Raw genomic sequence first — 109,587 nt, 5'->3', positions numbered from 1 at the left:
ACCCTGGCATGGGGCTTGGAGAGAAGGTCATTGGCATCCACACCCAGCCCAGCAGAATCTATATTTATACACTCAGTGAAACTGTTGATGATTTCACAATTGATACATGAGTTTTTTAGGGCTGCTGTACCAAAACACCACAAACTAAGGGCTTAAAACAATGTAAATGTATTGTCTCACAGTTCTGGAGGCCGGAAGTCCAAAGTCAAGGTGCCAGCAAGGCCAGGCTCTGCACCCCCCACCACAGTCTCTGGAAGAGCATCTTTCCTCGCCCTCTCCAGCATCTGGTGGCCCTAGGTGTCCTTGGCCTGTGGCAGCATCCCTTCAATCTCAGCCCCTGTCGTCACGTGGCTTGCCTCTGATCCTCCTTCTGTGTCTGTGTGCCCGAGTCCCTTCTTCTGAAGACACCAGTGATATGGGATCAGGCCCAGTCCACTCTAGAATAACTAGTTACCTCTGTAACAACCCTACTTCCAAGTGAGATCCCATTCTGAGCAGGACAATACTTCGACTGTACGGGGACATTCCAACCCTAAGAGTCAAGAACAGTTAACAACCACTGCACAGAAACTGTCCTGAGAGCTCCTGGCTGAGCCCACCTCCGCCCTCATGTGTGGCTTACGTCCACGGGCTTAGGGCTGGCTTGCCGCACTTCCCTCTTCTGGGAGCACTGCACACATCTCCGTACCTCAGGGTTCAGGCCGGACCGATCCCCAGCTTCAGAGAGAAGAGGATTTTCTGTCACTCCAGTGTACCTCGGGGACTGGCTAGGATAGCCTCATGCTGGGATACTGAGGGCAGGCTTCTAAGGCCCCACTGAGAAAACCACGTCCCACCCACGAGAGCAGGCCCTGTCCCTTTGGCTCCAACAAGGCAACCACACAATGACACGACCTTGGCACATTTCCCCAGCCTGTACCCTTTGATTTGAACAACACCCTCGGTGACACGGAACAGGGCGGTCTCATTCAGCTTCTGCCAAAATTAGGAGCAGCCTCGTTCTTTTCAGGTCTTCCTTCGTCGTTTGCTGTAAAAACGAACTGCCTTCGTGTCTGCTTTCATCGAGGGTCGCTCTCTCACATGTAAAAAGGTAAAATAATTTCACAAACATCCTTTTCCTAAAAAGCAGAGCTGTGGTTTTTATTCTTCTCTTCCTTAGTGTAACTCAATGAAACTGCAAGTCAGATGTCACTGGACTTCTTAACGCTCCCAGAAAGTTGCCCCGGGCTGGTGTGGCTCAGTGGATTGAGTGCTGGACTTCGAACCAGCTCGATTCCCAGTCAGGGCACATGCCTGGGTTATGGGCAGGAAGTATCACTCGCACATCGATGTTTCTCCCCCTCTTTCTCCCTTCCCCTATCCCTAAACATAAAAAGCTCACAGAAAGTTAGTTAACAGTGATCGTATAATAGTGCACAGCTCACAGATAACTGCCATTAACTGTTTTCCTGACCAGTGGTGCTTCACTGGCTGATTGACAGGTAAAGCATGAGCTTCTCACTCAAGAGATGATGGTGCCCTGGCAGGGTCGCTCAGTTGATTGGTGCACTGTCCCCGAACACCTTTACACCAAAAGGTTGCCAATTCAATCCCAGTGCGGGTATGTACAGAAGACAATCGATTCATATTTCTCATATCAATGATTCTCTTTCCCCTCCCCCGCCTCGTCCTTCCTCTCACTATCTAAGATCAATAAACATGTCATCAGGTGAGGATTCAGGGAAAAGAGAGAGATGATGGTAATTACTGANACAGCTCACAGATAACTGCCATTAACTGTTTTCCTGACCAGTGGTGCTTCACTGGCTGATTGACAGGTAAAGCATGAGCTTCTCACTCAAGAGATGATGGTGCCCTGGCAGGGTCGCTCAGTTGATTGGTGCACTGTCCCCGAACACCTTTACACCAAAAGGTTGCCAGTTCAATCCCAGTGCGGGTATGTACAGAAGACAATCGATTCATATTTCTCATATCAATGATTCTCTTTCCCCTCCCCCGCCTCGTCCGTCCTCTCACTATCTAAGATCAATAAACATGTCGTCAGGTGAGGATTCAGGGAAAAGAGAGAGATGATGGTAATTACTGAACCCATCACATCCGCTTTCTGGAATCGACAAGAAAAGATTCTGCCTTAACGGCCGTGTTCTAACTCAACAAGGTACCTTGATGGGACACTCTCCTCTAATACTTCATACTCAGGAATCCGACCCCATCACTCAGCTTCCAGGGTTCTTTCTCTGTATTCGCCGGGAAAATTCGGCCAAGGGCCGGGAGGGCTGGTTGACCGCTCGGCCAGTCAACACTGTCCAACAGCCAGAGGACAACTAAGACACTCTGCTTTTTCAGCAACCAAGAGCAGAATGCCTCCCATGATGGAAGTCTCCCTGGCTGGAAATCTCCCAGTTCGCGTCCTCACTTCTCGGACCCTCCTTTCCCATAACCAAGGCCCCCCAGGCCTGCGTCCTTTCCTGTCTTTGATATTGGTGCCACCCTAACAGCTCTTCACCGGCACCAGTAAAAGGGGGTTGTCGGTGCGTCTTCTGTGGGAAACAGCGATTTCTGGAAAGATCAGCCTAGCAGACTAAAATTCCGGGTTCTGGAATGGTCTCGGGTAAACAACGGCTAGTGTTTAAGTTTCTGTGCAGAGTTAGCCATGCCTAGTGTTGAAAATTAACGGTGTGTTAGCTGTAAGGTGTGCAGGAGTCCACATGTCCCAGAGTTGGGGGCAGAACTGATGAGGCGCACAATTTTGGAATGAAATGCAAACCATTTTGAACTAACATATACTCCATGCTTCCCGTGGTTCTTCACCGCCGATGGCGTTTAATCACCAGCTATACCCTCAAACCCAGACTTACTAACGCCATTACAGCAAAGGGGCTAAAAATGGAAAACCCAGGAAACCTAAAGGCCAGCGGGTAACCACGCGCCTAGCCTCTGGAGCCTTTTAAGGGCTCGGGGGAAGCCAGTCCACCCACTTCTCCGCACTTAGCCAATGAACGCGCCTTCCGCAGCTCGCCCCGCCCCTCGCCCTGCTCTCACCAATCACTGAGAAGTTAGCCTCTCCCAGCCCTACCCCCAGGATCCCCAACGCCCCCAGCACCCCCAGCCCCGCGACATTCCAAGCTTTCAAACCTCGCTGGCGCACTACCCGGCGGTTGCGGCCGGATTTTATTTTTAATTTTGGGACCAGCAGCCTACCCTTAGGCCCCGCCTCATCACCGCCCCCAATGGAAGACGGATTGGATTTTGCGTCATCGCGCGGGCGGGCGGGAGTTGTCCAATCAGCGCTCTGGGAGAACTGGCGTAATTAAAAAGCGGCGGAAGGCGGTGGGTGGGTCATGACACAGCGAGTTTTAGTCGTGACTTTTTCCGGAAGCTTCTCGGCGTCCCCTGTTTTCCCCTTTAAAAGTAAAACGTCTTCTGACGCACTCCCGTGCGTTTCGGGGGCGGGAGCGGCAGCCGCGGCGGGGAAGGCGGCGCTGACGCGAGCCGTGGGAGGGAGGGAGGGGCCGGCGGCAGCGGGCGGTCACGTGGGTGTGTTTGGGGGTGGGGCCGCGCGGCGGTTCCGGGCGGTTGGGCGCGCGAGCGAGGAGCGGAGGCAGCCGCGCCCGCCCGCCCCGCCCCTGGATGCCGCTCTGCCCCGGCGCGGCCGCCGATCGTAGCATAGGAGGCGCCGCCGCCGCCGCGGTTGATGTGGTTGGCCTGGGGCTGAGGAGGCCGCCAAGATGCCGCAGTCCAAGTCCCGGAAGATCGCGATCCTGGGCTACCGGTCTGTGGGTGAGTGACGGACGCCGCGCGGCCTCCTAGCGCCCGGGCCCAGTCTAGCCTGGGCGCGGGACTCGGCGGGCCGGGCCAAGTTTGGGGCCGGCGCGGCCATGTGGCGGCCGCGCGTTTCGTAACCAGCCACCCGCCGCCGCCACCTCCATTTTGAGCGGAGGCGGCGGCGAGGCCGGGCCCGCGGGGCGTCCGGGGCGCGGGAGGACGAGTTCGGGAAGGCCGCGGACGCGCGGGGAGTTGGGTTCAGGCCGGGCCCGGGGAGGCGCCGGCGGGGTCTGCTGTCTCGCCGGAACGGCCGCAGGGCACCCGGGGGCGGGGGGATCGCACCTGTCTCCCCGCCGCTGCGCGGCTCGCTGTCTTCCTCGCTGCTAGGCAGCCTTTCCGCCCCGAATTAAATCAAGTCCGTGGGATTTTAACAAAGGAAACAGCACCAGGCTTTCTTTTTTTTTTTCCCCTGTCTGTGAACTTCAGCATTTTAAAGGAAATCGGGGACCTATAGTTTGGCTACTGAGGGCACGTTTCCTCCGAAGAAATCTAAAAAGAGCCCCCGAGATGCTGCCAGCGACCAAAGTAGGAAGGCAGGGAAAAATAAATGTCTGATGTCTCGGCGTCCTATTTTTCTCCGGGAAAAAATAAGGTCAGGTACTTGTAAGCAGGCTGTTACAAGTAACTCAAAAGTTTGTTTTGTATCGGGGTTTTTTCCCCCCAAGATGTTGACATATTTGAAACTTAGCGTCAGTCGCTTCTTTGCCGACCCGAAGTGATATTTGGTGGGGTGCAGGGTGGACACGGTGCCCCCCCCCAAAAAGTGAGAAAACAGAACCGTTGAACTTAAAGCCATTCTTCAAGGGTGAGGCGTTATTGTCTTTGACAACCAGGAGCCTTTCGTCCTGTGTCGTTTGAAAGAAGTAAATGTCTGAGGAAAATGTGCGCTTGACCTCAGTGGGAGGAAGGAGGTGAAAGCCAGGTTGGGGTTCTGGTGGCCAGAGAAGGTAGCAGTAGCTGCCGTGGGAAGGCTCGTGGCCGCCTGCAGCTCCCTGGAAGACTCCCCGGCTCCACTTTCAGTTCCGCTTCCTCCCCCACGCCACCCCCCGTTTTCCACCGCCGGTGCCAGGGTCTGCTCTTTGACCAAGATCGGCTCTAGCCTGCTTACTCGTCGTCCTTTATCTTCTCTCTCCGTCAAAGTGCTGGGTGGTAGGGGCGGGCGGGGGGGGGGGCGGCTTTAAGGCGCTTGTGCAGAGATAGGAGGTTCCTAGAATCCTGGGAGCAACTCGTGGGGCGCAAGGCCAAAGCACTGGTACCCGCGGGGAAGGAGACGTGACCTCCCAACAACTGCCGCGGAAAGTGCCCCTGCGCCTAGCGAGGCTTTTGAAGTCACTGGCGGTCCGCCCCCAAATGCCCATGTGGAGCCGGGCAGCCACCCTCGATTAGCAGCCTGAGTCGCCCAGCGCTTGCTTGTGGGCGGCGCGGGGGCCTCCTGTGCATCCTGAAGTGGGGCTGGGGCCTGTCGGGGCCGCTCCTGCGTGCCCCCCAGTGGGGAGAGTGTCTGAGTGACCAGACTACACGCGACCTGTTCTGGGACTATCTGATTTCCTCTGAAACGGGTGTCCCCAGCCGCCTGACTGACTCACCCCTTGAAATGCTGGAGATGGTGATTCTGGTCTCCAATAAGCAAGCCCAGTGTTTTACCACTGTTGTGCTGAAGTTCTGTGTGTGGAATTGAAGTCTGCCTGTTTTATCTTCCTGGTAATCGTCCCCCTGCTAAAGACCCAGATGTGACAGGTCACCCCTCAGCCTTCTCTTCACACTTAGTAGGAACTGCTGTTGGTTAAGCCACTGTCATAAATAGCCTCCATTGGGACACAGTGGGTTTCTAGTCCCTGTTTTCTGTGCCCTCGATAGGTCGTTCATTACTCTACCCTACTTCATTTTCTCTGCTTTATTTTCAAGTGTAATGATGGTGAAGTGAAGGTAGTTTGGAGAGGTTAAATTATTCCCGGTCTTTGCATCTAATTTTAAAGCCAGGACACTTTGTAGTTTGTGGGGTCTTTTGCCTTGCCAGCCTCAGGAAAGGGAGTAATTCCCTGGTCCCGTGTGCTAGCCACTCTTGGTGGAGGAGGGCTCGGCTTGGGACTTCCGGGAGTTCCCTGCCGCGGTGCTTGCAGATGGTGCTGCTGTGCTAGAGGAGTTGGAGTCCGGGGGTTTCTAGCTCGTGCTGTTTGCGGGTGTTAAGCTGTTGTGTCATGCTGACGGGTAGAGTGGTGGGCAAAGGCACAACTAGAAACCATAGCTTTCTTAGAATGCTCTCTTGGTTAACTAGCTCATGCATGACGGTAAGTACTTGTCACACCATGGACTTTATTTTAAAATCTTGCCTCCAGATAAAACTACTAAATGTTAGGATTGTTTTACTACCTGGCTTTCAAATTTTGTATTTTTATAAAAACACGGAGGAGACTGCCGGTAAGGAAAAGACAATTCTCAGGTTTGTGTACAACTCCTTTTGTTTCCCTGAAGTACTTTTCCTGTTGTTTACAACATTAAGCTTTTAAGGACACGTCACCTATAACGCAGGCAGGCTTTCAGGGAGTGCTTTGTATTCATTGTTTCAGTGGTGGCCGCGTGTCCCGGCTCCTTCACACCCATTGTTTCTGATAGGGGCGAGTGGTCCCCTGGTAGGAGGTGACTCAGCCTGACGGAGCTAAAGCCATGGTGTCGGGTAACTATCTTCAGTCCGATCGGCACACCTCCGCTGGGTGTTCTCCAGAGGCTTGGACACTCTAGTCTCCCCTGAGCGCACAGCCGGAGGTTGTTTGCAAGCCTCTGGGTTGAGGGAGACAGAGGGGATCACAGGAATTCAGTCACGAAAGAAAATGGAGCAACTCTGGTTTGGTAGAAGGCAATACAGCCAAAGTAACTCCAGTTATGCTATCACTTTATTAAATGTTTCAGGTGGTAAGGAAGATGCAGCCTTTGATTGGGCTACTTCTTAAGGGAACGAACCACTCAACTTGTTCCAGGTAGAAACCATCCAGTTGTGATCTGATGTACTACTTTTAAATTACCCTTTTCTGACACAGTTCCCTGAATAAAAGGCAAAACATTGCTTGCCATTTATAAAATCTCTTAGAATGTGAAATTGTATGTTCAAGTGCTTAACTACGTCCTGTAGTAGTCACCTTATGGTGGAGCTTGAAATAACTTCTCTCTTTTGTATCAGTCATTGTCCCGCATAAGAGAGCAACCGCGTGTGGTCGTGGTTATGGCTCTTCAGTGCTGAACGTTACTTGACTGTCCCCTAGGATCTGCTCGTCCGTATTTACCCTCACCGCCCCGAAAAGGAGCTGTGCCCGTGAGCAATCACTCCCTGGGCTCCTGGGCCTTCAGCCTCCTGGCGTCCAAGCGTCCGCTTTCGGTTTCTATGAATTTGTCTGTTCTGGGCATTTTGTGTAAATGGAATCACACACTCACAGTCTTTTGTGACTGGCATCTTTCATTTGATTTGAAAATCTTCAAGGTTCATTCAAGCCGTAGCACTTATCAGTAATTCATTCTTTCTTGTTGCCAAATAATGCTCTGTTATTTGAATATAACACAGTTTATTTCTGTATCCACCAACTGAAGGACATGTGGGTAGTTTCTGTATTTGGCTATTATGCATGATGCTGTTACCAACATTCCTGTACAAATTTCTGTGCAGAAACTGCTGGGACATGTGGTAACTATGTTTAACATCTTGAGGAACTGTCCAATTGTTTTCCAAAGCACCTGCACCATTTTACACTCCATCCACCATCAAAATTGCTTTCAGTTTCTCCACATCCCCACCAACACTTGTTATTGTCTGTCTTTTTTTTTTTTTTAGATTTTATTTATTTATTTTTAGAGAGCAGGGAAGAGAAGGAGAAAAAGAAAGAGAGAGAAACATCAGTGTGTGGCTGCCTCTCAAGTGCCCCAAACTGGGAACCTGTCCCACAGCCCAGACATGTGCCCTGACTGGGTATTGAACCAGTGACCCTTTGGTTCACAGGCCTGGACCCAATCCACTGAGCCATCCCAGCCAGGGCTGTTGTCTGTCTTTTTTATTCTAGTAGCCATCCTCAGGGCACAAAGTGGTATTGTATACATGATATGCAAATAATTTCCATTCTGTGGGTGGTTTTTCACTTTCTTGGTGGAAACTTTTTCCTTCCCTTTAAGCAAGACATTAAATTATTTATTTATTTACTTACTTACTTAGTTATTTTTGAGAGAGAGACATTGATTTGTTGTTTCGGTTATCTATGCATTCATTGACTGCTTCTTACACGTGCCCTGACCAGAGATCAAACCTGTAAACTTGGAATGTATTCCAGTGATGCTCTAACCAACTGAATTACCCCGCCAGGGTCAAGAAAGTCTTGATCTTCCATTGTAATAGAGTCTAAATTTTTTATATTTTATTTTGTCACTTGTGTCTTTGGTGCCATGGCTAATCATGGCTTTATTCAAGGCCTTGTAGATTGCCTACTGCATTTTCTTCTAAATGTTTTATACTTTTAGCTTTTACATCTGGGTTTATGATATATTGAGAGGTAATTTTTGTGTATGCTGGGAGACGGGCACAGCGTTACACTTTCGCATGTGGATGTCAAGTTGTCCCGACCCCGTCTGTTAAAAGACTGCTGTTCCCCTCGTTAAGTTGTCTTGATGTCATTGGCAGAAACTGAGTGACCAGAAGTGTGAGGGCTCATTTCTGGACTCTCCTCCTACGATCCATATGTGATCCATATGTCTGTCCGTATGCAGGTATCACACTGTCCAGTATTACTGTCCTGCTCGCTGTGGTTTGTAGCAAGTGTCAAAATAGGAAAGTGTGAGTCCTCTAACTTTATTGTCTTGCAAGACTGTTTAGGCTCCTCTGAGTCCCTAGCATTTCCATATGAATTAAAATTCCTAAAAGATGAGCTTATCAATGTCTGCAAAAAAGCAGCTGGGATTTTGATAGGGTGTCTTACAGTTTTGCAAGTATCTTCAAATGTCTGATTTGAAAAACAACTAAACTCTCGTATCTGCTTCTGAATCCATTTCATTGCAATGTGATACTTTAATAAAGTGTATGAAGGAAATCCAGCCTTGCTCAGGTACATAGTTGGAAAGCGGGGGATATTTTAATAGCTTTTGCAGACGGCTGTTGATATTCTCTGATACTGACCCAGACTCCCTGGGTGGTCATTTCTCAGAGGCGAGTTGAAGTGTGGAATCTGACATCATGTAGACAGGTTTTCTGCTCTGCTGCGTTAAACTATGTTGGATTGTTTTGCACTTTGAACGGATCGTCTGCCCATCCGTGGTGGTTTTGTCACATCATACGTTGATCATTTGGAAAATACTGGTCCACTGTTAGGTAGATCCTTCCACATTTTGCCACATTTAATATATATTTTTAAAGTCTTATTTTTTAATGCCACTACCAGTCTCAGAAGAATCTAGATTTCGGGAAGCTTTTCCACTCACCGTGAGGGATGCGAGTTTTCCAGACCTAATTTCTTCTTGAGGGTTCGAATTCATCGGCAGAGTGCTAGCAGTTTGACTTAGGGTAACAGCCTCATTTCTTTCGTTTTCAAGAAAATGTCTGCCAGGGCCCCATATCTGAAAAAATGGTCGCCTGTTGGTCAGCCTTGAAAGTAACAATGGCGGTAAGTGGTAGAGGGTATTTCTGACTGCTGCCCAACAAGCTCCTCCCGGAGATGGGCATTCGGTGCACGGCCAACGCTCCCTGCATCCCGTGTCCCATGTTGTCAGGCAGAATACTAAAAAGACGTGTTAACAGTCAGGGTTTAATGAAAATCAATAATTTTACTGCCTCCTCAAGGACACTGTTAAGTGAAAATGGCTTTTTTTTTTTTGATGTGAGTACCAGTGCGGCGACTTTCACTACAGCTTGTCCCCACTGCCCACTGTCATAGTTGGCGCCAGGGGCACCAAGCAAGCTGTGGCACCCACCGTTGCTTTTGCACCACTCATGCAAATACGAACATAGTGGAAAAGGCAGATAATATCCTGGCATTTTTATGAAAGTGGCTTTGCCCTCCTAAGCCCCCTGAAAAGGTCTCGAGGACCCCCAGGTCTGGCAGGCTGCTCTCTCAAGACCGTGGAACTGCGGTGTGCAGGTGCTTGCTCGCTGGTGGGGAGAGTTGGCTCCAAAGAAGCTGCATCCCAGCCGCTCTTCGGGCTGCTTCCCAGCTGCTGTGGTCTTGGAGGGGCCTTTCTGGGGGTGAGAGGCCCTGCAGCATTGAGAGAGACGAGGCTGGGGAGGCAGGAAGAACTTGGCACGCGTGGGGACGGAAGGAAGCGGGGGTGGCTGGAGCATAATGAGGTGGGAGTAGAAAGTGGAGTCGGGCAGGTAGTCGGGAGCTGGGTTCTGCAGAGCCTGGCAGGAGAGGGAATCCCCGCTTCCGAGCAGTCGGCGCAGTGAGTTCCTAAAGCCTGGGCGAGTCAGGGTGTCTCAGGACCAGCTGCGGTTTGGGGTGTGTTGTTTTTGACCTGGTAAGGGCGAGGCTCCCCGAAAATAGTAAAAACCGCCTTGGGTAGCAGCATACGCAGGACCTATAGACTCATACCGGCATGGTTCAAATTCAAATACCAGGATGTAGGGGAAAACCAGCCTGATCACAAAGTGAGAAGCCGCCCTCTCCACCTGTGAGTGTGGTCAAAATGAACACAACTTCATGGTTTAGGGCCGAACGAGGAGTCAGCAGTTTGAATACGTTTTCATTAGTGGGTTGTACTTAGTTATTTGAATGAATCAGGACTGAACTGGACATGACTGTGCAAATTATAGCATATGGAATCGTCAGTGGTCACACGGAGAGAACCTTTATTCTTGTTTCTGGTTTATCCTGAAATAGCAAATTAAGTCTTCACAGCGGCCGAAGAGCTCGCTGCCGTAAACTGAATGCACACTGCAGGCACCTTGAACATGAATTGTACGATCGATTTAGGAGTACAACTTAGTATCTCAAAGCACAAAGGTCCTGGAAGAGTACTGTAGTATTTTAGTGTCCTGAAACGCATGTCGGGCTTCTGATAACCAAGAGCTCCGTGGACCCGGAGGACGTAAGGTTCGAAGTCTGAGTTGGGAGTGGTGTGGCGTGAAGCGCTGCCGGCCTTGCGCTGGGCTCCGTGCACAAGTGGCAGTCGGGCCCTTTGAGGACACTGATGAAGTTACCTCCTGCCTGTCCTTGGCTGCTGGTGTGGCGGGGGGTATCATCGAGCTTCCCCTCTCCTGTCTCGCTGTGCTTGCTTGCAGAAAGATTGGGGGCAGGGGATGTGAAACAAGTTGGTATTTTAACAAGATCTGTGGTTCTTCTCTTTGCAAAATTAAAAGTTGAATGTTGCTCTTGGCTGGTGTAGCTCAGTGGGCTGAATGCCGTCCTGGGAACCAGAAAGGCACTGGTTCCATCCTCAGTCAGGGCACGCGCCTGGGTTGCCATTCGGGTCCCCAGTAGGGGACATTGAGAGGCAACTGACTGATGTGTCCCTCACGTGTCAGATGTTTCTCTCCCTCTCTTGCTTCCTCCCTTCCCCTCTCTAAAAATACATAAAATATTTTTTTTAAGTTTAATGTTAACTCTGATGTGTGAACATGGAAACAAAGATGCTTTCACAGTTGACACAGTTTTATGAAATGACAATGTTTTTCTAAAGCTTGTGTGTTTTAGATATGAATATGTCTGGCTGATGGTTGGCTTATTTTCAAATTTCCGTCACATTTGGAATTTGTTTTAAAGAGAATATTTTGAAATACAGGTTCTCTTTTTTTCTTGTTCATGACTTGAATGAGTTACTAAGTTAAAAACATAAATGGTGAAAGTCAACGGTGGCTTGACATTAAGGTGGAAGAGGGTTCACGGTGACCTTGGCGCCCTGGATGACACACCAAGGTAAAATATGACACTCCATGGCGTGAGTGGAAGTGGGAAAACACTTGGACTTCCCAGTCTGTCTGCTAGGAAGTGACTGGATGCGGTGTGGAGTTTCCGGCCTGGTTTGCGTGGCCACGGATACACCAGGGGCTGCGATCAGCGTGCTGCGCACCCAGAGCACTGCCGAGCTTGCTCCGGAGGGCAGGAGGGCTGCAGAAATGCAGGCCATACACTGAAAGCCCTGTGTGTACGTTTCAGAGGGGGAACCCCCACCCGTGTGGACAGCCTGAGAGTCCTGGATTGAGTTTCTGAGCGTTGTGGTTGGCCCTGTTCTCACTGTGAACTTGGGTTGGTACCTGGCAGAGCGCTCTCTCCGGCCTGGTGGCCCATGTTGAGCATTGCCAGCTTAGGGTGGCGGTTCTTACCGTGGGGTTCGTGAGCTTTCCCGGAGACACGTGCATGTTTCTGGGGGAAGACTCCAGGGCTTTTACCATCTGTCTGTCCGGAGGATTCCAGTCCCCCAAACGACTGAACTGCTCAAATGACTGGTTGAGGAGGACAGTGTGTGGAGTGAGTGTCATGAGTTAGTTACTTGTGTCCCGGGCGCTGCGCGTTTCGTCCCAGCCGTGAGAGCAGTCTTGGTCCCTGGCCCTGGGGAGCGTCCACCTGGAACAGAGCCACTGTAAACAGTTACTGGTGCTGGTGGGCATGGTGGCTGGTGTGGGCACCCTTGAGCCCTGTGAGGTACGGGCTGTTCTTCTGCCTGTCCTGCAGGTAAGGAAACTGAGCCACAGGAAGGTGGAGTCGTTTGGCCTAGGTTGGTGATGCGTGGCTGAGCCAGGATCTGAGTTGAAGCAGTTGTCCAGGGCCAGCACTCTGTAACGCACGGTCTACTTTGGAAACAGTTGGGGTGAACGCTTTGAGAGAAAGAGTCCAAGGGAGAGCTACCAGGGCTGTGCGTGGGCGGGAGACTTGGTGCTAGCAAGCTGTCCTTAAAACCGGACTTGGCAGGCAGAGGGTGGGGGGCATGGGGCCAGAAGGGCAGAACCTTCCAGGAGAAAGGAACCGCACGTGTAGACGTCCGAGGAGTGAGATGGGGCTTGGCACTTGGGAGGAGCAGAGAGAGGCTGTTTGTTTGGGCTGATGAATGAGGAGAGGAGTAGGGTGTGAGTGCGAGGAGGTCACGGGGCGGGCCTGGGTGCCGGCTGCCTACCGAGAGCAGCCCGGGACGCCCTGTGGAGAGGGTTAGCCTTTTCCCTAGAAGCAGTGGAAAGTCACTGAAGGGCTTTAAGCAGCGAATAAGGCGGCCATTTGTACCCGGATGGGCAAGCTTGTTCTGTAAAATGCAGATAGTGAATAGGTGTGTCAGGCTCTGTGGGCTGCCTGGCCGCTGTCGCACTCACTCACTTCGGTGGTTCCAGACGACACACAAACCAATGGACATGGCTGTGTGCCACTAAAACTCTATTTATGGACATTGACGTTAATGTCATTGAATTTTCACACGGCATGAAATGTTACTGATTCTTTTCAACCATGTAAAGATGTAAAAACCATTCTTGTTCTTAGCTCATAGGCTGTGCACTTTTGGCCCTGGTCTGTACTTTGCTGATCCTGTTTTAAGTCTCAAGAGAATCCCTCCCACTGCTGTGTGCGGGGGCGGCAGATGAGGGCCGTCGGGGGTGGAAGTGGAAGTTAGCTGCATATTGAAGTTCACCATTGAGGGGCCATGGGTTGGGGTGGTGCTGTGAGATGAAGCGGAGATGGATCTGAGCCGAAGAGGAAGATAAGGTAGACTTTGTAAGGTGGGAGATGCTGGGGATAACCTTCGGGTGGTTGAGATGAGTGCCTGAGTGGGCAGTGGCGCCAGTGGCTAAAATGAGAGATGGTAGAAAAGGACCGGGATTTGGAGTGGCCCACCTGCCAGGTCCATGCACTTGCCTTGTCATCCCCATGGTCCTACAGACAGGTGGCTGCTCCTGCAGCTGGCCTTTGGGGGTGTGTGGCCCCAGGTTCCCATGTTACCCGAGTGTCCACTCAACACACCGTGGTATTGCAGGGTAGTTTCCCTGTTGCCTTGGAAACCAAGGAGGTCGTAAGACCTGCTTGGCCCCACACACTGCCCCTCTCCACCAGGAAGGCTGCTGAGGATCCCAGCTGGATGCAGGAGGTTTCCCCTTTCCTACCTGGGGAGAGCGGCGTGGGGCTCCGCGTCTAGGCCTTTTCGTTCTGCAGCTGCTACCAACACATGGGAATGCGTGTACGGAAGTACACTGTTTCCTTCTCTGACCATGGTTCTGGATGATCATTATCCTAAACAGCTGGACAGAGTGTGCGTGCCTTCCCTTTCTCAGATCTCGGTGGAAGTCTTGCTCGCCGTCGTCGTACCAGTCAGGTGTTCTGATTCACATCCGCGGCATTGTAGAGCAGTGTCATCCAGTAGGGGTGCAGTGCAAGCCACGTGGGACATTGAAAGTCTTCTGGTGGCCATGTTAAACAGGTCAAAAGAAGCAGGTGAGATTTACCAATATAACTTAGTCCGAAGTGTTACCATTTCAGTAGGCAGCGGGTATTGGTATTTCTACATTTTTGATGTCCAGTTTTCAGATTTCAGGTATGTTTCACACTGTGACCCACCTCAGCTAGGATGAACCCCCTTTCAAGTGCTCACTGTCCACAGGGCTGGTAGCTGCCTACCAGTGGGAGCACAGACGAAGCAAGGGGTACATGGGTGTCCATGAGTGGGCTCGGTGCGGATTTGGGGGAACTCCCGGAGAGGTCTTTATGTAAATAACCATTCATGCTGACTGATGATTGTGCTTTATCACTTTATTCTAATTTCTTGTTATTACAAGTTTTGATCAGTCTCAAACATCATGCTTTTTACTATGTTAAAGAATGTATTAAACTTTTAGGATTTATCTCCTCTTTCCCACCCTAACCCCCAGCCTTCTCCCCAGTTTTGGCCACAAATCTAGCAGAATCCATTCCTTATTGTTGCCAAGTGTTGACTTCCCTGCAGTGTACCGGGCTGTCCCTTGCCTTCGAACTCGGCTTTCCGTGGCCCTGCAGGCAGCGGCGCCTTGCCTACCCGGCTGCAGGGAGGAGAGTGCGTGGCTGTTCCTGGCAGCACTGTTCCCTTTGGCTCAGTCACCCTGCCAGTTCGCGTTGCTTCATCTCCATAACTCGGACCGTCACGTTGAGAGCTCGTATTTCTCACGTGCTCAGAGGGATGTATGTGGAAGCACAGTGTTGGCGACAGCAGGCACGCAGCAGGCATTTGAATGAGTGATCGCTTTATGGACCCCTTTTACTCCTTGTCTTTGTCATAATCATTGCACCTTGGGTGTTTTTTTCTCTCTCTCTCTCCCCTAAGCATCTATTTTTAAAAAACTGGGAAAAGGGTGTGAGAAAGAATAAGATGATGTCAGTTCTGCTTCACGCATAGCATAGATAGGCACAGTGAGAAAATTCATGCAAAAATGTTTTGGAAACTCTTAAAACAGTCTCACTTGTAGGCTGCGGTGAACAATTAAACTTTGGATTACCTGCCTCAAGTGCCCTCATCTGACCGAGTGTGGTAGAGATAGGGATGGGGCTGAGTGTTAGACCCCTGGGCGGCAGTGTTCAAGCACGCACAGGACCCCTAATGCACCCCTCTTAAATTAAATTAGAATGCAGGGTGCCCTGACTGGTGTGGGTACCCTTCCCTGGGCTGAAAGGCCTCCAGTTGGATTCCCAGTCAGGGCACAGGCCTGGGTTGCAGGCCAGGTCCCTGGCTGGGGGTATATGAGAAGCAACCAGAGTGATGCTTCTCTCCCTCTCTTTCTTCCCCCCTTCCCCTCTCTCTAAAAATAAATAAAATCTTAAAAATGAAGAAAAAATGCCTCCTGAAAACAAAAGCTGCTGTGGGGTGAGTGCCTTTTTCCCAAAGGCTGCCTCAGTGGCTCTGCCTTGTGGTGGGTGTGTGCATGTCGCCCGCCCCTCACGGAGCAGCCGCCACCTGAGCTGCTGTGGACAGAACTGCACGTTTTTATCGAAGTGGATGCCGTGCTTGGCCAGCATGTCACCAGCGGTGCTATCGTGTATGGAGGCATTGGTAAGCCTGCGTGCGGCTTGTTGATGCCCTGGCTCTGTTATTGGTGGTGATATATTCAGGGCACAGTGCACTGGGAGCCCAGCTGCTGGTCGTAAACCTGGGCCGTGCGTTGATGTCCACTCTGTCCATGGCTCCCAGAGAAGCGCCCGCCTGCCCCCGGTCCTGCGGCACTCCTGGACAGCAGCGTGCTGCTGCGGGGCTCCCGGGCCTGTGCCAGGCTGCACGCCGTACAAGTCGGCAGCTTCTGCTTTTCTGCCGTCCTGTGGGCCCAGGTGAATCCAGCCCTGGCCACTGCCAGCTCAGCTGCTGAGGGCTGACTGCCTGGCCAGCAGAGGGCCCGGCCGAGCACAGCCTTGCCTGCAGAATCGTGAGCAGGTGAAGTCTGGGGCGGTTTGTCACACAGCAGTGGAGGACGAAAACTGTTTTCTGCTTTGGGGGGAGTATATTGATTGGTTTTCATGTTGTTTTTAGTATTTAGCTGAAGTAGTTACTGTGTGTCATTTCATAGATTTTAGGTTAATGTTAGAATTATTAGAATGCATTTTTCTCCTAAGCATCTTGTATTTGTCTTAAAGAATATCACTAATAACATTTATTGAGGACTTACTACAACCAGGTAGTCTATGTGTATTTTCATTTAACCCTCACAGCCGCCTGTGAGGTGGATGCTGTTATGATCTCCATTTTCCAAAGGGCGAGTAGACTCGGTCCAGCTGCCTCAGCCACGTAGCTAATCATTGCCATCCTATTCTGCTTAATGAAAAATAATAGCTGTCTTGTCTCCCTTTTTTATACTACTTTACTGAGGTGTGATTTACGTGTAATAAAGCCTGACTCTCCGCATGAACTCCTTTCTCCCGGGGAAGCGGAAGGGGCCAGGGTCCTCCCAGGTGGGGGTCAGGCGCGTTGCACTGACGCCTTTTCCGGAACCACCCGTGGAGCAGGATTTCGGTCAGCGTCTCTGGACTCAGTGTGAACTGTGTGGGTCATAATTAGGACAAAGCCTTACCGGCATTGGCGTGCAGCACTAGGCTTTAATAACCACCTGCTGACAGAGTGCCAGGCGCCGGGCCTCGTGCTGGCAGTCCCGTGTGGTCATCACAAGCGGGGTGGGGTTCAAGGCCCAGGGGCGTCGCCTTCTTCAGATGCGCAGCTGGGGCGCAGATCCCGGACCTCCCTCCGCTTGTGGTTTCTGTGGTGATTGCATTTCTTCGGGTTTGCGTCTTTGTTTTTTTCTGTCGTAGTGTTTCTGAAGCAAAGGCATGCTCTGCTTTGGGTTTACCTTGGGTGCTCTCAGTGCCCTGCCCCCCAGGCCGCCGCGAACAGAGGACACGTCCCAGAATACGTGGAGTCTTCAAAATGGGGAACGATCGCTTTTGTGTGGCGAATACTCTCTGCCTTGTGCGGATTACCACACATTATTCCATTACGTCCTTGAAATGTGTGCTAGTCTGTATTTCATGTCAAATGGTCGGAACTTATTTCAGAAATACTACCTAGAGTTTTTGAACATTGTTGTAGAATGTTTGTGTAAAAGTTTTTTCAGCTCACTTGATTCTGTTTGTCTTTTTCCATGTATGTTGTAGACGTGATGCCTTCAGTAACCTCTTTGGAAACACTCAGCCTATTTTGTTAAACTATTTGGCAGGCCTTTATAAAATTGACTTCACCTGTGCCAATTATTTCAATGGAGGTTTTTTTTCTTTTTCTTTTTCTCTCTTCTCTTAAATCAGTTCTTCGTGCAGTTGGGAACCTGGAGTTGCAGGCTCGCGTCTGTTCTGACACCCTTTGTTGTCCTGTCTCTTTCTCCACGTGTCTGCTGGGTTTCTCCTCAGCCTTCAGCCAGCCACAGTCCAGGGCCCCTGGTAGGGAATCGGGAACTGTGTCCGGTCCCAATTGCCACCCTCTCCCAGACACATGCAGAAGGCCATGGTCCCGGTGGTCAGCTTCCATAGAGTTTCTGCCACACCACCCCGTGACAGTCACTTGGGCATCACAGAGCCCTTGGTTCCAGATGGTTCTCTGCCTGGGTCCTACCAGTTCAGAGTGGAGTCGAGTGGTACATGAGGTCCTGTGAAGCTGAGAGGGCTGCCGTCTCTGTAAAACACAAACTTACCAAATAGAATAAGGTTTTCATAATAATTCTATGAGTTTCATTGTAATAATACAATTAATGTTATAATTGGGATGATTTGGTTGAAAATTACTTTAATTCACACTTTCTTAAACAGTAAGGGAAGGTATTTGCACATAAATGGAGAGTAGGGGTTGACCAAGTGGTCAGTCAGTTCAAGAACAGAGGTCCTTCCATCTGTTTAGTCAGCTACCCTTGACCTTGGCTTTAAGTGGTGGCCACACCCTGTTCTGCTTAAGTCAGAGTTACTGGAGTGAGACCCAGGCAGTAGTTTCGGAATTTTCTAGGTGATGCCGGTGTGCAGCTAAGTTTGAAAACCAGCTCTCTCAAGTGCAGGCGTGGTTTGGAGGTTGGTGTCACCAGGGACCTTGGTAGAAACGGGAAACCCCACACCCTCTGTTTACCCAGCACCGTTTGACCCTGAAGTCTCCTTCGACCTACGTCTGTGCAATTCTTGGTGGTCTGAGTGCTATAGGTCATGGGTCAGGAGCATCTCCGTGGACGCGTCTCACTTGGGTTAGCAGGCTGGAACTTTTGAGTGACTGAGGTTTTGCTGTAGAGTGCACTCATGTTCATGGTCAAGCACGTGCACCCACCAGCTGCAGTGCCCAACGAGACTTTGCTGTAGCTCAGCAAAGGGGGCTTGAAAGACACTTGAATGTTGCAGGGGCACTGTTAACAAAGCCCATGGCGTGGGGTGAACCAGTGGGGAGACTGAGAAGAGTCTGTTCATGACTTGGGGGAGGCGGGTTCAGAGGGAACCGGGAGGGGTGGTGTCTCCAGGACAGGGGGCCAGAGCAGCTTTCATGGGAAGAAGGCGTGCCACCCTCTTCCTGTGACGTGTGGGAGCCGACAGGAATGTGGGGGTTGGTCACAGCAGGTGACCTCTGAGGTTAGGCACCTCTTCTTAGTCATGGCTTTATCCTGGTCCTGGTCCATGTGAGGTGTTCTTTCTGTGCTTAAAGTCTGAGCTTCCGGAAGGAACTAGAGAATGGGGGGACACCATGGAGGCGGGAAGAAATCGGGGTGACCATTAAATTTGAACTTTGCCTGAGGGTAGTGGTTGATAAACTTAAGGGAGCAGTGGAGTGCGGGAAGCGGGGGGCAGAGGGGGGAATAACACTCCCGTCCTGTAAGTTTGGTTGGGACTCAAGATTTTGTAGTAAGTCACCCTGTGACGCTATGGGGACACTTGACCTCTTCAGGGAGGGGCAGCCACAGAGAGGACTCCTAAAGATAGAGGATGTGGTGGGGGTCCCCGAGATCCATTCCCAGCCCACCTGGTTGTGGGACTTCCCGAAGACAGGCTCACCAAAGCAGGTGATTAGATTAAGAAAAGCAGGTGATTAGATTAAGATCGCTGAGTTATTGGGGGAAAGCAGGTAATTAGATTAAGATCGCTGAGTTATTGGGGGGGCGGGGGCCCAGAGAAAGGAAATGGGGGTTCTTTTTTTAATATTTTATTATTTTTCTTTATCTTTCGAGGGGAAGGAAGAGGGGAAGGGAAGGAGAGAGGGAGAGAAATATCAATGTATGGTTGCCTCTCGTGCGTCCCCTGCCAGGAACCAGGAACAGGCTTGCAACCGAGGCATGTGCCCTGACTGGGAATCGAACCGCGATCATGTGGTTCGCAAGCCCGCTCTCAATCCACTGAGCTACACCAGCCAGGGCAGGAAATGGGAGTTCTTACAAAAGACTATGAACAGCAATTTATCTTGGGGTGTAAACTGATAGGGAAGGAAGTGGTGGAGATTGGAGGCCCCAGGTGTAATCATTTAGTGCTGTATTTGTAACCTTTTTCACTGTAGCCTGTAGTGAGAAATACATTTTACTCAGCCACTCAGTCACTAACGTGTGTGTAACTGATAAGTTTCATGCTTCCACTCCACTCTGGTGTTCCTGCTCTAAAGACAGCACTGGTCGTGGCACAGCGTGTGGATTTCATGGCCTGGCGGGACAAGGTTGCTTCCAGGGATGGTCTGGTTGAGCCACTGGGAGTCAGAAAGTGAGGGCGCTGGCCGCTCACTCACTGATTGGTGTGCGGCAGGAGCAGGTACTGGAGGTGGGGTCCCCTGGGTGGTAACCAGGCCCTGGTGCGCTCCTGTGGTGTGGGGACAGTGGTTGGTGGCCAGACCTGCGAGCTTTGAGGCCAAACTGTTAGCTTGTGTACGGGGACATCAGAGTTGTGTGAGGCGATGTGAAGAATTTGAGGTGGAAACGAAAGCAGTGCTCAGAACTGTGTCCCAGCTGCATGGCCGCGGTCTGGACAGACCAGTCACTACCCTGAAACCTGCTTCTCCCCACTGTGTCCCCAGATCAGGGGGCGTATTAGCCGTTCCAGAGTGGGTGGGTTTAGAGGGGAGGTGGGGTCATGTTTTTTTTTTTAGGAGAAGCAACAAGAAAACCAGTTCAAAGTTCATCTGGAATATATTGAAGCGTGTTATGTGAACAGTACCTGTTTGCCGCAATCTTGAAGTATGAGATTGAGTCAACAGCCTCGAAAGTCCGTCATCTGTAGTGACGGGGGCGGGGAGTCTGCTGGGCTTGTCGCCTTCGTGAGACCATAGGTAGCTGCTCTTCTGGCCTGCTGCAAGTTCAGGTGCAGCTTTTATGCAGTAGACCTTGTGGTTTTTTTCAGGTGAGGGCTGGTTTTAGTGTGGAGGAAGAGTATTGGGAAGTCAGCCTGGGTTGCTGGGTCACAGTCTTTTCAGACCTTTCCTAATAGCGTGTCTTGTTGTCACACGAGTGATTTGTCTCCGGACGCCGACGTGCCCACACCTGCGCATGTGCTGCGTTTCAGTCCGTTGTGATCGCTCTGCTGACGTCACACTGCATCCCTCTGGGGCCGGGCTGGGGTCCGAGGTTCTCCCCCGGCAGACAGGCTTGCGGGCCTCTGCCAGCGTGGTTGAAGTGGCCGAAAACCCTTCAGGAAAGAGTCATGTCCAGGATGTGACTTCAACAAGGACAAAGAAAGGCCCGAGTGAGTGAACGCGAGAGGTGGTTAGGAGTGGGGTTAGAGAAAGTGATCAGGGAAAGAACGTAATTTGTAATTTGCTGACGGGTTGACAGGGCCTCCCGCAGCTGCCAGCAGGCTGCACTGGCCACAGGAGCTGAATCCTGCTCTAGAGGGTGAGGGTGGCCCTCGCAGCCAGAAGTTGCTAGACCCGCAGCTGCGGACACCAGGAACAGCGGGTTCATTTGCTAAGATTCATTATCGTTTAGTGCTGACCTGCAAAGATTCTAACACCCGTTGCCTAATAATTCTACTTCTGATAGAAACAGCAGAAAACCACCATTGTGTCAGCAAACGTAGCTTTCCTATCCCTTTTAAATTTGAGCAGTTAATGAGCTCCCCGAAGGGGAGAGTCCAGTGGAGGGGAGGCCTGAGGCAGGCAGGCCGGGCTTCCCTCAGTCCCACCCCTGCTGGTAGCGAGCTCTTTCCCCCGGGACCCTGTGACTAGCGGCCTGGCTTGCTCCCTCGGGCCGGGCCCTGGATCCCAGTGTCCCAGCGTCCCAGTCACTCCTGAGGGTGAGAGCTGCCTGTCAGCCCCGTTGGGGTTGGGTTGGACTGCATCATCTGCTTTTGCCAGAGGATTGCTTGTGTTTTCAAGTTCAGTGTGAGCTAGCCCGTCACGTAATGTCTGCCCCCGTGACAGAGGAGGAACCCTGCTCTGGGTGGGCACCAGCAACTGGGTTTTTAAGTGGGGTCTGCTGGTTAGCTGTAACTCCATTCATCTCATGCTGTCTTGGTCAGGACCTTTCTTTTCTTTTGGCTTGTGGCTTCCTAAATTCCATGCCCTCCCTCCAGAGGCTCTGCTCCCCTCCCCCTTCCCCCCTGCTGGCATGGCTGAGGAGACTTACCCCAGTGCCTGTTCACATTCCTACCTGCTTCCCTCCACTTTGGGGGAGTTTCGTGCTCAGCCCCTTTCTTTACATGTTTAATCCAGGTCTGCTCCCACAAATGTTACTAAGGTCTTTTAAATGCCTTTTGGTTTTACTTTTGCTCATTTCTCTATAGGGGGAAAATTCTTTTCTTCCTTTTCCTTTCCATGTGTAAGCCCCCCCCCCAAAAAAAAACCTCTTACCCTAAGGGAATCAAAAGCCCCGCGGAGCGCCTGGGCATCTTCAGAAACCCTAGAGAAGGTCCTTTTCTCTTTTTCTAATTAAGTGTCTTTTGCTTTAAGCAATAGCATTTGATGTAAATAAGAATTTTCTTATTCTTTAAAATGTTTCAGTTTTGCTGGCAGAAAACAGGGTTTTTTATTGCTATTTTCATTACATAAAACAGTTTTCTGTCCTTTGAGCTAAATGCCTCTTTCTGAGCGAGGTTATGTAACAGGGTTTCTTTTGAACACAGTTGTTCGAAATGTATGGGTTCCTAGACACTGCGGTAGCCAGTACTGCGGCAGACCCCCGCCTGGGTACGGTCTGTGCCACACAGTTGCTTCCTAATGTCTGTCGACCTGTTTCTTGGTCACATTTATAAAGTTGAGATCTTCTGTAGCCTCTGAGTGTATGCAAGTGCCCTTTCGGGGTCTGAGCTTGAATTTCATTCATTTTTTTCAGAACCCAAGTGTCTGCAGGGTCTCCAAAGACTGACTAATGAATGAAGGTCAAGTCCAGCTAAATTCAAGCGCTAAAAGAGTACAACAGGGTGGTATGATAGAGTGACGTCAGGGAGGGGTGCCACCTTCCTCGGGGTAGGTTGAGCGATGGCTTGTCCAAAGAGGGGACATTTGAGCACAGACCAGAGTGATGACAAAAGTGAGTGTACTCTCACAGATGAGGGGGGAGGAATGGCTAGAACAAAGGCGCTGATGCTGGTGGAAGCTGTCTGGGGCTGAGGCTGTGGCTGGAGCCAGGGAAGGGGCCGTGGGGGCCTAGCAGACGAGGTTAGGGGGCTAGTGGGGGGGCCTGTCCCCGTGTGTGGGCCATGGTTCGGCTTTGGGAATGCAGTCGAATCACAGGGAGGGTTTTGAGCAGGTATGGAGTAACCTGTCATTTTCAAAACCTCTCTCCTGTAGGCCCCCTTGTAGAAAGCAGTTTGAGTGGTCAGTAATTCTGATGACACTGGGAACTGTGTGTGTCGCTGCCTGCAAGGAGCAGTGAGCCTGCCAACCCCGGTGACTGTCGAGCTGCCTCCCAGCAGCTCCCGCCTTTCAGCCAGCTCGTTACTGGGGCTTACCGTGTCTAATGGGCACTCGTTGCCCAGAGTTTTTAGGGAAGATAGGATGAGCATTATTCATGGGTGGTGCCTAAAATACCTTGTATCTGTTCTTGTGTTTTGTAATTATTTGTTACATAGAGTTTCTTGTACCATAATATGTTCAAAAATAAATGCTTAAGTTCCTTCATAGCACAAAAAAGTATCTTAATATAAATAATTAATTAATTAATTAAAAACAAAAGATTTTTTTCCCTGAAAGTTTGGGTCCAAAGCGTGGGTGTACAATATACACAGCCAAAAATACGGTGATTGGTAACTTTCTAAGTGTAAGGGGGATGGCCTTTGGTGTGAAAACCTGTGCCCCCTATGAACTGCCCCTCTCTGCGGTTTCGGGGAGGCTCTGCAGACTGGAAGCCTGGGAATGTGGGACCCAAGGTAGCAGCGTTCCCTCCTGTGCTCTGCCTGCAGGTCCCTGGGATGGAGGTGGGTGGGGCAGCACGCCTGTGATTTAACCGAGCTGCTCCCTCCCGAGGGTGGGCGGGAGCTGGGGGGGGGGGGGACTGCGGGAGCCGCTTCCTGCTTGCCGGTGACAAAACAGTCTGTTTCCTGCCTGCCCTGAAGCCCTCTGGCAGGAGTTCACAGGGCCCCTGGTGGGGGGAGGGCGGGCTCAGTGCATGGTGACTCTGTGAGTGAGTCCCACTGTGTGTCACCTGCCTGCTGAGTGAGGGGCAGCCCTTTGTGAGAACGCCCAAAGAAGCGAGTCATGTCTTATTTCCATGTTACAGCTAATGGCCAGGTTTCAAGGGCCCCAGGGAAGTTCGCTCGGCACAGACCTTATGCACAGAACGCGCGCTGTGCTGGTTGGTCAGTGATGTTTGTGAACCTCACAGAAGCATTTAATTCACAATGGTTTGACAGGAATTTTGAAATTGCCTAGATGGCAGTTAGAGGCATGTTTTCGGATCCCAGTACCTTGAGTCTCTTCATCTGTTACAGTGTGGTTTTCGCAAAATAGCAGAACTAAAATTTCCGCCTGGGCGACGCCAGTGTGATCTAACTGCTGCTCTCTTTTCTAGGGAAATCCTCGTTGACGATCCAGTTTGTGGAAGGCCAGTTCGTGGACTCCTACGACCCGACCATCGAGAACAGTGAGTACTGTTTGCAAGGGCGGTGAGCTGGGGCGCTGTGCGGAGACTGAGATGGCAGGGGTGCTCGGTTAGAGATGTGGGTCACTGACGGGGGTCCCTGAGAAGCTCCCCAAAACTGCCCACTGTACAGTGAAGGATTTTCCGATTCCTCGTCCAGATCCCGCTATCTAGAAATTGTTGCTCACCTCCACAGGAATCCAGAGCCCAGTGTCGGAATCCCCGTTCCGCACTGCGCTTCCGGGACACAGAAGGTCAGCCTTTGTCTTCTTCCTTTTCTTCCTCTCACCGTGTCTGCACCGTGTTCGCACCGTGTTCTGCAGCAGCACCAAAGACCAGAACCATCCACAACCTTTACCTGGTCTGTTTCCACTTCCATGGTTTCAGAATCTCCTTGAAGGACGATTCTGGGGACCTGTGATAAGTCTCGGTCCCGGGGGTCCCGGGGCAGAATCTGAGGCACTTGTTCAGGGAGGCCGCTTGTTAGAGCCCGATTCAGGGTCCCTGAGAACCCAGCTCGCCTGGCGTCAGTCCTCTCCGATCGGTAACCCCAGCTCACCCGGGGTTTGTCACCAGGGACCAGCGGGTCTCGGCATGGGTTCATCAGTCCAGCGTGCCATGTGAGACGTGGAGCCTGCCTGGGGGCCAGGCTCGCGGGTGGGGCGGCCGGGCTGGATTTACAGCTCCGCCTGCCCACGGCTCCAAGAGAGACTTGGAAAGAGTCTCATTGCTGAGGGGCGGGCAGCTTTCGACTCCAGGCCGAGTTGGCCCACACGCTAAGTGTGGTTCTGACATTTTTAATATTCGAAAAGAGTCAAAAGAAGAATGTTTGTGACATGTGAAAGTGACGTGGAACTTGAATGTCAGCATCCATAAATAAAGTTTTCGTGGAACCCAGCCGTGCTCATTCACATGCATCTGTCTGTCTGTGGCCACTTTTTCCTCTGCATGGTGAGGTTGAAGGTCAGTCGTGGCCCACAGAGCCTGAAATACTCCATCTCTGACCCTTTCCAGGAAAAGTTTGCTGACCTCTGGTTCCAGGCACCCAGCTGTCTTGTACGCTGGTAAGGGGGAGGAAAGCTGTCAGTTGCCAAACTAACTGGGAAGATCGTGTTGGAGAGTAACCTCTGCCCTCCCGGGAAGGAGGGGTCCGGTTGCATCCTGTCGGTGCGCGTAGCTGTCTCAGAGTAGTAAGCCTCATCCGTGGGAGGGGCAGGTTCATCCGAGAGCTGGGTGCACGGGCTCGGCTGTCTCTCCACTGGAATAAGAACACATTTAAAGTTGAGTTGGCAGGGAAGTCATGGTGTTACGCGTGAAATGCGCTTTCCTTTTATGTCAGTCATGGGTCAGACAAAGTCCAACTTCGCACCTGGACACTGTCCTGGAGACAGTGCAGTGGCCTCCTTCAAAGGCTGTTGACTTCATCTTCGGTCCTATTGTTACTGCGTCTCTACCTGATCATGTTTATGACACTTAGTCTCCGAGTGAGTCCATTGCAAGTGCGGGGTCATCAGGCACGTGCAGAAATGAGTATCAGTGTGCACGAACCCCTTGAAAGCTCCTGACGTGTTCAGACGTCAGACTGCTTCCCAAGCTTCTGACGGCATCACGGGCAGGCGTCCTTCCCCCACCCTCCCTGGCTGTTCAGTCGGAAAACGTCGTTCGGTGACAGTAGGGAATTAGAAAGGAATGGAATGGCCGTTGTAAACTTGTTGCTAGCAACATAAATGAATAGATGGTTTTCTGGTTCTAGAAAACACGGCACTCTGTAAATCTGGACATGATCCAATAATTATTTTACACTTAACTCTAACACAGAGCAGGGTGTTGATAGCAGACAGGCAGTGGTGACACATTTCTGTGAAGTGTCACTGCAAAAGCAAAAATCCTGGGACTGTGTCATCATCTTTTAACGCATGTACGTTTGTGGTAGGGGACCAGGAGCACCGCCTGTGCAGACGTGCTTGCCGTGTGCGGCGGGCGTGCTTGCCCGTGTGTGGCGGGCGTGCTCTGATAACCTGGCAGCGAGACCGGCACAGCGTGGCACGGCACTTCACGGTCTACAGAGTCGTGGCGGCGGCCCGGGGCTGCCCGGGAGACTGGGAGGTCAGAGTCTGAAGCGTCACGTGGTGGGCAGGCTGCCCAGTGGGACGTAAGCGAAGGGTTCACCGTGCACACTGTTGCTGCAGGCCTTAGTGTGCGAATGCCCAGCCTCCGGAGTCTTCAGTCCCTTGCTCTTAAGAATTTACTAGTAAGTAGCTATTAGTCTGCTTAGAGAAGCTCCAGGATTATAAACTGGAAATTGGATTAATTTCTCCAGTGACTGAAAAGGGAGGGAGAGAGAGTTCAGGGAAAGTGCTGTCGGGGAAAGCCGCCCTCCCACGCCTCCTCAGGCTCCCGGAAGGGTTTGCTCCCAGGCTGTGGGGTGACCGGCGGATCTCTGAGGACGCTTCCCTTCTCCTGCAGTGACGCCAGGAGGCACTTTTCCCAGGACAGATGGAAGAGCTTCGGTTTCATCTCACTGCGTTGTGTAGGAGGATTTACATCCTTTTCGTGCACAAGGATATGCTAAACGTTCGTTAATATTTTTTTCCACCTTAGTACAGTTGCATCTCCTGGCTTTTACTCCTACCTCCCCGGCCAGTACCTCCCAGTCTCCGAGGCTGACTCTGCCTCTTCACCCACCCCCCACCCCCCCGCCGACGAGGTCACTGTGTTGTGGGCTCCACCGCTGACCCGGGGCCGCTTTTCTGTTCACAGCATAACCAGAGGGATCCTTGTACAACAGAGTGTGAATGGGGTCGGGTCCCTCTGCTGCTCACCGCCCTTGATTTCCCAGTGCGTTGAGAATGAGAATCTGAGCTTCTGACCATGTCATCTAAGGCCTCCGGTTCCCGCCCCCCCTACCCCCTCACCGGCCCACCGTGCTCGGCCACAGTGGTACGACTACTGCTTTTCCTCGCTGAGCTTTTCATGTGCTCCTCCCCCTCTGCCTGGGTGCCCCTCCCAGAGGAGGCACCTGGCAGCAGGTCTGAGGCTCCAGCTTCTTCCACTGCGTGTCCCTTCCGTGACCACGCGGTGGGCTACCACCACTACCTAGTGGTAGTCGTGACAGACACTCGAGAAGTAGTTGTTCAGTGAATGAACGGTGTTCGGTACATCATCTTCTCATTATAATGTTACTCGATGACCACAGTTACTTGGTTCTGTAGGTGGCTGTTCATTGCTCTCAGCATTTCGTATATAATTTCCATCCAGTCTGGAGTGCACGCGTGGGCCTGTGGGGGGCGTGGGAGCAGCTTTCCTCTCACGCGCCTCCTGGCTGCCATGGCCGGTGGTGATTGAAAGCAGTCGGTGCCCTGGGCATCGCGAGCTCAGAGAGGTCCCAGAGTGGAAGAAACAGGGCAGGATTTTTTCCTTAGAATTCTTTCTTTAAGTGATCCTTTCAGGAAGAGCACGAGATTGCTGTCCTGGAGCAGCTGCCTGAGCAGTGCGGTCACACTGTCCCGCCTAGCCTGGGCCCCGCTGGCCCCGGGCACGCGTGGCGCTGGGGGGGTTCTCCCAGGTTGCTGCTTTCCTCCTCGCCGCCCTCCTGCCATTCACGGTTCCTCGCGTGCTGTTATCTGTCTGGTTTTCTTTCCCTTTTGGCTGAGGGACAGACGTGCGTGGGCTAGACTCTGCCGGCCGGCTCTGATCAAGTCCAGCGGGCGGCCAGGAGACGGGGACTCCTTGTGAGCAGAGGAGGCTGGGACGGGGCGCAGAAGCCTGTTCCGTTCGGTTGTCCGGGTTCCAGATGGTTCTTTGTACTAGTCAGTCACTATTAATAGTTCTTTCCTCTTTTGTCTGTATTTGCTTGAAGTCTGTCTCCTTAAAATTCTGAATTGACTTTTCCAGAAGTTATTTGAGTCAGATTTGCTCCCCGCACCCACTCCTTGGTAGGAAAAAGAAATTGTGACAAATTGCTTGGATGCTAAGCAAGTGGGAATAATGGCTTCCCACGGAACATCTGCTCCATTGCTGTTTTATCTGTCAGTGAGGCCGGGGCGCTTTATAAGTACTGGACGTTCATAACATTTCATTAAATATTAGCTCTTTATGCTCTGACGTCAGACTTCCTCTAAATTGATAGAGAGGTTTGCGCTTTTGGTTTTTTTCTAGACACTGAACTTCATATGTCTTACTTTTTCACAAGAAAAAGGATTATCCACAGATAGAACACTCAGATTACTTTTATAGAATGATTATTGGCTGATTTCTTTTAAAAAATTCAAGGTTTAGCCCTGGCTGGTGTAGCTCAGTGGATTGAGCTCGGGCCTGCGAACCACATGATCGTGGTTCGATTCCCAGTCAGGGCACATGCCTGGGTTGCAGGCCAGTTCCCAGTGGGGGACTCATGAGAGGCAACCATACATTGATATTTCACTCCTTCTCTCCTTTCCTTTCTCTCTAAAAGATAAATAAATAAAATCTTTTTTAAAAAATTCAAGGTTTAGCCAATCTTAATTTTAGTCAGCAGTGTATTTTGTTAAATAATGGAGGTTGGGGAGAATGTATGAACTGAGATTTGTCTTTTGTCTGACGGAGATTTTTAGGGACTCTTCTTGATTGGTTGTCATTGTTCAGGATTGAAGTGACCTAAAGTTAATGGTTTTTAGCTAACTGATACTTTAATTCTTTTCTCCTCTATAGCTTTCACAAAATTGATCACAGTAAATGGACAAGAATATCATCTTCAACTTGTAGACACAGCTGGGCAGGTAAGTCTTACACGTGCATCTAGCGGACCCTCGCAGGCTCCTTGCAGGCTCGTGACATCTGTCATTGAAGAGCGATGGCCATCTACTCAGTCCTTTCAAAGTCACTAATGGCCGTTTTTCAAATAATTAACTCGGTTCTCTACTTCAGAATTGTTTTAAATGCACTTCCAGTGTTGTGGAAGGCCTGTGGTTACTACAGGAGAGGGGTTCTGGTCCCCGAGCGCCCATCAGAGACTCGGGTGAGTGCCTCTTCCCCTGCGGTGTGTGTGCCCCGCCCTCAGAGCAGAGTGCATCCCTCCTGGGGTGCACACGCGAGGGACAGTGTGTGATCGCCAGGGGAAGGGCTGTCCGTGTGATTGGCTGGACAGTTGGTAATTGCCAGAGGCTGAATAACCCAGAAAAGACACTCACAGGTTGATATGGAGTCTGGCTTGCCGGAGGAACTGCCTGGAAGCAAAGGGTAGAGGAAATGAAGCGAACGTGAAGGGAACAGAGAAGCCCCTTTCTGCCAGCCTCCGGCCCCCTCACCGAGGCCCCCTGTCCAGCCCTCACGGAGGCGGTTCTGGTAGGCCCCAGGAGTCAACTCCCTGGAGGGGCCGTGGGGGGGAGTTGCCATGTGGTTTCCATCCCCCCACCCCTCTTACAACCCACAGGAGTGACCCGCGGAGGTGCGTGTGGGGCCTCCCTCGGCCTCTGCTGTGCAGGTTGCCTGTCCACGGCCAGGTGGGGGTTCGAGGGCTGCTGCCACAGGGAGCGCAGCTTGTCTTGTGCATCAGCGTAGATGAGTCTTGGGCAGATGAGTCTTGGGCGGGGCTGGTACGCTGTTCTCAGGTTTCGCTCTGTTATGGGAGGGGGGAACACAGGTGTGATTACAGTAGGGCAGCAGGCAGAACCAAGAGCCCTAGGCAAAGAAATAGGGCCTCGCCACTTAGAGTGGACGGGCATTATCGAGATTCCAGTGTGCCTTTGTGTCTTGCTTTTGAATTTGCATTGAGCTCCCGGGAAGTGGGGGTGTGGCTGGCAGTTGCTGCGCCCGCCCTGTAATGACCCTGTCGGAATGCGTTTCAGAATCACCCCGGAGGCCAGCACTCCACAGTGGTCTGCAGCGTGGGCTCCGTGGTTGCAGTGCTTGGGTGTCCTTGCTTTTCTCCCTGACCAGTGACCACAAAACAGGCAGGGAACTTTGCATCTGTGACGTGGTGACAACTGTAGTGTGTGCCTTCTCGGGCTTGGTAGACAGACGAGCTGCAAGAGGGCTGGACAGATCCTCGTGTGTGGATCTTCGACACTCCTGAGGCCAGCGCAGTGGCCTCGCAGTGCGGCTCCATCCATGTCAACACGTGGGTGCAGACATTAACAGGCGTGTCACACTTGGAGGAGAGCTCTCTTTGTAGCCCCTTCCCTGGCGAGAATGTAACTTTCCATCCGTTATCGCGATCTCGGTGGGAGGGAGGCTCCGCTGGGCTCTGAAGCAGGAATGTGCGCCCGGCCGTCCCACTCCTGTGACTGTGTCACAGGCTCACAAAGTGGCCCACGGGCCCAGGGAGCTCAGGGAGTGAGTGCCCAGTGAGGACAGCCGAGTGCAGCCCTGACCAGCTCTGTTCGTCTTGCTCTTTTGGGTCCTGTTACTGCCAGATAAGAGTATTTGGAGAACTTTCACACGAAGTAGATCCAAATTTAGCTGCTTGGAATAAATTGTGCTCGGTGCAGCTACCCGTTCTGAAAGGCCATAGTCGCCGTTAGGAGACAGGGGAAGAAAAGGCCCTGCTGGTGCGTACCACTCACTCCTGTGGGACCTGGAGGGGCTGGTGCTAAAATTACTGCTCGAAGGGCTGCTCAGAAATTGGATGTGGCCCAGGCTGGTGTGCCTCAGAGGGCTGGGCGCCGGACTGCGAACCAAAGGGTTGCTGGTTCGATTCCCAGCCGGGGCACGTGTCTAGGTTGCAGGCCAGGTGCCCAGTTGGGAGTGTGTGAGAGGCAACCACACACTGATGTTTCTCTCCCTCTCTTTCTCCCTCCTTTCTCCTCTCTTATTTATTTAAAAGGAAATAAATAAACTATTTTTAAGTAACCTGGTCAGTTTTTTCGCTAGCTTGCACATCTTAGGGGGAAAACAACAGAGAATGTGTTGCTTGCTGTGTATAAACGTGGGACAGCAAGTACTACTTCCGTGGTTGTTGGTGTTACAGCTGGCCCCGGGGCCCACCCAGGGAGAGGGATGAGCAGAGTGAAATACGCAAGTTGGTTGTTTTGGTTTGTATGAAATACTTTGTTTGGGTCTAATTTCAGTAGATTCCATGGCAGGTGAGTCAGTAACAGTCAATTTTGTGTCAAATTCACCTTCAAGAAAAGACTATTAACTTATTACTATTAAGTTTCTCTTAATAGTAATAAGTGTACTTGTTACAGAAATAAAACAGCATGAAAAGGCAAACAGGAAAACGTAAGTTTTCTTTTCCGCTCTACTCCCTTAGCTCTTCCCCCAGCAGCAGCCCCGGGACCAGCTTCCGGCATCTGCTTCCAAGCTTCTTCCTGCGTGAACATGCAGGTGTGGTTGTCAGGGTGGGTTGCTGGGTTGCTTGGTCGGTTTTACCGGGCAATGTAGCTCTCCGTCTCCCTCTCGGAGCCAATTCCGTGGCGGCACATGAAGCCCCTTTTTCTCTCCCTATGGCTACACAACACCGCACTGGTTGGGTTTTATTGTCATGTCACTGTTGGTCTACAGGTAGGTTGTCCCCAGTCCTGCTCCCACCGATAGCACGGCCATCACCTGCGTCACTTTAGATAGGTGGTGTGCGGCGAGACCGTGCCTGGGTGTGGGGCTGTGAGGCCATGGGCGCACGGTTTGCGTTCTCCCCAGCAGTGAACCGCCAACATGACGCGTTGCTGGGTTTTGTGATGTCTCTCGGTCTGCTAGGGGAAAAATCAGCATGTGTCGTTGTATTCGTGTTTTCTTTACTGTGAAGGGGTTGAGTCCCGGCTCCCCGTGTTGGAGGACACGGCTTGCCTTTTCTGTGAGCTCACCTGCCTGTTCACGCACTCTCCGCTCTTACTGATGGGCAGTTGGCCTTTACTTCCTGGTTTGACATACCCCGTAATATGTGAAGAAAACTAGCGTTTTGTATGGGGATCTGAGGTGGCAGGTTTTGTTTTCAGTTTAAACTCTCCCACCTACTGCACCGCTTCAGTTTTCATCTTTAAGCCTGATTCCTCCGGAATCCATTTGTGCTGCTGTGGGAGTTAGAGACCAGCCCAGCCATTCACCCGCAGGTGGCTCTGCGGGACTGTTTCCCACGTGCTGCTTTGTATCCGTAGTGATGTGAAGTGCCACGTTGTCACGTACGTAGTGATGTGAAGTGCCACGTTGTCACGTACGTAGTGATGTGAAGTGCCACGTTGTCACGTACGTAGTGATGTGAAGTGCCACGTTGTCACGTACATAGTGATGTGAAGTGCCACGTTGTCACGTACGTAGTGATGTGAAGTGCCACGTTGTCATGTACGTAGTGATGTGAAGTGCCACGTTGTCACGTACCTGGTTCCCACCTCTGCGTGCCTCTTCGTGGATCTTTCCCTCCGCTCCGTTGTGAGCCAGCACCGCAGGTCTTGATTCCTGTAGCTTTACGGCTCCCACCTGCCTCCCAGGTTTATTTTCTTTGTCGGAAAGTCTGCTTTTCCTGCAGGATCACGTTACATTTGGATGTTAACTTAGGGTTCGTTGATGGGTACCCTCGCGGCTCTGCCTGTCCTTGCTGAGGACTGCCACGGTGTTCCCCACGTTTAATTCTTTTATCTCGTAGGAGTATTTTGAGATTGTCTTCAAATGAATCATGTATTTTTGTGTCCTTTTTGGTTGTCGCTACAGCTGAAGGTTTTTTTCCTCTCCTGGACCTCTAGTTAGTTGCTGCTCGCACCGCGCTCGCTCCTTGGATATGATTACTCTCTTCCTTATTTCCATGTCTTCCTTCAGGGGAGGGGGGGTGTGATGTGAACTTTGGATACACTGTAGCTGAGCTGGTGACTAAAATCGTTTGGAATTTTGTTTTTGATTTGGGTAGAAAGATCTGTCATTCCATTAACAGTTTGTTTTTAAAAACACTAAAATGAATTCAACTTAACAGTGGTGCTGATAAGGAAGACAAAGGTTTTATTTTGCACAGGTGGGTGAGCTGCGCGTGCAGACCTGCTGTTTGTCTGATGGTGATTGCCATTTACCCTGTCCCAGAGGCGACAGGAAAAGCACGCTTTTCCTGTTGTCTTTAAGAGACACACTGCCACAGGGCAGCAATTCAGGGTCATCGTGAACTCGAGGCACACCCATGCCGCGGCATGTGGAGTTCACAGGCGCAGCTCCTGCATGTGAGCGTGACTTGCTGAGGTTTCTCATAGCAGCGCTGGGTCTGTGAGGTGCACACGGCCAGACTGCGGCGGGAACGCGGCGTCTGTGCCGGACAGCAGTGCCGGAGGCGGGGCCGGGCACGCCGCTGTGTTTGTGCTGCGCACCTTCACGTTTCCTTCCTGGGGCGCACCGTGAATAGCTCCGTCATGCTCAGAAGTCGCGGCACGCATGCGGAGTGAGTGTGGTGTGGAGCTTCTCTCCTCCTCCTCTCCCTTTGGCGCTGGTGGTCACCAGCCAACAACCCGTAGCCCGGGGCCGGGCCGCTGTGACTCGCACGCAGAGAACAGGCCACGCGTGGCATGGCCGCTTTGCGTAGAAACCACAGGGACCAGTGGCGTAAATCACTGGCGCTCGTGTGTTTTCTGTGGGGTCCAGGAGGTGCTGGACTTTCCATCCACGAAAGGAACCACGGACCCTCCGTCTCTTCCTTCATTCTGCCGACCGCCTTTCCCAGGACTAGGGGGTCGTCGGCCTTTCTGGAAGTCTTGGGCTCGCCCAGACCCATTGTTGAGCAGGGGCTTACACCACCCCCAAACTGTTCTTATACGGGTCTTGCGTGTGTGGCCACGTTTCTGAGATGGTGCTATACCCGCTTCTTGTTGACTTTGAGTCCTTTGGCCAGGACACTTGCGGGAAACGGGGTGACGGTTGCGTGTTGTGCCAAGTGCTGTGGTTTCTCTCCCACAGGACGAATACTCCATCTTCCCGCAGACGTACTCCATAGACATCAACGGTTACATCCTCGTGTACTCCGTCACGTCGATCAAAAGGTAAGGCCGGCCCCTCCTCCTGGAGAGCGCTTGCTGTGCAGCGGCAGCGCGGCGTTCGTAAAGGACTTGCTGGAACTGGAGGCGGTGACAGTTAGGCTTCGCTGCTGAGCCGAGTGTGTCGTGGGGCAAGCAGGCAGAGGGAAGGGGTCGCCCTGACCGAGGCCGGCACTGATGGACTACAGTAGTCCGTGTTCTTGCCTCCCGCTGCCGGACAGGCCGGGCTCGGCCGCGGTCTGCGCTTGCGCGCTGATGGAACAGGAAGTGCACAGACCCACGGCCTTTCTCTGTGTTTCCGCCACGTTGATGCAAAACTGGGCTGACCGCTAGGTCCCTCTGACTGAGGAAGGTTCAGAGACTAACCTGTCTGCATAGCGTGTCAGCCCGGTGCTAGACTCTCCCTGAACTGCCAGGGCGGCCGCCGGGCACATGTACCTGCGAGCTGTGGGCAGGAAAAAGTAGAGGGATGCTTTGTGCTCAGTCTATTCTGCATTAAAATAGTGACTCTGTGACATTGTCTGTTTTTCTTACTGACACTTTACATAATAAACATTCAAAAACATGACCATTAAGTTGGATGTCTGATCTCATACGTTTTCTTTTCTAGTTTTGAAGTGATTAAAGTTATCCACGGCAAATTGTTGGATATGGTGGGGAAGGTGCAGTAAGTAGTAACATTTTCTCTTTCTCCTTGTGTGTGCTCGTTCTCATTGTCCCTTCTACACAGTCAGATCTGCCACTGACTGGTTCCCTGTGGCTTTGTCCTTTATGTTTACAGGATTCCCATTATGTTGGTTGGGAATAAGAAAGACCTACACATGGAAAGGTATGTGGCTTCTGATTTATGAAGTTAAGTCTAATCGATCCCCTCCCTGAAGATCCAATTTTCATTCTCATCCTGGGGCAGGAGCCCGTCTAGTTCTGCACCTCCATGTGCAGAGGCGGGGCGACGTGTGTACGCGAGGGCACACACTCTCGTCTGCCCACACTGTGGGGAATTATCTTTGGTTTCTTCTGCCTTTTGTGGGAAGCAGCCTCTGGAAAGACAATGGCAGCATTCATTTGTTCGACAAACCCTTTTTTGAGTGCTGGGTCAGGGTTAGAGCGATGGGGCCCGCCCCTGGAGTCTAATTCTAGAGAGCCGGTGCCGCTGTCTGCGCCCCGTGGGCCCGTCCAGGCCAGCCCTGGCCCTCAGTGCGCACCTCGCTCTTGGACAGTGGGGGCTTGGGAGGTGCAGTTGTGTGGTGTGTGCAGGGAGGGCAGCTGGAGCAAGGGCACTCCCTTAAGACAGTGTCTGTCCCGTCCTTAATCGGGCGTGTGACAGACACTCCAGGTTCCTCTGGAGTGTGGTGAGGGGTCCGTGCAGGCCCTCCTGGTGGGCCTCTCCCAGGGCACCCCCACCAGCGGGAACTGCAGCCTCAAACCACTGCCCCATCTCCGTGCCCGTGGGCTGTGAGCACCGAAGGGGGTTGTACCGTGTGAAAAAAGATAAAACAAAGCGCTCCTCTGTGTCAGAGCCAGGCTGATGATACAGAGCAAAGCACAGGTCTGCTCCGTGAGGAAAAGCGTCATAAAAATGGTGCCTGTTCATAAATCCAAATAGATGTTTTGTATAGTAGAGAACAAACCTCTTTAATTAGAATGTGCTTTTTTGTTTAGGGTAATCAGTTACGAAGAAGGGAAGGCGTTAGCAGAATCTTGGAATGCAGCTTTTTTGGAATCGTCTGCTAAAGAAAATCAAGTAGGTATTTTTCAGACTCATCTGGCACCGCATCCCACCAGCCGCAGGCCCGAGGCCCTTGGTGTGTCCGCACTGTCTTCGCCGCTCCTGTTTCATCTTGACCCTCCGTTTCCTGCAGCGGCTGTGGGGCGCCCTAGAACAGGGGTGTCCAACCTTTGGGCATCTTAGGGTGCCCACAGGGGAGAAGGGCTGTCTTGGGTCCCACGTTAAATACACAAACACTAACGAACACTGATGAGCAAAAAAAAGGTCCGTGCATAATTTCTGTGAGATCCCCCTCCACAGGTGATCAAAGGGTTCTCACGTAATGGCTCTGATTATGCTTACAGAGCAAAACATTGGTTATTTGTGTTTTCTGTATGCATTATATATATATACACCGTGGTAAAACTGAAGCCACGCATGTGTACAAATAGCAAAAGTATACGTACGTTTATGTGATGTTGTGACACGTGACGACAAAAAGACCCTCATGACGTTGTAAGTGAATTTGCGGTTCTGTGTTGGGCCGAGCATTGGACACCCCTGCCTCGGGCGGTCCTGTTTCTGCCCTCCTTCAGTTAGTCTTCCTCTTACGAAGGGGCCCGGCACATCTGTGGGATGGTGAGACTGCAGTAGTGAAGGAAATGCTGCCCCTGTGACCATGTGCTCCCGTTTACCGTGAATGCTTTATACCAAAGGCTGGTGTGGGAGTGCGTCCACACACAACTGGGGTGGAAGAGGGACCGTGGGCAGAGCCCAGTATCAGGAGGCTCAAGCCAGCCCCGGGGTGGGGTTCTGGGGACAGTTGTGGACCGAAGAGTCTGCGTGGGCCTGCTTGGCATCTGGTCCCAGAGCCCCTGGTGTGACCCGAGTTTGGCTAGCTGGGGAAGTTGGCTCGGCGCAGTGACGGTGCTGGGCTTGTGGACGTGCACCCGGCTCTGGGGAAGGCAGACCGATTGTGCAGGGGCCGGTCCCACAGAGTCGGCGACTGGTGCTCTCAGGTGGGGCGAGAGGCGGGCGGAGAAAAAGAACAGCCATATCTTCTCTCTTTTTTCCTTTTTTAAATATATTTTATTGATGATGCCATTATAGTTGTCCCATTCCCTCCTTCACTCCCCTCCACCCCCCTCCACCCTGCACACCCCTCCCCCACCATTCCCCCCTTTCATTCATGTCCATGTGTCACAAGTTCTTTAGATCCTGTATTCCCCATAGTATTCCTGCCCTCCCCCTGTCTGTTTTCTACCTACCATCTATGCTACTTATTCTCTGTACCTTCTCCCCCCTTCTCCTCCTCCCACTCCCCTGTTGCTAACCCTCCATGTGATCTCCATTTCTATGGTTCCACTCCTGATCTAGCTGTCCTCTTGGTTTGCTTTTGTTTTAGGTGTGGTTGTTAACAACTGTGAGTTTGCTGTCCTTTAACTGTTCATATTTTTATCTTTTTCTCTTTTTTAAATATTTTATTTATTTATCTTTAGAGGGGGAGGGAGGAGAGAAATATCAATGTATGGTTTCCTCTCTCGAGTCCCCCGCTGGGAACTGGCCTGCAACCCAGGCATGTGCCCTGACTGGGAATCGAACCGTGATCGTGTGGCTCACAGGTCCGCGCTCAATCCACTGAGCTACACCAGCCAGGGCTATCTTCTTTTTCTTAAATAAGTCCCTTTAACATTTCATATAATAAGGGCCCGGTGGTGATGACAGCCCCCGGCCGTGTCACGCGGTGCTCCGTCCCTGTTCTGGCACCCCTGCGGGCCGGGGCAGTTCCTCCGAGGCAGGTGGGGAGAGGCCAAGAAGGCCCAGTCCCCACGCAGAGCCGTGAGCAGTCCTCCTCCAGCACACGCGGCGAAGCCCACTGCCTGCGTCTACTCAGTTGGGGGGGTGGCTTTGCCAGGCTTGCGCACGTGACCAGAGGCCAGTTCCTGCAAACTGCTGGGGTCTTTTATTGATGGATTTCCAAGAGTAGCCTGTTGTGATTTGTGTTACTTGCCAAAAAGTAGACGTTTTAGAATGGGCTCTCCTCGGAGGAATTAAGTGTCACTGATAAGAACTTGATCCACAGAACCGTCATCCCATCTGTGAGAAGGCTGCGTCACGGCCACTCAGGGAGGGTGGGTGCTCGTGGTTTGGGTTCGCTTGATGCAGAGGCCTCCTGCTGTGGCCCCACGATTCAGTGGGCGAGGGTAAACCCTGATGGGGCCAGGTCCCGCGGACAGGTGGGGGAATTCTGACATTCCTCGGAAAGCCAGACCAGCCACACCGTGTTCCTGTTGAGAGTTCGGTGTGTCGTTCTGAATGTTTCTCCATGTGTGACTTTCAGGATGGAGTAAGTGACGCGCCTGCGGAGCCGTGGGACCAGGGGGTTGGGAATGTACAGAGAGGGAAGGCTTACGACCCCGGGGCCTCAATCAGAAAGGGGCTGGGCCTGAGGCCAGCCCCGGCTTCCTGCTAGCCAGAGAGAAGGGACCAGAGTAGCTGAGCTACTGGTTCAAGGGCACGGTCAGTGTGCGTGGGGCCTTTTCTTGAATGGCGATTCTGGCTTGCTGGTGACGTGTGAAACAGGCTCATCCGCTGAGGGCGGGGGTGGGGGAGGCTGTGGAGGTTTGAGGGGAAGGGAAAGGCAGGAGACTTCCACTGGGGGGACTGCATGAGGGACAGAGCCGACTGCTGGCTGGGTCAGGGTCCTGGAGGGCAGGGAGGCCTTTCGGGGCATGCGTGGGATTTGGCACTGGGAGGCAGCCATGGGCCGAGAAGGGAGCTAGCCTTCATGACCATGACAGTGGCCCCGGCACCTCCACTGGCGTGAGAGCAAACAGGCCAGTCCCTGCCGTGCGGGGCATTGTCAATCTGGGGCTGTTGGGGTGGGAAGGGAGGGGCGGGGCACGGGGCCTTGGGGAGGTGGTTGGCGGTGAGGAGGTCTAGGACTGCCCCTCGAGGCTTCCAGAAGCGGGGTTCCTGTTACCTCCATGAGCACATTTAAAGGACAGGGACTGGCGATTCTGCCCTTACTCAGTCTGGTTCAGCCGGGAAAGGACTTCCTGTCCTGAAAGACAGAGCTCCGCCTGTGAATGGCAGGCAGGGCTGCCGAAAGCACGAGGGGCTGGGCCCTAGGAGGGACCGGAGGCGGTGCCACAGCTGTGTCGGAAGGGGGGGAAGTGGCGGGGGGGAGCGACTCAGTCTACGTGTGGCTCGGAAGACCCAGGGCTGGAAAGTAGCATGTAGCTCCTCTCTGTGTGAGGGGTCATCTCCAGGAGTTTCACGGGGGTGGCAGAACAGTCTGGGGGAGGGTTGGTGAGGGTAAGGAGAGCCTGCCTGCCCTTCGGCCCCACTGTGCCGGCTCATCTGGGGAAGGAGGAAGGAGTGTCGGGAGGAAATGAGAGTCTTCAGGAGGGGGTCCCTGCTGATACAGGACCTGAAAATCCAGAGGCACCACGGAAGGGGTGGGAGGGCTGGCATGGCAGTAGGAGGTGGCAGATGGGGACCAGAACCGCGTGTGCTCCCTGTGGTGACCGATGGAGGCGGATCAGAAGCTGGGAGGAGGTTAACTCTGCTCTCAGGTCCGGTGGTGGCCCAGCCAGCATGAGTGGGGACGGAGGAAGGCCACCCTGGAGGTGGCCTGCGGGTGGGTGGCCGGCTTCTCCAGGCCCGCCTGCCCGGGCAAGGGCATTGCTCAGGCTCCCGCCTGTAAAGCAGCACAGCACGGTTTGCTCTGTCTTTCAGACCGCTGTGGACGTTTTTAGGAGGATAATTCTGGAGGCAGAAAAAATTGATGGGGCCGCTTCGCAAGGAAAGTCTTCCTGCTCGATGATGTGACTCCGCAGCGGTCCGAGGACACTGGGACCCGCCTGTGCGGAGACGCGGGCTGCCCGATCAGCGGAGACAAAGTCGGCTTCGCTGTCCTTCTGGTAACCTGAGAGATTTCATCCGGGTCAGAGCTTTCCCCGCCCACCCCTCAGATTATGTTGGACTCTGACTCTGTCCACATGAATTCACTTCCAGTTTCAAATTTTAAGCAATCATATTTTCAATTTATATATTGCATTTCTTAATATTATGACCAAGAATTTTATTGGCATTAATTTTTAAGTGTAGTTTGTTGTTTAAAATAATGTAATCATCAAAAGATACATATTGTTACACTACTGTTAACTAGGCTTCCATATATCAGTGTTTATTTCATTGTTAAATGTATACTTGTAAATAAAATAGCTGCAGACCTTAGTGCCTCGCACTACTCTGTGTGGCTTTTCTGGAAGGAACCCTCGTCCTGTGAGGGCTCTCCCTTGGCCCCCGGGAAGGCCCAGCTCGGATCCAGGGGCAGGTGGGGGACGCGGCTGTGACCAGACGCAGAAGCGAGCGGGGTCCTCGGCTCGCCAGGCTGCAGGGACTGGCAGTGGGGGTGCGGGGCCAGGATTGGGGTGGCCAGGCGGCCTTGCGGCTCTGTAGGGTAGGGCCGACACAGCCCCCCCCAGGCTTTCATGCCCCCCACTCCTCTCAGCTTGTCTGCTCAGCTGCTTGAAGGGCAGGTGACGCCTCAGACACTCACTGTTTCTCCTTGTGCTTAGCTTGGTTCCACGGCCCTGGACCGACAGACATCCCTGTCCTCGGCCCACACGGCCAGAGTTCTGAGCAGGGCCTCGGACTTCCTCGGGCCTCAGCCCCACGCCTCCCACTCTGTGGGTGCAGCGCAGAGGCGGGGGTTGACTCGGGGGGGCTGCACCTGCACTGCAGGTCGGTTCCCACTTTTTAAATGATGCCCCATCCGTTTTCTCAGGGCCATGTCTAACATGAGGAAATGTTCCTATTAATAAAATGCAATTTTGCTGTATGACTACTTTTTCCATGAAAAATTGTTTTCTAGAACACACCACCTTTTGGATCTTTTGTTTGTCTCTTCATTCCAGGATAAAACTAGATCCCTAGAAAACCTCCACAAACACTCCGTTTTAAAATAAAAGCGAATGGGACGGTGTAGTATCATCACTTCTTAACAGGGATTGCTCTCGGGCCTGACACTGTCCGGCTCCCTGTACAGGGCCGCAGGCAGGCAGGCCGGCCCGGTCACCCTAGTGGGCTGCTTCGCTGGGAAAGTTGCCCTGTGGAGTGCAAACTTCCAGCAGCAGATTCATAGTGGAGGTGAGTTCACTGTCCCAATGTGTTCCTTTCAGGGCCGGACCTCCCGTCAGTGGTGTGGTATTCCTTTACATCAGTGGTCCCCAGCCTGTTTGACCCCAGGGACCCGTTTTAAGGAAGACAGCTTTTCTCCCGGGGGTGCGGGGCCATGGGAAGTGGGGGCTGGAGGCGGAGCTCAGGGTGTCCTGTGAGGCTGGCCGGCCACTCCCCCTGCTCTGCCCAGGGGTTGGGGACTCGGCAGCTTACCCATCCACTCACATGTTTTCTGAGTGCTGTAAGCACCAGAAATCTGCACCCCTGTAGACCATGCCTCTGACTCTGAACGTTGGAGATTCCACCAGGTGCACCCAGTCCTGCTCTCCAGGGCCGTGGCCCCGTCCACCAGGCCACTGATGACTCCGATGGATTCAGCATGTCACAGCTTCCCAGCATGGCGTGGCAGGGTGGCTCGGGACTTCCAGTGGCCGGGCGTTCGTTACCCCTGTGCTGTGCTAGTGTTTTCACACACCCTGCGAAGGAGACGCCGCCCCTGCCTGCACGGGAGGAGGCAGCTGCGGCTGCCGCCGCCGCCGCCGAGCTCATGGTGGGTTGTGGTCGGCAAGGGAAGCTCTCTGCTGTGCTGACATGCCATCTGCAACTGCCAGGTCTGCCGCCCGGTCGTTGTTCCTGAAGTCTGTGTTTCGTCATTTCTGAGGATTCTCTTACAGTTTAACATTTTTGAAGATGAAATGAGTCCCAAATCAGTGACACAGCATTGTGTCATAAAAGGTGTTTTTCTGGATGGTAGATGAGTGCAATCTTCAGGTTTATTAAAGTACATTAAGTACAAATATAAAGCTAGGGATATATTCAGAACTACTTTGCAGCTCATAATAAATGCAAATTATGCAAATTTAAATTAACGTGATGAGATTTTGCTAAAACTGAGTTACCCGTCTATTCTCAACTCTCGAGTCTGCCCCATCCCCTCACTGCGTCACTGAGGGCTCTCGCCTGAATTCATCATCACTAAATCCAGTAGGTGTCTTCTGGTTTCTTTTTTTTTTTTTAAAGATTTTATTTATTTGCTATTTAGAGAGAAGGGGAAGGAGGAAGAAAGGGAGAGACACACCAATGTGTGAGAGAGTCATCGATTGCTCGTCTCTCGCACACCCCTCAGTGGGGATTCAGCCTGCAAACCTGGCATGTGCCCTGACGGGGCATCGAACCAGCGACCATTCGGTCCGCAGGCTGGGACTCAGCCCACTGAGCCACAGCAGCCAAGGGCCGCTCCTGGCCCTTCCTCAGAAGCATTGCAGACAGGTGACTGCTTTCTGGGGAAGTCTGTTTCCATGACAACAGTCTCCTTGTCTCCCCGCTCACCCAGGCTGCCTTAGTTTCCCCTACACGGACCCCTTTCCTCACCACACCCTACCTTGATTTTATCCGGTCACGCAGCTTCGCTGCCTTGTTACCTGACCACCAAAATTTGTGTCTCCCACCCCAGCCTTACCTTGTGTTATGTCTTGTAGGCATCTCAAGTTTATGGTGAAATTGAATCCTTGATTATCCTCAAAAACATGGGCCTCCCCTAGACCCTGTTTCAGGAACACATTCTCCACCACCATCCTCTTCCTCTTCCTTCATCTGTCCAATCCTGCCAATCCAATAAAATCCAAAGGCCTTGCCTTCCAGAGCCGGGCCTGGGTTCGGTCCCCCTTTTCCCTCCCCACCGCAAACCGGTCCGCCGTGGCGGCACACCTTCCGATGCACCGAGGCCACAGCCCAAGTGACTTGTTTAAAACCCGACTGATGTTCCTTCCTCACTGTAAAGTCCTTTAATCACAGCGAAATCCAAACTTCCTGTCGGCTCGGGGCATCTGTCAGAGGCCTGGGTTCTGTCACACAGGGCAGCACGTGCACCTGGTGTGTCGTGCGTCACTGGACGAGGTCTGACCATGCCAGCGACGGCGACTGCCGGTCTGTCTCAGACGCTTTGGCTTCATCAGCTCCCCCCAGCACGGGAAATAGAGATTCCCAGAATACCATGTTACTGTTCTTGTAGGAAATGTTCCTTCCCAGGGACTGGGGCCCCATCTGAGAAGGGAGCAGGCTGCAGCCTTGCCCCCTGGGCCGGGGCCCGTGGGGACAGCCCGCGGCATTTCCAGGAGAGGTACGTGCTTGCAGAAGCTCCGCTGCCACCAGGGTCCTGCCGCCACGGTTACCCTTGCAGAGGCTGTCGCCAGGCTGTGCCAACAGGAGACCAGGCCGCCTTCCAAGGCGCTGCTCAGAAAATCCCAGCACCACTCTCTCTCACACCTTCACCTCCCCCAAGAAGAGAGAGTTTCTACAGTAAGACAAAAAGAAAAGTTTACATTGAGCAAAACTACTGTTTCGCGCTCTGGAATGACCAGGGACCATCGGCTCTGGAGACAGAACAGAAAGAAGCTGAGCGTGAACGTAGCCTCTCGGGGTTCAGAGCGGGGGACCCGCGGCCAGAGGTCTACCAGCTCAGTCTGCTGTTTGCACAAACCACGTTTTATCACGACTCATGAGCCTGACACTCCGACACCCACAGGGAACCCCGAATGAGTGGAGCCGTGGAGTGAGACTCAGAACATAGCATCTGTGGTCCCATCTCTGCAGCTCACCCGTATCTCTGGGCAACTCCCTCTGACCTTGGTCTTGGTTCCTGTGTCCCAGACGTCCCTTTGCCAGGGCGGTTGTAATGGCCCCAAGTATGAAAGCCTTAGCTGTTCCCAAAGCCCTAAAAATGCAAAGTCAGGGTCCTGAGGAAACAGAGCCGAGCCAGGTCTCCAGTCTGACGTCTCCCCTGCTTTCTGGAAGCTGGCCTGACCCTCCACAGCCGTGCGTCGCCCGCCACTTTCGGGTATCCACTGGGCCCCTGTGTTATTCCTGGGCGACACATCCAAGAGGCAAGACGGAGACTCAAGCATCACCTCTCCAGACCTGGCTGGTGTGGCTCCGTGGGTTGGGCGTCATCCCTCAAACTGAAAGGTCACCGGTTCAATCCCAGGTCGGGCCCCAAGTCTGGGCTGCAGACCAGGTCCCTGGTTAGGGGCACGTGAGAGGCAACTGATTGGTGTTCCTCTGGTACAACGATGTTTCTCTCTCTCTCTTCCTCCCTTCCCTGCTCTCTAAAAATAAAACATTTTTTTTTAATGGAAAAGAATGACCTCCCCCGCCCTGGGCAGGTGGCTCGGTAGGCTGGAGCATCATCCCAGACACCAGACACCAGCAGGTTGCAGGATCCACCCCTGGTCAGGACACACACCGGGGTTGCAGGTCCGAGCCCCGTCAGTGTGTGGGGGAGGCAACCCATCAGTGTTGCTCTCTCACATCCATGTTTCTCTCTCCCGCTCGCTAAAATCCATACACACACCCTTGGGTGAGACTTTTGAAAAGAAAAAATTCCCTCTCGAAGTAATCTGATTCTAGTCTGGCCCAACCTGCCGAGAACAAGATGACCTGCGTGGTACTAAAAATTGCAGGTGTGCGCAGGTCACACATCAGATTCACGGAAGGTCACGGTCGGACCTGCTGAGCTCCGTCCTGCACTGGCTCGCCAAACGCCGTCGCAGAATCGGGGACTGTGCCCCCGTCGGGGACAGACAGACAGGCTCCAAGCAGGGTGGTCAGTCCTTCATCTGAAGGCTTCCTCCGACTCCAGGGGTCCCTCCAGTTTCACACTCTGTTACCGCCTAGGAAGGGGCCTTGGCTTCTGCTTCTAAGGTGTGGCGTTTCTCAAGAAACAGCAGAGGATTCTGGGAGCGTTATAGTCTGGACAATCAAGACCTTTCACCCAGTTTTCCCCGGTGCCCAGAAAGGCCGGGGAGCCACGCCCCTTGATTTATTACTGCCCAAAACAACACAGCCGGCAGGCTTGCCTACTCCACGGGGAACCGCCTGGCCAGCCAGCACTTCTCAGGGGATCACTTATCATAGTGCTCCCCCTCCTGCCCCACCATTATCAGATTGGCCAAGGACCCACGTAAATCAGCACGGTCATCTCTGTTACATGTGGCTTGGCTGTGGGGTTGATGTGTCCTGACCTTTACCCTAAAAGGCTTACTCAAATGTCCGGCCTGGCACGGGCAGCTGGGTCAGCCGGGGCGGCAGGAAAGGCCCCCCCCCGGCCCTGGCACGGGGGGCTGCCACCCCACGACAGACATCGTTCCCAGTGCCACCCCTTCTGTGCCGGTGGCTGGAGCCCCGTGTGAACTCGAAAAACTGGGGAAACAGTGCTAAGTCAGCCTCTGACTCCCTGTGGTTCAGGGACCACATTTGAAAACCGGGGACTAGAGCAAGGGTCCCTGAGAACAAGGGGTGCATGGCAGGGGGCCCTTGACGACAGACCTGTAGGAGGGTGATCACTGCCCCGCTTGCCTGGGACTGACAGGCCCTTCCAGGTAGAATTGGGTCCCCCAAACATGGATGTGGAAGTCTTAACTCCCCACCCCACGGTCTTTGCACATGTAGGTCAAGTTCAGATGAGGTTGGACCGGAGTCGGACAAGCCCTAACCCAGAGACCTGCGACCTAACAAGAAGAGGAAATCAGGACCCAGAGGGACAACTGCACGTTGGAAGCCACGTGGCGACGAAGGCAGAGATTGGAGTGAATTGCTGCATGCCGAGGAACACCAGGGGCTGACAACCGCCCCAGAAGCGAGGACAGGCCTGGGACAGACCCTCCCTCTGTGCCTGCAGAAGGAACCAAGCCTGCCAGCCCCTGGACCTCCGACGGCGGCCTTCCCGCCATGAGAGAGTGACCGTCTGCTGTTCTGACCCCTCACTGCGGTCCTTTGTCAGGGCCGTGGCAGGGAACTAATACAAGGATGTCCTGCGGTATGGGGCTGTCACCCTTCAAACCAGCACCGCCCCTGGCAAACCGGAATGAGCTGGCTGTCTTGTGCGTAAGGAAACCAAGCGACTTTCCACTCTGAACGCTCGATCGAGCGTGCACGGGAGGAGACGGATGCCGCAGAGGTTGGGACCAGCGCTCTCAGTTGGGGCTGCGCTGTCAGAACCCCCCCCAGGCCACACGGCTGGTAACGAGAGATTGATTTCACACTGTCTGGAGGCCGTGAAGTCCCAGATCCAGGTGCCGGCAGGTGTGGCATCTGGAGCGGTCCCACTTCGGGGTTCGTGGACAGGGTCCTTGCGTGGTGGACAGAGCGACAGAGCTCTCTGGGGGTCCCTCGTATGGGGGTAAGTACTGATCCCACTCATCAGGGCTCCGCCCCAGTGGTCTAAGCACCTCCCGAAGGTCCCGCCTCCTCCTCCTCCTAACACAGGGTGGGGCAAAGTAGGGTTGCGGTGGTGGACGTGAAAACGGGGTTTGTTCGTGTGTTATTATTACTGATCAATAATTGTGTAAGCTTCCAGATGGACGACTGTAAACCTACGTTTGCCCCACCCTCTGTATTGGAGACTGGAATTTCTACACAGGGACTTGGGGTGGGGGGCACACCCATCCAGTGTGTGGCCACTGCCGAGGGTGACCTGGGAAATCTGTGTGAGACCAAGACTAAAATGCACTCTGTAAGAGTTGACCCCTACCCCGGGCAGGTGGTTTGCATGCACGCTTGTGTGAGCGTGGGAGCCGACCCTCCCCGCCCAGGGGACTTGGTGCAGACTCGGGCCCAGTCTGTCCGGGCTACGCAGAGCCCCAGGACGTGCATTTCAGACAAGTGCGTGGTGATGCCAATGCTGCTGGAGAGTGCAGGGTCGGGGGGCGCTCTGCTGTGACTCCACGGCCCCCTTGGAAAGACTCGGCCCCTGGAGTGAGTGCGAAAGGATGTTGGGCCGATAGCTGGGGGTGGGCGGCGGGGGACGGGGGACGGGAGTCCATCCTCACCCCTGCCCCGCCCCCTCCTCACCCCTGCCCCGCCCCCTCCTCACCCCTGCCCCGCCCCTGAGCCAGCAGACCCATCTCTGGACTCCCCTTTGCTCTCCACCTGCAAGATGAAACAGCACTTATTTGAACTCAAAGGACTGTTCCCAATGACCCGCGATTCTCCAGCTGGGTTCCGGAGCTCCAACGCAAAACTTTCAATTTCCCGATTTTTACCCACCCCTCAATTTTTTTCAACTTTAGAATTGTTTTTCCCAGCTATTTTTGTGAAGCCGGGGGCGGGGGGGTAGGGCCTGCAGCCCCGCCTCCGCCGCCCTGTGATGTGACCCCAAGCTGGACAGCGGTTGCCGCGGGAGGGGGTGGGGCAGGGGGGACGAGACCCGCCGGTTGCTCTGTCGCCCCCTGGAGTCTGAGAAAGGCACAGATGTCTGTGCTAATTGTCTCTTTCCCACCCTGTCCGGCTTGTAAGAGCATGTGTGGGTCCCCAAGGTACTTACGGGAAAGCACAGGTCACGCCTCACGGTGGGCTGCCCCCGGGGCCATGCTGGCTGCTGGCTGTGGCACAGAGGGCCTCGCAGGGCTCAGGGCAAAGGGGTATGTGAACGTGGGCGGGGGCGGGGGGCTCCTAGGAAAGGGAGGGGACCCTGACACAGTTGGGTGCCGCTCTGGCCAGTGCTCTGGCAACCCTCTCAAAGAAGGCGGGAAGGGACAGAGGTGGCCTACGCTGGACCCCAGCAACAAGGCTCGAGGTCCGACCTGGGGAAGCCCAGCTGTTTGCACAGGTCCCGGCTCTGAGTGGGGCTGCTGGGCTGCGTCACTGTCTCAGGCTCCCTGGTCCTGCTGCCACCGTCGCCTGGGTCTCACCCTCCACCCTTGGTGAGAGAGATGTCCGGCCCGGCGGCCACCCTGCGCTGGCTGTGGCATCGGGGGTGGCAGCCTCAGAGGAGAGTGCTGAGCCCCACGCTAGTCGGGTGCTCTGGAAGCGCCTGACCCAAGAAACCAAACCAGCAGAAACGGGGCCGAGCCACAGCGCGGGAGGAGGTCCTTCCGAGGCGCACGCGCCGCAGGAGACAGATGATGGGACTTCCACGCACGTATCCACCACTAAGTAAAGACTCCAAAAACACGGGCAAAGAATAGGAAGAAGCTGCTGACAGCGGCACAAGCCCACACGGACAGTGTGTGAGTGGACAGATGCTGACCAGCTGGACGCAGATCCGCCGTGGGTGCCCCTGGAGACCCCCTGCCTCATCCTGCGGGGGGGTGGAGGTGAGCGCAGGCTTCGCCCAGAAGTTTCACTGAGACCCCAAAGGGGGCGGGACTAGCCCAGTGCAGGGGGCGGGGGCAGTGGAGTACGGCATTCGGAAATTTGAGAGTTTCCGTGAGAGCGACACAGGGCAGGCCTCCGTGGGCAGGGCGCAGGGACACTTGATGTCCCGCGGCACGCAGTGCGGACCTGTCCCACGATCCCAGCCACGGACACGGAGGATATTCTTCGCCTGGTTTTAACACACGCTGAGTTTTTAATACATCCTGGTATGGGAAGGGTCTGTGCTTTCAGCTCAGTGTTGCTGTGAACCTAAAATGGGTCTAGAAAATAGTGTACTTTAAATGTTTTTTTAAAATATTTATTTGTTGATTCCAGAGAGAGAGAAACATCAGTTGGTGACCTCTCCCGCACACACCCCACCTGGGGACTAAACGCACAATCTAGGCACGTGCCCTTACTGGGAATCGAACCCGCAACATTTTGGTACCCAGGATGGTGCTCCGACCAACTGAGCCATATGGGCCAGGCAAGTCTATATTTAAAAATAATAATAAGAAGAAGAAGTTTCATTTATCTTGTTTGAAAATAAGGGGCCTGGCTGATGACGTAGCTCAGTGGATTGAGCATGGGCTGGGAACCAAAGGGTCATGGGTTCAATTCCCAGTCAGGGCACATGCCTGGGTTGTGGGCCAGGTCCCCAGTAGGGGGCACAGGAGAGGCGACCACACATTGATGTTTCTCTCCCTCTCTTTCACCTTCCCTTCCCTTCTCTCTAAAAATATATAAAAATAAAATAGCCCTGGCTGGTGTAGCTCAGTGGATTGAGCACGGGCCTGCGAACCAGACGATCGCAGTTCGATTCCCAGTCAGGGCACATGCTTGGGTTGCAGGCCAGTTTCCAGCAGGGGTCAGTTCCCTGCAGGGGATGCACCAGAAGTAACCATACATTGATGTTTCCTTCCTCTCTCCTTCCCTTCCCCTCTAAAGATAAATAAATAAAAATATTTAAAAAAAAGAATAAAATATTATGTAACAAAGAAAATACAGGAAGAGGCTCCCCCCAACCTTTTCCTTCCAGAATTTCTTTCTCTGCCCTTTTCACATACCCATACCCTCTGTGTCCCACGGGTTCTGAGTTGCCAGGTAAGAACTTTCCCACTAAGTGCCTTCTGCTCTTCCTCAACTAACAACCTGCAAGTCGCCCACTCTCACTTCTGGAATCTGTGACCCCGACTCCCCTCTCCCCCTTTTCTCTAATTTGTCTGAAAAGGCCCTCTGTCCCCAAAGTTGCCTCACTGTCTTCGGCATCTGCGTGCCTCTGTGAATTCCTGGTGCTAAAATGGTGCCTTTCTCCGGTTACTCTGTCTCTGTGAATTAGCTCATTAGCCCAGCCAGAAGGACTTAGAAGTGGGGAGGAGAAGTATTACTATGTCTTTCAGCCCCCACATTCCTGTGCCCCCAAAATTGCATGGCCTCGTTTTCCCCGGCCCTGAAGTGTCTCATCTGTGAAGTGGTGATAAAAATATCTTTTCCTCACAGCACCTTCGACTGCTGCCCACAGTCCCGCTTCCGCCCCATCCACCAGGCCCTGGCTCTGTGCAGCCCCTGGGGGTCCTCCCTGGGAACACGAGCTCTCCTTTGACCCCAGAGCTGGCTGGGGCCCCAGCGAACCGCCAGGGTCATTGTTCTGCGTGTACACATCTCGTCTCCCCAGCGGTTTGGGGGCAGCTCCTCCTGTGGCCCGTGTTGGTCATTCGCTCCCCAAACTGTCTCCGAGCCTCTGTTCAGTGCCAGGAACCTCCACGCCTGAGAAAGTCTCACACTGGAGTGGGCCTGCGTGTTCCTGTAAAGGGGTCCTTGTCAGGGACAGGTGCCACTGATGGGTCAAAGGTGAACACTGATGCCTGGAGGGAGGGGGAGAGGGACAGGCATGGCCTTTGGCAGGACCAGACGTGGGAGTGGAGGATCGCCTGACAGGAGATGTGGGGGTCAGTAAGAGGGGCCGGGGGATGGGATGGGGGTGCAGAAAGTTCACGGTGGGACTGGGAGCTGAGCTGAGAACAGCAGAAGCAGGCAAGGTGGTCAAGGGCTGCCTTCTTTGCCCTCAGGGTAACTAGGGGAGAAAGCGGGTGCAGAGGGGCAGACCCCTGGGGGGTTGGGGGTGGGGGAGGAGGGGGGATCAGTGACCCCCCAGGGCAGAGGGGATGGAACAGGCCCTGAGTGTGTGGTCCTGGCTCTGAGGGGCAGCCACAGACATAGGGGGGTGTCAGAGGGAAAGAATGACACACACACAGAAGGGCCTTGGGGGGCGGCTGGGGCTCAGGTACAGTGACCTCCGTCAACCCAGGGTGCTGTGAGTTGGATCCCAGGCTGGGCGGCCCCTCGAGGGCTTACACAGATGACAGGTCTAATGCGCAGGCCAAGCAAATCCTTTGTCTTTGTCGGGGGTGCTGACCCAGCAGGGCGCCGCCTGCTATATCTGGGGGCTGGCATGCAGGGACGGCGGGCAGGCCACCATGGCGCAGTGCTCAGGGAAGGTGAGTGCAACCAAATTTCCTAACCAAACTGGCGGCCTGGCTGAGGGAGGTGGGAAGGTGCCCTCCCCACACCCTCCTGCACTGGCTCTGGGGCCCCACGTCTACCCCCTTCAAGTCAGGGAGGTCGTCAAGCCTCAGAGGGGCCTTGGCTGGGGTGGGGGGCCTTCACCTGTCCTGAAGCCCCAGGGCCCCCCTTCTGACTGAGGCTGCTGCTCTGCGTGGCTGCTCCTTCCTCAGGGGCACCTGGGGCTGGTTCTCTGCAAAACGTTAAGACTTGAGTGACCTTTGAGTGGGTGACCAGTTAGTTTTCCTTGGCCATCTGGAGGGGAACCTTGACCAGCCCTGTCACATGCAGGAAGGTGGCAAATCTGGATCTCTGCCCCTTCTCTGGCTCTGATACCGCCCTCAGTGACCCAGGGACGGCTCTCAGGGCCACTACTGTACCCGTCTGCGTGGGCCGGGTTATACTTCGTGGCCCACACACCCTCCCGGGGCCCCTGAGGGAGAGCCGGGAGATGCTCTCGAAGCTTACACACTCGCATCCCCTCGGCCAAGTCATGCGGCCTCGCCTCACTGCAGGGGGTCCAGAAGGGCAGTGCCTCTGTGGGAGCAGGGACACGTGTCTATAGCAGTTATGAGGCCCCCAGAAATGTCACTGGTACTTTGCCAGGGCCCTTCTAGGAGCATAATTTTTTTAAAGATTTCATTTTTAAAAAATATTATTTATTTTTAGAGAGAGGGAAAGGGAGAGAGAAAGAGAAACATCAATGTGTAGTTGCCTCTTGCATGCCCCCTACTGGGGACCTGGACTGCAACCCAGAACTGTGTCCTGACTGGGAATCAAACTGGCGACCCTTTGGACCATAGGCCAGCACTCAGTCCACTGAGCCATGCCGGCCAGGGTGAGCACCACTGTTAAAACCCTAAGAGTTATTGAATGGCTAGAATTTTAGGCTCCCGGGCAGGAGGTGAGTTTTGAGGTTGGCACGGTTCATGTTTAGTTCGGGGGCAAGGGGAACCCATCCCTGCCTCATCGCCATAGGACGCTGTGTCTCAACTGGGTTGCTGAACCTCCAGCTGGGACACACACCTGTCACCCGAAGGAGAGGCCTAGTAAGCAAAGGGACAGTTACACGCTTTTGAGCCATGAATCCTCAGCCCAGCCGTGACTCAGCCGTGGGATTCAAGCCCCCCTCCACCCCCATCCCCCCGGAACAGGGGCTGGCCCCTGCCTATGTATGAGGGTAGGTGACGAGGAGGGGAAGCGCCGTCTTTTGAAAACATTTCCTTGAATGTTATGTTATTATAATAAACAGAAATTGAGTTTAAAGAAATGCAGTGCGAGTTTGGGAAGAGTCCCTTTTCAATGGGGCCCCTGGACAAAGGGGAATCCGGGTCCCCACGTCTCTCCAAGAGTTTGCTACCGTGAGCACCCGGAGGGGCGGGCGCTGCGTCCCGGCTCCCGCCCCGCACAGCGAACGCGGTGGAGCGCCTCCCGCGCGCAGCAGGCAGGCCTGGGCTTCCGCGGCCCGGGAGTCCGGGTTCAGCGGAGGGTGTCGGGTCCCCGCGCCCCTGCGCCTTTCCAGATCACTCTCTACGAGGGTACACACTTCACGGGGCGGAAGCTGGAGGTCTTCGGGGACTGCGACAGCTTCCAGGAGCGAGGCTTCCCCAACCGGGTGAACTCCATCCGCGTGGAGAGCGGAGCCTGGGTGTGCTTCGACCACCCCGACTTCCGCGGCCAGCAGTTCGTCCTGGAGCGCGGCGACTACCCCGACTTCTTCCGCTGGAACGGCCACAACGACCGCGTGGGCTCCTGCAGGCCCGTGGGGATGGTGAGTGGGCCAAGCCGCCAGGGGGCGCCCTGCCAGGGGAGTCCCTGCCAGGGGGCAGAGGGTCAGGCCTGGCCAGACCTGGGACAGCAGTGAGGGGGCGTGGGATCCTCAAGGCCCAGCCACTCCCGAGGGCAGGCAGGGGGTGCTGGGAGGGGGGTCTTAGCTGGACCCTTTTGTGCCAATATTTTCAAGCATATTTGAGGAAAGCACTTCAGATTTCTTTTTTATTAATTTAAATCATTTAAAAAATATTTCAGTAAGAGTTGACAGCCATTATATAAGTTCCAGGTGTAACCCCAGCGAGTAGACATTATATAACTTAGTAAGGGATCACCCCGATGAGTCTCGTACCCGCCGGGCCCCATCCCTGGTTGTCACGATAGTACCCACTCCGTTCCCTGTGCTGTGACTGCTGATCTGTGCTTCTCTTCTAACCCCACCCCCCCTCACCCAGCCCCCCCCCATCTGGCAACTGTTGAAATGTTCCCTGTGTGTATGAGTTTGTTTACGTTCTGCTTGTCGTTTTGTTTCTAGATTCAATTGTTGATAGGTGTGTACTTATTGCCATTTTATTGCTCATATTTTGGTGTTTTTTTTCCTTCTTAAAGAAGACCCTTTAACACGTAGAATATTAGTTTGGCGCTGATGAACTCCTTTAGCTTTTTCTTGTCTGGGAAGCTCTTTATCTGTCTTTTGATTCTAACTGATAATCTTAGAACTTCAAGTTTCTGATCCCCCCAATCTTGCTGAGTGTTCCACTTAAAATGCCATTGGAAGCCCTGGCTGGTGTGGCTCAGTGGATTGAATGCTGGCCTGAGAACTAAAAGGTCGCTGGTTCGATTCCCAGTCAGGGCACATGTCCGGGTTGCGGGCCAGGTCCCCAGCAGGGGCACCTGAGAGGCAACCACACATTGGTGTTTCTCTCCTCTTGCTCCTCCCTTCCTCTCTCTAAAGTAAATGCCTTTTTAACAAGTGCTGTTGGAGACACAGAGGTTTGGTTTTGCCACCAGATGGGGGCACTCTTAGCCACACGGTCAGACCACCAGGCAGGTCACCTGGTGAAGAGAGTCTTCCAGACCCCACGGTGCCCAGCTGGGGAAAAGATGACCGGGGGCGATGCATGGCTGGCCAGGGAGTGGGAATTTGGGGGCAGGAGCCAACAGGTGACGGCCACTGCACAATGTGGCCCTGTGTGTAGGGGCCAAGGGTGTGTGTGTCTAGTTGTCCCCACAGTGGGATTTGAGGACTTTGGATCCTCCCAAGTCACAGCTCCTAGTCATTCTGCTGGTAGTTCCAGATGGTCTGATAGGAAATGGATAAGTCCTGAGACTGGGGTGAGCAGGGGACCCTTCCTGCTCGTGGGGCCAGGTGGGCAGGTGAACATCTGAGGAACCCCAGAGAAGCGACCTCCTGTCTGGGGTTCCTCTAAGCTTTGGCAGCCTGCATCGTAAGAGCGCTTTCTCAGTATTATCACCAGCAGGCCTGGGACATTTGGAAAAGGAATCCACAGGGGGGCCTGCGTCTTGCATAATGCTCTTTGTGTGAGAAACATCTCAGGTATCTTTCCAATGATCTTCTCCTAAGGGCTGACCTCGGGCCAGCTGTGCGGCAGGCCCTGTGGGCCCCTGCTGGCGCCGCCGTGGCCAGTCAGTAGGGAGCTGGCCTGCCTCTGTCTTTCGGAGACACGGGGATGTTTAGCAGGACATCTGTGTCTCCTCCCAGGGACGCAGCAGGCATTTCAGCGAGGATAGCTCTGTGTTTGCTTTAGGCTTCTGACTTCATGTTGTAACCAAAGGCTCTGTTACAGTTGGTCAAATACTATCATTGAAAGGCTTGCTGGAGGCCTGCAGCCCAGGGAAGGTGTGGGGGCAGAGGAGGAGACGGAACCCTGTCAGGGGCTCTGCAGCTGTTTAAAGTAACAGACCCCTTTCCTCCCACCCAAACCCTTGCATAAGAACTAACAGGGGTGCCGGGTTGGGGTGCCTGTGGGCGGTGGGGACACGCACGGTCCCCCAGCCTGGGAACTCTTGGGTCTCCGGAGCCCGCCCCCACACTGTCTTCCTGTTTGCGGGAGGGTCACTCAGCTCCGTCCACCTTCTTTCCCTCCGCTGCCCACGGGGGCCCGCAGCACGGGGAGCACTTCCGCCTGGAAATCTTCGAGGGCTGCAACTTCACGGGCCGGTGCCTGGAGGTCCGGGAGGACTGCCCCTTCCCTCCGAGCCAGGGCTGGGCCCAGGCCTGCGTCAACGCCATCAAGGTGTACGGGGACGGAGCGTGAGTAGAGACCAAGTGGCCGCCCATCACAGGCCCAGCTGGACCCTGCCAGGCCAGTGTAGGAGGCTTTGGGGTGGGTCAGGCCCCAGCAGGTAGGCAGCTTGTCCCCAGCCCTGCAGGCCTCCCCTGCCCCAGGCAGCCAGTGTGGTGGCTGTCTCCACGGCCCAGAGAGGCCACACTGAGGGGGGACACAGGTCCCTTCACCTGCAGCCCACAGCCTCCAGCGTGTTTTCTCCTGCCCCCACCCAGGGCCAGGGCCTCACAGACTAGTCCGAGTCCTTGAGTGCGGCTGGGCTCTCAGGGCTGATAGTGGCTGCCCAGGGGCTTGGAGCTGTGGGAGCCTGGGGGAGGGAGCGTCCCTGGGGCCGGAACCTGTGCACAGACTTGCTCTAGAGTCTCCTAAACAGCCAGGCCCGAGCATGGAAATGGGAGCGTTTGCCGGGTGAATGAGTAGTGACTGGTCCCCATTCGGTGCCAGCACCCTGCCAGGTGACGGGTGCAGTCTGTGCAAACTGACCTCTCGGGGACCAGGAATGAGTGGCGGGGCCCAGTGTGTGTGCATATGTGGGTCCTGGAATCACTCATGGCCCTTGCAGACTGACTGATCAGTGTAAAAGGTCAGTTTTTACTGAGACCCCCTGATATGCACGTCACAACCAGCACTGACCCCAGATGGAGGGGTGGGAGTGGGGGGATGGGAAGGGCCCCTCCACCCCCACAGTGCGAGGAAGGAAGGGGATGCTGCCCAGCACCCTGAAACCTGACCTCCCACCCACCCTTTGGGCCCCAGGTGGGTCCTGTACGAGGAGCCCAACTACCGTGGCCGCATGTACCTGGTGGAACGAGGCGACTTCCGCAGCTTCTCTGACTGGGGGGCCCACAGCGCTCGCGTCCAGTCCCTCCGCAGGGTCGTCAACTTCTTCTAGCCGAGGCCCACAGTCCGGCCAGGCCCAGGAGAGGCCCGGGACAGGGGCTGTCCCTTCTGACCCACTGTAGGACTGGGGACCACAGGGAATAAAAGTCATAAAAGCGGAGAGTGAGCTAGTGTGAGTGACTCTCTTCCCCCCGTTTTTCAATGGGGTCCCCAAAGGGTCTGCCCTGCACCCCAAAAGCCCACAGCCCACCTCCTCTCACCCGCACCCCAGAGGACGGGGCCCTGGATGCCCAGCTCCTGAAACTGCTGTGGCCAACCTCCCCAGGCCTCGAACTTGGAGAAAACACCACAGAACTAACAGCAAATGGGTTCAAATCTCTAAGCCTGGAGCTTTTCATATAAGGGCACCGGGCACATTGGGTCAGGGTCCACACTGATGATGACCTCATCTGCTTTAACTTCGTCCCCTCCGTGACGACCCAAACACAGTCACATCTCCAGGTCATGAGGGTCAGGACTTCAACATACCAAGCTGGAGAGTTCAGCCTCTCCAGCCGCTCCAGCCTGGGTGCCCTGCTCTGCCTGACCACTGCCGTCACATCTGTTGTCCCAGCTGCACATGGCTGTAAACGCCACACCACTAACCCACGAGAAGGCGCTGCAGGGATAGCGGTTATTAGTCCTTAAGTGTCACCCTCAGCGTTGCCTGGTACGTTGCGGGAGCCTGGAGCAGCATCTGCATCACGTGAGAGATGAGGGAGGTCAAGAGCGAGCTCAGAGTCTGGGCCCTGACTTGACCTTGGACACACTGCTCCGTGCCTCGGTTTCCCAGGAAAATAACAGAAGCAACCCCCCTAGGGGGCTCAAGGAGAACTGCAGGGGCCGGGGAGCTCCTCCAGCTGCCTGGTAGCGGGGGGGCGGAGCCAGGCCCCGCAGCCCTGCCCCGCATTCCACAGGTCTTCCTGAGCTTGTCCTCAACGCCCAGGACTGAGCCAGAGCGGCACCTCATTCAGCCGTAATTTAATGCTCCACCGATAGGCTTTTGCTCCCGGGTGACCTGCTCCTCACCCTGGCCCCCTGCTTCCTAATCTGTCAGCAAATCTGCTCTTTGTCTGAAAGGAGGAAAACAAGATCGCCACCAGAATGCTTGCGGGCAGGCCTGCGATTTGTCTGAAGTCCGTCCAGGGGGTCGGAGGACCCAGAGCCAGGCCTTCTGAGGAGTCACATACTTCACATACTTCTGTCTCCACTCTGTGGTTTGAGAAGCTGGGCTTTCACAGAGCTATCCCTTGGCCCTCAGCCCTTGGTCCCCTTGCCCGCGGGGCCCCTGCTGACCATGCCTCCCCCCCATGTGTGGTGTTTATCAGGCCCCCAGCCTGACCACAGGAAAAATAACCCCCCTGAGGCCGGGGCAGCGGTTCCCTGGGGAGCAGAGGGCTGGCTCGGGAGTGGTCTGTTCCCCTGCCCCCTGCCCCAGCCTCCCTGACCCCACTCCAGGTGAGCCTGGCTGGTCCCCTGCACCCCTGGGGGCTCCCCACATTTTCAAGGCCTACTGTCTCCTGCCTTTGCCCTACTAGCAGAAAACGGAAGCCCTACGTATCTTTGTTCTCCCCAAGAAACTAACTTGGGTTTTCTCTGAGTGAGTTTTAAAATTTTAACTCCTGCGTTCCACTTTGGGAAGATGCATGAGAAAGTTCTGGGGGCGACGGTGGGGGCAGTGGCGGGTGGCCCGGACAGTAAACCCACGTTCTGCATGTTTCCCCGCAGTGAAAACAGAACTCCGGCCCCTTGTGCTGGGGTACTGAGGGCTGTGGGCTGGTAATTTGGGTGTCCGGACCCTCCGAATCCTAGAGGACCCTCTAGGTCTTACCCGCCCATACCTTCCCTTGCCTGAAGAATCTGTCACCTACTGATCTCATTTGGTGTCCCATCAAATGCTGTGCAGTGACAACTGAGGGTATTTAAAGGGCACAGGGGGACTTGGGGAGACTGTTCCGCAAGGACCTAGCTGAACCCCGACTTCCTGAGCCCCAGTCTGAGGGCAGCCTGGTGGTATGGGAGGGAGTGGCTTGCACCGAGGGGTGTGAAAGCTGGACCTACAAGATGAGCACCTTTGTAAGGCAGGCCCCTGGCCCCCCTGCTGCCCGTGGGGAAGCCCCTCTTTGGACTCAGCCATCGGAGACATCCGCAGCATGCAGCTGTTGAGGGCCCTGGGTGGGGACTCTGCCTGAGAGGGGCCAGGCAGGGGGTGGTGTGTCCCTGGGGGGCCCGCAGGTTTGGAGAAGGTTCCTCTGGAAGCTGAGACCAGCCCCTTTCTCAGGCTGTGGGGATACCCTTGCTCCAGGTCCATGCCTGCCCGAGACTCCTGGGATTGGACACCCGGATGGGGAGCAGGAGGTTGATTGGACATCAACCATGTGGGAGGAGCCACATTCAACCACAGAGGATCTGGTGGTTGTATGGGACTGCTCAGGTTGGTGGGTCGAAGCTGGGACAGCGGGCAAGAGGACCAATGGACCCCACACTCTGCACACACGCTGCCTGCCCCCCAGCCCTCACAGCTGGGAGCTGCGATGGCAGATGGGGGAGGCTGCCCCTGGGTTTGGGGCACAGGGAGCAGGAGAGCCTGTTCACTTCATGTCTGGGCCCAGCTGCCCTGGACCCCAGGAGTCCTGAACCACTGGATAGAGAGAACAACCCAGATGGGCACCACCCTGATGTGGGGGGGCCGGCAGGAGAGAGGAGCCTCCGGAGGTGGCAGCAGCCCTCCACACAGAGAGGGGGCGCTCAAGTGCCACTTTATGCTTTACGGAGGGGCTGGTCAGAGAGGGTATCCATCTCACTCAAAAAACAAGATAGAGACCCTGCCCAGTAGCTCTGTTGGTTAGAGCAACATCCTGATACACCAAGGCTGTAGGTTTGTGGGTTCGATCCCTGGTCAGGGCACCTACAAGAATCAACCAATGGCCCTGGCTGGTGTGGCTCAGTGGACTGAGTGCCAGCCTGTGAACCAAAGGGTTGCCGATTGAATTCCCAGTCAGGGCTCACGCCTAGATTGCTGGCCAGGTCCCCAGTAGGGGGCGCACGTGAGGCAACCACATACTGATGTTTCCTCTTTCTCCTTCTCTTCCCCTCTCTCTAAAAATAAATAAAATCTTTTTTTAAAAAAAAGAATAAACCCGATGGGTGCATCAGTAAGCAGAACAACAAATGGGTGTTTCCAAAAAAATTGGAAAAAAAAAGATAAAAGGTAGAAGAAAAAAATTGAAGCCAGGGTAAGCATGCACCCACAGTGTAATCACACGCAGCACCAAAGCCTGATTCTCTGCTAGAATGAGACTCCAGACTGGGCCAAAGCAAGCAGCGGAGCGGGCTGGGTTCCATGAGGCAGAGCCCGCAAGATAAAAGAAACCAGTTTCCCAGGAGGAGCAGAGCAATTCCTGGGACTCCGGCCAGAGCCAAATTCTTCCCGGCGTCCTCGGGACCCACGCGGCATGTCAAGAGCTACATCCTCAACGTATGCCTCCTACAAAGAGGACAACAAGCTTCCTGGGATTTTTGCTAATGACGTCCCATAGGGCCAGGCTGATGGCATCCTGCCAAGGTAAACTTTCTGCGGGGGAGACGATGTGAACGCCCCTTGTTCAGACAGGAACGGTCAGTGCATTCTGAGCACATTGCATCTAGCGCATATAGCAGGGCCTGGCCACCCTTGCTTGTCGGTAAATACCAACACCGCCGATAACGACGCAGCTGACATTTATTGAACAAATGCCGTGCCCCAAGCACGAGGTCGAGCCGCTGTTACAGGCGATGAGGTGGCTGTGTTATCCCCTCTCTGTTACGGTGGGAGAAACAGACTTACAAGGTTGTTCTAGAACCTCAAATGCCGCCGTCACTGTGACTCCTCGTGGGAGAAAAAACAGGAAGGGTTTCCAGAGCAAAGGCAAAGTCTCAGGCGTTTGGATGAGACAGGGCAGGGGCAGGGCGTCTGGTGGCCACACACCCAAGTGTCAGGGTGGCAGGACAAGGCTGTGGCTCCTAAAGTGACGCGTAAGGACAATGAAGCCCTGAGAGATGAAGGGGTGCACTCGTGGGGTCTCCATTGTGTGATCTCACCCTCCACCCAAAGACTGGGGGCTGCCTTTGTTGACTCCAAGTCCCTGCCTTTGGGGACCTGCCTTTGGGAGTGGAGCGGTGCATGCGGGGTTCCCACGGGGTTGCCCCTGGAAAGCAGGGGCGCTGTTGGACGTGCATCCACGGAAAGAAGGGGCTTGTGCATGGCACTGAGAAGCCAAACCTCGGCCGGGAGGGAGCGCCCTCTACCACGGCGGCTGTCGATGTGAGCAGTCAGTCAGTGGCAGGGCCCTGCCCCCAACCCAGGGACAGGTCAGGTAAAGCAATTAAATTCTCTCTCCTCGGAAATGAAGTCTGGTGCCAAATCGCACTGGAGAGAGGGCGGCGGGAGCCACATCGAGTCTCGGCATCACAGAAACAAATTCCACCAGTTCTGGCTGCTGAGACACCCCCTGCCCCGGGGCCTTTTCCTCGCTCTCATCCTTCTTTAGTAGTTATTTTTAAAAATATTTTATTTAGTTAGTTTTAGAGGGGGAGAGGGAGAAAGAGAGGGAGAGAAACATCAGTGTGAGAGAGAAACATCATTGGCTGCCTCTTGTACGTGCCCCGACCGGGGACCGAACCTACAACCCAGGCACGCGCCCGGACCTGGAATCAAACCAGCGATCTTTCGCTTTGCCGAAGGACGCCCAACGCACAGACCCACGCCGCTCATGGCTTCACTCTTCCGTAAGCCTGGATGTTCATGTCTTCCTTCACTTGGTTTCCTCCCAATGAATCCCCTTTTCTTGCTTAAACTCACCAACCTCGGTTTCTTTCACCACCGGCAAAGATCCTGACTGACCCCCCACCAGCCCCTCCGTTCTGTTCCCACCAAAATAAAGGCAGGTGCAGAGAGGGGCTCAGCTGGCCCGGGCTTCCCTTTGGAAGGATGCTAAGGTCCTGTAAAATGCCCTTTGTGGGATTAACAAGGCCCGCAGGAGTTCAGCTGAGCCTCAGAATCCCCACAGAGAGCAAACACATGCATCATTTGGTGGGCAGCTGGGAATCTTCTGGAGTGAGTGGAAACAGATGTGGCTACACGGAGCTCCCCAAGGGTCCCGCCTACTCCTCCCAAGCGCACGCACAGCACACGCAGGCACCCACGAGCACACACGCACTCCAACCAAGATGCCTCGCGGTGTTGCGTGAAAATAGCGAATGCTGCCCACCAGAGAGATGCCCACGCGCAGGAAGGCTGCGCTCTCTCACTGGGACGGCGCACGGGTGTATCAGGCACCTCCGGGCTGGTTATCATCTTGCCTGTCTGCACCCTCAGAGGGACGCACTTAGGGGCGGTGCTCACATTCCTCATTTAAAAAAAAAAGATTTTACTTATTTACTTTTAGAGAGAGGGGAAGGAAGGGAGAAAGAGAGGGAGAGAAACATCAATGTGTGAGAGAGACATCAATCGTTTGCCTCCCACACGCCTCCAACCAGGGACCTGGCCCGCCACCTAGGCATGTGCTGTGACTGGAATCGAACCAGCGACCTTTCTGTTTGCAGACTGGTGCTCAGTCTGCGGAGCCACTCCATCCAGGACCACATTTCTTGTTTTGTTATTCAGGAGACGGCACCCTGGCCAGACCTTTGCCCAAGGTCTCTCTCTAGGAAAATGCAGTGAGTGGGATTGGAGGAAAAGGAAGGACGGGGAGCCTTCTGCGTCTTAGGCACAAAGGTGTGGCCTTCTCCTTTCTGCCCTCATTCTCTGTCACTGGCAGACCCCTCACTGAGACCAGGGACATGTCACCCCTTAGATCTCCCACTCACTGGCTGAGCAACCTCGTCCACGTGACCTCTCGGGGCCTCGGTTTCCTCATCAGTAAAACCAGGGGGATAATACGTACCCTGAGACGTCATTACGAAAATTAAAAGTTATCACACGATGTGCTGAGCACAGTGCCTGTTCCATCACTTGATTATAGTGAAATAATACAGAAATTCCAAAAGCACAGGAGATTTTGTTTGTTTTTGTGTTGTTTTTTCGGGGGGGGGGGCAGGTAACATATTTAGAAAAGGTTCTACCAGCCACGTAAACCGTCCCTTTCCCGTCAGGTGGTGAAGGCGGAGGCCAGGTTTTTCCTCTCCGTGATTCGGGGCAGGCAGCATGCCGGGAAGGTGTTCGTGGCAGGCGTTTCAGGGAATTACTTCAAAGAGGAGTTGACGGACTTGGCCCGAAACCACAGACCAATGAGGCTGCTGCCTGCACAGTGGAGGGTCGGGGGCTTGGAAGGCCTCTCCGCCCCGGGCATCCCTCTGTCTGCCTCAGAAAGGCTGGAATCTGGAATGCAGGGGGGTGCTTTTCTCATCATTGTCCCCTTCAGGACAAAGGGAAGCTGCTTTAAGGAGGAATCAGATCAGAACCCCCCCCACCACCACCAGCAGCAGGGACCGGAGGAAAGTCCCCGCCGGCCACGTGGCCAATAAAATGGGTGGCAGGGCAGCAATAACGTGGAGCAAGAGCTGAATTCTCCACACGACGCTTGGGGGGTTCCAGTTTGTGACTATTGGAAATAAAACTTCCTCAGATTCGTGAATGAGTCTGAGTATGGCCCCACGTGCTTGCATCCCTTGGGGGTGAAGAGGAACCGGCCGGTCACATGGTGGGTGTGTTGAGCTATTTAAGAAACTGCCAAAGTGTTTTTCCAAGTGCTCCTGCCATTCCATCTTCTCATCAGACGAGTGTGAAAAGGTCTCGAGGCTCCACCGTGCTGCCAACAGGAATTCTTGGGTGGCTTTAGCCGTTCTGATAGGTGTGTCTGGTGCTTCTCTGTGGTTCCAACGTGCTTTTCCCCTCACGGCGAGTGGTGTTGAGTATCTCTTCACGGTCTGATTTGCACGTCTTCTTCAGGGAAATGTCTATTCTAATCTTTGCCCATTTTTATTTTATTTTTTAAATTATTTATTTATTTATTTTTAGACAGAGGGGAAGGGAAGGAGAAAGAGAGGGAGAGAAATATCAATGTATTATTGCCTCTTGTGTGCCCCCTACTGGGGAACTGGCCTGCAACCCAGGCATGTGTCCTGACTGGGAATCGAACCAGAGACCTTTTGGTTCACAGGCCGCACTCAATCCACTGAGCTCCAGCAGCCAGGGCTCTTTGCCCATTTTTAAATGGGGCTATTTGTCTCCTTATAGTTACGTTGTGAGAGTTTTTAAAGTACACCCTGGATACTAAACCCTTATTAGAGATACGATTTGCAAATATTTTCTCCCATTCTGAGGACTGAGTTTTCACTTTCTTGAAAGGGTGCGTTGAAACGTAAAAGTTTTTCATCTGGATGAAGTCCAATTTTTCCTCTTATAGTTTGTTTGCTTATTTCTGCGTTAGGTTTCGTATCTAAGAAATTATTTCCTAGTCCAAGGTCATGAACATTTGTTGCAGACCCCGTCCTGCAGAGTCTGTGTGGTTTGTGGGGGAAGACGAGAACAATTGCCCAGAGGCTGCAATGGCCCTGTGGAGAAAAAGGGGGCGGCACGGGGACTCTCTTAAGGTGAGAGTCCTGTGGACACGTCTCTCAAGGGGAGAGTGCACCCCGACCCTCGCCTGGACAGGCTTTTATTGTTTTTCTTGGGTCTTACATCAAAGAAGGAGACATTTACTATCTATTACATAGAATGTTGTTGTCTGCCTTTTAGGTGCAATCAGGGAAACAAAAATAACACATTCAGGGGAGAACGGTGGCGAGCTGATTACCTCCATCCTTGGGGGAGTTCGTACAGGCTTTGGAAATTAGTTACCTTGAAGACAGGCAATGAACATCAACTGTTTCAGACCAGGGCCAGGGAGTGTTAGCCAGAGCAAGAGCCAAAACAGTCTGGATGCGTTTTCTGGGTCTGGTTCCCCCAGGAAAACCGGTCTGAGGGTCTGGCGCCTGCCCTCCCCTTCCTTGCTGTCGGCTTTCCGATGCAGGGCACAGCCACATCCGCCATTGCCAAACACTTACACCTACGTGTTCTCCTAAGTTGCACGGCTTCAGCTCTTACACTTAGGTCACGTTCCGTTTTGAGTTAGTTTTGTATTGGGGGTGAGGCACAGGGTCCAAGTTCATTCTTTGCATGTGCTGCTGTCCAGTTCCCCCCAGCACCAATTTTGGAAAAAGACTGTTCTTGGTCTCTTTGAATCGTCTTGGCCCCCTGGGTGGAAACAAATTGACCCCAGGTGTATGGGTTCATTTCTGGGCTCTCGATCCCATTCCATGGGTCTCTATGTCTATCCTTGGACTATCCACTGGCTGATTTTTGAATTTTGAACTGAGCTTGAATTCCTGGGATAAACCTCACGTGGTCATGCTATCTTATGGTTTTGATATATTGTCGAAGTCCATTGTGAAAGTTTTGTTTAGAATTTTTGCATCTGTGTTCATCGTGACTATTGGAGACACGCAGAAGGCTCCTCTCAGGGACGCAGCTGGGGACTTACCAACAGGTGCGCCTGGGCAAACTGCTCCAGGTGGGAAAGGAAGTAGAGGTGCCTGCCCAACCCCCACACGGGCTGAGTGGGCGGCAAGACCACGAACACCGTTCTTATAATGTCTTTGATCTTGATATCACAGTAATACTAACCTCATGGAATGAGCCAGAAGTTATTTCTCCTCTTCCCTTCTCTAGAAGAATTTGTGGGGACTCGATATTCTTCCTTCCTTAAGTGTTTGGGACAGTTCCCCAGGGAAGCCAAATGGGCCTTAAGTTTTCTTTGTGGAAAGGTTTTAGATACAGATTCCATTTTAAAAATAGATGTAGGGTTACTCAGATTATATATTCTTTTTCTTATTTTCAACCCTTGCTCAAGTATGTGTTTATTGATTTTAGAGAGAGAGGAAGGGAGGGAGACAGAGCGGGAGAGAAACATGGGTGTGAGAGAGAAACATTGGTCGGTTGCCTCCCGGACTCCTTGACTGGAGATTGAACTGGGAACCTAGGTATGTGCCCTGACTGGGAATTGAACCTGCAACCAACTGAGGACCTGGCCGGGTATATATTCTTCTTAATGGAGCTTAATGGAGCTTTAAAATAAACTGTGTTTATTTTAAAAATATTTTTTAAAAGATCATATTTATTTATTTTTAAAAGTAATTTTATTTTTTTTTAATTTTATTTACTTATCTTTAGAAAGGAAGGGAAGGAGAGAGGGAGAGAAATATCAATGTATGGTTGCTTCTCGTGCATCCCCTGCTGGGAACTGGCCCCTGCTGGAAACTGGCCTGCAACCCAGGCGTGTGCCCTGACTGGGAATCGAACTGTGATCTTTTGGTCCGCAGGCCCGTGATCAATCCACTGAGCCACACCAGCCAGGGCTATTTATTTTTTTTAGAGAGAGGGGAAGGGAGGGGGAGAGAGGGAGAGAAACATCAATCAGTCCCACAGTTCACCGCTGCTCTTCCATTTTTTAACATTTATTTTGTCTGTTTTTTTGTCTTGGATAGGTCCTACTGCTATGCCTTCAGGTTTACTCACATTTTATTTTATTCTGTCCTAACCAATCTGCTGTCCATCCCTTGCAGGGTTGTTGTGGTTTAATTTCAGGGATTGTTCTGGTGTCCACATCATGCTGAGTGCACAGAAGACGGTCACAGTGATGGTGTTCGTGGTCTTGCCGCCCACTCAGCCTGGGGTAGGGGTTGGGCAGGCACCTCTCCTTCTTCTCCCACCTGGAGCAGTTTGCCCAGGTGCACCTGTTGGTAAGTCCCCAGCTGCATACCTGAGAGGCACCCTCTGTGAGTCTCCAGGGGTCCCTCCTCCCTGGTACTCTGTCCCGCCACCTCTGGCCACTTGGTGCCTCCTGGATGCTCAGCTGTTTTGGCAACTCAGGGAGTCCCCTGGGCTCCCCCTGGGCTCCCCGCTCCTGCTCCGTGGTCTGGATGTGCTCTCGGGGGCCCTGCGCTGGGCCTGTTGCAGGGCTCCCCTCATTTTTCCCCTGTCCCTCAGGAATTTCTGTCTTTCACTGCCTGATGTCCATTGTCTCAAAAAGCACTGCTTCGTGTATTCTGTGTGTTAGGTTTTGGGCCGTTTCAGGTAGGAAGAGGTACTTCTAACCCCTGTGGCTCCGTCTTAGCCAGAGATGGACGGCAAAGCCAGTGGGTTCTGAAGGCTGTGTAAAAACAGCCTTCCTCTGGTCCGGGTGGCCTCTGACACTGCTCTGAGGCTGCCCGGGACAGTCTGTGGGGGAGAGCCAGTGGACATGTGGGCAGAAGGGGCGTTCAGCAGCTGGCTTTCACGCTACAGAGGAGCCAGACCCCCGGGAAGGACCCAAACATTCCCGTCCCCACGGCAGGGTGACCTCAGAGAGCCATATGCAGGTCCAGTCTCCCGCTCCCCTTTGGGCCGGTCTCTGAGCAAAATGCTCAGGGGACCTAACTTCTGAGTTCAGACGCCAGTGGCTAGAGGCAGTGGCCAGCACAAAGATGTTCTTGGCAGGAGAGGGACGTGTGATGGTTGAGCCCACTTCCTTTTTAATCTTGAACCTGACTGGAGTGGACAGTGACCCCTTGGAGCAGACTGTCATTCTGGGAATGGGGGGTGGGGATGCAGGGCCTGGGGCCGGCCTGAGCCCAGGCGTCCAGCTCAGCCTGGCCCTGGACCCTCACACAGGGACAAGGAGACACCCTCTGACGTCCAGCACTCTTCCCCTCCCTCCCTGGATCCTGGCACGGCTGACAGGGTGGGACCCATGCGCATATACAGGGCTCTGAGGGTACAGGGTCATGCATTACTCTCCCGACGATAATTTTAATCGCCTGATAATTGTCCTCCGAGCACTAATAATAATAGTAATAACACTGAAGCTTCTTAAAGCTTTCTTTTTAAATTTATTTATTTATTTATTTTTAGAGAATGGGGAAGGGAGAGAGAAAGAGAGGGAGAGAAACATCAGTCCCCTGCCCCTAGCACACCCCCCAACCAGACACCTGGCCCACAACCCAGGCCTGTGCCCTGACTGGGAATCGAACCTTTAGGTTCTCAGGCCGCTGCTCAATCCACTGAGACACATCAGCCAGGGTGAAAATTTCTTTCTTTTTTAATGGCACAGTATGTTTCGTGCAGGTGCGCGGTAAAAAATAAAAGCACATCGCACTGGAGATTCCCGGGGTCCTTCCTCCCCCCCCTCGCTCGCATCTGGCTTCTGACCAGCCCCCCTGTGGAACGGGCTCCGCTTTCTGCCTTCCCCTCTCCTGCGTCCCTGTAACCCACCTCCACCAGTGTCTTCGATAAGTTCAAATCCCACTGTCCCCGGCCCCGTAACCCTTCAGTGGCCCTTCCCTCGCTGCCTACGAAGTAGAACGTCAAGCAGACCCACCAGTTCGGGTGTTTCCGCTTAGGCCGCTTGGGGGATAAACTGCGCCCTGTGGGACCCCGTCATGGAGTTTTCTTTCCGAGTCTGCGTATGGTCAGCCGTTGGGAGAAGGTCCCGCTGTCGTGATGAGGACTGGCTTTCCAAAGCCACCCTGCTCACCAACCCCCACTCCCGCCTCCAACACACCATCGGAAATCCCACCCCAGCTTTGCCCCCGTAGCCTCCCCGAAGAGTCCTGGAGGGCTCGGGAAATCCTGTTGCCTTTAGGACCTGGAGGATCCGAGCTGGGGATCACCCCTCCCCGCCCCCCGCGAAGTCGGCACCGGAACTGCTCTAATAAGAACCAGCCGCCCGGCGCTCCGGGGTCGGGGTTCCTGCAGCGATCTTGGGGGACCCTCCGAGGCGCGCGGCGCGCTGAGTGGGCGCCAAGGTGGGGCGGGGCGGGGCCGACGGGGGTGGCCACCGAAAGAGGCGGGAGAGGTGGGCGGGGCGCAGGGAGGGACCCTGACCTCCGGGGAGAGCAAGCGCCACCGCCCCCTCCGCCCGGGCCAGCATCCTGTCCCGGCCACCGGTCCTCCACGCCCTCCCCGCGGAACTTCTTTAGAATTGGGGTGCACGTGATTTCCCACCAGGGCAGTCTGGGGCACTCTCCAACAAGGGGACCGCCCCCAAGTCCCCCGAGAACCTCTTGGGTAGGGTCCTCAGGGCTGGGAGCCTGGAGGAAGCAAACTTGCCAGGTGGAAGCGCGCAGCCGCCGCCCCAAAGAGTTACCGGGCGTGCGAGCCTCCCCAACCCCGACTCTCCCTCCCCCTTCTCCCGCGTCCAGGGAGCCTAGAGGCGCAGCCCAGAGGGTCGCACGTGGAGGTGTCCCCTTTGACGCTGGGTGCGTGGGCCACGGTGCGTCCCCAGGGACCCGGGCTGGGGGTGGGGTCTGGAGCGCAAGCCCGAGAAGTGGGAGGGGACAGGTTGGGGGGTGGTCTCTGAGGAGGAGCCAGTCTGGGCTGTATTGTTCCGCGCTCCGCTGGTCCGAGCGCGCGGCGTTGGCCCCGGAGGGCGCGTGGGGCTTGGGGCGCCCGTCTTCCCGTGTTCGCCTCACTGCCGGCGCCCCACGAAGAGATCCGGGCTTCCCAGTGCGCTCCAAATCGCTGCTTCCCGCTGTCCTGGGCCGGAGGGGGCCCGCTCAGGTGGGGTGCGGGTCTTCAGAGGGAGCGTGAGGAAGGGCTGCGCTCTGCACCCGTGGGGCTGGGACTGCCCCATCCGAGGAATGGGGTCGCAGCCGACGCAGCGCCCGCTGGGTCCGTGGACTGGACTGCCGAGTGGGCGGCGCTGGAGCGAGGGTCCCCCACTTCACGTTGTCGCACCCTGTGCCGCCCGCAGGAACCCGGGGCCCCGGCCCCCCTCGATGACCGTGAGACAAAGCTGCAGGGAGCGCGGGTGCCCGGGCTCTCCTCCCTAGCAGACGCGGCTCCCTCCTCGCCCCACGCCCGACGGCAACATGGGGGGCGGCGGGTCGGCCCTGAGGGTCTGCGCCGAGCACCGCGGGGGCATCAACTGGCTGAGCCTGAGCCCCGACGGGCAGCGCCTGCTGACCGGCAGCGAGGACGGCACGGCCCGGCTCTGGAGCACCGCGGACGGCCGGTGCTGCGCGCTCCTGCAAGGTAGACGTGCCGCGCCCCCCGCCCCTCCACCTCTGCCCCTTCGGTCTGCTCGCCACCCCCAGGCCCCTTCCCCGGAGTCCAGCCCCCACCGCTCCCGGGCGTCCGACCAGCCGGGGGTGCGCGGGGTGGGGGCGCAGGGCGAGCGGCGATCCGGTCAGTGGGTCGACGGGCGCCCTCTGCCGGGCCAAGGTCACAGCTCAGCCCGCTGCCTGCCATCATTTCCGTTAAAACAGTTCTCACAAACAAAAAGAAATCGCACCTGTGCGCCCTCAGGTGCTCAGCACCATGGCGGGCCTCTCACTGCCCAGGTCACCTCTGGCTGGACCTCTCTCTCAGGGGCGTTGGTGCCGTGGGTTCCGAGGACTACAGTGGGCAGCCCTCACACTCCTCTTATCCCACTCGTGCAGACAGGGAAACTGAGGCACGGAGTTAAGCAACAGCTGGCGCGGATGGAGGTTAGGTTTGAACCCCCTCCCATCCGGCCGCCCTACCCTGCTCTCAGCTGCCTCATCACATCTGCAGTTCAGCCTATTTGGAAACCGGATGAAATAGCAGGAGTTTCATAAAAGTTTTACAAACACACATCGGTCTATACTTGTGTACTTCCTCGTGGGAGGTGGGTATAGTTCTCCCCCTGGGTCCCTGTCTGGTCCTATCAGGTCTTGGGCCAGGGCTCCCAGCTGTCTGAACCCTGTGGGCAGAGCGGGATGAGGCTGCCACAGGGGGCGGCCTGGAGGGACAGACAGAAAAGACTGGCGGGGGCAGGGCAGGGGGGCGCCACTCTTCCTGCGGGGTCGCGAAGGTGTGCTCCAGCTCACCTGCGGCTGCTCACCCCCGACCCTCGCCCCTCGCCCCCTTGGATGTGGAGGAGCACTTTGACTTCCAACTGGCAGCCACTGGGTCCCAGGGTGTGAGGAAGGCCCCCGCGACCTTGGCAGGAACCCCGGAGCCTCAGTGTGTTCTTTTGAACATAATAACTGCATCTTATCTGCGCTCTTCATCCCTTCGAAAATATTTTGAGTTTGTCTTTTCTGCTTATTCTGCACAAATCCAACAGCTCCCTGCCAAGGCGCTGTGGTCCCTGGAGGCTTGATGGGCCCTGCCTTCCCCAAGCCGTCCCTCCCCTTCAGCCTCCCTCATCCAACCCCAGGGTGGGGCGGGGCCTTGCGCCCGGGGCCATGGGCCTCAGGGCAGTGGAGCCCTGTCTGCAGATTAGGGTCAGGGGTCAAGGATGCACTCTGCAGCCCGCAGGGCCCCTCTCTGGAGGGGCTCTGAGCCAGGCCTCACTTGGCTTGTGTTTTCAGATTCCTGGTGGGTGCTTGGCACACAGAAGAAGGGGCTGTCCACGCGGGGGGCAGAGAGGGGAACATTGACCGCTGCTGGGAGCCTCGGCCAGCTCAGGGCCAGGTCCGGAGGGCAGGTCCCCTATAGGGCAGAGGGTCAGCCTGGCCCCGATTAAAAGATGAGTGTGTGTGGGTTTTTTTAAAGATTTTATTTATTTATCTTAGAGGGGGAGGGAAGGAGAGAGAGAGGGAGAGAAATATCAATGTATGGTTGCCTCTCATTCGTCCCCTGCCGGGAACTGGGACCGGGGGACTGGCCTGCAACCCAGGTATGTGCCCTGACTGGGAATAGAACTGTGATCGTGTGGTTCGCAGGCCCACACTCAATCCACTGAACTACACCGGCCAGGGCAAAGATGAGGTTTTTTTCACATGGAAAAACTTATTTTTATTATCACCTCTTAAGTCTTTGTTTATGGGTTATATGGTTACTGATTATAAATCAATGTGTGTGTGTGTGTGTATGTATGTATTTATTTATTTTTACTTTCACGGGTCGTGAAAGCAGCCCCGTACCTCATGGTCCGAGGCATCCCTGGTGGAGCGGCAGCAGGTGCCCTCATGTACTTGGTTCTCTGCGTTTTTCTTGGCCTGATTCACACTTGTACTTGGCACTTCCTGTGAGACAGGAGGAAGCAGCCTCAATGGGGTGGTGCCCCGCAAGGTAGACTGCCTCGGGGGCCTGGGTCAGTCCGCCCTGCGTCCCTGGAGGACCGAGGGACCTGAGGCTGTGCGAGGCCAGCAGGGTGGCACCTCCTCACCTTCAGGGCTGCCCGCCAGCCAGCCCCCCACGGTGATGCGCCCTCCTACCGGCGGGTCTGGTCTCCGGGGGAGTTTGTTGATGATGCTAACACAGTTGATAAACTCGGAGGGTTGGCGAGAAACTGGGCTGTGTTCTGCCAAACACACTTTGCCCTCGACTTTTAAACTGACGTGGTTTTCAAGGGAAACATCATCTCCAGTTTCTTCAAGTGTTTATTTAATTCGCGCAAATGTTGTTTTCTCAGAGGCCTGATATAGGCTACCCAAGAAGACTGAAAACAACTTCTCTCTGAATTTTAAATAAATTCTGTTTCTTGGAAGTCAGGAAGTTGAATTCCTCCAAGAGTAGCTAGGCTGAAACTCAGCCCCCTGACCCCCCAAAAAAGCATGAGTTAGCCTGAAACTGTGCAGGAGATTCTAAATCCTCATCTGCCTGATCCTGGACATCGATGTGAAAATTTAAAATCCGATCAAAATCCTTAATATAGTAAATACGTCTCCCAAATGTGTGGGTATTAGAATTCATCAGTCTTCTCACCTGTGAAAAGGGTCGTAGAGCCAACACCTCTGTGATTCTGTTCACCTTCTGGTGCCTGAATCCCTCTCAGAGAGACTCAGCTTCAGTTCGCAGTAGGCAGTTGTTATCCAAGCTGGGAGCATCTCTGCCTGAAGGACAGGCCCTGATGGGGACCGAGGTCTCCTGGGGCAGCTTAATAACATGGGTTCCGATCCCAATTCCACAAATAGGAATGTGTTTTTTTTTATTTTAAAGATTGTATTTATTTTTAGAGAGGGGAAGGGAGAAAGAGAAGGAGAGGAACATCAATGTGTGGTTGTCTCTAGCGCGCCCCCTACTGGGGACCTGGGCCACAATCCAGGCATATGCCCTGACTGGGAATCGAACCAGTGACCCTTTGGTTTGAAGGCCAGTGCTCAATCCACTGAGCCACACCAGCCAGGGCAAAAGGGCGATCTTTAAAAGACCTGACAACCAGGCAGATAAGAGGGATGACCAGTGCACGAGGCTGAGACCCCAGACTGCGCGGCCCTCCCTCGGACCCAGATATCCATCTTTGCTGTGTCTCTACCTCGTCCACCATTTCTGCCAAACCCCTGAACCCTGGCCTTGGGAGTGCGGTGTCCTCTCCCAGATGCCCTTATCCTCCCCACATAGCACCACGGGGACAGTTCCCCTTCTGCCCTGCGCATGCCAGGCCCTATGACTGTCTCTCCTGGGCAGGCTGCCCTCTCCGACAGCAGGGAACGCGGCTGCCTGATCTCCGAATCTGTGTCATTCCTGAGGCTGCCATGACCAGCGATCACCCTGGTTGCCTTGAGACAGCAGAAGCTCCTTCTTGCGCAGTTCTGGAGGGCGGGGATCCAGAATCAGTGTCCCTGGGTGGAAATCAGCGGGTTGGCAGGGGTGTGTGCCTCTGAAACCTGAAAGGGAGACTGCGGTGGGTCAGCATGCCTTGGCTCGGGGCCGCATCACCCCCGTCTTCAGGGCCGGCACCCTCAAGCCTCTCTCCGTTCTGCCTTCACAGTGCGCTCTCTCTCTCCTCAGTTCTCCTTGTGCCTCCTTATTTCACTTGTGGTTGCCTTGAGGCCCGTCCTGATAACCCAGGATCATCTCCCCACCCCAGAATCCTTCGCTTCATTACATCTGCAAACCATATCTACCAGGGACCAGGAATTGGGACTCGATCTTCTGCCTACGGCTGGCTATGTTTCTCCCCGCGTGTGAGCACCGCTAACGCCTAGCGTCTACTCCATCCGCACAACAGCCCTATGAGATGGGCGTTGTTGTTCTCCCTGCGTCAGACGAGGAAACTGAGGCATGGAGAGGGGAGACACCTTACCAGTGAGCAAGCTCCAGGAGGCCAGCCCAGGCGTTTGGGATCTGAGGACTAGGCCTTTGGCCTATACTTCCTCCCTATACTTCCTGCCTCCGTAACGTCGGGTTTGTTGAATGATTTAGTGAATACCAATAGCTGAAGTTTGAAGGTGGCTCAAAGGTGATGATGAAGAGGAGGGAACCAAAGAATTCAGGGGAGGCCCTGGCCTGTGTGGCTCAGCTGGTTGGAGCATCATCCCGTAACTGAAAGGTTTTGGGTTTGATTCCCAGTCAGGGCACATGCCTAGGTTGTGGGTTCGATCCCCAGTCCGGGCACATAAGGGAGGCAGCCGATTTGATGCTTCTCTCTGTCATTGATGTTTCTTTTTCTTCCTGTCTAAAAGCAATGGAAAAACGTCCTCGTGTCCTCGGGTGATCATAAAAAAGAGGTTTGGGGGCAGGGTGAGTGCCCCCTGAGGGGCTCCGGGCACTCCACAGACTCTCCCAGAATTAGCTGGTCACTTCAAAGGGCTAGTCCACTCTGGACTTGTCTCAAACACTCCTGCCCCGGGCTTTCTTCCGTTCTTTGCCGTCTCAAGCGTTCTTCCCAGAATTAAAGCCTGAGCCAGCGTGCCCCCTCGGCTCACGCCTCCCCTCGTCCACAGGACACGAGAGCTACGTGACCTTCTGCCAGCTGGAGAACGAGGCGGCCTTCACCTGCAGCGCTGACCGCACCATCAGGAAGTGGGACGTGCTGACTGGGCAGTGCCTGCAGGTGTTCCGAGGACACACATCCAGCGTGAACAGGTGGGCACTGCTGGGGGCCCTGGGCTGCCTGCCCAGGCAGCGAGGCGGGGCCCCAGGGGACAGAGATGCAGGCCTGGGGCCTCTGCCCTGGAGAAACGCAGCTTCTCAGGGGAAGCCCCGCTGTGCTCTCATGGGTTGGCCATTGGGGCACATAGCGATGGAAGGCTCAGGACAGAGCTGTCCCCAGGTGTGACAGGTGCTAACTGCTGAGGGCTGCAGGTCAGGCTGCAGGTGAAGGCTGGGAAGGCCGAGGTGGGGAAGGGAGGCGCCACCCACACACGGACCAGGCTGCACCACTGCCCCCTGCTGGGCACAGGGAAAGGCGTCAGAGGCCACAGCTCCTGGGATGAGACCTGATTCCAGAGGAAATGGAGTCATTGGCACCTGACGATGGACCAGAGGCCTGGAGGAGGAGCCCGCGGGGGTGGCTCTGCACCTGAAGCCCAGAGTAGTTTTATGTTTTATTTCAATTTACACGTATTCGTTTCAGAGAAGACAGAAAAAGAGAAGCATCAATTTGTTGTTCCACTTTTTCATACATTCATTGGTTGCTTCCAATATGGGCCCTGACTGGGGATTGAACCCACAACTTTGGTGTATTGGGACGGCACCCTCACCAACGGAGCGACCCAGCCAAGGGGAGCCCGGGGTATTTTCAAACCTCTCCTTTCCATGTTGCACTTGAAAATCTCTGCCCCCCACCCCCTGCCCCACCAGCCTCCTTCTCAAGAAGGTTTGAATTTTTCCTTACTGAATTTGGGTCTGCACTGAGCCGTGGAAGTTCCTCTACTGATCAGATCGACTGGACGCTGTTTATGTAACTCGTGGCCGTCTCAGACTCCCAGGGGGCTGCCCAGGATAGTCTGGCCGCCGCCCTCGGGCCCTCCCGCTGACTCACTGCCCAGGAGGGGCACCTGGGGGGGGGGGGGGGGGGGGTCCTCTTCGTGAGGAAAGGCCCAGTGCAGCAGCAAGGTTTGAGGGGTCGGAAGGCTGGGCTGGGCCGGTGGAGAGGGCTGTCCTCAGCCAGAAGGGACGCTGCCAGCACGGGCTTTGCGCATGCCTCGGTCAGGGTGGGGCCTGACTGGCCTAATGGTCGAGCGCCTAAAATGGCCAGACCGATCATTAACTGTCAAGTACCAGCTGCCCGTGGTTGGAACTCAGGAACACCCCTGGGTAGAAAGATGGCAGAGTTGTACCCTGGCAGGTGTGGCTCCATGGATTGAATGCCAGCCTGCAAACCAAAGGGTCGCTGGTTCGATTCCCAGTCAGGGCACGGGCCTGGGTTGCGGGCCAGATCCCCAGTAGGGGGCATGCTAGAGGCAACCACACATGGATGTTTCTCTCCCTTCCCCTCTCTAAAAATAAATAAGTAAAATCTTTAAAGAAGAGAAAGATGGTAGAGTTGTGTTGGCTCAGGATGGTTCTGTGTGGAGAAGGCAAACCCCCCGCCTTCCTTCAGCCCAGCGTCTGCCCGCCATCCTTAGTGAGAGTAGGCAAGGCCCGGACACCTGGGAGGCCAGGGCCAGGCAGGCAGGTGGGAGAGAAGGGGCTGGAACCAGGGCTCGGGTCTCTCGGCCCCTGCTGGCCCCTTCCCAGCACTCCTCCTGCAGGGGGCAGTTTGTGACTGAGGAAAAGTGGGGGTGATGGGGAGTCTCCTTTTGTGAGGCCGTGAGTGGCCGGAAGTGCTGACAGGTGGGAGAAGGCCGAGTCTCAGGGGACCAGCTGGCCCTCAGGTTGCACCTGGAGACTATCAGCTGCTTCTCCAGAGGAAATCTGGACCATTCTCCAGTGGAAATCTCACACACGTGTACTCACTACTTTTGAGCCGTAGCTCTGGGAAGATAGTTGCCTTATTAATTAACTGACACCCCTGAGCTGAAGACGGGGAATTTACTTACTCCCATGTTTTCAGAGCCTGGCCAGGTATGGGAGCTCCTGGGGGCGCCAACCAGGCCTGGCGTCCCTGCCCCAGGCCTGGCGTCCCTGCCCTGTCAGCCAGGCCACACCTGGCAGCATGCAGGCCCCCAGAACGTCACCCGTGGCTGCCACGTGGCTGCAGGTGGTCACTTTTCTCTAGAAATAAACACATTGTGAAAACCATATCTACTTGGGAAGGAGCCGCTCAGAAATCGTGTACATGCTTTGGTGGGGCTGTTTCCTAGTGACTTGTGGGAAGTAAGAACCGTGCAGAGGTGAGGGGCGTGGACACGGCCCAGGCTGGAGGTCTGTTTTCTCTGGTGACCCAGCCCTTCCCCGACCCACGCCCACCCCTGGAGCTGGAGTGTCCTAGCAGATGAAGAGTGAGGTTCTGCTTTGTGGGCTGACAGCAGACACCCACCCCATGGAGATTTGTCTGACTGTGCCTCCCCTGGGTGGCGCTGACCTTACAGAAGTCACCTGCAGGCTGACCCAGGACCCCTGCTGTGGGGTGCCAGCAGGGTGGGCCTGTGGCCTGGGGGCACAAATGCCCTTCAAAAGCACCTCCCAGCTCACCAGCTTCCCCAGGGCTCTTCTGTCCCCGGGGACCTATGCTGCCCCTTGAGTCTGACCTGTCCCTAGGAGGACCAGTGTGCTCTACCTTGCCTGGTTTTCAAACTGCAAGTCCTGTGTCCCCAGAAGTCTTTTATTAAAGATTTTATTTATTTTTAGAGAGAGAGAGGGGAAGGGAGGGAGAAAGGGAGGGAAACAGCAGTGCGTGGTTGCCTCTTGAGCGCCCCCTACTGGGGGCCCGTCCGGAAACCCAGGTGTGTGCCCTGACTGGGAATCAAACCAGAGATCTGGCTCACAGGCTCGGACTCAGTCCACTGAACCCAGAAACAGGGGCCTGGACACTCCAGCCCATGGTTCTCTCTGGGAGCATCCCGTGCTTCCCATTGCCTGGGCTCACTGACCATGGGAGACACTAGCCAAAGGGACCCTGGGACAGCCTGCCGGGCTCCCCTGCCCACCGGGCCACCTGCAGGCCTGACCCCTGACCTTCGTCTCCTGCCCCCAGGATCCTCGTCACCGACAACCAGCTCTTCAGTAGTTCCTACGACAGGACAGCTCGTGCCTGGAGCGTGGACAAGGGGCAGGCGTCCCGGGAGTTCCGGGGCCACCGCAACTGCGTGCTGACTCTGGCCTACTCTGCCCCCTGGGACCTCCCTGGGGCTCCCTTTGAGGAGGAGGCCGTGGCCGGGGGCCTGCTGGTGACCGGCAGCACGGACGGCACGGCCAAGGTGTGGCAGGTGGCCAGTGGCTGCTGCCACCAGACGCTGCGGGGCCACACGGGGGCCGTGCTGTGCCTCGTGCTGGATACGCCCAGCCACACGGCCTTCACGGGCAGCACGGACGCCACCATCCGCGCCTGGGACATCCTGAGCGGGGCACAGCTGCGGGTGTTCCGGGAACACCGGGGCTCTGTCATCTGTCTGGAGGTGAGTGCCTCCTGCCCTCTCACCACACCCCCCACACACATACCCCGTCTGTGGCACTTTGTCAGGCGGCCAGAGCTGCCGGTACTCTGGGGCAGGGCAGCAGAGGGCACCCAGGGGGAGTCCTCAGAAGGAACCAACCCTCCTAAAGAGATGCATTGTCTCGCAGTTCCAGGGGCTGGAAGTCCGAGAGCCAGGGGTCCTCAGGGTTGGTTCCTTCTGAGGCTCCCCCCTCCCTCTGTCCCCACATGGCTGTCCCTCCGCGTCCACATTTCCTCTGTTGAGGAGGACACCAGTCCTACCGGATTGGGCAATGGTCACCTCATTGACACCTGGCAGTAGTGGGCACTAAGCCCGTGGACCCTGGTGGCCCTTGCTCCTACCGGGCCAGGCACCATACGTGTCGTATCTGTGGCCCCACGAGGAGGACCCAGTACCGTCCTTATTTATGGTGAAGGAGGAGCAGAATCCATGACTTGGCCAGGGGCAAAGTGATGGTGTGGATGGAAAGCCAGGCCCGCCTGACAATCTGCTGGACGCCTGACCCCACAGGTCCTGTGGAGCAGGGAGAGCAGCGAGACCTGTGTGCCCATAGGTGGGGCGCCTGGGCCAGGGCACTTCTGGCCCCTCCCCTTTCTCCACTGAGACTGCAGGTGCCCCGCCCCTTGTGCTCAGAGGCTGGGAGGGGCCTCTGAGCTGCTCCTGGCGGCCCAGCGGTACCAGCGTCCCTCCTCCGCAGCTCGTGAACCAGCACGTATACTCCGGCAGCGCGGACAGGACCGTCAAGTGCTGGCTGGTGGACACAGGAGAGCGCGTGCGCACGTTCACAGCCCACAGACACAGTGTGAGCGCCCTCAAGTACCACGCAGGCACCTGTAAGTGGCCCTGCCCTTGCCCCTCGCTGCGCCTCCCCAGCCTGCCATGCCTGCCTTGTTGCCGCAGCCCCTGCCACACCTCACCTCCCACCAAGCCCTCCCTGCTCAGGGCCTCCCTACACTTCTCCCCAAGGTTCCCTCCTTGAACCTCAGCTGCCATTCGGGATGCTCGGCGCCCAAGGCAGTGGCGGCCGGGCCGCCTCCACGCACGCATGCGTGTCTGAAGCGTTATCTACAGCAAAGGCCCGAGTAAGGGCGAGGGGACTCCTCCCTAACTTTACCACAGGAGAACATGCCCCGACCTGAAAGTTCAGAGGTCCTGGGGTCAAGAGCACATCTCAAGAACGCATTGTAGGTCTCAGAATGAGACAGTGACACCGATTAGCCAGGCTTGAGGGCCTGGCTGCAGATAAGGGTGAACCCAGATAGCAGCGGTTTATATGAGGCAGTGGTTTATTTCTCTCTCAGATAGAAGAATTTTAGGAGCTGTCAGTTATCAGGCACCCAGCTTCCTCCTGTCACTTTGCTTCACGTATCTTCTAGCTTTAAGGGGGCCTCATGGTTCAAGATAGCTGCTGGAGCTCCAGCCATCTCATCAGGTTTTCAGCAGGCAGGAATAAGACGGAAGGGCAAAAGAATGTGTTTCTTAGTTGTTTGGGCCCCTTCAAAGCTCTTTCCTGGAAGCCCTACCCAAAGACTTTAAAATTTTTTTAAATTTATTTTTAGAGTAAAAGTAAGGGAGGGAGAAAGAGAGGAAGAGAAACACCGATGTGTGAGAGAAACATGACCAGTTGCCTCTTGAACATCCCCAGCTGAGGGCCTTGCCCAAAACCTAGGCATGTGCCCTGACTGAGAATCGAACCAGTGACCTTTTGCTTTGCGGGATGAGCCACGCCCAGTGCGCTGAGCCGCACCAGTCAGGGCAACCACCCAAAGACTGTTGCATATACCTTGTAGACCAGTGCCTGCAGGAGAGGCTGAATAATAAAGTTTCCTGCCTGGGGACCTAGCTCACAGGATTCGCCAGGGTCATCTTGTAAAGCAAGAAGGGTGGGATGACTCCGTAGGTGGGCAACAAGCTGCGCATCCCGCAGGTCGAAAACTGTCATGCATCTGGGCCTTGCTGGCTCTGTCCCACTGGCTTGCCATGTGTTTCCACCCCAGACACGCCCAGAAGACACCCCCTGTTCCCGGGAAGCAGCCCCCCAAGCCTCACCACAGCTCTGCGGCAGGGGACCCCCAGATTCCTGAACACCTCCCCCCTAGTGATCCCCAGTGTTACATTTTGCCATCAGCCCCCCTGCCCCCCCTTTGCACACACACACAGAAGGAAGCCAGCCCCAGAGGCGCTGACCCCCAGAGTCGCCTCCCAGCACTGGAGTGAGGGGGCAGACTGGGGCGCGGGAAGCGTCGGGGCGGAAAAGTCACGTTGACTTCGCAGCAGAGGTGCGAGGTGAAGACAGGGTGGAGCTCTGAAAATAGAGCCTGAGATGCCCTCAAGACTGGGGTGTCTGACACGGACACATTATTTTTCTCCTCCTCCTGTGTCCAAAGCTGTAAGTGTGATTGTGGCTCTGCTCCCAAGGAGGGGGGTGGCGCTAATTGAAAAAGAATGTCACCTGGAGCGCCTCCCCGTGGTAGCAGCTGGGACGGAAGCTGCCCCTGTATGGGATCCCACGGACCCTGTCTGTTGCTCCACCCTGTCTGTTGCTCCACCCTGTCTGTTGCTCCGTGTTCAGATACTTGGTCCTTGGTCTTTGCCAGCAGGCTGCAGGGTGGTCAGACTTAACTCCTGACCCTTCCCCGCCCCCATGGGTGGCCGAGGCTGAGTTGCTGGGGAGGGGACGGCAGGGAAGGAGCTGGAGGGACCCAGAAATGAAGCCGCCCCTCCAGGGCCACATGCGCCGATGGCTTTAGTAGAAAGGCTGGGAGCAGGCAGGTGACACAGGAAGGGGGTGCCTGCTGTGGCTGCTCAGGCCGCAGGGTGGGTGCAGTGGATGCTGTGGGTGCCATGTGCACGGGTGCTTCTTTCTGTAGCCCCTGGGCCTTCTGCTTGTTGTGTTCCTGTGAAGGACAGGACGGGGGGGGGGCGGGGCTGGGCGTTGACACCCACATGAGAGGCCTGGAGCCGAGGACTAACGGGAATTGCTGGGTCAGTCGCCCCGTGTCTTTGCCCTTGGGTGGGACAGCTCTGCTCCGTGGCCCACACCTTCTCCCGAGGGCTCGCTAACACCTGTGTGGGTGCCCTTCAGTCCTGTCTCTCTGCACTTCCTGGCATGTCCTGCCAGGTGAGATAGTGGCATTAAGATCCTAGTGTCCAGCTGGCTTATGGGACAACCTGGGCCAGACGCTAAGGGACCAGAGGGTCCGTGTTCCCGGTGGGGACTCTGACCGGCAGTGTCAGCATCACCCGGAACCGGTTAGAAATGCAGGTCCCCGGACCCACCCAGACCGCCTGAATCAGAAACTCAAGCGGGCCCAGCAACCTGCAGTTTCAGGGGCATAGCAGGTGATTCCAATGGCAGCGGGCTTGGAGCAGCTCTAGCAAGTTCTCCAAGGAAACCTGCAAGAGGTTGGGCAGGGGCGCTGCGCGCCGGAGGGTCTGGGCTCTGCTCCGAGGGCCAGACTCATTACTTGGAGTGGAGGGAAGGAGCGCTTCTAGCTCCTGGGCCCCAGTACGCCTCTCAGGTGGTGGGGGAGGGGTGATCCCCCTGAGGCAACGGCTTCGGAGCTGCGGGAACACCGCGCAGAGAAGCCAAGCTCCCCCAACCGCTTCCACCAAAGGGCCTGCGTGGGAACCCGGGCCCAGGTGGGGCTCAGGAGGGTTGAGGCCCCGGGAAGGGCAGTGCAGGAAGAAGGTTCAGTAGCCACGGTGCGCAGACCGCAGAGGGCCCTTCCAGAGCCCCAGCGGTCACCCCAGCGCCCCTCGGGAATGTACTCAGCGAAGGCGCCGCCTCCTTGTTTTCAAGGGGCGGCCTCTATGCCCCACTTGAGCCTTATGGCATCCTCGTGAGGCGGGCGGATGGGCCCGGAGCCGGTCCAGGTGGTGCGGCCTGCCTGCCTCGCCCCCGCCCCGCGGCGTCCGGGAGACGCAGAGGGCGAGCGGGCGGGCGGCCCAGCGGCGCGTGTGTCCACAGTGTTCACGGGCAGCGGGGACGCCCGAGCGCGCGCCTTCGACGCCGAGTCCGGAGCGCTGCAGAGGGTGTTCCGCGGCCACGCCTTCGTCATCAACTGCATCCAGGTAGGTGCCCCCTGCCGGCTGTCCCCCGGGCTCCGCGGCTTGAGGGCTGAGCCGGGGCGCGCCCTCCTGCGCCCGCCGGCCCTGGAGGGCGGGGAAGGGAAGGAGCGCGGGTCCCCACGCCCTCAGTACGCCACCGGCAGACCTTCCTCCCCGAGGCCAGGGTCCCCCGGGCTGACCTGTCTCCGTCCTTCGGTGGTGGTAGTAGTTGGTCGTCGCGCCCCTGCCTGGGCCTGCGGTGGCTGCTGTCGGGCAGGGTCTGCGAGTGGCTGACCGCTGCTGTGACGCAGGGAGGCCGCGGGTGGAGGTGGGGGTGGTAGCGGGCCGGCCCCCCAGCGTCAGCCCCACGCCCCGAGCGCGCGCGCGTCCCGCCCGCAGGTGCACGGCCAGGTGCTGTACACGGCCTCGCACGACGGCGCGCTGCGCCTCTGGGACGTGCGCGGGCTCCCCCGCGCCCCGCCGCCGCGCCCGGGGCCCCAGCGCAGCCTCTCGCGCCTCTTCAGCAACAAGGTGGGCTGCGCCGCCGGCCCCCTGCTGCCGGCCTGAGCCCGCCCGCGCCCGCCTACGGCCCCAGCCGCTGACCCACGGAGTGCGCGCGCGCCAGCCCCCTGGTGGCCGGAGCGGACCAGGCGGCCCAGCTCCCCACCTGTGTGGCGGTTTTGCCTTTTTCTTTGTGTTCGTGGACGTTTGAGGCTCCCCCTGTCCCCTGCGAGCCGGCCCACAGAAGGGGGGAAGGAGGTGGCTAGCCCTCCCCGGGACCCAGGCCCCAACCCCTTCACTCCGGCCCTCCCCCCCCCCCCACCCCGGCACCGCGGCCCACCCAGGACCCTCCAGGGTCTTCAGCTCCAAGTGCCTGAGGTTCCCAGAAGGCAAGCCTTTCTTGCTAAGAGAAAACGGACGTTTCTTTGTTCTTAAAACCAAAGCCACTGAGCTGCAGATTATTATTTTTGCAAATTGTTTTTTCCGAGGACGCTGGTAAAGAACCGAAATAAACGTCCTTAAGAGTGCTCTGGGACTTGTTTCGTTCTGCAGACCAAGTGTCAGCTTCCACTCAGAAGGGACCTGGGTGAAATGAGGGGCTGTGGCCGATGACCCCTCCAGGGTCATTCGTGTGGGCAGTGGTCATGGAAGAGGCCGGGGAGCAAGGAGCCAGCCCCCCAAGCTGCAAGGTGACCTCGGGGACCCGTTGCCCCTGCTTTAGGGCTTCCATTTCTTCATGAATCGAGGAGGGCCGTTTCTCTGGATCTGGGGCAGTAGATGCCCCCGGCCACATGCCCTGGAGCCAGCCCTGCCGTCCACGTGATGAAGGCGGGACAAGGACACGGGAGCAGCTGGAGTACTCTTAGCCAGGAGGGACTTCACGGGGAAAGTGGGGTTCAGGCTCTGGAGAGGCTCCGAGGGGAGCCGCCCCAGCAGCCCCACTCATCACCGGAAGGGGGCGCTCTTGCTCCTGGCTTGTGCGTGCTGTCTGCATCCACCATACGGTGTCCTGCATGCAGGGCCCGGGCGCAGAAGGAGAAGCTGCAGCAGACACTGGCTGCCCTTGAGAACTCAGCTTCTTGCCAAGGACAAGCCTCCCTGGGCAGAGGCAGCTCTTGATGCAGAGTTGTGGGCGCTCCATTGTGTCCATTCAGGCGGTGTTTCATTAGCAAGATGCGCAGCTGGACGGGCTTCCCCTTCTCCCTTGGGTGCCCGGGTCCAGGCCTGGTGAACAGTACTGGCGCCAGGTGTGGTAGGAAGGGGTGCACCCCCCAAGCTTGGGGGTGCAGGGACTTCCCCAGGAAAATGGGCTGGCTGCCCAGAACCTGCAGAGGCCGCATCTCTCACTTGGCATTCTATGGACGGGACTCAAAGCACAGGGCCCTTGGGAGGTATGGGGTTCCCTGGGGCACCCCACTTTCTAGCCAGGGCCTGCTTACCCCATGGGGGCTCCCCAGGATGGCGAAGTTCACATGAGGGAGGGCAGGCAGAGCGCCACCTTGAGTGCCTGAGCCCATGTTTACCCACCTTTTCAGAGGTGAGTCACCATTCGCTGGGGACACTACCAGCTGAGACTGCATTCCTGCCTCACCAGCTCATCTGTCGTGAGATTTCCCATTGTGTCCACGCACGACAGAGGATAAGTGTGGACACTATGCACGCCTGAGAACAGCCACTCTGTGCAGATCCTACGTCAGGGTCCCCCGGAAGCGTTCGCTTTCCCAGGCCGCCTCTCCCGGAGTTGGGGGGAGGAAACGGAAAACCACTGTTTGGCATTTGCAGTGCACAGCCCGGGGGGTGGGGGGGGGTGGATTTGCAGTCCAGCAGCACCGAGGCCTTTGCTAGATGCTGGGCATGCAAAGACCAGGCAACCAGAAGCTGTTTCTTTGCTGCCGATGGTACCTTCTGGCCGCTGACAGATACATTCAGGGGGATGGGGGAACAAGAACAGGAGGTCCTGAAAGGACACCAGGGCAGGAAAACAGGGACAGGACATGACGGAGTCACCAGGGACAAGAGCACACAGATTTCACAAGAAAAGGGAGGACTGCCAGTTCTGAAGGGGTGTGGCTCGCCCTGGTCACGGCCTCCCACGGCCTCGTGTGGGCCGGTCTGCGGACCCCTGCAGCCCCTCCTTCTGGGAGTCCTTGCCAGCCCCACCACCCTGCCACCCAAATCTAGGCCTGTGAACGGTGGTTCACGGTGCTCTGTGCTTGGAGTCGGTGACCCTTCCAACCTCATTCTCTTCCCCCAACGCACACGGCCCTGTGACACCGTGGACATGGCTCAGCCTACGCCCGTTGTTACCTCACTTGGCCCAGGTCTGGAATGTCCTCTTCTCTCCTCTAGCCAAGGAGATTCCCTCCAAGGCCCTTGTCCTCTGAGACCCTCCAGTCTGCTCCCTCCTGGTCACGGCAGCAGCATTTTCCTCACCAGTCCTTCCCTTCCTTCACCATCCTTTGCTCCTTCCCTTGCTCCGTCAGAGCAGGGAGCTGCGTGTGGTCACCACCTGTCTGGCTTCACACACCCAGCCAGAGGCAGGACCAGAGCCCGCCTCCCGGCTCACGGTGGTGGGAAGGCCCACAGGGGGACAGTGTAAGCCCGGGACTGTCCCTCACTCGGGAACTGGCTCCTCTGTACCTCCTCGTGACAAAATGGACCGAAGTCTGAGGCTGCTGCTGTGGCCCTTCCCAGGATCATTTAAAAAGCACTTGGGAAGCTCCAGGCCTCGCTGGGCCCGAGCCCAGGACGGTAACTTGTCAGCCAAAGGCTGCAATTCGGGCCCAAAGTCTGACAGTCTGCCGTGGTCTCAAAGGTACCCTCTCATCACCAGGGCCACCAGGGCACAGCCCCCTTCCCCCCTCTCCCCAGCAGCCCTGCCCTGCTTTTTCCAGCCGCCTCCTTGTAACGGGTGTTTTGGTGTCTGCACACAACTCAGTGGAAGCACAACTCTCAAGCCTGAATAAAGCTCGAGGCCCCCTGGGCACTTTCAGGACAGCTGAGGAGTCTGAGTAAACTTCCTGCAAAGTTAGGCTGACAACTGTCGAATACATTTTCCACCTTTTATTTCCATCTGTACCATCCACTTTAAAAGAATGACAAGGAAAGATTTCTACCGTTCCAACTGGACTGTGGCCCAAGCTGTGTGGACACGAGGAGCAAAGAAGCCCAAGCAGCCCTGGAGCCCCCGACAGGACTCGGCCAACCCAGCCGCCCTCAGCCGGGGCCCAGGGGACGCACCTGGCCCTGGTTCTGGTCGGCCAGTGCCCAGCTGCTGCCAGCAGGACCTGCTGCTGGAAGGAGTTTTTGTTGAACACCCGCCTACAGGGGGTCGCATTGCATGGCGCAATGAGAAATGCTTATGTGAGCCAGGAAGAGGCTATGTATTTTTTATTTTTAAGAATTTATTTTTATTTATTTTTAGAGAGAGGGGAAGGCAGGGAGAGGAGAGAAACATCAATGTGTGAGAGAAACATCAACTGGTTGCCTCTCGCACGCCCCCTACTGGGGACCTGGCCCTTGAACCAAGGCATGGCCCTGACTGGGAATCGAACTGGTGACTTTGCAGTTCCCAGGCCAGCGCTCAATCCACTGAGCCACACCAGCCAGGATGAGGCTATGCACCTTTTGAAACAGTCTCTGCACTACAGACATACCCCAATCCCACAAAACCTGGAGAAAATATACCTTCATCTCTGGTAGGTAACCTAGCAGTATGTTTAATGTAAGAGCAGGGTGTCTGAAAATGCTAATTAAAAATAAATTGCTTTGGTTAGCATTTAAGACTTTCCTATTTAATAAAAGATTTCATTTTTGTAAAGGATTTTGAACACGCATAAATCCTGACCTCCAACCTTGCATTTCAAGTGCATGTTTCACTAAACCGAGAGCATGAGACAGTGACGTGGCGGGAGCGGGGCGGTGGGTGGAACCGTGGCTGCGCCCTTATGCCCCCAAAGCCCGGGAGTGGTTGGAGACGCGGGGCCATTCGGGGGCGGGCAGACGGGGCAGCAGGAAGGCAGTGCTGCATCACGGGAAGGAGGAAAAGATGAGCAGGGGGCTCAGGAGGGCGGGGCGAGGACAGGCAGGTGGGAGTGCCCCCCCCCCCCCCCCCCCCCCCCCCCCGCGCCCCTTTATCTCTTCCTGAGACCCTTCCCAGGGCCGCCCTGTTCTCTAGTCCTTCTCGATTCTGGGGGCAGAGAAACCCAGCAGGGAGCTCCTGCCCCAAATCGCCCAGCAGGGACCAGCGCCCCGGCCCGGCCCAACTCTCCTCTGACCTTGTGAGTCCCTGGCCCTGCCCGCCCCTCCCGCGCCTGAGCAGGGGATGCTCTGGAGCAAAGCCAGATACAAAGTGAGAGGGGAAAAAAAGGAGACCTGCATTACTCTTTTCATAACGATAGAGTTTATGAGCAGAAACTTAGTGCTTCTTAATGTTCGCCATTTAGTTTTCCTTCGTGGCCAGCTTTATACTCTCTACATAGGACAGGTACTCCGCAATGATGATCTCCTCCTCTTCCAGGGTGGAGTCGAGGTAGTCCTCCTCGTGCTCCGGGATGTCTTCCAGGATCTCGTTGACGGCGTCTATCTCCATGTCTTCGTCTGTTGAGGCACTGGAGGTGCCTGTGACGTGGGCATAGGTGGGTCAAGGGAGAGCAGACAGAGGAGAAAGCCCCCGGAGAGACCACGCGGGCCCACCTCAGCCCCGGCTGCACCTTCCCCAGCCCCGCCCTGCCGAAGTCACATCCCTACCCGTCAGCTTCCTGGAGATCCAGACCTACCTGCAGAGTCGGAGGGGGACACAGAGTCGGAGGGGGACGCAGAGTCGGAGGGGGACGCAGAGTCGGGAGGGGACGTGGACGGGGTTGAGGAGTCCCCCACCGCCAGCTGCAGGTCGCGCGGGAGGCTCCCTCCGTTGTGCGCCAGGGTCTGAGCCGCCAGCTGGACGTTCCCCCTGAACACTCTCAGGGCAGCTTCTGCCACGACCGTGTCGAAGCCCATGTACACCAGCTGTGGGGACACAGGGAAGGGACAGCCACCGCTGAGACCGGGGTTCCTGGAGCCGGCACACGTCCAACACCCCTGTCCCCTCCTGCGCCGCCGAGACAGCCTTATCGTCGAGGGAATGCATTTTCAAACTGGTGGCACACGTGTACCACCGGCCTTCCTGCACACGCCACTGGTCAGCACAGATGCGTACACACCACGGCTCCCGAAGCAGGTCGGTGCCCCATTGCCTCTGAAGGCCACCAACTTGTGAGCTGAGGACAGTGCCAGCTGAACCGGGGCCACTGACTATGCAGCCACAAGGCACTAGGAGTCCTCATGTGAAGGGGGACATTTGTGGACAGAGGCACCCCAGTGACTCCTTTGAGGTCCCAGGAGGCCCACTGGACGGTGTGTGTATAGGACCCCCCTGCGCCTTCCGTTCCTGCCGCCGCTCCCCTTCCGCCGCTGCAGCCCACCCCTGGGGTGGGCCGATGTCACACTGCAAGCCCGGGAGCCAGGACTCAGCCCTGTCCCCCTGCCAACCTTGTCACCCTCACCCTGGCCACCCGAGGCTGGAGAGGCAGAGAGGGCACAGACGACTCTCACTCACTTGATCGATATTTTCCTGGGAGGGGCTTTCTTGATGGTTGTTGGTTTCAGGGCCGAAGTCACTGAGCCACATGTAAGGGTTGCTGAGAAGAATCTAAAAACACACAGAACACCCACCCTTTACTCCTGCCGGGCACCTGCCCACTCACACCGAGGCCTGGCAGCGGTTACGGGCCGGGCGGACACAGTCATCAGGCTCCCACCCCGACGACCCTGCGGAGGACTACACAAAGGAGCCATGGAGGCAGAGAAAGGGGACCCCATCCAGGCCGGGTGCAGGCTGGCGTTCAAAGGCTTCCCGACAAAGGTAGGATGGGGTGGGGTGCGCCGGGCCATCTCCGCCGTCATGGGGTTCGAGAATGGGTGCCACCCCTCAGATCCAAACCAGGAACCAGGGGCCCGCGGGCTGGGACCCCACACAGGGGAAGGACGCCAGAGAGGAGCCCGGGCGAAGGCACGGGGGAGGGGTGCCTGGGCTGAGAAGGGGGACGCCACCTTCAGGGCCCCGTCCAGGTTCCCGCTGGCCTGATGGAGGGCCTGCTTGGCTGCGTGAGTGGAGTAGCCCATCCCCTTCAGAGAGCTGATGTTCTCCAGGCGGCGTCTTTTCTTCTCTTTTTCCTCCCTCCTGATCTGGGCCAGTTCCTTTGGGAAACAACAGAATCTCCCTGAGTAGGGGGCTGAGGTTCTGCAGAAAGCCTTCTCAAGCTACGTGCTGTAGGATTTGGGGGCCTGACAGGCAAGTGACCCCCTGCCCGCCTCGGCCGGTCAGCAGCATGAGGGGCTACCGAGCAGAGGCCATGGCAGAGGCTCCTGGCGTGGGCCAGAGGGCAGAGACCTGAGTTTGCGGGGAAAGAGAACACTCAACAGTTACCACCAGCCGATGCCAGAGCTGGCCACTCAGAACCAGTGAGCTCCCTGCTCGGCCCCCTTCTCCCTAGGGGGTTGGGAAACGTTTGCATGGGTGGGAGGCTGCTCGGCCTGTGACAGATCCCTGGGAGGCCAGTAAAATGTGGACTCTGGGCACAGAGGGTGTATGGAATGGTGAGACTTTTCAAATTATCTCATTCGAAAACACTGGCTCTCCAGATGCTAAGAAAACCCTGCTGGGGATGGAGCAGCAGCGCGGTGGTAAAGGCGGTACCTGCCACGCCCACTTCCCATCAGCGCTGAGCCAGGCAACGTAAACACAGACACTCAGACCTGGGCTTTTCGGGGTCTTTGCCTTTGCCTGGTGGCTTGTGTGGCTGGGGTTACAGTGAGGAGGGACCCTGAGGTGGCCGACACCAGCTTCTGGTGTCACAGAGAAGAGAGCGGCCCCACTTCTGCGGGACCACCGCCCAGGCTCCCCGGGCCACAGCCCCCTCACTGCGAAACCAGCGTGTTAGACCCACAGTGTTCCTTCCAACCCCGAAACTCTAGGCCTTTTTCCTGTGCTTACTTCTACTCGTTTTAAATGAGTCTGACTTTGTGCCTTTGCTTTCGTAACATACCAGTAATTACTTTCATCCGACTCGTGTCTCTAGGCAAGAATACCCCCTCAAACCATAGCAATGGCACTATGGGAAAATAGGGCCCCCTTTAAAATGGTTTCCAGAAATATGCTATGATAAAAATAAGAAAAAGAGAGCGAGAAGCCTGCTTGGAAAGCTGCTCACGAGCCACCCGCCACCACAGCAGGAAATGAAGTCAGGAGACCGCACGAACTTAACTCGGCCACGAGAGCGGCTCCGCCTGACCGCCCAGGCCGGAGGGACGAGAGCCTCGTTGGCAACACCTGCCGGCATTAGCTTCCCTGTTTTTGCACATCCGAGAGCCAAGGCCCTCAGAAAGGAGCTGGCTCCCGCCTCGAGTTTCACTCCCACTACCAGGCCCAGGCGGCGACCGGGGGTCCGAGACCCTGTCGAGGTACCTCTCTGCGGTTGGTGATGTGGGTGGCTGCGTGGTCCACGTTCCCGTCACAGGCCCTGAGGCCAAGCCGGGCTTCCTGGGCAGTGAACCCCAACTGCAACAGGTTGTGAACTTTCGTTGGGTCGATATAGAGCTCCTTAAAGAGTTGGCGAGCCTAGAGAGAGGAAAAACGGAAAAGTCGTGTAAGGATCGCAACATTAACATGAGAAAATAGGCCCGGTGGTGTGGGAGGGGCTGGTACCCATCCCCACCCCCCACTTTTGCAACAAATCCCCCACATCTGGCCCTCCCCTGAGCTGGGGGCAGCCTCCCAGTTAAGTCTAGTCCAGGGCACCAGCAGGACAGAGGGCACAACCTCGCGTCATCTCCCTACTCTCTTGCTCCCTCTGCTGGCGGCAGGAGGCACTGACGGGGCAACCCTAGATTGCCCCACCGGCCTGGCCCACTTGGAGGTGGCCGGTGACACAGGAACTTCTAGCCATCAAGTCATCTTCTTCTTAAGGTTTCCTCATTATGGCGCCTGGCCTGACCCCTCACAAGTACAGACATGTTCATGGTACACCTGGGAGAGAGCTGTGCTCCTCTCAAGTGACGCACTATCGACTTTACAAGATACTTAACTTCTGGGATAAAAAAATAGAGAAGGAAATGGGTACCACTCCCAGTGCCTGTGCTTACCTTGTTGAGATACTCACGAGCCTCTTCACCATTTCCGCTGTGATAATTGCGGATACCTTGGAGCAAGTAAAGTCTTAAAAACAACACCTTCTCTTTCCCACAGTTTCCCTAAAATTATTGGAGGAAAAAAGGATAAACAGCTTCATTTCTGACGACTGGTCAGCAATAGCCCCGCGTGTAGTTCCCTCCCTCTCCGTGGGGTCACGTCCCGCATTGTTGCTGTCGCTGGTGGCCAAGGTGAAGACCCTCCAGGACAGTGACCTCCTCTGCCCCCCAGGAAGAAATGGTGTCAGAACAGCCGGGGCCCTCTGGTCCCTGGGGAAGTACCCAAACCCCAACCCAGGATGCTAGCTCATGCTACCCTGTCGTTCCCAAGCAGAATTCTGAGGGCTCTAGAGAAAACCCCCTATTCAAACCACTGTTGGGCTGTGTCTCACTCATGGGAACCGATATTCTTCAAAACGTCCATTTCCACATTTAAATCTCCCACTAGACTCTACTGCACAGTCAGCTGCCCCAAGGTCAGCAGGGCTGTGACCCGTGCCAGGTCCTCTGGGACCCAGCACAGACAGTAGCAGCGATCGCCTTTGGGCAGCGGTCAAAATACCGGAGTGAACTCGAGTTGTAGAAGCGGGCTCAGCAGTGCCTCACACCAACTACGGTCACGTACTTTTATGTGGACCAGTCGCTGATGATTTTCTCCATAGCAATTTTTAAAGCAATTCTGGGCCAAGTTTAGTTTTTTTTCCGCGTCGTCAAGGCATTCCAGCTGCTCCAAGCGGAAATAACACCACACGATGTCCAGCTGCAGCACCGCGTAGTTGTCCACTGTGTCCAGCAGCTCTCGGCAGCACTGGCTGGGGAGAGGAACAGCGGTGTCACCGGGGCGGGGCCCTGCGCGCCCTCAGTGGGAGACTGGCACTCCTCTCCAGTTTGGGGGTGTCTCCAGAGACTGACCGCCCCTGGAGGGTCTCGACGTCTATCATCCAGAGAGCTGTATTTATCACCGGAATACATCCAATGTGGGGGGTGGCAGGACTGAGGATCAGCACGTTTACTATGCATAGGCGCACTCCTGTGCTGTGCGGGGAAAGAGGCTCCGCAGGAAGCGGAAATTGGGGTCACGGGTCAGACCCCTGAGCAAATGGGGGGTGGGGGGGGACCGGGCTGTGAAGCAGTGGTCTCCAACCCAGAGTGCAAATCAGAATCACTTGGATATGAGGACCTTTTCCTTCTTTCTTTTTCTTTTTTTGATTAATACTGATTTGCACTGGGACCCAACCAAGATCAACAGTAATAGAAACCTGCAGGCCTGCGTGATGCATGTCTGACTCTCCCTAGGGGATCTGAGGTTCGGCCAAGTTCAGAGCCCACACTCTGAAAATCACTGCTGACTAGGATGGCCCAACTGGCAAAGCCTGAAAAGGCTTCCCTATCCAAACGCGTGCGTGCTGGCAGGAAAAGAGACCCAGAAAGCGCCGCGCTGCTCTGGGGGCCCGGGAGCTGGCTAAACGCTGCCTGTGGCTGTGGCAGCAGGCCGAGCCCAGGGCCAGAGAAAGGGAGAGAAAGACAATGGGTGTTGACAAAGAAGGACATTGAGATCATGTTAAAAATCCCTAATGTGAGCCTAGATCTCGAGTCTGAACTCTCCGACAGGAAAGGGGACGTTGGCAAACAGGCATTCTACACGGAACCGTAACGGTGCTGGCTGTTACTGTTTTACTAAAAACAAGGCTGCTCTTGAATGAAACCACAAGATCCAAGTGCCTGCAAGCTTCCCATCTCACAGACCTCAGTCCACTTAGAAAATAAAACCCAAAGGAATCTGATTTTGCCATTTCTGCTTTAAAGCATCAGCCCCCTCGGTGGGACCCCCACACGCGGGCCAATCTGCAGGCGCTAGGAAATCTCCCAGAGCAGGGTTTCATGTTGACTGAGGTCTCCATCTTCCAACCTTTCTGTTCTTGCCCTGGCTGGTGTGGCTCAGTGGATTGAGCACCTGCTTATGAACCAAAGGGTCGCCAGTTCAATTCCCAGTCAGGGCACAGGCCTGCGTTGCGGGCCAGGTCCCCAGTAGGGGGCATGTGAGAGGCAACCACACCTTGATGTATCTCTCTCTCTCCCTCCTTTCCCCTCTCTCTAAAAATAAGTCAATAAAATCTTTTTAAAAACGCACGAAACATAAAACAGCCCTGGCTCAGTAGCTCATTTGATTGAGCGTGGCCAGGAGCTACAAAAGGCCTCACTTTTGATCCCTGGTGGGACTGCGTACTCCCACCCCGCCTTTCTGTCTCTAACATCAGTGAGTATATCTTAGGGTGAGGATTTTAAGAAAGAAAAAAGCACAGTCTCATATTTTAGTTTCAGAAATAACACTTTTTCTTCATAACCTAGGCCTACGAAAGAGATCATGAAATCAACATTTGTATAAGAATAATTTTGAACCTGATCGCATCACTCAGAAAAAAACAAATTTTAAAGCCGTGTATGAAATTGTGTCTTAGAGCATAGTTTCCTTAATATTGCTCTGGCTTCTGATTTTAGCAGCTTTAATATTCAAACAGTCAATACATTTTCAGGTTGAAAACAACATTAAAATAAATGTACATTTATTTAAATAAAATTTACTGAGCCAGCTTTAGGAAAATTAAATCCCACTGTGGCTTAAGTCAGTTATTTAACGGACGTTTATTATACTTGCCTTATGGCTTTTAAGTAAAGACACTAATTTCAAGAAAGGCAAACTAACCTTAAGTAGCTCCATTTTTAAAGAAAGGTTGGCCAAAGCCCTTTCTAAGCCTCACCACTGGCTGTAAGGAACTGGACGGTGGCGTTCCTGTGGCTTTTGTCCCCTTCCAGTTCCTGTACTTGGGATTCGTTATGGGCCTCGAACTGGGGGAAAGTCTGGCCCTTATTTGCTCAGGCATTTTTCTGTCCCCTGCGTTTTTCAGGGGCTCCAACGACTCCAATTGCTGTGACCTGTTTGAGGCCGTCCTGCAGCCTGTGGGCCTTCTGTTCTCTTTTTTCCAGTCTTTTTTCTGTTTCATGTTGAATCTTTCCTTTGCCTTATCCTCACACTTACTGATCTTTTCTTCTGAAGTCTCTAATCTGCAGTTAGCCCGCCCACCACACCCCGGGCTTTCTGCTTCCATATTCCATTGTGGGCCTTCGGTACAACTTCCCCCACTGCCTCTGTGGCCCCGGCCCTCTGCCTTCTTGAATGTGGGGAGTGTGTTGGCAGCAACTGATTTCACGCCCTTGTCTACCAAGTATCTTCTGGGTCCCTTCTGGACCCGTTTCTGTTGACTGATTTTTATTATGGGTTGTACTGTCTCCTTTCCATGCCTGTGGATTTTTAATGAGATGCTGGATATTTTTGAGTTGCTATAAATATTATTGAGCCTTGTTTGGGATGCATTTAAGTTACTTGAAAACAGTGTGATGCTTTCTTACTTTTACATTTTGTTAGAGGGTCCGGAGCATCTTCAGGGCTGGTTTTGTTACCACTCCGGCTGGCGGGGACACGGATGACTCAGCTCACCCTGCACTTGGGGAACCGCGCAGGGCTCCTCCCCGCCCAGCAGCCCCAGAAACTACCTCGTAGCTTCTCAGCTCCTGGGGTCATTGTCCCGGCTGCCAGGAAACCCACCTTCGCACGCATTTTGCCCCGTTTTCAGTTGTTTCGGGTGGGAGGGCACATCTAGTCCCTGTTACTCCATCTCGGCCTAAAGCGGAAGTCCCCTCTCTGGTTGTGAGTGGGGACAGAAACTACTCTTGGTGGTACTGCACCCCACGCCCGGGATGCGCGACAAAGCTCCGGTGCAACTGCCTATTTGGAGCAGGCGGGAGGCGCCCAAGGGCTGGGAAGGGAGCGCACTGAAGTCTCTTCCAGCCACACGACCGACCGACTTGCAGGGACCTGCTCTCCTTTACAAGGAGGAGACGCTCACAAAAACTCTGCTAGTAAGTGGGTCCAAATAAAAAGACCCTCGGAAAAAAAGTCATTGCCAGTTACAAAGGCACGGACAGACATTGCTGGACTATTGGCTCTACTACGCACTGAATGAGTAACAGTCTCCAGACTGAAGGCATAGTCATTGCTGTTCCTCGTCTCACAAGGGTCTGTCCAGGGTGAAAAGACAGGCACATGCCGATGAACAAAGATCGACCTCGTCTTGCTCACCGAAGCTGGATTATGAGTGCATAGGAACTCCTTATACCAGTCTCTACCGTTAGATACCTTTGAGAGGTGCCCTCGTAAAGAGTTAGGAACAGTTATGAACATCTGTCTGAACTGGAAGGACCTAACTTACAGGCCACGCCACCTGCAGCAGAGGAGAACGCAGCGACAGTCCGAAAGCAGCCGCCACGCTCAGGCAGAGCGCGCAAAGCCCAGGGGCAGTGAGCCCGGGTCCTGGTAAGGTCTCGCTCTGCCCCTCCTCCCAAATCGTCGAGACAATAAACCTCCCTTTTTGCTTAAGTTGTGATTTGTTCACTTCAAACCCAAGGGTGCTGCCAGTGCATTGGATAAACCATGCAGCTGTATTTATCTTCTTGAAGTGTATAGTGTATCTTGGGAATTCATCAAAATGGAAAAGAAAATAACATGAAAATTGCTACATTTTGAGCAATTTCAGACACTGTCTATTCTTCAAACGTTTCATCTGCCTTGACCACAGTCTCTGGGCGCCGTTTCCCGTTGCGAGGAGCCAGGGATCTGTGGGGAGCTGCTGGCCCCCAGGCTGGGGCGGGAAACGCCTGCAGTGACTCTGGGGCCCTTGGGCACCGAAGATCGGAGGCCACCAGGTCAAAAGGATGAAGGCCCTGCTGGCTGGCCATAGATGGCCAATTTGGCACTGAGCTTCGAAACACATCACATGTATTAAAATCCATGAGTTCATACATTGATACTTTAAAAAAATAAATAAGAAAAGAAAACTTCATTTTTGGAGGATGCTAGGGAAGTCACTGATTTATTCTGAACACGAGAAAATAAGGGAAAACACCCATGCATTTCACTGCCTTTTGCTACAAATAGCTCAGCAGCATCACCAAACAGCTGATGAGGAAACCTGTTTCTTTTCGGAAGATTTCTAGCAACAAATGCAGAAGGAGGGCACCGTGTTAGCTTTCCTCAGCCTCAATAAAGCAACGGCTTTGGGGGAGTGGCCGGCTGCACCAAATCCCCCGGGGGAAGGCCCGAGGGCCGACAGCGCCTCCCCAGAAACAAACGTGACGCCCTGCGTGTTTGTTGGGGAGGAAATCAGAGCCTGCGCTTCTGACACTCTTCACAGGGAAGAGAGACCTGTTAGACCTGCTCACGAAAGAAGCGCTTCAGAAACCGGTCTGCACCTGAGCTGCTCGCAACATCGACCGTGGTCCAGGGTGAAAACCTGAGGTCTGAGGCGACAGGGGCTGGGAGGGGGCTGTGGGATTTGGGACCATCCTCCTTCAACCTGGGGCTTCCAAAGTATAAGAGTGCCTACCAGAAGTATCTGTCGGCGTCCAGAAGGAAAGGCAAGGCGATTTCGTATTCTTTTCTCTTCAGGAACGCTCGGCCCTTCTCATGATAGCCCATCGCCAACGTGAGAGCCTAGAGAAAAATTGGGAATTGGAAAAACATCACTTTAAACTATAATCAAATACTATACTGAGAGCCTAGTAAGTCTAAAGAAATAAAAACTATAAATTAAAGAAGAGCACAACCAATTTAAAAGTCCAAATTAAGAAAAATATACTTAAAGCTTTATTTCATTTACACTCTGAAACCAAGCACTCGATTTATGTGGCCGATACAGTGTGTGCCCCTTTGTTTCCACCAGTTATTTCGGTATCTGCTGACCTAGGTCTGTTTCCGGTTTTTGCTCAGACGGAAGCTGGGAAAAAAGGAGCCATAGTCTGTATGTATTTCATATTCTTTTTCAAAGGGGCATTCATTTCACCTTCTGTCCTTCATCATGGTTTTTCTGAAGGACTTGTCAACTCTAGTATTGCCAAAATAATTTTTAAGCAGTGATCCAAAATTTTTTAGGTTCCTTAATATTTTTCTTTTTAAAAAATATTTATTTATTTATTTATTTTAGAGCGAGGAGACAGGAAGGAGAAAGAGTAGGAGAGAAACATCCATGTGTGGTTGCCTCTCATGGGTCCCCCACTGGGAACTGGACTGCAACCCAGGCGTGTGCCCTGACTGGGAATCGAACCGGTGACCCTTTGCTTCACAGGCCCGTGCTCAATCCACTGAGCTACACCAGCCAGGGCAGGTTCCTTAAAATTTTTCGATTTGAATTTCCATCTTGCGAAGGTTTTCCAAAATTATCTGCATGTCGTCATTCAGTATAAGAGGGCAGTGGGCAAATTATTCCAACGTTAAGAAAAAAAGCAAACATCAATCTACTGGCAGCTACAAAGTTCTCTTAGTAAAACTTAACTTTCTTCCTCAATTTTAACAAAATAACTCATATACTGAAACCTACTCGAACTGTCCTTTAAAGGCAGAAAAATTAGCCCTGGCTGGTGTGGCTCAGTGGGTTGAGTGCCTGTCTGCAAACCAAAGGGTCACCGGTTTGATTCCCAGGGCACACGCCTGGGCTTTGGGCAAGGTCCCCACTAGGGAGTGCACAAGAGACAACCACACACTTATTTTTCTCTCCCTCTTTCTCCCTCTCTAATAAATAAATAAATAAAAATCTTTTTTTAAAAAGAAAAATTAAGTTAATGGGACCCGCAGTCATTAGAGTATTTCATTTAAGACGTGCTGGACTCCAGCTCGGAGCCGGGCTCAGGGTACAGGGTGCACGGCGCTGCTACAAAGAACCCACCGAAGGCGTCCACAGGTAAAACCACCTCCTACTAACCCCAATTCTAGAACAGGGAAAGGGGTGTGGGGAGACAGGGGAGACCCAGCAGAATCGCCTGCCATTCTTTTCCCAAACCGCGCAGTTCCCCCAGGGACCCCTCCCTCAGGGACGTGGCCCTGCAGCAAAGTGAACCCCACCAATCAGCCGGTGCTGAAGGCGTCGCATCACTCGTTCAAAGGCACTGCGACAGGACAGGGTCGTGCGTCTGTACTGCTCCCTGGAAATCACAGGGCGAGCCGGCTCTGCGTGACCACGCAGAGTGAATACTGTTGATTTACACACACTGCTGGTCAGCCGGAGACAGAGAACTGCTTCCGGTCCTTTCCAGCATTCCAAGAGCAAATGACTAGAAAGCCCGCTCTGTTCGGAGAGCAAATCCAAGAACAAGCTGTAAGTTTCCCACAGGACTTACTTTCCTTTCTGAGGGAGGAATTTTGATGGATCTGCCCGTCTGGTTAGCTATTTCCAGGTAAGGCATGGTTTCGGGATCCACCGTCTCAGCTGCAACAAGACCAAAGGGAACTTTATGCAGTGGGTGTTAGAAGCAAAGACAGAATAAAAGGGGAGGGAAGGGAAGGGAAGGGGAGGGGAAGGGAGGGGAAGGGAGGAAGGAAGGAAGGAAAGGAAAGGAAGGAAGAAAGCAAGCAATGACAGCGGTATTCAAACCGTCAGTGTCGGGAGGAAAAGCCAATGAGAAAGCCACGCCCCCACGACGGAACACTGAGGGAGGCGAGAAGCCCGGAGCCCTGGGTACCTCTCTCTGCCAGGATCTCCAGTCCCCTCTTCGTCCTCTGAATCCTCTTTTCCTTTTGTTCAGCTTCATTTTGCTCTTCCTCTTGAACATGGAAGTCCTTCCTGACGTCCTCCTCGGACTGCTTCAGTTCCAGGACCATGGCCTTCACGTTGTGCGTCACGCCTTGCTCCTCCAGCGCCTTCCCTGTGACAGTCGGGAGGGCGCACTGTGAAACGCGCCCTTGCGCGTGCGGGGCTCCGGCGTTTCCCGGGTTCCCCGGGGTTCTGAACCCCGCCTCGGCACTTGCCAACCACCTGGCCACCCCGGCGCGGACACGCTTAAAGTGGGTGGTGTAGCCGTGGTCGGTAAACAGTGAATAAAGTCAGCCAGGGAAAGTAGCCCTAATTCATCCTTTCCGGTTTCCTTTATTCTCACTGTAAGACCACACGGAAGCAATAAATAGCTGGGACTCCCCCAGGGAGAGCACCACGCTGGACCGCAGAAAAGGAAGCGTAAGGCACGACCTCTCCTGCGCCCCGGCTGCAGAGGGAACCCGCCCAACGCACCGCGCGGGTCGGGCAGCCAGGGCACAGCAGTGCGCCCGGAGAGGCCGTTCACTGTCCGGTAGGAGCAAAGCCCTTGGCGTCTCCCCCTTTCTCACTCAAGGCCCCGAGTGAGCAGCTTCCTTCCAGGACCCAGTTTCCTCACACCGGGGCTGGTTCTATGCAAAAAATCAGCCAAGTATACAAACGGAACAAAAATTAAGTCAAAGATGCAACTAAACCACCACCAAAATGAAAAGGGGTAAATATAGATGCAAACAGATTTTTAAAATTACAAAATATCATGAACTGTAAGTATATAAATTTGAACATGTGTATGGAAAATGCTGCCTGGATATATACATTCTTAAGAAACTTAATGTGAAGACCCACCAAGGGCCAAGTCACCTTGATAAAAAACCAAGAGGCGGGTCCATCTCGCCAGATTACTTGCCAGATTTTAAAACTACAATGAAACCACAGTAATAATAAACTCTATGGGTGAAGTTGTCAAAAGATACAAACTTTTAGTTACAAAATAAAAGAGGGTCTGGCCCAGGAATGAACCTACAGGCGAATGGAAACAATATACACATACGGGGGCACCAAGTATCAGCGTGGAAGAAGCAGGTTTAGTCGAGGTACTGGAAGAAGCATGACGCTGGGTCCTTAGCCCTTACAAACAAAGGGGACTCGGGCAGATTAGAGACCTCCTACAGGTTCCGGCCAATACGAGAAAACCTAGATTACCCTGGGACCCTCGGGTTAGAGAAGGAGCTTCTGAAAACACACACAGCGGGAGAAGGACCGATGGGCTGGCTGCTATCCGGGGTCTCTGCCCAGTGACAGACCCCCACACAGGACGAGCACAGAGGCGAGGACAGACAGCGAGTAGACACTGTGACACCTAACACAGACCATGGGCGTGGCTAGAGGCGATGCTGGAAAGGAAGACGAGGGCTGGGCTGTGAAGGTGGCTGCATCCAGCTGGGCGGTGAACTTGACCCTCTGGGCCCAGAAGCCCCGACACCCACCAGACTACAGCACCTGCCTGAATGAACTGCAGCAGGAGCCAGCTGGTCTGCCAGGCCAGGCCTCCCTCAAATCCACCCCCGCGGCAGCCACAGGGGTCTGCAAAACAGAGCTATCACGGGTCACTCCCCGGCCTCCATGGCCTCCCACCCCCTCAGGAGGGACTCTGTCCCTGCTCAGGCCAGTTTCTCAGCCGAAGCATGACGGACATCGTGGGCTGGATGGGTCTTTGCTGAAGTGGCTGCCTTGTGCCTTGTACCAGGCCTCTCACCAACGAAGTGACAGAAAATACACCTGGCCCCCACCCCCTGTCACCAAGTCATGACCACCAGAAATGTCTCTAGACATTGCCAAAGGTCCCCTGGGTGGCAAAACCACCCCCGAGGGAGAACCAGCACTACAGCCCCTACAGTGTGGCCTGGCCTGGCCTGGGCTCCATCTTCACCCAGCGCTACCCTCCCGTCACCGTGCACACTCGGCCGTAGGCGACCTTTCCAGAGTCACATCACGGGCTCCGAGGTGCAGCCGCTCAGTCTGGAGCCCTCCCCAGCACAGCCTGCCCCGCCTCACTCTGCTCCAGCTGGTCTCCCTCGGAAGCAAGTGCCGCCGGAAGCCCAACGTGACCCCCCCAGCAGCCCCGCACTTCCGCTCTGTGACATTTCATCAGACCAACGGTGAGTGCCCTCCTCGCCCCCCCCCCACCCCCAGCACTGAACAGAAGACAAACATGAGAAACGCTGCTTGCTACTTCACCTTCTCAGTGCAGTAAACTCTAAAATAATTGCTTTCGAATCATATATGCAATAAAACCACTAGAAATTTGTGAATACAGGAAGAGAAAAAGATGCAAAGTCATTATATCTGTTAACTGGATTTTAAAATCCTGCATACTTTGCCATAACATACCTAGTTGCAGTTGTTTCTTATTTATGACAATTTTGATATAATTTTCTTGGAATCCATAGGTTTCCGCTATTCTGTAAAACAAACCAGTGAAAAATGTAGGTAATAAAATTTTTATTTTCCATGACTTAGGTTTTAACCACGATGGCTACCATATACATTTTACTCAGAAACACCCAGTATTTCAATTTACTGACTCACAAATATCAACGGATGATGTGTACGAGACAATGTCCCTTTTTTCCACCCTGGCTGGTGTGGCTCAGGGGACTGAGTGCTGCCCTGTGAACCAAAGGGTCACCGGTTCGGTTCGATGCCCAGTCAGGGCACACGCCTGGGTTGCCAGCCAGGTCCCCAGTGGGGGCTGTATGAGAGGCAACCACACATTGATGTTTCTCTCTCTTTCTACTTCCCTTCCCCTCTCTCCAGAAGTAAATAAATAAAACCTTTTAAAAAGAGAGAGAGAGAGAGACAATGTCCCTTTTTAAACTGTTTTACTATTTGTTTCCTCAGGAGGTGGAGACCCCGGGGCAGTATGCACATGGGAAAGGGGGCCCTAGCTGGGCTTCTGGAGAAAGCCCTTCTCTATAGCCTGGGGCCCTAGGAAGAGGGGCAGTTCCCTGCTGAATGCGTGAGCCCTCTGCGTCCCTAACAGCCCTGACAGGGGGCAAAGAAGAAAATGAGGAAAACCAGCCTCAGAAACTGGGGCTGGAGGTGCCGAAAATGTGGCCCATTCAAAAACAGTTCGCATTTCCCTAGCGTGTGACGGCCACTATATTCTTCTAGTTGGGCGTGGCATTACTTAAACGTCACCGTCAGCACAGTCTGGCAGTGACGGTGGCGGCGCCTGTCACGAATCCACTGTCTCCGCTTCCCTGTCCGGGGCTTTGCGGCTCCCAGGGTGGTCCTCAGACCAGCGGCCTGGGTGGCACTGGGAGCGTGCTGGATGCAGGCTCTCAGTCCCTGCTCCAATCTGCTGGACTCTTTTTTAAATTTGTTTTTAAAGATTGTATTTCTTTATTCATCTTTTTAGAGAGGCGGGAAGGGAGGGAGACAAAGAGGGAGGGAAACATCGATGTGCAAGACAAACGCCAATCGGCGGCCTCCGCTAGTTTTCCTTTGCGCAGGTGGGCCAGCAGCCTGAAATCTGCTGAAACACTTGGCTGAACGTCTGAGCCCGTCATTAGTGCCCTGAGGAGTAAAACTGAAAGCTAACGACCGGGTCACCACCAGGCTGTCTCCCATTTCTATCGTCCATCCGTTGATTCACACATGTGCCAAGCACCTGGTAGGCAGTGCCCGGAGCTCCCAGCTGAGCTCAGGTTTGACCAGGACACAAAGAAGAGCAGGCGAGCCCGGAGTTCTCATCTGCCCTGCACCACCAGTGTGAGCCCAGGTAAGTCCTGCAGCCGCCGAGCCTCACTGTTCCCCTCCTTAGAGCGCGGAGGGTACACCCGCCCCCTCTCTNTTTTAAAGAGAGAGAGAGAGAGAGACAATGTCCCTTTTTTCCACCCTGGCTGGTGTGGCTCAGGGGACTGAGTGCTGCCCTGTGAACCAAAGGGTCACTGGTTCGGTTCGATGCCCAGTCAGGGCACATGCCTGGGTTGCGGGCCAGGTTCCCCAGTGGGGGCTGTATGAGAGGCAACCACACATGGATGTTTCTCTCTCTTTCTACTTCCCTTCCCCTCTCTCTAGAAGTACATAAATAAAACCTTTTAAAGAGAGAGAGAGAGAGAGACAATGTCCCTTTTTTCCACCCTGGCTGGTGTGGCTCAGGGGACTGAGTGCTGCCCTGTGAACCAAAGGGTCACTGGTTCGGTTCGATGCCCAGTCAGGGCACATGCCTGGGTTGCGGGCCAGGTTCCCCAGTGGGGGCTGTATGAGAGGCAACCACACATGGATGTTTCTCTCTCTTTCTACTTCCCTTCCCCTCTCTCTAGAAGTAAATAAATAAAACCTTTTAAAGAGAGAGAGAGAGAGAGACAATGTCCCTTTTTAAACTGTTTTACTATTTGTTTCCTCAGGAGGTGGAGACCCCGGGGCAGTATGCACATGGGAAAGGGGGCCCTAGCTGGGCTTCTGGAGAAAGCCCTTCTCTATAGCCTGGGGCCCTAGGAAGAGGGGCAGTTCCCTGCTGAATGCGTGAGCCCTCTGCGTCCCTAACAGCCCTGACAGGGGGCAAAGAAGAAAATGAGGAAAACCAGCCTCAGAAACTGGGGCTGGAGGTGCCGAAAATGTGGCCCATTCAAAAACAGTTCGCATTTCCCTAGCATGTGACGGCCGTTATATTCTTCTAGTTGGGCGTGGCATTACTTAAACGTCACCGTCAGCACAGTGTGGCAGTGACGGTGGCGGCGCCTGTCACGAATCCACTGTCTCCGCTTCCCTGTCCGGGGCTTTGCGGCTCCCAGGGTGGTCCTCAGAGCAGCCGCCTGGGTGGCACTGGGAGCTTGCTGGATGCAGGCTCTCAGTCCCTGCTCCAATCTGCTGGACTCTTTTTTAAATTTGTTTTTAAAGATTGTATTTCTTTATTCATCTTTTTAGACAGGCGGGAAGGGAGGGAGACAAAGAGGGAGGGAAACATCGATGTGCAAGACAAACGCCAATCGGCGGCCTCCACTAGTTTTTCTTTGCGCAGGTGGGCCAGCAGCCTGAAATCTGCTGAAACACTTGGCTGAACGTCTGAGCCCGTCATTAGTGCCCTGAGGAGTAAAACTGAAAGCTCATGACCGGGTCACCACCAGGCCGTCTCCCATTTCTATCGTCCATCCGTTGATTCACACATGTGCCAAGCACCTGGTAGGCAGTGCCCGGAGCTCCCAGCTGAGCTCTGGTTTGACCAGGACACGAAGAAGAGCAGGCGAGCCCGGAGTTCTCATCTGCCCTGCACCACCAGTGTGAGCCCAGGTAAGTCCTGCAGCCGCCGAGCCTCACTGTTCCCCTCCTTAGAGCGCGGAGGGTACACCCGCCCCCTCTCTCCCAGGGCAGCCACCAGGCTCAAACAGCCGCTGTAAAAGGGCCAGTGCCCCAGGGGGCACCACAGGGGGGGTGGGGACAGGTACGTACTTAGATCTCAGCTCCCTGCCGGTGATGTGTAACCGGGTTTCCAAGAGCTTCTTCCTGTCCTATTTAACAAACCAGACAAATAAAATAACTTTGTATGACAGCTTTTAAAAACAATCACAGTTTGTGTGCTCGCCTCACTCAGTGAACTGGGCATGAGGACCTACATAAACCTGAGAAAATGACTCACTTTTCTTAGCCGTGCAGGTAAAAACACCTCGATGGTGGCCATTCCCGTTGTCTTATAATTTTCATTTCCTGTGCCACGCTCCACTGCTTTGCAGCGTATTTCTTCTATGATCTTCTCTACCTCGTTTTCACAGCATTCCAGCTTGTCAGAGTACTTCTTAGCAAGGTCCTAGAAAAAATCAGAAAATACAGACTGGCGTAGTATCAGCTCAAAATACCGTGGGGGCCAGAACACAGAGCAGTGCGTGCAGGACCCTGCTGAGCGGTGGACCCCCGTTAACTGCAACATCCAGGCCGGCCTCGTGGCTGGGGAGGCACAGAAACAACAGAAAGAGTGAAGACATTATTGCTGGGAGAAAAGACAAGTGGGCTGTAACGGAAGTGACTGTAGTATATAGGAATTATTTTAAGGAACAGTGAGCTGACCATCTCCACTGGAGGGGAAAGAAAAGAAAACCCACAGAAAGCAACCTAATTTTTCTAACTTGTGAGAACAAGTCAGGGTTGACATAAATAACTTTATTTACTTTTCCATTTTATGTTTGACCTTTTATCCTCATTTGAGGACATTTTTTTCTATTGCTTTTACAGAGAAAGGAAGGGAAAGAAACATTGATTGGTTGCCTCCCATACAAGTGTATTCTTGGACAGGGGATTGGTGTCTGGACTGGGAATCGAACCCACAACCCAGGTACGTGCCCTGACTGGGAATCTAACCAGCAACCTTTTGGTCATGGGAGGATACTCCGACCGAGCCACACAGGCCAGAGCCATAAACAACTTTCTCAACAGAGAATTTTGCATCACTGGTACTCCTTATAAAATAACAATTTGCTAGAACTCATGAAAATGCTCCTCTTACTCTCATGGTTTATTACAAAGGACACAGATGAACATCTGGATAAAGAGGTCGATAGGTGGGGTCTGAAAGGGTCTGGGGTGCAGCCTGCGGGTGTGTTTGCCCATCTGGACGTTCCCCTACACCCATCATCTAAGGGTTTTACGGCGGTGTCATTGCGTGGGCCTGGCGGGCTAAACCACTGGCCGGGTGACTAACCAGATCTCCAGCCCGCTCCCCTGCTGCCTTCCCCGAGGCTGGAGGGTGGGGCTGAGCCCCGTCCTGGCTGTGGCCCAGAGCTGCCGGGTCAGAACAAAAGGAGCCCCTGTTGCCCTCACCACTGGGGAAATTCCGGGGTTTAGAGGAATCCTGTGCCAGAAACCAAATAGCTTTCCTCATGCCACACCTGAGCTCCGCGCCAGGAGCGCCTGACCAGCAAATTCAGGAAAAAGGTCAGAAGGTGGGGTGCAAAAGAGAAAAGGGGGTGTGTGTGAGGACCAGGAGAGACCGGGGACTCTAAGACCCCAATACGGGCATCACCTCCCAAGTGCACCACTGTGTCACAGCGGTCTGACCCCGCCGTTGCCCTTCAGTGACATTCCTCAGTCCCTGACAGACGCTACGCGGTTTATCTCGGACACTCAGACTGAGAACACAGAAAAGTGTGTGCTAGGATATTCCAACATAATACGTTTCTATTTAAAAAAAAACCTGCGAACTAAAGGATTGCGGTTCAATTCCCAGTCAGGGCACATGCCTGGGCTGCAGGCCAGTTCCCAGCAGGGGACACACGAGAGGCAGCCATACATTGATACTTCTCTCCCTCTCTCCTTCCCTTCCCCTCTAAAGATAAATAAATAATTTTTTTTAAAAAAGAAAGAATTCTAGAAAAGGAACATGTGAATAAAACACACAATTTTAAAAAAAGGGTTCATGTTTTTCTCTGCTTTGGAAAGCAGAGAATTTTCAATTTCTATACATTTCACTTACATAAAATAAGGCCATTTCTGATGCCACAGAAAGCTGAGGCATGATTAATAGAAAAATTGAGTCTTTGGAAAAATGAACAGAGCCGCAGGGTAAATAAAGACACTGGGGGCGGGGAGCGATGGTTTTCTCGACCAGACCGAGACCCACCCGAGACCCTCCCCTCCGAATGCGGACCACATCAACTCGCCAGCGCTGCCACACCGGCAGGGCAGAAGTAGTCCCCGGATTAATGACTTTAGGTAATGCCGTGAGGATATTAAAAATAGCATATGCCCCAGAAATCAGGTAACATTTTCACCTGAACAAAATCTTATTAAAAATAAGCTTGTTAACTCCCAGTAAGAAGTGGGTACCTACTTCTCACTACTGCTTTTGGTTATGTCCAAAGTTTGCGCACATGGTTGTGCCTGGCAACTTCTGGTGACTTCAGAAATCTTATTTACCCCCCTGGCTGGTGTGGCTCAATGGATTGAGCACCGGCCTGTGAACCAAAGGGTCACCTGTTCAATTCCCGATCAGGACACATGCCTGGGTTGTGGGCCAGGTCCCCAGTAGGGGGCGTTTGAGAGGCAACCACACACTTATGTCTCTCTCCCTCTTTCTCCTTCTCTTCCCCTCTCTCTAGAATCTTTTTTTTTTTAAAGAAATCTTATTTACCAATGTGGATGAAGCAAGACTCTGTAAAAAAAACCTAACCGGAAGTGACTCCACAGGATGACCTGGTCATAAATTCCTAACCAGGCAGGTAACTGCGGGTAGTCCTGCAGGGCACGCAGTGTCTTCCTCCAACCTTTGCCTGAGGCGCCGTCTTGCGTTCCTGCACGTCCAGGTTAACATACCTTTGAAATGCCTCTTTCGGACCCTCAGAGACAGCACGTACCCACCCTCCGGGGAGCACATACTCCTGTTAACTCCCCTGTAATCTGACGCCCGCCTCCTTTCTCCCTTGATTTCTTGTAATCTTCCTTCGGTTCCCTCCTTAATTCCGAGTGCATACAAGAAATGCAAGCTGCCATTCTGGGGAGCTGTTCCCTCAGTCTGCTGAGATCTGGCTTCCAGGCTCACCCTCCGTTCGGCTCAAACGAACTCTAATGAACTTACAAACACGTCTACAGGTTTGGGCATTCCGCCGGCACCAGGGAGACGTATACCATTGCTAGTGATCTATGGCTTAAAACAAAAATACCTTCAATGCCAAACCGACTTCCTTATTTTCATCCGTATATGGAGGTTTCCAAAGTTGAATTCTGTCTTCCCTTAAAAACTGGGTCAGTTTTGCTTGGAGATATTTCTTCTGCGCCATCCTGGAAAGCAAAACAGTACAGCAATGAACCCCACAGGACATTTCCAGGTGTGTCTCACCACCTGGTAGGCTGGTGTGTTCCGTCGAGCCCTCCACTTTCCCACTCCTGTTTAATCTAAATTACTTTCAGATCAGGTTTGAACTGGTTCCAGGCTTCTCTGAAATGCGTATATTTATAGATACACTCGGATATATATATTATATAGTCAATTATACGTTACATTAAAGTATGTACTGCTTTATGTACATAAAGCTGCTAATATGTAGCAAGGCTTATTATACTTTTCTATTTCTTAACGCCATTATTCCCTGATCTAAGAAAAAATATAAAATGCGAGAAAGATGAATCCCTAAAATAGGTCACTTTTCTAAGAAACTCAGCAGAGTTTATAAAGTCTCTAAACAAATACCACCCACCCTGGTAGGGAAACATTAAAAAAGTTAGCTTGACCTGTGAGCTGTCAATAGTAAATATCCTCTATATCTGGATTTTTTTAATTAAAAACTTATGCCCTGCCTGGTGTGGCTCAATGGATTGAGTGCCGGCCTGCGAACCAAAGGGTGGCCGGTTCGATTCCCAGTCAGGGCACCTGCCTGGGCTGCAGACCAGGTCCCCAGTAGTAGGCGCACTGGAGGCAACCACACATTGATGTCTCTCTCCCTCTCTGTCTAAAGATAAATAAATAATATCTATAAAATAAGTAAACTAAAAAATTACTACTTACAATATAGGGGAAGTACTGCATGACATTTTGTGGCAACATCGTGACCCCAGTCCATATTAAAACAGTACATGCTTAACACTGACTGGTTGGCCCATCATTTTACAGCTGAGAAACCCCAGGTCCCACATCAGTGACCAGCTGAGGCCGTGACATCAGGCAGCACCAGACTAGCACTGGGACTTCTGCCGACAAAGTCGGGCTCTGCATTTGGTCTCAACGTCCCCCGCTGCTTCTCCGTGCTGCCCGTGTAACTGCTCTCTTCCGAAGCAGCACCTGCCAGCCATGGAGCCGCCGGCTCGGACCTCAGTAGCAGGGCAATTTGAAGGGGTGGGCCAGGGTAACAGGTGAAAGGGGTAGTGCGGCCCAATCAGACAAGCGGTAAGAAAGCAGAGGCCCTGGCCAGGTAGCTCAGTTGGTTAGAGCATCACCCTGCTACACCAAGGTTGTTGGTTCGGACTTCAGTCGAGACGCATACAAAAATCAACCAGGGAATGTATAAATAAGTCAAACAACATATTGGTGTTTCTCTCTCTCTCTCCCTTTCTCATTTTCCCTAACATTTAAAAAAAGTAGAAAGCTGTTAGGCCCTGAGGATGAAGACAAGTTCTAGAGTGAAAAAAGTATGAGTTAGTGTAACCTAGATACAGGAGATACAGGACTTTTTTTTTTCCTGTTCAGGGCCTGTATTCCACACTCCCCTGAACCCAAATCACCTAATTTTTATTTTATTTTATTTTATTTTTAAGATTTTATTTATTTTTAGAGAGTAGGAAAGGGAGGGAGAGAGAGGGAGAGAAACATCAATGTGTGGTTGCCTTTCACACACCGCTTACCTGGGACCTGGCCTGCAACCCAGGCATGTGCCCTGACTGGGAATGAAACTGGTGACCCTTTGGTTCACAGGCTGGTGCTCAATCCACTGAGCCACACCAGCCAGGGCTCAATTCACCTGATTTTTAGATCAAGTTTGATAAATTAAGTGTATTCCAAAAACAAGTATTTCAAAAGAAATCCCAAATCTATTTTCCATCGGTGAGAAAGAGGGTAGTCAGGACTGGGAGGAGAGAGGGGAGGAAGGAATAAACGCATCAGGGAGGGGACTGTGCTGGTTCAGGTGACCTGGAGAGAACTGAGATCTTCCCCGCTAACTGCTTTTCACACAGACAGTGTGTATTAGTACTGATGCGTATGAGCTTTAAAAAGTAACTTCCACCACCTCTACACAAAGCTAGTTCCCTCCTCATACATCTTCAGAATCACATCCTGAGCTGCTTACTGAAGCCAAGCTGTTGGGAAGGCTGAACGCCCAGCCCTCTGCCATCCCATCCAAGGACCGGAAAGGTCTCGCACACCTAGTGTGTGTCCCACGCTCCACCCTCCAGCAAAGAAACAGCAGGGCAGGTCCACGCCACCCCACTTCACGTTTGCACAAAGATGAAACCGCTGTCGTTAAACTTAACAAAACGTGAGTTGTAGACAACAGGAATAGGCAAGGATACAGATTTCAGATGAAATCGAAAGGGGAAAAGGCTTACAACTTCCCTTTTCCATTTTACCTGGAGGACTGTCCCACATTATATAGCGTCCCCAGGCAGAACTCCGTCCCCAGCGCCGCCCCAAACCGAAAGTGAGACGTTATGAACCACCCCTTTAAAATGTTCACTTTCGCTTTGGTAATAAATTGATCGACGCAACCTTTACCCAGAGCTTCTCAAATATATACACTTCAAAATACATGATTCTTCAGTCGGAGTCATAAAATATCCTTGTATTTAAAAATTTAAGAGTGAGGGTTAGGAGGTGAGAAATACAGAATCAGATCGTCAAGGCTGGAGAAGATCAACCGTGTTCTTTCATTAAATAGCAAAAATCTGGCTTTGATGGCAAGGAGGTCCCAAATGGCATATGTGAAATAACAACAGTGTCACGATTCAAGCTTTTCGTGTGATCCTGTTATTTCCCTGTCTCCTCCCAGAACAACACTCGCTCTTTTAGAAAAAAGAAAAACCCACCACCCTCGCCCAGACCAGCGCAAACCTAGGGCCCCGGGGAACCGCCGGCGCATCGGGAAGCCCCAGCCGCGGTCCTCTGTCCTGGCCCGGCCTCCGCGTAGGAAGCCCAGCGTCCCCGCCGCTGAAGCCGCGCCAGACCCGGGCGGAGCAGGGCAGGGATCGCCCCAGCGACCGCGGTCGCCGATCGGCGCCGCTGAGACCCCGGTCCGGGGACCGACTCTCGGCGCCGTCTCCTCACCTGCGCCACCGCCGCGCCGCCTCGACCTGCGGAGTGCCCGGATGCGGCGGCGGCCGCCGTTAGTATTCATTCCGGGTGAGGCGGGCCCCGCCCCCGCCGCCGCAGCAGCCAGTCCCACTCGGCCCCCGCGAGGCGGGGCAGAGGCTTATGGGCGGTACTAAGGTGGGGCGGGTCTTAGAAAAGGAGAAGGGAGACTCATGATAGGCTGTGGTGTGAACGGGGGGGCTGGTACTGGGCGGGGCTAAGGCAAAGATGGTGTGTGGGCGGGGCCTGTGGGCGGGACCGGGGCGCGGTGGGGCGGGGCCTATGGGCGCGGTGGGGCGGGGCGGGCCAGGAATAGGATCCAGCCCCTTCCAGTGGAGGCTCGGAACCGACGCCCTGGGAGTCCAGGGAGGATTGTCGGCCCGACCCAGTTTGCCTGAATTCAGAGGGAACTGATCCTGGCTTCGTTCTTCCAAAGCCTTCAAAGAGGCCGCAGCACCTTGCAGGAAAATCCGG

General features: G+C 54.4%; 4 protein-coding genes across 7 annotated transcripts; 3 read left to right on the top strand and 1 right to left on the bottom strand.

Annotated features, from left to right (window-relative positions):
• Positions 1–3,585: 3,585 nt before the first annotated feature.
• On the top strand, positions 3,586–40,102 carry RHEB (Ras homolog, mTORC1 binding). Its single transcript, XM_037029471.1, has 8 exons — positions 3,586–3,780; positions 24,164–24,235; positions 28,922–28,989; positions 34,076–34,158; positions 34,763–34,819; positions 34,934–34,981; positions 35,815–35,896; positions 39,602–40,102. Exons 1-8 carry the CDS (start codon positions 3,729–3,731, stop codon positions 39,692–39,694), a joined length of 555 nt encoding a protein of 184 aa, XP_036885366.1. The 5' UTR covers positions 3,586–3,728; the 3' UTR covers positions 39,695–40,102.
• A 10,492-nt stretch (positions 40,103–50,594) lies between these two features.
• On the top strand, positions 50,595–55,821 carry CRYGN (crystallin gamma N). 2 transcript variants are annotated; one of them, XM_037029512.1, is made up of 4 exons: positions 50,595–50,676; positions 52,263–52,511; positions 54,640–54,785; positions 55,576–55,821. In XM_037029512.1, the coding sequence occupies exons 1-4, from the start codon at positions 50,656–50,658 to the stop codon at positions 55,709–55,711; spliced, it is 552 nt and encodes a 183-aa protein (XP_036885407.1). In that variant the 5' UTR covers positions 50,595–50,655; the 3' UTR covers positions 55,712–55,821. The 2 variants fall into 2 exon arrangements, with proteins under 2 accessions (XP_036885407.1, XP_036885406.1); XM_037029511.1 differs by lacking the exon at positions 50,595–50,676 and adding an exon at positions 51,640–51,789.
• Positions 55,822–67,570: 11,749 nt separating this feature from the next.
• WDR86 (WD repeat domain 86) lies at positions 67,571–81,627 on the top strand. 2 transcript variants are annotated; one of them, XM_037029507.1, is made up of 7 exons: positions 67,571–68,254; positions 68,448–68,728; positions 73,333–73,474; positions 76,470–76,890; positions 77,627–77,762; positions 80,900–81,003; positions 81,379–81,627. In XM_037029507.1, the coding sequence occupies exons 2-7, from the start codon at positions 68,566–68,568 to the stop codon at positions 81,544–81,546; spliced, it is 1,134 nt and encodes a 377-aa protein (XP_036885402.1). In that variant the 5' UTR covers positions 67,571–68,254; positions 68,448–68,565; the 3' UTR covers positions 81,547–81,627. The 2 variants fall into 2 exon arrangements, with proteins under 2 accessions (XP_036885402.1, XP_036885401.1); XM_037029506.1 differs by lacking the exon at positions 81,379–81,627 and having other exon boundaries at positions 80,900–81,368.
• A 4,237-nt stretch (positions 81,628–85,864) lies between these two features.
• NUB1 (negative regulator of ubiquitin like proteins 1) lies at positions 85,865–109,189 on the bottom strand. 2 transcript variants are annotated; one of them, XM_037029492.1, is made up of 15 exons: positions 109,090–109,189; positions 105,998–106,115; positions 102,985–103,152; positions 102,798–102,856; positions 99,735–99,805; positions 97,276–97,458; positions 96,934–97,022; positions 95,148–95,254; positions 90,332–90,518; positions 89,662–89,769; positions 88,985–89,137; positions 87,571–87,717; positions 87,077–87,169; positions 86,259–86,487; positions 85,865–86,100 (listed from the first exon to the last, which is right to left on the bottom strand). In XM_037029492.1, the coding sequence occupies exons 2-15, from the start codon at positions 106,112–106,114 to the stop codon at positions 85,922–85,924; spliced, it is 1,890 nt and encodes a 629-aa protein (XP_036885387.1). In that variant the 5' UTR covers position 106,115; positions 109,090–109,189; the 3' UTR covers positions 85,865–85,921. The 2 variants fall into 2 exon arrangements, with proteins under 2 accessions (XP_036885387.1, XP_036885386.1); XM_037029491.1 differs by lacking the exon at positions 109,090–109,189 and adding an exon at positions 106,840–106,863.
• Positions 109,190–109,587: the final 398 nt, after the last annotated feature.

This window comes from Sturnira hondurensis, unplaced genomic scaffold, assembly GCF_014824575.4.
Source record: "Sturnira hondurensis isolate 20B ecotype Veracruz unplaced genomic scaffold, ASM1482457v3 Scaffold0020309, whole genome shotgun sequence".
NCBI classification, from domain to species: domain Eukaryota; kingdom Metazoa; phylum Chordata; class Mammalia; order Chiroptera; family Phyllostomidae; genus Sturnira; species Sturnira hondurensis.
This window is presented reverse-complemented; position numbering and strand designations above follow the sequence as displayed.

Coding starts and splice junctions, on each gene's coding strand:
- RHEB (XM_037029471.1), top strand. CDS start 3,729: ATGCCGCAGTCCAAGTCCCGGAAGATCGCGATCCTGGGCTACCGGTCT. Junction 34,982..35,814: donor AAAGACCTACACATGGAAAG/GTATGTGGCTTC, acceptor TTTTTTGTTTAG/GGTAATCAGTTACGAAGAAG. Junction 35,897..39,601: donor CGTCTGCTAAAGAAAATCAA/GTAGGTATTTTT, acceptor TCTGTCTTTCAG/ACCGCTGTGGACGTTTTTAG.
- CRYGN (XM_037029511.1), top strand. CDS start 51,670: ATGTTTAGTTCGGGGGCAAGGGGAACCCATCCCTGCCTCATCGCCATA. Junction 52,512..54,639: donor CCTGCAGGCCCGTGGGGATG/GTGAGTGGGCCA, acceptor GGGGGCCCGCAG/CACGGGGAGCACTTCCGCCT. Junction 54,786..55,575: donor AAGGTGTACGGGGACGGAGC/GTGAGTAGAGAC, acceptor TTTGGGCCCCAG/GTGGGTCCTGTACGAGGAGC.
- WDR86 (XM_037029506.1), top strand. CDS start 68,566: ATGGGGGGCGGCGGGTCGGCCCTGAGGGTCTGCGCCGAGCACCGCGGG. Junction 73,475..76,469: donor CACACATCCAGCGTGAACAG/GTGGGCACTGCT, acceptor TCCTGCCCCCAG/GATCCTCGTCACCGACAACC. Junction 76,891..77,626: donor GCTCTGTCATCTGTCTGGAG/GTGAGTGCCTCC, acceptor CCTCCTCCGCAG/CTCGTGAACCAGCACGTATA.
- NUB1 (XM_037029492.1), bottom strand. CDS start 106,114: ATGGCGCAGAAGAAATATCTCCAAGCAAAACTGACCCAGTTTTTAAGG. Junction 103,153..105,997: donor AAGTCGGTTTGGCATTGAAG/GTATTTTTGTTT, acceptor GATTTTTTCTAG/GACCTTGCTAAGAAGTACTC. Junction 95,255..96,933: donor TTCCTCCCTCAGAAAGGAAA/GTAAGTCCTGTG, acceptor ATTTTTCTCTAG/GCTCTCACGTTGGCGATGGG.